Source organism: Aplidium turbinatum, chromosome 12 (assembly GCF_918807975.1).
Source record: "Aplidium turbinatum chromosome 12, kaAplTurb1.1, whole genome shotgun sequence".
NCBI classification, from domain to species: Eukaryota; Metazoa; Chordata; class Ascidiacea; order Aplousobranchia; family Polyclinidae; genus Aplidium; species Aplidium turbinatum.
This window is the reverse complement of record NC_137483.1, coordinates 23,929,091-24,046,887: the sequence shown is the minus strand read 5'-3', so window position 1 is coordinate 24,046,887 and position 117,797 is coordinate 23,929,091. Positions and strand designations below refer to the sequence as shown.

At 38.6% G+C, this 117,797-nt stretch overlaps 4 protein-coding genes, 1 non-coding gene and 1 pseudogene across 9 annotated transcripts; 2 read left to right on the top strand and 4 right to left on the bottom strand.

Annotated features, from left to right (window-relative positions):
• Positions 1-1,455: 1,455 nt before the first annotated feature.
• On the bottom strand, positions 1,456-41,831 carry LOC145780842 (fumarylacetoacetase-like). Of its 2 annotated transcripts, none has more exons than XM_082592487.1 (11): positions 41,717-41,831; positions 24,211-24,321; positions 8,811-8,932; positions 7,352-7,492; positions 6,167-6,317; positions 5,252-5,351; positions 4,615-4,821; positions 4,177-4,223; positions 3,100-3,201; positions 2,323-2,440; positions 1,456-1,608 (listed from the first exon to the last, which is right to left on the bottom strand). In XM_082592487.1, exons 1-11 carry the CDS (start codon positions 41,795-41,797, stop codon positions 1,535-1,537), a joined length of 1,254 nt encoding a protein of 417 aa, XP_082448613.1. In that variant the 5' UTR covers positions 41,798-41,831; the 3' UTR covers positions 1,456-1,534. The 2 variants fall into 2 exon arrangements, with proteins under 2 accessions (XP_082448613.1, XP_082448612.1); XM_082592486.1 differs by having other exon boundaries at positions 41,674-41,807.
• A 19,459-nt stretch (positions 41,832-61,290) lies between these two features.
• On the bottom strand, positions 61,291-76,624 carry LOC145781092 (protoheme IX farnesyltransferase, mitochondrial-like). Its single transcript, XM_082592842.1, has 6 exons — positions 76,209-76,624; positions 64,981-65,105; positions 64,558-64,693; positions 63,917-64,084; positions 63,317-63,590; positions 61,291-61,482 (listed from the first exon to the last, which is right to left on the bottom strand). The coding sequence occupies exons 1-6, from the start codon at positions 76,516-76,518 to the stop codon at positions 61,329-61,331; spliced, it is 1,167 nt and encodes a 388-aa protein (XP_082448968.1). The 5' UTR covers positions 76,519-76,624; the 3' UTR covers positions 61,291-61,328.
• An 11,455-nt stretch (positions 76,625-88,079) lies between these two features.
• LOC145780789 (volume-regulated anion channel subunit LRRC8E-like) lies at positions 88,080-105,155 on the top strand. Of its 4 annotated transcripts, XM_082592425.1 has the most exons (9): positions 88,080-88,835; positions 89,272-89,676; positions 97,311-97,427; positions 100,805-100,903; positions 102,033-102,214; positions 102,554-102,655; positions 103,148-103,213; positions 103,464-103,606; positions 104,044-105,155. In XM_082592425.1, the coding sequence occupies exons 2-9, from the start codon at positions 89,341-89,343 to the stop codon at positions 104,166-104,168; spliced, it is 1,170 nt and encodes a 389-aa protein (XP_082448551.1). In that variant the 5' UTR covers positions 88,080-88,835; positions 89,272-89,340; the 3' UTR covers positions 104,169-105,155. The 4 variants fall into 4 exon arrangements, with proteins under 4 accessions (XP_082448551.1, XP_082448553.1, XP_082448550.1 ...); XM_082592427.1 differs by having other exon boundaries at positions 88,080-89,676; positions 102,036-102,214; XM_082592424.1 differs by having other exon boundaries at positions 88,080-89,676.
• A 650-nt stretch (positions 105,156-105,805) lies between these two features.
• LOC145781043 (metallophosphoesterase MPPED2-like) lies at positions 105,806-116,615 on the bottom strand. Its single transcript, XM_082592751.1, has 6 exons — positions 116,409-116,615; positions 114,265-114,374; positions 109,120-109,309; positions 108,719-108,844; positions 108,050-108,279; positions 105,806-107,463 (listed from the first exon to the last, which is right to left on the bottom strand). The coding sequence occupies exons 1-6, from the start codon at positions 116,537-116,539 to the stop codon at positions 107,312-107,314; spliced, it is 939 nt and encodes a 312-aa protein (XP_082448877.1). The 5' UTR covers positions 116,540-116,615; the 3' UTR covers positions 105,806-107,311.
• On the bottom strand, positions 110,920-111,026 carry LOC145781457 (U6 spliceosomal RNA). Its single transcript, XR_014290750.1, has one exon. It is a non-coding gene; the product is annotated as a U6 spliceosomal RNA (small nuclear RNA).
• Positions 116,616-117,578: 963 nt separating the features above from the next.
• Positions 117,579-117,797, top strand: part of LOC145780704 (uncharacterized) — a 1,330-nt pseudogene continuing 1,111 nt past the window's right edge.

The window sequence follows — 117,797 nt, the reverse complement described above, 5'->3', positions numbered from 1 at the left end:
AAATTGTTGAATGGTTTGATATGCTTCTAAACAGGTGATATTAGTCCCACAGCGGACTTAACTTATCCCTGGAGGGGGGGGATTATTTATTGTTATTATTGAGGTTGAAATTATTCATCTATTATACATTTTAATAGCAACATTTGTTGGAGCTGGCTCAGCTGAAACCAATGCTGAGCCAAATGACGTCAGTTGAAACAATCTGAAACCTGAATTGTTTTATAGTTGTTAGTCTTCATCATAATTTCAATCAATTACCGTAGGCTATATGTCTGCAAACATACAAGTATCCAATTGGTCATGGACACTGCATACAGGGTTTTAAACCAGATTTCAAGTTTACTTTGCATGCTTAGCAATTTTTATTCCAACCCCCCCTTTGGCACGCGTGTGACGTCACGATATTGATATGTCTCTAAAACAAAGTTACAAAGTTTGCCTAATTTTAAGCGAAACTGCATTAAAAAAGCGACTTTTGCCGATACCAAACATCTCAGCCAGGAATTAGCAACAAGAAAACATAGAGACTTAGCTTTATTGCAGAAAAAAACATGATCTTATTTTTTTGCTATGCCACCGGACGGCACCATTTTACAGGAATATTTATACCCATATTTTTGTTGAAAATGCTCTCAGAATGCACCAAATTTAAAGTAATATTTCAAAATTTTCTGGGGGAGGCCCCCCAGACCACCTCTGCTGGGTTTCGCCTTTGGCGAACACGCCGTCGGGCTTCGCCCGCCGGCCGTCTACTTTTTAATTCATTTTCAAATTTTCTGGCCCCCCCAAAAAAAACTCCTAGATCCGCGCCTGACTACAGTGATAATATTTTTAACGAAGATAGAGTTAATTAGTCTATGATCTAACAATGCAGGTGGATACATGAAAGATGTCGATATCCGAAGATTGTTTTGAGTGTGAAGGATGCAAGAAGATTGAAGAGCGATCGATACTGCTGTAAAGCTGAAGTTGAATGCCAGTGGTAGTTGTGAACCGGCAGTACTTGCAAGGTTTGGTTGGGCGAAATTCAGGGAAGTATCGAGAGTTGTGATTTTCGTTGAGAATTTATACTAGTTGTGTGAGATCTGCAATGCTGCACGGAAGTGAGACATGGTAGCCTGAAGATGATCTTTTGAGAAGAGCGCTAGAGTTGCGAGTGGAGGGTCGTAGGAAACAAAGAAGACCCAAGAAAAGCAGCAAGGTCGGTTTGATATGCGAGGACGCTGTGGAAGCAGGGTGTGAAGGCAATTGCGGCGCCTGGAAGTGGATCCGGCCACGGTTTTAAAACTGAATTAGGCTACTACATTATTGGACAAATATTAAAATACTTTTGGAGGAACTACACCAGAAATTCGTGTGAAAGAAATTTGTATGCGTGCGTTGGTAACCTATCTATGCGGAACGCCCAGGCAACTAGCGAAAGGGAAACCACGACTTGAAAGAACCAGAAGTAAACACGATCAAAATTTTATTGTGTAATCACCGCAAACAATTCAAGCGAGGTAAACTAGCAAAGATCTCCAGAACGTTAAGATCATGTAGTGGCGGGGAGAACCTTCCCTTGGCAAGTTCCGAACCCGACCCTGAAACCATCACCTTGACAAAAACCTACAAAAAATACATCGTTTCATCTGAGGATCTAGTCCAGGGGTCACCAAACTTTTTTCTCTGAGGGCCGGATTTCTGCGAGATTAACAGCTGCGGGCCGGATGCAAATTGCGAAAACATATACAGGTACAACTATTTAGAATCTCCATTGACTTGAATTGAGCACAATAAATAACAAAGTCACCGGTGGAATAGCAAACTTGTGATGAAAAGCGAAAGGTGGCTGGAAAAGTTATCACCTGCTGTGATATACTACACTCATACAGAGCATCGTGCTCTTGAAAAAACATTACATCTTTCAAAATTTGGCCTAGGCTGTTCCCATTTGTGGTGGCCTAATGATAAAAACAGAACACCAACATGTAGGCTGCCTGGTGGAAAAATGTACAAATTCAACATACAACAACGAACTATAAGAACGTACAATTTTAACTACAAAAAGGCAAAGCCAAAGACGGGAAGCACATGTAATGCCAAGGGAAGCACATGTACAATAAATTGTAGTGCAGCTGTAATTTCCGCAGCACGTGGCGGGCCGTATGAAAGCAGTTCGCGGGCCGTAGTTTGGTGACCCCTGATCTAGTCCAATGATTCACATGAATACGAGATATAGTAAATATCATTTTCGTAGTTTTGAATCCTCAGATTGATTTACACTTTTACAACATTCCCAAACGTAAGTTTTGTGCAAACTAAGAAAGCAAACGCATTTACCAGTTACGACCACAGTGTCTCCATCTTTAAGAAACTTCCTCACGTTTCCACCACCAAGATCAACCTCCTTGGTTCCTTTCCAACAGAGTTCCAGCATGCTCCCAAAGCTGCTCTCATCCTGCGGCAATATGTCAGTGATGATATCACAGCATGCTCCTCAATCGATACCAGAGTTGCTTCTGCTCGATCACATACGTCTTCAGTGACAAAGCCGTTACCATGATATTAAGCAACTTTCGGCAATTTCATCGTAGGCTTTCAGAACCACTAATGAGCATGGTGAAGAAAACAAGTTGTTTTTGTTCGATTGAAAGCTGCGTCTACAAAACCTCCAGTGTGACGAATAGCAAACTTAGGTGGGCGTAGAGATACAAATTTCAACCTCGACTACACAATTCCAAAACAAAACTTCGCAATTAAACTTTTCACCAAATCTTATGATTTGACTGATAATCCAAAAAGATGCGCAGTGGGATAAAATATTTAAAACAAAGTAGACAGTATCACACTAAATCAGAAAAAAAATCAATTTTATTATTCCAGCTTTCGCCAAATAAGAGTGGCTTTTTGAGTATAGTCTTATTAAAATACAACATTCTATTTCAATAAGTCAGTCTTGTGTGATGAAAGCTTGATTAATATAACTAATTATTTCTGAATTAGAGTGATACTATCTAGTGTCTACTTTGTTTCGACTACGCAACAATCCCATTGCAAACGGAGCCTACAACAATTTGACAATTCCATGCAAAAGCACAAAAACCAATGAAAGCCAACCTCGCCACTGATAGTGCCGGAAGCATAGAGATCACCAGGGTTGGCGTTGCATCCATTGACAGTGTGGTGGGCTAGTTGCTGCTTCATGGTCCAATACATGTACTGTAAACAAGACGGCATTAACGCTTGGTGCTGGCAGCGGAACATTACGCAAGAACGTAAAAGTTTAACTCAACATCATTTATCATAAGACACAACAAAATGAAAGGACGGTGGTTCAACTCCAGGTGTGGGCAGTTACTCCTTAGTCCTTATCCGTTAAGGGATCGGCTACGACAGGAAACTTCAAACTAAACCTCATTGGAAAAGTCGGCCATCAAACCGACCAATCACGGCTTGAACATGTACAGGCGATATTCTTGGTAGACGCAAGCTTTCGATGTTGACATAAGTTTATGTTACGCATTGACCATATATAAGCGAGTACTTATATTTTAAATATGCAATTCATGCACACACCGAAGAGCATTCGCAAAGTCAATCAGAAAAATGACACTAAGTTCTCAGGTGTGAAATGACTGTAGTAGGCCTACACAAGCAAATGGAAGGCTACTGGGGTTACAGTAGTTGGATCACCTGATAGTTTTGCTACTTTTTGGCTACCAATCAAGAAAGCTCGGCCTCTTTTAATATTATTATTATTTATTCGCATCAGACAAGAATGTCCATACTCGAATTAACAAACCAAGAAAAAATACACAAAAAATAAATGACAACATTTCTTGCATGGCAAACCCAAATGGAAATATACAACATTCTAATTCATTACAAGAATAAATGACACTCCACAAAACATGCTGCGAAATCTCTGGATGTGAGTTTCACTAATCCTTGAAATAAATGAAAAAGTAAAAATACGTATATGGAGACCGAGACGTGTGTTTGTAAAATCTTTAATATTGACAGAAGCCGAGCTGCCAGGGCCGGTAGCTAAGTTTCCATTTCTTGCCTTGCCAACCAGATTCCGTCACCAAATTGGATTATTGTCTTGCGTAAAACACAAAGCAAAACAACAACATCTCTATAGCACAAGACTTGTAAATATTTTAGATGGCCATTACGACAATGTGAACTCACCTTAAAGTTTGAACGGCACACCACGGCTGGAGAACTCATGTTGGACCCTGCCAGGTATTTTCATTAAGGATTCAGAAAATTAACATAACAGCAACGTAACTTGTAACTACGAATTAACTTTCGCAACCTCCCAGGACGATATCCTCGTTCAGCTATGTTGCATGTGCCAACAAGACCAGGGAGGTGGCAACAGGCAAATACACACTCTCATGCGCACAACGTCATGCATGCAACAAATATATATGTCAAATTACGACGTACGCATGCCACAGGTAAAGACGGGGAAAAAACCTTGTCTGCAGAAGGAACGATTCACGAAAGGCTGGCAACTTTACAGCTGCAATCATAATACACGTAGTGGGTGGCACCAACAATTGCTTGCGTGAGTGAAAACATGCATTAAATTAGACTGAGCAGTAAAAGACGCTTTCCTATTACCTTGTATTGCAACCTGAAGGTTGATGTCGAAGTTATAGTCATCGTCCTGCTTCAGGTAAGGCAGGATCTCCACATCACGATCCATGTTCTTCACCACAAACGGCGCTAGTGCGTCCATGGTAACCACCCATGGAGATATGCTCGTCCCAAAGCTTTTTCCAAGGAAAGGACCAAGAGGAACGTATTCCCATTTTTGGATATCCCGCGCTAAACATCATGTGGTATGGTTAGTAGAGTGCAGATCTAAAACGTGCACATGATAAACGGAAGACGCGTTTCTTCAATATTTTTCAACCCCTGCACTTAATCTTACTCCATTTTGTTTTCACAAAACACACGAGATCCAAGCATAGTTAAGCGACGCATGCCCACTGAAAAGTTGTCAAAATAGTGAGAACATTCAGAAAAGTGTATAGTACAATACTCAAGTAACTCCACACAACGTTATTGTATTTTTTATTAAGCTTTTTTTAATGGATGCGACCAATTGACAACAGAATATTTCACTTCCATTTCTGAAAGTCTTAATTCTGATCATTTTATTCAACCAAAGTTGAGCCACTGCAGCAGTTCATCGCGATTCGCGAATTACTGTAGAGTAGATGACATTGACTACCGCAGGACATTGTGAGCTTACCGGACCAGTCATTGACCAGGACCATCCCAAAGATATGTCTGTCAGCCTGGTCCACTGTGATGCGGTCTCCCAACTTATTTCCAGACCCGACAAAGAAGCCCTGCAAAGGATACACGTTCACTTTGCACGAAAACCTCTTGTTTGTAATAAAGTTTTACCCATAAATTAATCCTTACCTGATGGATATAATAATATATTTGTACCAAAGTGAACTGTAAAGCAACAGCTACTGTAATAGCACGAATGATGGCGAAAGACCCACCGGGTTAGAATACGGCTTGTACGGTATTTAAACACGGTTGCCAGATTTTTTGCACAGTTTATAGCCAAAAAATGACAATTTTATTTCCAAAATACTTTAATATGGTAATTTGGATCATGAAATGGATTATTTCTTCATCAACTTTGTGTGATGTTTCGACACATAAAGTTGATGATGAAAAACCGGAACAAAAATGAAAACGTTACAACTCGTGCTTGGCAACAGATATAAGCATTGAAAACTATACCGCTTAACATCCGTATCGATTTTAGAAGCAAAATAAAAGCTTAGTAAACTAGAAGCCTCACATTTTTCGCGCCATTGTTTGCGGAAAATGTTTCCGGCCCCAACCATGTCGCATGATTGGCTGTTTAGCAGGTAGAAAAATCTGGCCACAAAACACATCGATTGCTAAATGCTTATATGTCCATCACTGCTTTCATTCTAAGCAGGGTAGTTAGACAATTGACAATGAAACAGCACAAACCAGCCACATAAAAGGAAGGGATGAGTAATATGGGTTGTTGCAGAAAATTTGGAATTAAAACGAGTAGCATGTTGAGTGGCAAAATGTTTTCATGAATGTAAAATTCGAGAACAGACAATGCATACACAAAACCATGCCAACACGAAATTAAAAATCTGGGAGTTACCATTTCCAGTTCAAAATCAAGCAATTTGCATGGACCAAATACGGGGGGCTTGTCGTCAGCAGGCTTCATCTGTCCACAAGGGCGCTTGATGGGGGTCCCGGACACGACAACCGACGATGCGCGACCGTGGTAGCCTACTGGGAGGTGCTTCCTGGGAACATATGGGGCGGTATAAAAAAGCTCGTCTGTTGATCCAACAAATACACGGATTTTCATAACATACATATACTAAAGCTTTGGTAGAGAGTTTGCTTTGTTGAACCATAGAGAAATAAAACATAGTAACTTTAGCGGGTTTAGCATACTTTATTTCACACAAAATATAACATAATTAAAATAAACTCAAACGTTTTCGACACGTACGTGTGTCCTCATCAGGAATTAAATCTGCAATACATAAAATGAAAAATCGTAAGATAAATTTGACTATGCACTGTAACTGTAACGACACTCTGGACTGAAAGCACAAACTGAACAAATGATACGAGAATGATTGCGAGTAAATTATGCGGTGGGAAACCGGTCACGTGAGGTTTAGACTACAGGCATTGGACAAAACAATTAGAACACACACAAAAGGAACGATGAGCCACAGGCGAATAACTGCCGGTTGAGAGATGGATTGTTACGTTTGTTTCTTGAGGCTTCCATGATCTTAGTCTGAAAATCAGATCTGCCTCGAGAAATGATTTTAAATTGGTCGATCGAGACATTGTCAGTGCACGTTTCACAAGAGGCGATGTGCTCTTAATTTGCACTTTTAGTTAACTAACGTAACAAGTTCATCGTTCCTTTTGTGTGTGTTCTAATTGTTTTGTCCAATGCCTGTAGTCTACACCTCATGTGATCTGTTTCCCACCGCATAATTTACTCGCAACCATTCTCGTATCATTTGTTCAGTTTGTGCTTTCAGTCCAGAGTGTCGTTACAGTTACAGTGCATAGTCAAATTTATCTTACGATTTTTGATTTTATGTATTGCAGATTTAATTTCTGATGAGGACACACGTACGTGTCGAAAACGTTTGAGTTTATTTTAATTATGTTATATTTTGTGTGAAAAAGTATGCTAAACCCGCTAAAGTTACTATATATATTTTATTTCTCTATACATATACTAGTTAAAACTACAAAGCTGTGTTATGAAATAAAGGATGTTGGTAAACAACTGGGGAATAGGACCAACCAGTTGGGCATCAGAGCGTTTTCCTTTCCTCTGAACATGGTCCCCACATTGGTGGCGTGGTGGATGGATGAGTAGAAGTCCGTGTAATCGTTGATCTGAGCGGGAAGGTGCATTGTGGCGTCACACTGATTCACAAACGCCCTAAACAAAGGTTTAACTCATAAGGTGATGAAATCGGCTTTCCCACAATGCTTAACCCAGTGGTTTTCAAACTGGGGTCCGCGGTCCTTTTGGGGTCCGCGAGACAATTTTCTAGGACCGCGAAGCACCTTCCAACAAAATTAACACAATCCCGAAGAAAAAAATTTTGTGGGAAGTAAAAATTTTCAGGCAACTTATTTTCCAAACCAAACTTAACAGATATATTTTAGTAAGCTGGTTTGTCATCCCTCCACACTGATTTTTAAGCCCGGCCTTTCGTTTGATTGTGATAGCCTTTGTTTCGTTTCTATCGCCTTTGTGACATCAAGGAGTGCATAGTGGTGACGTACTCCTACAACACTCGCGTTTACCAGATCAAGAACAGAATTACGAAATAGCCTATACTTGACTAAAAAGGGGTTAGGCGAAGTTGATTAAGGCTGGTTATTTTTACTGATTTAAGTTTTGAATTGAATGCTTTTCCGAACTTTTAGCTTTTTTAGCCTCAGTCAAACTCAATTTAGCCTAAAATTAAGAACTTTTTTACTTTACTGATTGAATTTTTAAGTTAAATTTGAGTACAAAAAGTGAAAATGGCTCAGCCTCGAAAAAAATTAAGATTCGATGATTCCTATGTTCAATTTGGTTTCACTGCGATACATTCTGGAGGAGAAAAAAAAGCCGCAGTGCGTGCTGTGCTGTAAAGTTTTAGCAAGTTCTGCTCTAAAACCTAGCAAGCTGAAAAGACATTTGGTAACACATCAAGATCATATTGAACCAAACGGAACCTAACATAGAAGTGATAACACCCAAGCAGGTGCACCCATTTTATTGACGTGTGCATTTTTAATTGCATATAACAAATAAACTATTAATCATTTGCCGTTTTTGCGCTAATTTGCCTTAAGTTTTGGAGGACCGTGAGTCGTTGAAAAAATCGCAAGGGGGCCGTTCAACAATTTTTTTGAAAAAGTTTGAGAACCGCTGGCTTAACCAATCGAACTGAGCCCTGGCTTGGTCCCAGTCATTTGCTATCAAACTCCACATGCCACCTCAAGCACCTTGCGACTGCAGCAAGGTTACATGATCACATCATTTCATGAGCATTTAATGATAACTATCAGTTTGTGCAGACATTTAATAACTATCAGTTAAAAAAAACACAGAAACCGTTTAGTTAAAAAAGGTAACTAAAAAATGCTCTTTGTACAAAAATGGTTAGTAATTTGGCCAGTAGGCTACAGTACACACAATCACACATACAGGATATTCATAATTCTCAGTTGTCTACTTTTGTAAAACTTTCAAAGCAACCTACCTGCTGCGTAGTTCGCTGTCGTCACGCAGACGGGAGCTGTCGGCCGATAAGAGGCACTGGAGAGAAGCTCTAGCCTCGCGCCATGCAGGTTGTCCAAGACCCATGAATGCATTTAAGGTAGGCTGCAACAAACGATCAACCAAATTCATGGTAGACTGACATTTAGCATTGATCAGGGCTTACCATTGAGATTAGTCAGCATTACTTTGAAGCTTCAATTTAATTAGAGCACACCAAAAATACTGTGGGGTACAGAAATGTAAAGGAACACTCTACATTTTATTTTTGTTAAATTAATTTAAGAATTGAGATAAAATAAAAGTACTGTATGGCACGTTCTACCACGATGACAATTGTCTATCATCACTGGCGGCTGGTGGATTCTAGAAAAGGGGGTGCTGCGTGTTCGCCAAAGGAGAATCCAACAGGGGGTTCTGGGGACCTCCCCCAGAAACATTTGAAAAATTGCATTTGATTTGAGGCATTCTGAGCGTATTTTTAGCTGTAAATTGTGATAAAAATTTAAGATAAAACTGGCTTAAGAGTTTCGCAAATGTGTAATATTTTGAAGGAGACGATCAACAAACAAATGTGAATAACACGTTCTAAATGGTAAAAGAGAAAACGCTGGTTTTTCTTTATTAGCCTACCTACTCGACAAAAAAAAATCATCTTCTCTAAAGTGACCAACATACATTTCCATGTGAACTAAAAGTTGTAAAGCCAGCCTACCATGGGTCCTGCAGAATCTTGAGCACCCTACCTGGGGGAGCAAATCTTTAAGGCAAAGACAGTTAGGCGCCGGTCAAATAGGCGCGCATACTGTGGTGTCTGAATATTTAGGTGCGGAGCACTGTGGCGTCCGTTCATTTAGGTGCTATTCGTAGTTAAGTCTGCAGATTGTATCAGCTTGGCAGGTAGGGCAATGCTTTTCACACAAAATGTTATACAGTATTGAACAAAAAATATGTCATGGCTTGAACCGTAAGTGAAGCTGCTTAAACCACAAAAATGTTAAAATGAACAGATAAATTTAATGTATTTTAATGCGCGTGTTCGGCATTTCTTTGTTATTAGTCGAGGTTTGCGTCGGCAAAAGCTTTATCAATAAATTATTCAAGTTTCCGAAGATGACTGAGTTCACTTTTATTAAAAAAATATACCGTAGCCTATATTCAAGCCAAAAGGAAGCTCAGCTTGGAAAAAACTCATATGACTGGAATAAAAGAACAAGATGGCTCTATTACGAAATGCAGAAACCGGATAATAGAAAGAACAAGAGAATTCTATCAAAATCTCTATGCTAGCAATCAGGGTCAAGGGCCGGTCGACAACTCCAGTGACAAATCTCAAATTTTAGAAACCACTCCAGAAGTAAATATCTCTGAAATAAAACATGCAATTGGTCAGATGAAACGAAATAAAGCGCCTGGTGCAGATAATATCACGCCTGACCTAATTAAAGATGCAGAAGAAACAATTTCATCACCTCTTGCCCATCTGTTTACGGAATGCATTAAAACAAGACAAACTCCTTCCAACTGGAAGAATGCTATCATCATACTTCTTTATAAGAAGGGAGACCAAAAAGACTTGGGAAACTATCGTCCAATTAGTCTTCTTCCAACAATTTACAAACTTTTTACCCGAGTAATTACCAACAGAATTGCTAAAGATTTGGACTACCACCAACCGAGAGAACAAGCAGGTTTTAGGGAAGGGTTTTCAACCATGGACCACCTGCATACTATCAACCAATTAATTGAGAAAACAAACGAATGTAACATCCCACTCTGCCTTGGACTAATAGATTATAAAAAAGCGTTTGACTCTGTTGAAACATCAGCTCTCATTTCAGCACTGGAAAAACAGGAAATTGACCAATCATACACTCAACTTCTCAAAAACATTTACGCGGAAAATACATCTATAATTCGGCTGCACAAAGACTGAACCATTTCAGATTCAAAAAGGGGTACGTCAAGGTGACACAATATCTCCAAAACTTTTTACAGCAACCTTAGAAGAAATTTTTAAGCAACTTAACTGGGAAGAAAAGGGAATCAAAATTGATGGTGAATACATAAACCATTTACGTTCTGCTGATGACATCATCCTTATATCTGAGCAACCTAAACAACTACAAACAATGCTAAGTGAACTCAATACAGAAAGCAAAAAGATTGGCCTTCATATGAACTTTAACAAAACGAAAGTTATGTTTAACAAACTGGCAGACATCGACAGCAATATTCTTTTGGACGGAGCGACTATCGAAAAACTTGATCACTATATATTAGGGTGGAGTGAATTTCACTTAATGTTTTGGATTTTGATTTAAGGTGTTGTAATGTTGTCTTTGGGCCTAAAAAACAACCCCGAAAATAATTTTGGTTCTCCTACCCCTAAATTGACCCTCCTACCTGAGGTCAAAGGTCACGCAAGGTCAAAATTGCTCTATCTCCACTTCTACTGGTGCTAGAAGTCTGTTTAATGGCTTAAAAGATTCAGAAGACCCATATTTCTATCTGTTCTAAGAGAACTTTTTCTTCTATTGCTAGTAGAATTTGACTAAACAGCAAAAATATAGTTTTGTGGTATTTTTGCTTATACAACATTATAGTTAACGAACTTCAACAGCCAAAATAGTAAATTTCAGCAATTGGTTGGATTGTTGTTTGAGAATCACAAAGCACTGGAAAATACCGACCTGCAGAACAATTTGTGAATTATAGACTCAGATGGAACCGCAATTATGACAGGTAAACACCATTGCAGCATTGCCACATTAGAAGAGTTGGTGCAAAGACCTTCGCAATAGGTCATCTGTGTCCTGCATACCAACGAACTGCCTCTCAGGCATGTCTTTAAGCACTAATTGGATGGAGTCTCTTTAAACTCCGACTCGTTTTCAGGCCCAATTGGCAAAGAGCTAAATGGTTTAATGTCTGATTGGCATGGGGTTAAGTTTAAGCCATTATCTTCTATTGAATTTCCTCAAACGCCAAAAGAAGTTATGGAAAGTTTGAATTCCGATCAATTTTATGCATACCAAATTTGTTTCGCTGTCATATCTGGAAAACTTGAGAATGACTTAGCACAGGTTGAAGTAGGTGGCTTGTCACATGCAAGATGGTTGACACTTGCATGTCGTCTTTTGAGATACTACACTTCCCAAACAAAGCCGAGCCAAAATTTTAGAATTCTGGTAGAATTTGTTTAAAAGTCTACTTCCTAAATTGGTTTGATGTCAATAGCCTAACTCTAAATAAATAAAGTAGCTGTCAACTATTTTCGCATGCTCAAACGAATCAACCAATTTCCTTAGAAGCAAGCAAGAGACATTCCATCAAAAACTTTGATACGTAATGGCTTCTCAGCTCACCCCAAAAACATTCTTCTTTCGAAGATGGCTGACGCCTGACGATGATGATACAATTCGATCGCAAGTTGTCAATATTGTGCTATCGCTACGCAGAAGCAAAGATGTTGAAATGACCCCAGATGGTGAAAGTGCAAAGGCAAATTCTTTTGCAGAGAGGACAGTAACTGTTCGAAAATTCATCATACCGGAGATCAATATCAACGCCGAGTTCTACCACAACATGGTAAATTTTGATGAAATTCATGTCACAGAACCTACCGCAACCAAAGTCATGAATGATGATGCAATACAAAATTTCAAAACAAACAAGCTTGAACTTGATCACCCATGCCACAATCAAGCTGTAGAGCGTCATGTGAAGCTTGTAACAGAAGCTTCCATGCATGTGGCTAGGTTCGAAAGATGCCTGGGATGGTGTGATCCGCAAAAAGATCAAATCCCGGAAGTTGATGTCCTCTTTCAACACCAAAAAACAATTTTACTGCTGAATACGATTGCATAATAACCACTTGTTTTTTTGTTATAGTTACCAGGGGCATAGCCGGAACCTAAATATGAGGGAGGTAAAATGTTTTGTGACATTTTTTGAGTGTTTAAAAGTGCAACTGGATTTTCATTTCCAAGCAATGGGATTTTCATTAAGTGCTGCTTGACTTGAAGACCTGTCGGTGGTCCCTTCGCAGCCTTCCCGTTGTTGCTGGTTAGTTCATGCTCAATTTAAATTTTGATTGTGTAATAATTATTATTGTACGTAGTGTGACTTGACAAAAATGTATCTCTCTCTCAATAATTTTCATGCCTTTCAACCATTGAAATGTCATCTTAAATGCATCAAAACATTAATTTCATACTTAGTTCAAACTTCAGTTCCTCATCAATGCTGCAGATAACAATATTTCGATGTTCAATACACTTATTCTCAAACAACAATCCAACCAATTGCTGAAATTTACTATTTTGGCTGTTCAAGTTCGTTAACTATAATGTTGTATAAGCAAAAATACCACAAAAACTATATTTTTGCTGTTTAGTCAAATTCTACTAGCAATAGAAGAAAAAGTTCTCTTAGAACAGATAGAAATATGGGTCTTCTGAATCTTTTAAGCCATTAAACAGATTTCTAGCACCAGTAGAAGTGGAGATAGAGCAATTTTGACCTTGCGTGACCTTTGACCTCAGGTAGGAGGGTCAATTTAGGGGTAGGAGAACCAAAATTATGTTCGGGGTTGTTTTTTAGGCCCAAAGACAACATTACAACACCTTAAATCAAAATCCAAAACATTAAGTGAAATTCACTCCACCCTACTATATATATCTTGGCCAAAAAATTACAACCAACTCCAATAAAGAAGATGAAATCAAAAGAAGAATATCACTTGGATGGCAAGCCTTCGGAAGAGCAAGTTCGATATTTAAGTCAAAACTGCCTCTTTCTCTCAAGAAACAAGTCTACGATCAATGCATCCTTCCAACCGCTACATATGGTGCAGAAACTTGGAACCTTACAAAGAAATTAGTTCACTTAAACTAAGAACTATACAGAGAGCACATGAACGAATCATGATGGGTTTAACATGGCGAGATAAAAAGACTACCGAATGGATCAGAAATCAAACGAAATTACGAGATATATTAAGCACAATCAAGAAACTAAAATGGTCCTGGGCAGGTCATATAGCAAGATATCAGGACAATAGATGGACTAAAAAATTAACAACATGGACACCACGAAAAACCAAAAGAAAGAAAGGAAAACCAAAAGTAAGATGGAGGGACGACATTGACAAACAATGCAATACAACCAATTGGTACCAACTAGCACATAACCATGTAAATTGGCATGAAAAGGGGAAGGCTTACACTCTGCAGTGGGCTCTCACAGGCTGAAAATGATGATGATGATGATATTCAAGCGGGTGGTAGGTTTGCGTGAAGAGTGCCTTAGTTTTTCGTCAAAACCCCAACTAGGTTTAACAACGAGCAAAGTCGCACCATTTAGCTTGCAACTTGTAGCTAGGGTTCATATGCCCTAGAGAAATGTATTTATGTAGTAGAGCGTTGTCTCATACGTACTCGCCACACGACCAATCCATCCCGAGTAGAAGTAATTGCGAAAGATAACAGATTAAGTAAGGTTCCATCTGGCTGCAACTTCTGTTCAGGATGCATAGCAAATGTCCTGTGGAGATGTGCTACTATCAAGAGTAGTAGAAGGCTATCTCGCACCTCATCTCCACACGCGCATTAACAAAACAACATATTTTTCTGTTCAATATAACATTTTGTGTGAAAAGCATTGCTCTACCTGCCAAGCTGATACAATCTGCAGACTTTACTATGAATAGCACCTAAATGAACGGGCGCCACAGTACTCCGCACCTAAATATCCAGACGCCACAGTGTGCGCGCCTATTTGACCGGCGCCTAACTGTTTGTGCCTAAAAGACGTGGACCCCTACCTGGTAACGGAAACTTATAAACTATCTGCAGTTTCAAGACTTTTTAACTGTTTAATAATAAGAATACCAGCTTTACTTTTTTCATAAAGCTATTCCAAGCTTTCATTAAAACGTGAATCCTCCCTAACAAATCCTAATTGCTTGCAGCAACCATCGTCGTGAAATTTCACAACGTAACACTTGCCGTTCCATTCAGGATAGCAACCTGGTCAATTGTGCTGTTTGTACACAGCACAAGTTTTTGCTATTTGTTTGTATTGGCAATTCAAGAAAACTTCCAGCCCCAGATGCTCACAGGACAACGACTGGTAGAGTTGGCATGGTCACCATTGCTATCCCATCTTGCTATTTTTTGGAGTGCAAGCAGTTAGTTATTGGAAATAATGCAGGCCTCTATGCTTCTATATTTTTCCAGCGACTAAGCATGACCTACCAGGGCTTCTTCCTGGCAAGTAAATTCTGGCACCTGACAGGCAAAATCAAAAGTCCTTTAAAAATTTGTGTTTTTAAAGATCCGTTAATTGATATCATGTTTTTGATTTCACTCAGGCAAGAACAACGCAAACAAGGCCTTGAAACATACTTGCAGTTGTATTTAAATGCACTGCTTCCTAAGTAGATGTAGAGCTAGCCTTCGAGTTTTTATAGGTCCAAGCTCAGATTTTTCGGCGCCCACCGGGAGCTCATAGGCCTGTGGTGCTTTATACCAGCGTTTTTCAACCACTGTGCCGGCGTGCCGCGGCACACTCGTGTGCCATGTGAATTTATCAAATTTCACCTAATCGGTCTAAAAAATTTTGAAAACAAATTAATTATTATCTGCAAATAATATACCATTGTCGAGTGTAAGTACTGCAGTAGTGACTGATAGCGAGTGTTATGTAAAACTCTTACATAACACTAGTGCTAGATGACAGTAGGTAGCGAATTGCATTGTATGTTGAGACAAGAGAATTCGTAAGGCAAGTGACAGCTGGTGCCTGGCGGTAAAAGCATTGTGGGTAAGCGAGACTACGGTGACAGTGAGGGAGAAGTTTTTGAACAGGAAAAATGCTAATTCCGAACTGGGCCCTGGTAGTGCAGTCGTGTGAGATTTTTTGTGGGAAATTTTTTTTATCAAGCTGATACTTTGCTCAGATCTTCCCCATACTATGCAGACGGCTCAGAAAAAAATCCCCATCAATTAGATGATGAGAAACCACCTTTTGGGCCCTTTTTTCCAAATGACATCAGTTTGACATCATCCCTTTGAGTCCAACATATAAAAATTTCAAGTTTTTCAAAATAGGACATATAATTACACATCATTTTTTTAGATTTTTTCAAGGGGAACACTAGTGTAAGATGACAGTAGGTAGCGAATTGCATTGTACGTTGAGAAAAGAGAATTAGTGAGGCATGAAAGTGACAGCTGGCGCCTGGCGGTTAAAGCATTGTGGGTAAGCGAGACTACGGTGACAGTGATGGAGAAGTTTTTGAACAAGAAAAATGCCAATTCCAAACTGGGCCCTGGACAAAATTCGGACTCAGAAGAAGGCCCTAGTATGAGTGGACGAAAGAAAGCAAAGATGGTGAGCTCGAGGCAATACAGCGACAATTATGTTTCATTTGGATTTACTTCCACCGGATGATGGATTTACTTCCACCGGATGATGCAAGGACACCGATCCCGTTGTACTTGGTGTGTGGCGACAAACTATTCAACAGTGCTAACTAAAAGCAAATGAATTGTTGTTGTGTTGTTTATTTTATTGTATCATTATAAAATTTCGTTTAGTGTTCCGTCAGATTATTTTAATGCATAAGTGTTCCGTGACTCAAAAAAGGTTGAAAAACACTGCTTTATACAACTGATCTGCAATGTAAGTGGATACATTGCGCAAGGTACCAGTACAATTTATACAAATAGCTATCTACATCCTACAGTATAGCCTTCAGAAGAACAGTTTGCTCAGCTTGTCCAATTGTAGCCACTAAAGAACTGACTCTCGTCCCTCATCCTGGTTGACCTTTGAAGTTTGTCTGATCTTGTACAGAGCAAAAACGACTAAGATTCAACTAAGGCTTGAGACATTGCAGGAATCTGAAGATCAAAAACTGATATCACAAATTACTGTTAGAAAACCTTCTGTACAGTAGCACAGTTATCTAAATTTTCCCCAATTCCATGCTTGACTGAGTTTTGTGTATAAATTTTGAGCCTGAAAGTCTCATTGACACCAGGCCCAAATAATTCTCTCAACGGCCCTGATGATAGTACACCGCTCTCATCAAGTAGTGAAGCAGGAACACTTACAGATGGTGTTTAATGGCAATGCTTACCGTCCTTCAAAAGAGTCCATTTAGTAGACCTAGTAAACTTTTGGGTAGATTTCAAATTTGACTGTGCCTTCTATCCACCAGATGTAGTACTGCATTGTTTTTGAGATTGACGATTTTTGATTGACTTCCTTAAACCCATTTTCAATCTTACACATACAATTCATTTAAGACCAATGTTACAGCCAGCATGTGTAATTTTGTATTCTTGCATTGCTACAATACTATAAAGATACATAAGATTCAACTCAGGCCTGAGCCAAACTCGAAAAAAATGGGAGCAAGTCTTTTAGGCGCAGACAGTTAGGCGCCGGTCAAATAGGTGCGCACACTGTGGCGCCTAGATATTTAGGTGCGGAGCACTGTGGCGCCCGTTCATTTAGGTGCTATTCCTAGTAAAGTCTACAGATTGTATCAGCTTGGCAGGTAGGGCAATGCTTTTCACACAAAATGTTGTATTGAACAGAAAAATATGTCATGGCTTCCGCGCGTGAAGCTGCTTAAACCGACAATGCTTATCACACAAAATGTTATGCTGAACAGATAAATATATTGTATTTTAATGCGCGTGTTCGGCATTTATTTGTTGTTAGTCCAGGTTTGTGTCGGCGAAAGCTTTATCAATAAATTCTTCAAGTTTCCAAACATGACTGAGTTCACTTTTAGTTAAGTCAAATAATAACTACACTAAACATCAGTAAAAAATATACCGTAGCCTATATTCAAGCGGGTGGTAGGCTTGAGTGAAGAGTAACTTAATTTTCCGTCAAAACCCTGACTAGGTTTAATAACGAGCAAAGTCGCACTGGTCATTATGCTTGCAACTTGTAGCCAGGGTTCATATGCCCAATAGAAATGTATTCATGTAGGAGAGCGTTGTCTAATACGAACTTGCCACACGACTAATAATCCCGAGTAGAAGTAATTGCGAAAGATAACAGATTAAATAACCTTCCATCTGGCTGCAACCTGTGTTCAGGATGCACAGCAAATGTCCTGTGGAGATGTGTTAATATCAAGAGTAGTAGAGCGTTGTCTCGCACCTCATCTCCACACCGGAATGGCCCGTTTCGGCTAGTCCGATTCGGCTGATCCGATTCGGCTAGTCCGATTCGGCTATTACCCTTTTCGGCTACAGCCTGATTCGGCTAGTCCGATTTGGCTGATCCGATTCGGCTAGTTCCCTATTGGGCTACAGTCTTTAGCGGTTAGTTCCCTATTCGGCAATTTTTTGAAAATCCAACGATAATCCTTCTGTAATCCAACAAAATCCAACATCGTTTCTTTTGCATTCCGACAAATTTAGCGAAAAATGTTTGAATAATTAAATTTCTTTTACAGTTGAAATTATCGAAGCTTTAGATGAGTGGGGTTTTGACCTAACCATTGAGATCTTAAAACTAAAAAGCGAATTAAATTTATTTTTGAACTATTACTGTTTGCTCAGATGAAATTGACATGTATCATGCGTCGCCGTCTGCATGCAAACTTAGAATATATTAGAATCCTCAACTATTACAAAATTCTAAATCCAACGACGCTTTCTGTTTATTTACTGTAGAGAATTTTGTATTTTGATCTCGAAGCTTTAGATGAGTGGAGTTTAGACCTAACCACTGAGATCATAAATCATATTTATGACACCGGTTACATCCCTAGTGATATGGTACGTTCCATATTCATAACTTTACCAAACCAAATCGGAGCAACAGAATGCTCACTCCACAGAACAATTAGCCTTGTGAATTACGTAACAAACAGCTTACTCCAAATCATGTTGATGCGATTGAGACCAAAACTACAATCGGAAATTTCAACAGCACAATTTTTATTTGTTCCAGACAAAGGGACCACAAAAGGAATTTTTACATTAAAAATGATAACAGAGAGATGTGTCCGATCTCCAGATCTTATCAACGCTTACAGTGAGATGATTTTGAGAGACATCGAACATATGAATGGAGTAAAGGTTGGGGTACAAAATGTAACAAGCTTGAGATACGCTGATGAATGATGATACAGTCCTGATAGCAGAATCTGCAAACGATCTACAGGACTTATTAAATTGTGCTGTCAATAACAGTACACGAATGGGTAAGAGTTAAATTCAAACACAGAATGTATGACCGTATCAAAAATGAAAACTTATCCAAATTGCAACCATACATTCAATGGTGTGTTGCACTCAATGGTGTGAAACAAGTTGATAAATTGAAATATCTTGGGTACACTATAACTTGCGATGGCAAAGTGACACTGAAATTAAAAAGAGAATCGCTATAGCAAAGGATACTTTCAGTAAAATGAGCGTAGTCTTCAGGAATCGCAACATGACAACAAAGACCAAAATTAAACTTTTGAAAGCATATGTAATATCAATTCTAACCTACGGATGTGAATGCTAGACAATAAGTAACGATATGATAATAAGAACAGTTAGAAGGCGCCAGATGCAATTTGTAGGTCATATTTACAGACAGGGAGATTTGGGATGGGAAAAAGAAGCAGTGGCCGTCAAAGATTAACTTATTTAAACAGATTGAATCAATGGGCCACAAACACAACAGTTAAAACGAACGATTTTATACGAATGGCAAATGACAGAAAAGATTGGAAGACCATGATCGCCAACGTCTGTATCAGATGAGACACATAATCATCATCAATCGTTTCTTTTGCATTCCGACAAAGAAAAATAAATTGAATTGAAATTTAGCGAAACATAAAAAGCGAATTGAATTTATTTTTGGACTATTAAATTAAAATGTTGCTCACATAAACTTGACATGTATCCTGCGTCACCGTCTGTATGCAAACTTAGAATATATTCGAATCCTCAACTATTACAAAATTCCAATCCCTAGTTTAACAAGTCAATACAATCAATACGGTACATAACAAGTAGGGTGGGTCGAAACGGACTTTTTCTCCGATTTCATTGCTACAAACTTTCTTTCTTGCGAATAATCATAAAACGACATTCCTGAAAGTTTGAGCTTGATCGAACATCGTCTTCATTTCTAAAAATGCTGATTCTTGCCAGTGTTCACTACCTGTGAAATAAGTAGGGCCAGTAAAAGTCATTAAAGTCATATTTTTTTGGTAATGCAGAAAGTTGTCAAACCGATAACAGTGAAACAACGACGTTTCTACGGTGTCTATTTAAGAAGTTATAAAGTCATAAAAAGTTATATTTTCTGTTTTAGATCATAAAATATGACTTCATTTTTACTTCAAAATACAAAGATTGAGCCGGAGTAACTTTGTAAATGCAGTTCAAACAGCTCCTGTAGACATTGAACTTTGATAATAATTTGTGGAAGGGAGGCAATGAGAGTTCTCACGCTGAATCTCACTTAGCATTGGAAGCAACATTTTTATTACTTTCTGTAGCCTAGTAATAGCGCTTGCTGTTTGATGTTAATTTGCATTGTGACATCATCTTGACACATTATTTTGCAACACACAATCCAGTCTCTGAACATTATAAACACTTGCAGTAGGCCACTACGTCGCTAATAAGCTGAACCGTCGTAACTCCAAAAATGCAGTTTTGAGAAAATTGAATTTTAAAGTTCACGCTGTGTTTGCTGTACATTGTTTGATCTTTCTAAAAGTTCTCTAACGGAAAAACATGAAAACTATATATACATTGTCTTTCATGGAGCTTTGTTGTTGAAAAAAAGATAATTCTTTTTTGCAAAAATTGAACGTTAGAAAAATGAGTATGGACATACGATAGTTTAACAATAAAAAATTGTCGAAATGTAGTTACAATAAAACAGCAAAATTGTTATGCGAAATAGAAAGAAATATAAGTAAGCCTTGAATATCAACATGCAAAAAACGATTGAAAGAAAAATTACCTAAAAGAAAAGGGAGTGTTAACGTGAAACGTGTAAAATTACTTTCAGACCAGAGTATCGTAAGTCCCATTTTATTATTTTGCAAAACTATCGTAACTCCAATTTGCGATAGTTCATCATTCTGTATCATCAAAACTAAAGCAGATGGACTTACGATGCTTTAACAAAATAAACTGTAGTTTATAAAGATATCAAATCAACCAAAAACGCAATTTTGAAAAATTTGGACTTACGATAGTTCAGCTTAACGGCGACTAAGTCAACCAGTGCTGAGACCTCAAGAGTCAAGGGTACTTTTCGAGTACAGAGCTTTGACTCGTACTACTAAGTAGCTGGTTTGGTAGGTAGGCCTACACATAGGCGCCGACTTTTATTTTTGCACGGGGTGGCAGATAGCACAATATGGCAACCTATAAACTTTCAAACTGCATGTTTTTGTTTGATTTTTACTAAGCATTCGAAAATTGCATTTTTTTAATTTGAAAATAGATATTCATTTAGGGGGTGGAGCTAATTTTATTTCCGAGTATTTTATAGCTGTCATAATTTATAGCGATATTAAGCAGTTTAAAATTTTTCAAAAAAGATTTTTGGGAGAGGCAATGGAAAGATCGTATTTTATTGATTAATAAATCCCATTGTAAACTTAACAAATGTAACAATGACTTATGAAAAGTAACAAATAAAACGATCCCAACAACAAGGAAACAAATCGTAGCCACGTGTTGCGTAATCTTCACGTAGCTTGCTTGATGTTACGCAAGTATCATGCTTGTGACAAAAACAATCATTTTCTTCGCAATACTGTATTGGTTCACCTCTTGCTTTACGTTGACTTGAAGCGAAAACCAATAATCAAAAAAAGATTTAAACGTCCGTTCAAATTACATTTATTTGCAGTAAGTAATGTAACCTAAACGGGGTGGCTGCCATCACCCATCATGCCATAGAGGTTATGGGGTGGCGTGGCTGGCCACCCCGCAAGTCGGCGCCAGTGGATGCATTAGACATTTGAATTTTTGTAGTGATTTTCAAGTGAAATAGAAGTGTTTTGTTAGTTGTTCGAGTGTGTTATTGTTCAAAATACATGTAAAAACTTACATACGAGTTATTAATTAGAGATTAGCATAAATTTGATGCTTAAAACAAAGTCATATATTATCATATATTTCAAAAAATAAAGTCATATTTTTCAATTTTTTAAGTAAAAAAATGGCCCTAGTAATAAGTAATAGCACAACGTCACTATCAAAGCAGTTGTTATTATTAGGGTAGGGCAGTCCGTGGTGCATTCCCAGGTCCAACGTCAATGCAGGTGAACAACGGTTGCAATTATTACAATTCAAGTACTTGACATTTCTTGGCACATTTTCTCAAATGATCAAAATATAGTCATCATAACACACATTATTACCTGATTTGTTGCCACACAAGTGTTGATGCGAGCCTTGCATTTCTCATCACGTCGGGAACAACGCCAGTATTTCTTAAGCCCGTCTGGACTATATTGAGCTAGTTGAAACATGTAGCCATCATGTAGAAAAACCTCACCTTTGCGCTGCGTACTAATCGATTCCTCTGCCATGATCAAGTAACATCAACTGAGAGTCTAACGAAGGAACTAACCAAAGGAATTTCAGGTCATGTAACGCCGAAACCCAGGTTTACTCTAAACTGCCACTTAGGTTTTAACTTCATCTTTTATTGCAAACGCTATTTGGCAACTGTCTTTTTTTCGTTGACACGTTTTCGCTGAGACTTTATCTCATTAACCCCTATTGGTAATCATGAAAACTGTTGTTTTCATGTAAAACACATATTTTGAACGAACCCAGACATCAAAACTCGTCATTTTTACATTGATTCAACGTCTGCAGACGTTGAATGAATGTAAAAATGACAGATTTTGCCGTCTGGGAAGGCACTCAAAGGTAAACACTGGATAAAATGCAAGAATGCAAAAGATACCATATTGTCGAATTAAAATACAAAATTCTCTAAATAAACAGAAGAACCGGACATACATTTCTCTGTTATCATTTTTAATGTAAAAAATTCCTTTTGTGGTCCCTTTGTCTGGAACAAATAAAAACTGTGCTGTTGAAATTTCCGATTGTAGTTTTGGTCTCAATCTCATCAACATGATTCGGAGTAAGCTGTTTGTTACGTAATTCACAAGGCTAATTGTTCTGTGGAGTGACCATTCTGTTGCTCCGGTTTTCTTTGGTAAAGTTATGAATATGGAACGTACCATATCACTAGGGATGTAACCGGTGTCATAAATATGATTTATGATCTCAGTGGTTAGGTCTAAACTCCACTCATCTAAAGCTTCGAGATCAAAATACAAAATTCTCTACAGTAAATATACAGAAAGTGTCGTTGGATTTAGAATTTTGTAATAGTTGAGGATTCTAATATATTCTAAGTTTGCATGCAGACGGCGACGCATGATACATGTCAATTTTATCTGAGCAAACATTGATAGTTCAAAAATAAATTTAATTCGCTTTTTAGTTTTAAGATCTCAATGGTTAGGTCTAAACCCCACTCATCTAAAGCTTCGATGATTTCAACTATAAAAGAAGCGATATTACAACATTCTCTAAATAAACAGAAGACGTTGTCTATTTTATGTGAGCAAACAGTTCAATTTAATAGTTCAAACATTTTTCGCTAAATTTCATTTCAATTTGTTTTTCTTTGTCGGAATGCAAAAGAAACGATGTTGGATTACAGAAGGATTATCGTTGGATTTTCAAAAAATTGCCGAATAGGGAACTAACAGATAAAGACTGTAGCCCAATAGGGAACTAGCCGAATCGGATCAGCCAAATCGGACTAGCCGAATCGGGCTGTAGCCGAAAAGGGTAATAGCCGAATCGGACTAGCCGAATCGGATCAGCCGAATCGGACTAGCCGAATAGTAGCAGACCCTCTCCACACGCGCATTAACAAAACAACATATTTTTCTGTTCAATATAACATTTTGTGTGAAAAGCATTGCTCTACCTACCAAGCTGATACAATCTGCAGACTTTACTAGGAATGGCACCTAAATGAACGGGCGCCACAGTACTCCGCACCTAAATATCCAGACGCCACAGTGTGTGCGCCAATTAGACCGGCGCCTAACTGTCTGCGTCTAAAAGACGTGGACCCAAAAAAATTGCCGGAGCCGTAGTTTGTTCCATCACTATCTCGTACAAGAGTAAGACATCAAGAAACCTACAACCGGGCATGGAATAGAAATGCCATGATTAAACATTGATTGAGTTGCCACAACTGTTCACCAAAACAACCATCCTAAATGCTTAAGTTGCCAATCTAACCAAGGTTTGTTCAAACCCAAATAAAAAATTAAAACTAACCTGTTCAAACACATAATGAGCCTGGGATAATTCTGGTCCGTCAAACAAGTGTTTTATTTCACCAAGGGAAAGGATTTGTTCTCCGATAGCAACTCCTATCCTTGGAGTGACCTTTAAGATTTTAATATTATTATATACATCATGATCAATAGCAGAGTTGGTCCGATTCTTATGAATCCAAATGGTTTAGTAAAAATATGGTTAGATTTATTTTAATTATCGTCATCACCAAGCCCAGATCTAAGAAAGATATCAGACTATCAGGTATATAGACCGGGAGCCCGCGACGTCCGCCCTAGGTGAAAAAGTTACCAATTTCTATTCATAGCGATGTCCAGTGGTATGTGGGTACTCATAATCTGGAAGTCTGCCGGGCCGCCGGTGGTGGGTATGGGAATGGGGGGCATTTTTCATGGCCCAAAAAATGCGCTAGGTCAGCTGAAATAGTTACCGCTTGAAACTTAGTTGGTTGTAAAGTAAATTTTTTCTAGATGATTGTCTGGTATGTGACAGACATTTTCGGTGGTGGGGGGCTCTGACAGACAAGTTTTATACCCCCCAAAATTTGCGCTAGGTCAGCTGAAAAAGTTACCGGATAAAACCAACTGATTATTAATCTGTGAGTGTTAAGCTTCACCAAAATATATGTGACAGACAATATTGCTGGTGGGTGTCCCCTGACAGACGACCTAAAGTAGGTGACCCCCCTAACCGAGCTAGGTCAGCTGAAAAAGTTGTAAACCGAATAAAACCAATTGAAAATTAATGTGTGAGTGTTAAGCTTCACAAAAATGAATGTGATAGACAAATTTGTTGGTGGGTGTCCCCTGACAGACGACCTAAAGTAGGTGACCCCCTTAACTGAGCTAGGTCAGCTGAAATAGTTACCGGATAAAACCAATTGACAATTAATGTGTGAGTGTTAAGCTTCACAAAAATGTATGTGACAGACAAGTTTGGTGGTGGGTGTCCCCTGACAGACGACCTGAAATAGGCCTAGGTAACCCCCAGGTTTGCACTAAGTCAATTGATAGGAGCTATTTGTAAGCTGTGCTTTTGAAGTACGGTATACAAAACTAAGTAACACAACGTGATTTATTTACTTCATTTGTCCACACAAATAAAAATAGTTTCAGTGCAAGGAACTATATCAAGCGTTTTTGCATCTGCTTGGCTCACTACAATCTCAGCCAGTAAATCAACCGTTTTCTACATTGGTTTAAGGTCTGCAGGCGTTGAATCAATTTAAAAAAGGGTTGATTTGCTGTCTGAGATAGAGAAGTCAGGTTGTCTTACTTTTAGCGAGTTTGGTGATTGGAATTTTACAGCCCTAGTGCAAGCTGTTAAATTAGTTTGAAAGGGATCATTTGCTTTTGTGTCACAGTGGGCAACGACACATTACTAACAACTCACTCCTTAAAGCGCTTGATCATCTGACTATGCCCTAACCATTTAGCTATGTGATAACACTTTTTTCGAAACTCCCTACAATAAGCTACTAGGTATATACCATTACAATGATAAATAATCATGTACTCTACGTTTTTTATTCCTCCAAACCGTTATTCCATGAACAAGACTTTTCAAAGAGGCAGTCAGTGACAATTCAGTACGCAACAAATCAGCAATCTAACGAGTATGGATAAATATTAGTAGGCTAAGTTGAAGAACATGATACAAAAACAGTGTAAAAAGCATCCTTTCTAAAAACATTGACAGCAAATCAACCGTTTTTTACATCAATTCAACGTCTGCAGACGTTGAATCAATGAAAAAAAAATGATTTGATGTGTGGGAGTAATTAGTGTACGTTATTAGCCAATTCAAGAATTGCTACTATTTGTATGGTTTCGATTTATGTCTGGTAATGCCCATGTAATGTCTGCAATACGTACTCCTAACTTTGCAAGAGTTATCAGGTGGCTTGGCTACTTTATTATTTTCAAGCCAGTAACGTTTCGCCTATCACACCAAGGTTTTATTTACCCATAATTCTAGGAGTTACTCAAAAGATTGGCAAGGTTTTTTGTAACAAGCATGTTGGATAAGCAGCAGTAACTTAACTGGACAGACTTCAAAAGAGTGTCCGAATTTCGGAGTGATATTTTACAGACAAACAACTACCAAATGGAGGAGTGTGTCATAGATCAGTTGCCTACAATTATCGTAACTCCGCCAACCGATGAGGATGCGACTAAGGTACCGTGTAGTAACTATCCCGATAAAGGATGGTATTTCAAACGCGACATGGAAGCGCTTGATTTGAGATTAACTCGTATACAATTATATCGCAATTGGCAATGCAAAACTATAGATTAGTAACCAACGTGTTGCTAATTTTACTTTACGTTGACATACGTCAAACTCTTTAGGCTCACACATTTTTTTTTTCAGGTCAACTATGAAAGACCTGGAGAACATCAACTATGTTTTATTTGCTGTAGCACGATGTCAGACGATGCAAAATGTAAAGTTGTGAATGTAACAATCTGGAGATCATGGAAAAATATTGCAAGCATTCGACTACAATTATTATCATCCGATTGCTTTTCTGTCACCACACGTAAAATCATTCAGGCAAGGTCCTCTGCGTTACCCATAGGTGTCTATCATTAGTCATGTCACAAAAAGTTTACTTGTACAGCAGTTAAAAGAACATTTCAACCTAAGGCAGTTGCTTCATCTTCTGCTAAAGTTGAAACAAGATGCAGAAGCTCGCTCCTTAAGTCAGACAAAATAGGTTTATTGAAAGGATTCTGTATATTTTGCTGTTGTAAGCGAAAGAAATACAAAAAAAAATATCGTTAAGGTCTCAACGATGGATGGATGCGAATCACTTTAGTCAAGAGCAGTGTTTTCTAAAAACGAAAGGATTAAATCACTTATTCGTAGTGGTGTGGACTTAATTGCCAAATAAGCAGAGTATCACAAGTCTTGCCAGGTTTATTTTGATAGAGAGACTAAAAGCAATCTCAAAACCACCACAAACTGGAATATTTCATCTCGCCAAACTCACAACCTTCCTTTCCTAACAATATGCGAATTTGTTGAGGAAGAGATGCAAAAGCAAACGCCAATGCTATTTTCAATATTATTTGATCTTTACAAAGATGAGTATTTGGTAAAATGGAGGAAATGATGTTGAGCTATGGTCTAACACCACACAGAACCTTGTGAAGAAAATTTCTTATAAGTTGAGTAAAGCACTAACAATAAGTAGGCAATTTTATTTACACCTCACTTCTTTTTGCCCAAGAAGAAAAATATGCTCTGATAGATGATTAGCCTATAGTGCCAATCAATATAATCAGATTCGAACAGTGGCGCTTCTCTTACGAGGTGAAATATTGAAGCTACTCAAAACCAAAACCCCAAATCCAACAAACCTAGAGAGCTTGAAGGATATGGCCCAAAATATTACGAATCATTGCAACTCTTTTATACTACACTATTATGCAGGTTGGAATCCAAATTCAGTGATTCTCACACACACAATGGAAAAAAAAGTAGAATCAATGTAGTCAAATGCTGTGTATAACGTCAGTCGAGGTCATGTAAAGCCATGGAAGCACACAATACTTGGTTTAGGAGCAATGACAGGTTCCAAGTTAACTTTGCAGATACCTAACAGGGAAGGCCACACAATTAACTACAATGATGTGAAAAGTTTAGAACGGGAATTTGCATACTCCGCTTTTAGCACCGGGAGAAAGTAAGAATCACGTTCCGTGGGAGAAGCGTCTGATTATATTAAAGAAATAATGGATAAAGAGTCCATCTTGACATGCAAAATAAAACCGCTAGATATGTATTGGTTCAGCAAAAGTAGAGATTTTGCAACTCCACTCTATGCTGGTTACATGAGCAATAATAAAGTGGACTGTCTACCGCTACAGCGAATCCGGGACAGCGAATATGTTACAAGGACCCAATAACAAGATTACCAACCAACAATAACGTTCTTAAAGAAAAACTGGTTACTGGCTAGAACGATGAAGGTTGCAACTGAAACTCACCAACAATATGCCATGGTGACGTATGACGTAGCTGTTGCACACCCCTGGTTGCACAAACAGCCGACTTCATTCAAGCCATTGAAGCCCCTCTTTTTGACAATCTCCTCATTATACTTGGGAATTTCCATATGGATCTTGCATTTTTCGGAGCAGAAGGAACCTTCATAAATGATTGCGAGATAGAGTCCATATTGTCGGAGTCAAAGATCCTTGTCGAGGGATCATTACAAGGGTTCATTATAAGAAATTTTACAACAGGTGTACTGTACTCATGTGTACGAAATTATAGTCAAGGTCATGGAAAGAAAGCTATACAATCGATTCTTGACAACTTTAGATGCAGATGAAATTGACAACTTCCAGCAAGTCATGTCCACTATTCCAACTGACCCTGATAAAGTAGAAGTATGCTTGGCCAATCCAGCCATCACCAAACATCGGGAAAAGTATGAAGAATGCTTTAACAGGTCCATGAATGGAGTGTTTGGTGAAACCTGTCAGTTCTGGACACTATATGTGTTCTTAATAAACCGACTCTATCGAGAAGTGCAGAGGTACGTCAGAATGAACGGCGTAAGTGGTTACATGATTATTGTACCAATACTTCTAGAAATATATTTCGCTCTGAATCGTCTAAATTATGCAAGATGAGGATCGTTGTTCTACAACAAACTAAAAAACGCAGATCCAAAACTGAGGGCAATACTGGATAATGGTGCTTTCTCAGTTAGGCGTACCGTACTAAAAAGGATTACTCTACGACGGCAGTCGATCTGTCTTTAGAGCAAACTGCAAATAGGGACGCTGCGTCGCAAGTAAAAGCAATAATTGGGTTTCGGAACTCAAAAAGTGCCATAAAAAGATGTTGTGTCACAGTTACACGGAGACCGGTTATGCGTCTATTCAAAGCCGATAATTCAAAGTGGTAAATTCAAAGCCGATAATTCAAAGATAACAATTCAAAGCGGTCGATTGAAAGCCGATAATTCAAAGACGACAATTCCAAGCGGTCAATTGAAAGCCGACAATTGAAAGCCGGCAGTTCAAAGTTGACGATAATTAATCCGCTTGATTGGAAAAGTCAATAATTGAAATTAATTAACCTTATTGTGATGTGATAAGAGTGCGAGCTCGTACTGTACTCAAAAGTCCATTGTTTTGCAATGCTGAAGTTAGTCAGAAGTCGAACAAGGAGTAGTATGGATGTTTCTTTCACGAAAACGGAAAGAGGAAGGAATAAAGCATGCCATGGCGGCTACTGCTATAATTACGACAGGGATACTAAGCTTGGTGAGGGGTTAAGCTTCCGGTTGTGTGAAGAGTATTGGAAGGAAAATAAGTGCAAAGCAAGAATGCATGTCTGCAATGAAAAGGCAGTGAAATTTGTTGGAGAACATAACCATGCTCCAAATGGTCAGCGTAAGCAGGTTTTGGACGTTTGTGCCAAGGTTAAGTTGCAAGCAGCAACGTCTTACGCTACAACTCACCAAATCATTACGGCGGCAACAGCAGATTTGCATCCAAATGCAGCAGCTCAAATTCCTGAGGAACGTGTTTTGAAACGCAGCATTCAGCGAGCCAGAAGGCAAGTACAAAATATTCCTGTGGAGCCGTCAAATGCTGAAGAACTGGTAATTCCATTAGAATTCAAGAAATTGGATGATGGTACTGTGTTTCTGCTTTATGATTCTGGGCCTGGAAATGATCGCATATGCATCTTCAGTACCCAGCGTAACCTTGAACTTCTCTCTCAGAGTCAAAGCTATTTCTCTGATGGAACGTTTAGCACAGCTCCAAGCCATCTCTTTCAACAGCTATATACCATCCATGCTATTGAATTAGGCACAATTGTACCTCTTGTCTATGCTCTTCTTCCGAACAAAGCTGCTCAAACCTATTGTCGACTTTTGCAGGCTATAAAAAACCTTCGACCTCAAATAAATCCAATGTCCTGGATGACAGACTATGAGAAGGCTGCAATCAATGCCATTCAAGACAATTTTCACGCAACTTCACTGACGGGCTGCTTTTTCCATTTACAGCAATGTGTTTGGCGTAAAATACAGCAATTTGGATTGGTAGCAGCTTATAAAGAAAATGATGGAAAGTTTGCAATGAGTGCGTGGAGCCTGGCAGCACTAGCTTTTGTACCAGAACAAGACGTTGAGAATGCATTACAAGCCCTAGCGATAGATGAAGAATTTGATCACCGAATTCAACCTGTAGCTGATTACTTTGAGGACACTTGGATTGGTCGACCAACTCGCCACGGGCATCGAAGACCTGCTGTGTTCCCAAATGAACTTTGGAATGTTTATCAGCGCACTTTGCGTGGAGAGCATCATACCAACAATAGCATTGAAGGGTGGCATAGACGTTTTCAATCAACTGCCGGTTGCTTTCGTCCGTCCATCTTTCGCTGCATCAACGCTCTTAAGAAAGAGCAAAAACATAACGAAGTCCTAATGGAACGTCTTGTGGCAGGCCACAATCCTCCATCTCGAAAAAGGAAATATGAACAACTAAATGAACGGATCCTTCGCATTGTGCAACAGTATGATGCTCGAACAACGGCTCAGTATCTGCGTGGAATTGCTCACAACTTTGGCATGTAGTTTTCTTGCGAACTATTTTCTGTTAGAATTATCGGCTTTTGGTATGTAAATAAATTGAAACTGTTTTCTTATGAACTATTTTAGGTTTGAATTGTCGGATTTTCTCTGTTTTGTTTTTTGTCGTTAATCTCAGCTTTGAATTATCGGCCTTTAATTGACGGCTTTGAATTTTCGTCTTTGAATCAACCGCTTTGAATTTTTGTCTTTGAATCATCAGCTTTGAATAAACGGCTTTGAATTTTCGGCTTTGAATTGTCTGATTTAAATTGTCGTGCTACCACGGAGACCTGCTTCTGTAACAGAGTTAAGTCATCTTGCAGCCTTAGAACAAGCCGAAGATGCCGGCATGCAGCGAAACAATTACGCAATCACAGAATTGTTAAAGAAAACGAGCAAACGTCACTATTATGGCTGGTCGAAAACAAATGAAGTTATCATTCCAGGCTGGTTTGAAGGCGCAGCTATACCATCTGAGCTATTTAGTAAATCGGAGAAAAGAAGTGATGAGGATGACATTGAGAGTTGTGATCAACAGTGGAGCGAAGATTCCGACTCGGAAGATGAATCTGACATGGAATTATATTTTTAGTCAATGACTCACCACCATTGCCAAACATTTTTTCTTATATAATATAGGCTAGACTGTTCACTGTTCAGTGTTGACGAAAAATTCAGACAAAAACTTTTCAAGTACAAATAGGCTACCCTTAACAGTGATTGTTATTGTAGATCTAACTAACCCTAACCCAAATTGGGTGATTGCTCAATTTGCATGATTTTTATTCTGGTACAGTATTCCATTAGTAGTTAAATTGCCTGTTATACGTAATACTTATTTTCTGTTGTGCACACATAAAACAAAACACTTCTTCAATTTTTTTTTAGCGGTAACTCCTGTCAGTAATTTAGCGCAAAAAGGGAAGGGGTTAGTTCAGTTTATTTTTTGTTTTGTTGGCGAAAAAGAAAGACACAAAAAGCAAAAACACAATAAACACAAATAATTCGCGCAACAAGGATGGCAGCGAAAGACCAAAAGGTCACCAAAGTCAGCTGCCACCCTTACCTAGGGGAGCAAGTCTTTTAGGCACAAACAGTTAGGCGCCGGTCAAATAGGCGCGCACACTGTGGCGTCTGGATATTTAGGTGCGGAGCACTGTGGCGCCCGTTCATTTAGGTGCTATTTCTAGTAAAGTCTGTAGATTGTATCAGCTTGGCAAGTAGGGCAATGCTTTTCACACAAAATGCTATATTGAACAAAAAATATGTCATATCTTCCATGAGTGAAGCTGCCTAAACCGGCAATGCTTTTCACACAAAATGTTATATTGAACAGAAAAATATATATATATTGTTTTTTAATTGCGTGTTCGGCATTTATTTGTTGTTAGTCCAGGTTTGCATCGGCGAAAGCTTTATCAATAAATTATTCAAGTTTCCGAACATGACTGAGTTCACATTTAGTTAAGTCAAATAATAACTACGCTAAACATCAGCAAAACATACCGTAGCCTATATTCAAGCAGGTGGTAGGATTGAGTGAAGAGTAACTTAGTTTTCCGTCAAAACCCTGACTAGGTTTAATAACGAGCAAAGTCGCACCATTATGACATGAATACTACTTCTATACAAGTCGCACCATTACGCTTGCATAATTACGCAGTCGCACCATTACGCATTATACTTCTATACATACAAGTCGCACTATTATGCTTGCAACTTGTAGCCAGGGTTCATATGCCCTAGAGAAATGTATTCATGTAGTAGAGCGTTGTCTAATACGTACTCGCCACACGACCAATCCATCCCGAGTAGAAGTAATTGCGAAAGATAACAGATTAAGTAAAGTTCCATCTGGCTGCAACCTGTGTTCAGGATGCAAAGCAAATGTATTGTGGAGATGTGCTAATATCAAGAGCAGTAGAGCGTTGTCTCGCACCTCATCTCCACACGCGCATTAACAAAACAACATATTTTTCTGTTCAATATATATAACATTTTGTGTGAAAAGCATTGCCCTACCTGCCAAGCTGATACAATCTGCAGACTTTACTAGAAATAGCACCTAAATGAACGGGCGCCACAGTGCTCCGCACCTAAATATCCAGACGCCACAGTGTGCGCGCCTATTTGACCGGCGCCTAACTGTCTGCGCCTAAAAGACATGGACCCTTACCTAGACCTACTTCAGGTCGTCTGTCAGGGGACACCCACCACCAAATTTGTCTGTCACATACATTTTTGTGAAGCTTAACACTCACACATTAATTGTCAATTGGTTTTATCCGGTAACTATTTCAGCTGACCTAGCTCAGTTAGGGGGGTCACCTACTTTAGGTCATCTGTCAGGGGACACCCTCAAGCAAATTTGTCTGTCACATATATTTTTGTGAAGCTTAACACTCACAGATTCAGTTGGTTTTATCCGGTAACTTTTTCAGCTGACCTAGCGCAAATTTTGGGGGGTATAAAACTTGTCTGTCAGAGCCCCCACCACCGAAAATGTCTGTCACATACCAGACAATCATCTAGAAACAATTTACTTTACAACCAACTAAGTTTCAAGCGGTAACTATTTCAGCTGACCTAGCGCATTTTTTGGGCCATGAAAAATGCCCCCCATTCCCATACCCACCACCGCAACCCAGCAGACTTCCAGATTATGAGTACCCATATACCACCGGACATCGCTATATGAATAGAAATTGGTAACTTTTTCACCTAGGGTGGACGTCGCGGGCTCCGGTCTAATAATATGTGCTACACCAGTACATTAATGAACAGAAAAGGGAGCTGGAATGATTATTTGGGTGATAAAGTACATGTCTGCAGCTAGCACTGGTACCAAACCCAATGAAACACTAAATTATCTTTATTTTGTTACAATAATTGTTATGTGCATTGTGTTCAATAAGTGCATATACAGTGCATATTATACCGGAATGGCCCGTTTCGGTAAGTCCGATCCCTTGACGGGGGATTTTTTCAATTTTTTTAATTATCGGGTACCGTATCCTAATTATCATTGCCGTTTTTAGGGTTAGGAGTTAAGGTTAAGGGGTTAGGAACTCACCGAATCGGACTCACCGAATAGTAGCAGACCCATATTATACACTATAAACTTATAGTCCGGCAGCCCGTGACGTATTTGTAACATCATAAGGTACAAAAGGTTTGAGTGTTTTATCAACCTTGCCCCACTGTGGGATGTTCAGAAACCCACATCCGAGGTTTCACTGCTGGGGCGTTTGGGGGCTACGGCCCGGTGAAAAACCCATTTTGGGGGTCAAAAAAACATCATAAGGTACAAGAACAAAACCTACGCCAGAGTTTATGCCTTCACTTGTAGACTTTGGAACAAGTCGATCTGGGTGCTCCAGGTGGGGCATTCCCGAATAAGGGGCCCCCAAAGTTGGGGCAAAATACGTAAAAATAACATCATAAGGTACAAAGATGGAACTTCTTTCATCAGTTGGGGCATGTTCCACTGAGTACGAAACAACTTTTCTTATGGCCCCAAGGTGGGGTTTAACCTCATTTTAGGGGTAAAATCCCTAAAATTCACAAAATTAACATCATAAGGTACATGGATGAAACCAAGTGTAGGTGATAGTACCTCACTTACGGGCTTCAGAACATTAAAATTTAGTCGCCCCAGGTGGGGCATTCCCGAATAAGGAGCCCCCAAAGTTGGGGCAAAATACGTAAAAATAACATCATAAGGTACAAAGATGAAACTTGTATCATCAGTTAGGGCATGTTCTACTGAGTTCGAAACAACTTTTCTTATGGCCCCAAGGTGGGGCTTAACCTCATTTTGGGATATACAACCCCCAAATTCAAGGTTGTAGCCTATTTGGATGAAACCAAGTGTTTGTAAAACGTCAAAAATTTTTTGCTTCAGCTGAGGATTTTTCCTAGCACAAAGACTGATACCGGATGCGAAAGTCGTAATTCCATAATAAGCAACTGCGCTATAATTTAATATTTCACTGGTTGAAGACTGTAGTGTACAGTAGCATACAATGTGATAATGATTTGGCGCAACAGGCATGCTTTCGTCATAGACTATTAAGTGTTCCTCTGTATGACAACATAATGATATCATGCTACCCTTGTGGTTATATTTCGTACAAGACAAGAGTCGAAGACAATAATAGCGCATAGAGAACTCCACGTGCTGTTTCTGAAATTCTCATACTGACTGCCAGTTAACCTGCGCCATTAGAAATGTAAGATTTAGTATATAGATTAAAGATTTTGAATCTTGCCAGTGTGTAGTGCCGGTTCCAGTAGCCTACCATTTTAGTTCTACTCAATAGAAAAGGTTAAATTGATGAAGATATTTACAACAAACTAAAAGCTAAGCTACATCTCAGGTTAGCAGACAGCATTAGTAGCACAGAAGCATCTGGCTGATGCAAAAAGTAGAATTCGACCACAACAACTACCGGTAGCAACCAGTTCACAAGGGCTATCAAATAATAAAGTTTTAGTCTTCAATTGTTTAGAATACCGGTAGCGTAGTCTACGTTTTGAGTTCCTACCAAGAATTTTCAAGGAAAACCGAAACAGGAGAAAATGGCAAGACTGCCCAGTACTGATATGGATACTTAAAACTTGTCAAGGCGTACCTCCTCTTTGCTCGGAGTATTCATTCTGCAAATCATCAGTTGTTTGTGCATTGCATAGGAGAGATGTCAAGCGTGTTCTTCATTTTCAACCAACCAAATTTGCGACTGCATGGATTTTGCGACTGCAGGATAACATGCTAAAAATGAAAGAAACTCACCCTGGAATAAGTGATCTGTTTTCACCCTGGAATAAGGCATCTTGTCCGTAAAAAGAACTGAAAAAAACTTCTATGGATGTGCTGTTGATCAAACTTTGGAGCAAACAATCAATGCAGAATCCGCCAATCGACTCACTGGAATTACATCTTTCACCAATTCAATTAGTGCCAGACAGAGATGGGCACTTACCCACTTTATGCGCCAAACGATCCTTCCCCACTTCTATGAAGATCTGGGGATGACATCAGCAGAGAAAGCATCATTCGACCTTCATCCTTCAAGCATCGATAGAGATCGCAGACATTTGGATAAACTAATGCAAAAAGTAAGCAATACAGTTAATCCATTTAGTGCAGGCTTCGATGTATCCTTTCTATTCAATATTAGCACAGAAAAAGCAGTGGCTCCTGCCACTTCAAATTTTCTTTTGAATGTTTTTCAAAAAGGAACTGAGGATAGAAACAAATTTATTAGTCAATGCCACCAGGACGCTAGCACCTTCAACAAGCCAATACGTAAAAACAAAATCTGCAACTTTGCTTCTGAAGCTGCCGTTGTCGAAAGCATAACCCGCGAAGGCAAATTTTCTCACTTGAGAATGGAACGCAATTTGATTGGAAGGCTTCTATGTTTAGCAGTAGATCACAAGGTAGACATGGAATTAATGCTGTCTTACCCCTCACACCAGTACCACTGTCTTTGTGCCATATGGATGCAACGATGAAATCAACCCAAAAGTCAATGCTTTTGAAGGCTCTTTAAAAAAAAATTGAAAGTACAGATCCGTCTTTTGTTGACTGCACGTTGATCGATGGTATGTTTCTTCTTCACACTCTTGGATATTTGCCGATGACGTTCGGAGGTGTTGCATAGACGACTTTGAAGAAATTGTGCAGACACAGTGGGAAAACAATACATGTTGTTTTCTATAGAACAGTGTTTCTCAAACTTTTTTTGTCCATCGCCCCCTTTTCGTTATTGAAATAAAATTTCGCCCCCCTAATTCTGTCAAGTAAAATAAACATTGATAATAGAGTAATAGACAAATTTAGTTTTGGGAATTTAATCAACGAAATTGACAGTAACATGATAATGTTCAATGAGATGGATGAGCGTGGCGACTTTTACAAAGTTTTGAAATGTTTGGCGACATCTTCGTAAGATAGAGTCAAAGATCACCCCGTTTATGAAATAGCAAGCGATTTCTTTGCTTTGAAAGCATCAATGTCACAGCCGAAAACCTCTTTTCAACCATATATGAAGTAGGAAACGACAAAATCCACTTTCTAGCTTCTTTCCAGAGCAGCTCATATTTGCCAGCAACCTGGCACCAAAACAAATCGTATCGATCATTTCTGAATTTCACTCTTGACTCATCATCTGTTTGCATATCAATAAACTGCTCTTGAAGTTCCACTTCTACAGTAGCCTATGTCTGTGGGTTCGGTAGAAAATAGTTGTACCACCTAGTTTGGAACATGGAGGCCCACGAGACCTGCAAAGCGAAGTTTCATGTCTTTATGAAGCATGTCTAAATGTGGGCAGTATTTTTTCCGTTGTTCTTCTGTAATAACATTCTCGCTCAAATTGGGAAACTTAGTTAAGATATTTTGACCCAAATTTTGTTTGAATAAAGATAGCTTTGAAATGAATGAGGTAATCACGCTTTATCACTTGATGAGAGTTATCATTTCTGCCTGAAGCTTTTTGTTTACTTCATTTATGGCACTGAAAACGTCCGCCAAAGATGCGATGTCATTCTTTAAGGGTATCACATCTTCAACTAATTTCGCGTCAGTGCTTGATAGGAATTCGTTAACTAAGACAAAAAGGGCATAAAAGCGGCTCAAACAAGCACTTTTTGAAAGCCATCTTACCGCGGTTTGCAATAAAAGACGTTGAATGTGTTCATGATTGTGGCAACAAAGTGAACGAAAAAATCTGTCTTTGAGAGCATGCGCTTTTATCTTGTTGACGCATTTTATCACAATATTCAATGATTCATGCAGTTCAGGACTGAGATTACGGGCAACCAAATGCTGACGGTGAATTACACAATGTATTGCAATAAGTCCAGGAATTGCTCTTTTCATCAGTGCAATGAACCCTCGATGCTTTCCAACCATTGCCGGAGCACCATCAGTTGCGCATTGTAGAATATTCTTCAGTGGAATCCCCTTTTCTTCGCAGAAGTTTTACACTGCATTAAAGATGCTTAATGCCCGAGTATCTGTAGGAAGACTGAGCGTAAAAGTCATTTCTTGTTTTCATATTATGAACAAAACGCACATATCCAAGCAGCAGCAGCGATACATTGTCAGTCAAGTTGAATTCATCTATTTGCTGTAAATGGTTTGCGCGTTGGACTGTTATTAGCGCGTTGGACTGTTATTGGTGGTTTGATAAATTCGCCCCCTTCGAGTGTTTTCGCCCCCCGATCGCCCCCCTTTGATTTTTTCGCCCCCTTGGCGCTCGAAATCGCCCCCAGGGGGGCGATTTCGCCCACTTTGAGAAACGCTGCTATAGAACTATATCGCCGTCCATCAAAGATGCCCAGCGAGATTGCCGAGCAATTCATGACTTCCGCGATCAGCAATACGTCATCGAAGGAGAGGCCATTAAACGACCTGTTAATTTTGCAGCCGCAATGAGGAATGACAACTTCAAGCAACTATTGGTGTATTTTCTTGTTAATTCTTGGAAATCAGATGAGTGTTCCAGCTTCCTCGACTTAAAGGTTCTTTATGCTACACTTGATGAAAAATGTTATGTTTATCGAAAAGATGGCGAAAAAATGTTGTCTGGTGAAGAGGAGTCCTTGTTATGCTACCACGAAGAAGCAGATACGCGCCTAATGTACCACATCGTCACCGCATGCCAAAATGTGAAAAATGTGGTAGTCCGCTCTAATGACACGGATGTTCTGATTATACTGTTGGGAAATTTGTCGTTCGTACAAAAAGACGTAAACGTATGGATGGAAGTTGGTGTACAGGCAAACAATACTCTGAGATATATTGATGTATCAAAGCTTGGCAGTACTTTTTCTCCAGACATGCTTTGTTCGCTTCCCGGTTTTCTTTGCTTTACAAGCTGTGATTATACAGCTGCTTTTTTGGGTAAAGGGAAGGCTCGACCCCTTAATATATTGGAGAAAAATGTGCATGCTCAACATGTCTTTGCTGCTTTGAGATATTCGAAAAATCTTGATGAAACCATTGAAAAGGGCATTGAAAAATTTGTGTGCCAGATGTATGGATGTAAAAGTGGTCATTGCCTTAATGAATTAAGTTACGATTTAAAGAAATCATTGAAACATACAAACCGAAAGGTTCCAATCCATTGCGACGACTGAAAGGTTCAGATGGAAGCAACTTTCCCCCGTGCAAAACTGTGCTCCATCAGAAAATACTCAGAGCGAATTACATTTGTGGCATTTAGAATCATGTTGCCGAAAAAGGAAGCTTTTTCCAGACACCAGTTGAAAGCGGCTGGCGTTTGGAAGATGGTAAATTCACTCCAGCTTGGTTTCATGGAGATCCAGTTCCGTCCACGCTGGATAACGTTCTGCAAAGTGAGAAGGGTTTGGACCAAGACGGAACAGAATCAGATGATGAAACAACAGAAACGGATGAATGTGACTTTTCTGACGACGAACCTGCAGACCTTTAATGAATAGATGTTTTTGCCTTTCTCCACCTCAAGCATAAATAAACTGTCGGCTATAGCCTACATAAGCAACTTTTTACCTTTATTCTTCTAAACATGGGGATAGAGTATGATTTGAACTTGTATTAATTTTACGGTTTCCACCAGAACTCACGAAACCACATGGAACAAACTGTTAGGATAAATTATTTCACATGGCTGCAAACCGGGGCCAATGGTGCATAGCCTACTCAAGAGAGATTATGCAGGAGGCATGCTTTTTCAAGAAGCCTTTTGACTTGATGAACAGGGCATACGTTTTCAAATAGTTCAATGTGCATCTTTTCGTTCTAGTGTAGCCTATAGTTTAACGTTTCTTTCGCACGCCTTCCAGGTTTCGTTATTTTGTAGCGAGCAATTTTTCCATTCCTTTCAGCACAAATCACATGTTATTCGAGAAGTCCTCTCAGTTGTTTAAATGAGACCACATAGTGTGATTTGTTTCTGTTCAGTGTTTAGCCTGAGAGAAACTTAAATGTAGGTAGGCCTACGTACAATCAGGGGCGGATTTTCAGACTAAATTAGCCCGGGAATTTAAAAATAATAACGGTCCACTTCTATCAAAATAGATTTAGCATAAAAATGCTCGTTTCACAAACAATTTATTTCATTTCAGAAAAAGTCTTTCATCGGTAATATGATGTAGGCTATAAAATTAGACATTGTACGTATTTGTACAGCAAGCTTTGATTTGTAACTTGAATCATTGTCAGTGTTATTCAAACAAACAATAAGGATATAGCGCTACGACTATTATATTTCAAATAAAATTTTCTTTTGTACATAAAACAGAACAGTCAGGGCCGGATTTAGCTGATGGGGGGCCGGGGCACTTTTAGATCGGGGGGCCCCCATGCGAAAAACCATCTCTACGTCTACAGTAGCATCAGTCCAATACTGCACAGCATTTTGCAGACTTTAAAGGCCAAAAGGAAAAAATATATAACAAAATCACATTTTTTCCACATAGGGGAGCCCTTCAAAAGTCGGGGGGCCCGAGGCAACTGCCCCCCTAAATCCGGGCCTGAGGACGGTGACCCTTTGACCGGCCAACCGGGAACGTTCTCGAATTCCCAGTAGGCTAATGATTAGCCGCCAATCCACCCCTGCGTACAATATCTATTTTCATTGTGATAAATTTTAACCTAATAAGCAAATGTTATGCTGTGTAGATATTATATCTTACATACTTCGTTGATTTTCCAAAATATTTGCAGACGTTTTGAAATATATACGAGAGACACTATTGGTTTTATACCTTATGATGTTAATTTTGTGAATATTAGGGGTTATACCCCCAAAATGAGGTTAAGCCCCACCTTGGAGCCATAAGAAAAGTTTTTTCGAACTCGGTGGAACGCGTCCCAACTGATGATACAAGTTCCATCTTTGTACCTTATGATGTTATTTTTACGTATTTTGCCCCAACTTTGGGGGCTCCTTATTCAGGAATGCCCCACCTGGGGCGACTAAATTTTAATGTTTTGAAATCCGTAAGTGAGGTACTATCACCTACACTTGGTTTCATCCATGTACTTTATGATGTTAATTTTGTGAATTTTAGGGGTTGTACCCCCAAAATGAGGTTAAGCCCCACCTTGGGGCCATAAGAAAAGTTGTTTCGTACTCAGTGGAACATGCCCTAACTGATGATACAAGTTCCATCTTTGTACCTTATGATGTTATTTTTACGTATTTTGCCCCAACTTTGGGGGCTCCTTATTCGGGAATGCCCCACCTGGGGCGACTAAATTTTAATGTTCTGAAATCCGTAAGTGAGGTACTATCACCTGCACTTGGTTTCATCCATGTACCTTATGATGTTAATTTTGTGAATTTTAGGGGTTTTACTCCCAAAATGAGGTTAAGCCCCACCTTGGGGCCATAAGAAAAGTTGTTTCGTACTCAGTGGAACATGCCCCAACTGATAAAAGAAGTTCCATCTTTGTACTTTATGATGTTATTTTTACGTATTTTGCCCCAACTTTGGGGGCCCCTTATTCTGAAATGCCCCACCTGGGGCACCCAGATCGACTTGTTCCAAAGTCTACAAGTGAAGGCATAAAATCTGGCATAGGTTTTGTTCTTGTACCTTATGATGTTTTTTTGACCCCCAAAATGGGTTTTTCACCGGGCCGTAGCCCCCAAACGCCCCAGCAGTGAAACCTCGGATGTGGGTTTCTGAACATCCCACAGTGGGCCAAGGTTGATAAAACACTCAAACCTTTTGTACCTTATGATGTTACAAATACGTCACGGGCTGCCGGACTATTATAAAGTGTACACACTTTACTACTATGGTCCTTTTAAAGCAATAATTCATTCATAAATTACCGTATTCAAAATTCGAATTCTAGTGCATGCAAAAATCACATACATTGTCTTTAGTTGAAAAAATTCCATATGGGAGATTTTGCAAGGAAAAATGACTATCAACAGGAATTGGAACAAAAGACATTTCATTAAGATTTCACACTTTTTCAACAAAATCTGAAACAAAAAAGCCATGACATCAAACTAATACAAGTTTGGTCATAACCAGTAGGCTATACGGCTTGTATATATTAAACCTATCATTACATACATACTGTGCTCCAAGTACATAAACAAACTGAGTACTGAGTAGTTAAGAGTGGGTGCAACCTAATTCGTACCATGAACAATTCGTACTGTCAGTTCGTACCTTGAAAAGATCGAGAGAAAAATAGCACAGAGCCGAAGTCGCTGATCGCAGTTTCCGCAAACATTTTAAAAGGGTTAGGGTTGATTGGAGTTTCCGCAAACATTTTAAAATTTCCGGTAAGGATCTCAAGAGTTTTTGTTTGTTTGCGGAAACTCCGATGAGCGACTTTGGCTTTTTTTATTTTTTTCATTCGATCTTTTCAAGGTACGAACTGACGGTACGAATTGTTCATGGTACGAATTAGGTTGCATCCGTTAAGAGTGACTAACCCTCTCTAAATTTACTTATGCTGATTAGGTGAGGCATCACCATAGGGACCAGACAGGCCATGCAACTTTGTGTTATTTAACTACTGTAGATAGGTTTTGCACAACTACGCTCACTGTTTGCGTACAGTATTTATCCGTGTATAAGTCGCATTCGTGTATAAGCCGCACCCCAAAATTTAGCTCAAATATTAGTACAAAATTTTTTTTAGCAAATTTTATTAAAAAGCAACAATCATCAATTCGCCATACTTTCATGTCGCCACGTGTTTGCTTGCCAAGACGTGCCTTTTTCTTAATGCAATCAAGCGTGCCGTACACGCACAGTCGCACATGCGAGATGTTTGCGTTAAAATTCACATGCATGTTGTGCAGTGCATGCTAATGCGATGCTCGCAATCCTCAAACGCAAAATAATAACGCTTAATAGCAGTGCTGTCACGCGATCTGTAGCATTTGTTTGTCAGAAGTTCAGAACCTTGTGTATAAGTCGCACCTTCGACCCACGTGTATAAGTCGCAACCCAACCTTTTTGGGCAAGATTTGGTGCAAAATTTTGCGATGTATACACAGATAAATACGGTACTCACAGTCTTCCAGGATTTAAAGTAGGAGTGGCTATATCCATGCCCGTTATCTCTATGACACTTATACTGCGAGTAAATGCCGTTACTGTACTTGCCTGAAACCATAGTGATACTGTCACATCACACATAGCAGTAAAGGCTGGTGTTTGTTTGTTTGTTTATCTTCATCCTGCATTGCGGGAAAGCGGACTTGAGCGCTATGCATCGGTGTACGCCTTCCGACATACACCTGACCCACGCTGCAGCCTACGGCAATGTCTGATTTTCCGGTTATCCACTTTACTTATGACTTAAATTTGGTACTACCCATTACTCGAAATCGATCACTAGGTAGAGGCAATTATCGTAAAGTTTCTTGCCCAGAGAAACAACAGCAAGTGCGAGTGGTTGGAGTCGAACATGCAGGCTCTCGACTGCGAGCCCAACGCGCTAACCACTCGGCCACGGCTGCCGACAATGGTGCAGCAGTTTGATTGACAGTCTAATCAAGGTAGGCGCACTAGGTTGATAGCTTAGTGAAGTCAAGAAATTTTTTATTGATTGTGTGATATTTACCCAAAAGAAAATAACAGAGGTAGTTTGACAGCTCAGGGGAGGCAGATGCTATATTTGATTGATTGTGTAATTTTACTAAGCAAAATGTGTGTTGGGTAGGCCTATGTGATTATATACGGTACATATCCATAAAATAGGCTTAACCAAGATAGTTTGGTATCTTTTTTTTTTATTGTGAAAATTTTATTAAACTGAAGAAAGGCAGGCGCAGCAGTATCAGCCTTTAAAATTTTAGCATATTTTTCTGCTCAAAATCATTGCCGGCATAATATTACGATATAAATTGTGAAATGACATCTTGAATTGCCGAAGTAAAATAATGAGATATAATAACTGCTTTTGGAAAATAATATTCACTGCTTAATAAACAATTAGTTAGGTACATGCCAAATAGGTGCAGACACTGTGGCGTCAGGATATTTAGATGCAATGCACGATCATTAAGGTGCTATTTGGTGTGTCAAATTACACTAATAATCATTTATCAGAAATGCTTGATTATAATTATGAAATCGTTCTCCCCGCTATGTTATAAAGTGAATTTCAGTTTCAAACATATCAGTGTGTATTAATCCAATCAAAAAATAAAAAGCCCAAAAAAATGTAGAAATACCAAACTCATGTTCAGCAAACAAACGTTTCGAAAACTATACCGTACTGTCTTCATCTTCAGTGGTATAAATGTTTATTTTCTATATTATATTTTATACCACTGAAGATGAAGACAGTATAGTTTTTGAAACGTTTGTTTGCTGTACATGAGTTTGGTATCTACATTTTGGGCTCATTATTTTTTGATCAGTGTGTATTATTGCCTAACTATGCAAGTACAGTCAAGAACCCACGCTCTTTTGCCAAGGCACAACAATACAATTTTTTCCCTAAAAGTGCAAACACTGCAACAAACAGAATGTTCTATCATATTTATGATCTCACATAAACCTCAAGAGCCAAGGCTAATGTGGCCATGTGGGTCAACCGCAATGTTGCCACTCCCTTGTCATGGAAAAGTACCGTACTAGATTTGACTGAAAAAAACACTAGATTCACAAAAAAACACTAGTATCATAAATACACGATCATTTACATGCATAATGTACAAAAATGACAGCCAATGGCGTCAGTGAGTGTTATAAGTCCTTAAATTTCAAAATAGAACTGAATTTCTTTGAAAGTGAGCCCTGAAGCATACGCGCCGACTTCCGGGTGGGCCGGGGGGCGGCGCCCCCCGTAAACTTATAGTTGAGGGGCAACAAAAATGGTTATTACAAGTGGTGTTTCAAAGATAAAACGCTTCGCGAAAGAGATTTAGATCATTTAAATGGACTTAAAAGAATGCCGAATTCTCATACGGTACGGAAATTTCAAAGTAGATGGTAGAGTAACTTACGCTGCTGGAATAGTCACGTACTATTCACTGCAATATTAACTAAACCAGCTAAATCAGATGCGCTATTTTCAACGAGGTCTTCCCGCCGTGAGATCAATTATAATTCAACAGAACGCATTGTTTTGTTCGCAATGTGTGAGAATTAAATCGAAAACCGATAAAAGAAAAGGTGTTTAACTGTTTAATGGTCTTGGTCGCAGGTATTGCTTGCATTAACAACGTCTCTTACCGCTATTATGACCTAGCTAACCTGACATCAATGTTTTATGCGGCCGCTAAGGTTTGACATCGACTAACTTGAACGATCATGGAATGTCACGTAATTAGAACGATTATATCCTACACGCAAAAATAAAAAAATTGATCTCTTAAAACAGCTCTTTCCGCTGTTTTGTCTCGTGAGCTTTGTATACTGCTCAACAAGTGCATAAAGTTTAGAAATGACAAGAAATCATTAAATTTGAAAATTAAGTTTGAATCACTGCAAATAAACGTATTCAAAACTTGTACTCTGGCCGACGCCATTTCACACTCCGTAATCTATCTCGCCAAAGATTTTGCCGCAGCAAAAATGTGTTCATTTTAAAAACTGCCGAGCTGGAGGTAACAGCTTGTCCCGTGAATAAGTTGAACCTGTGTTTTTGAGGTGACAATCGCTTGCGAACATCTCGGCCTATACTCGTGTATACGGTACGGTATTCGATAAAAGACTATAAAGACTTGCGATAAAAAACAGAAGAGAAAACACTTCATTGTTGTTAACGCATTGAAGGTAAGTAATTAGCAAAACGAGCGAAACGAAGTTAATAAAACTGATAGCGGGTTTTCACTCTGCTTGAGATCATGATTTTTTGCGCTTTATTTCGATAACTTCACTGTCTTGGTCGTTGTTATTCCCACACACGAAAAGGAAATGAATCGGCTTGTTTTCCAACTGTTCCAATTATGAGCTAACAATATCAAAATTTTTACAAGGCGTACTGCATGCCGCATGCGTAAAACTAATCGTTTCAAGCAGCGGTTCTAATAAATTCGGTTTGCGACCTAGGTGTCAATATAAGCAAGACAGTAAGCTTAATCAAAGACTATTTTAATTGAGTAAAACAGCGTTATGGTTATGACGTCATCACCTTTCTCGCCCCCCAAGGTTTTTTGAAAAGTCGGCGCCTATGCCTGAAGTCATGGCCGTAGGAGAGTAAAACACTTTGGGGACGGGGCAAACAAAATTTACCCAAATTTGGCCTTTGCAAATATATTGTCAAAACGCAATATTACTCACAATCTCTGAGGTAGTGTAGTCTAAGAACTCCACACTCATCAAATGTAAGCCGACGAAATGTAAGCCTACCATTTAAGGTAGGCTACGCTACCTACTTTAGTCTACTTTGAACACTTTTACATTCATTTGTGTGTATTTTTTAAAGTATTTACTCTAAATATCTCAAATTTGGTCATCAGTGGGTGTAACCAGACAAAAAACTCGCTGTCCACTTTGGCCGCATCAATGTGTTTGTATTGCTTTTCAAACAAAAAATAGGTGGGGCTACTTTGAACACTGTCAAAACTTGTGCACACCAACATAGCGCTAAATCGCTAAAAAAAACACTACACGCAACCTAAAAACACTAGATCTAGTGGAAAAACACTGGGAGTGGCACCACTGGTCAACCGGGCTGCACATTGCAGGCTTGCAGCATGCTACCAGCAAAGTTGCCAGCAAAGTTGCCAGGTAGTCTAAAATTCGGAGAAAAACAATAAATTGGCCTAATTTGTATACTGTGTCCGATGGCTGGCAAGTCATTTAAACTTTTTTTTTTGAGCAAACTTTTAATTTTCTGTGATATCAGTGATCTGCTGGATCACAAACAGAACATTTTGGATTATTTGCCTAAATATCGGAATTTCAAACTATTATTGTTCCAACTCCTCAAGGAATACCTGGCAGCTCTGGTCTGGTACGCACTTTTAGGTAGCCACTTTAACAAGTCGAAATTCTGCCACTGCGAATGACTACAATGCAACCGTCAACCAATCAGAACATGTTATAAGAGGCTACCGTCCAATTGTGATCCTTCTAGCGCTCATCCAGAGAGTTAATGCTTGTTTTGAACTTTATTTGGTAATTACAGAAGAAAAATAGCAATAGCAGTACTGGGAATCGAACCCGCGTCAATGAAATGACTACTTTCTAGCCCTAACCCCTAAGCCAACCAGCTTAATTTGCTTTCTATCATCTTCTTTTCGCCATTTTTTACGTCACTTAAACCGTAGCTTATGATTGGTTGGCGGTTTCATTCTAGTCAATTTCAGTAGCAGAATTTCGACTTGTTAAAGTGGCTACCGCACTTTAACGGTAGGCACTTTTAACGTAGTACCATATGTGTAAGATATCGGCAGCAGCGGCAGCAGTGGCGGCACCAATCGGCAGCGAAGGACATTACTAAAAGAAACATAATTTTTGCAAAATATGATCAAAAATGTTTTCCCCTCGGATGTCAACTAACCTAGTTCTCCTTTTTAACAACGATTCAATGTCCGACAACATCGAATCGACATAAAAAGGACAATATTGCCAGCCGATGTACTGTAAATTAGCACTTCGGATTAAGACTTTGTTAAAATAAACGTCGGGAATTACAAACAAGACTTACAGCGCTGGTGATCGCAGATGGATATATTCCATCAATAACAAATATTCACGCACTATGCAACAGTGGCGATTATGACGCGCTGACCTAATTTTGCGTCACTCTTTGATACTACATATTTTCGACAGTTACTCCACGAGCATTCTATTGCGAAATTAAATAATTAGCTAGTAGAGACCGGCGGTCAAACTTGGCCGATTGAGGAGGTACCACCGGCGGTCATTCAAGCACTACTTAAAGCACTGCTTTAAGGCTTGACAGCAGGTTACATCATTATAACATTGCATGATGCCCTTCTTTGTATACCGGACAGTTGTAGGCTATCATTACTCGATACATAGTGAGCTGATAGATTAGCATTATGGCTATATCTTAGAATAAAACTTGAATAAAATTGGCCTTTTAGTAAACAAAAGTGCCCTTTTTTCGTAATCTTGCCCCCCCAGTCAAAAATCGTTCCGGCGACCCTGGTAGTACCAAATGTAAGTCATAAGTAGAGTAGACTACCGGAAACATACATTGCAGTCGGCTGCAGTGTGGGTCAGGTGTACGTCGAAAGGCGTACACCGATGCATAGCGCTCAAGTCCGCTTTCCCGCAATGCAGGATAAAGATAATAAAACAAAAAACAAACAAAAATATCTATGGTAGTACACTGTTCGAATTCCATAACGCAATCATGCGTGACGTACACGCAAATCAGCTGACTTCAGTCATGTGACTCAACACGTGATTATCTGGTCGTCTTTATCGAAAAATTTTGAAACAAAGAAATTTAACCGTATCTGTCACTGCCTCCTTTTGGCGTCAAGAGTTACTGGCCGAGACCATCAGGTCTACGTCTCTCTTATTGCTAATTACTCCGTCGGCTTATATCAAATAACAACGGGAAAAAGTATGCCGTTGATCAAAAGCCTTATCTATCACTTCAATCAATTTATTTCGCAAAATATATTCGTGATTGTGTATTTTAGGTAGAAAAGGTGATAAAGACTCGGTTTTTGACCTATTTTCGCCATTTCTTGGTCAAATTTCCCAGTTCACATTTTATTTTGAAAGTCCTCTTGCATAGAACACAGAATTTCATCAATTTTGTTTTTCCGTTTCTGTGCAAGCAGTATTCCATGCACTTTTTGCACTACAAAGCAATTTGCGCAAATAATAAATTACCTTCCTAATTGATGTCTGCCAGCAAAGAATGACTCATATCGCGTCAAAGACCAACTCCCTACCCAGACAGAAAAATCGACGTTGAATCAATGTAAAAATGACGGATTTTGCTGCCTGGGTAGAGAATGGAATTTTAGCGCCGTCGTGTTATGACTGACAGACACAAAATGAAACCGCACGCTAATAGTAAACTGTCAATCAAGCTATTGAATATCATGAAATTTCTTGCATTTTATAACTGGCTGTGACAAAAGGTTTATTTTGAACTTCACAATTATCCGATACCAACATAATCGGGATTAAAAGTTGGGGCAAGAAAAAAAAGTAAAAGTCAAGAAATCTCAGGTTTCTAGCGTCACTGCTTCTATGTGAAATTGCTGAATTAGCAGAGGGCGAGACCATAAGGTCTACGCCAGTGACAGATACGGTTAACTGAAATGCAATTGCGTGGCCGAATGGGTTAGGGCAAAGGAGTAGTAATTTCGATTGCGTGGGTTCGATTCCCACCTTCTACTAATACTATTTTTTCTTCTGCAACTGAACTGAGTGCAAGAATAATGACTGCAATTAATTGAGTTGATAAGGAAAATAGTGACTGAAATACCAGTGATGTCATATACGTCACGCATGATTGCGTTATGGAATTCAGACAGTGTACTACGTAAAAGTGCCTACCCACTTTAACGCATTCCACTTTCCCAAAATAATAACGCAATCATGTTAATTATATCAAATCAGTTAGAATATCCATCAGCCAGACAGAATTTCGTTAAACAGCCAATTAACATTTAAAATCTCAATAAAACCATCTTTTACACATAAAATATATAGGCTATTATTACCCAGGGTTCTCTTGTAAGCTTATTTTAAATGGCAAAATCGTTATTTCCGTAGGGTCGCAATTGACTAGTAGACCGTATGGTCGTTTCGTTGTCTCCCTGTCGGTATGGGAACTTGTGTAGCTTTGCATTGTGTAGCCTATATTAATTGCATATTTCAAACATGTAGGCCTACCTATGTTCCTGTTACTGACAAATAAAACATTGATTGATTGGGTTGGAAGTAGGCCTAACGACTAGTTGACACTATTCGACAACGTTATTCTTTGCTTTCTGAATATCGAATGCTTATACCCATTCCTTTTAAAAATAAATATCGAATGCGCGTTGTTTACTGCTTTTTTCTGCAAGCAACAAAATCGTTATTCGTTTTTCACTAATCGATATTTAGGAGAACTGCTGAATCATTTTTTGTTGTTCACTTACTTCGTCATCAAAACAAATTTACGAGAATTAGTTTTCAGATTAGTATCCGACCTACTCCCCTTCCGATTTTCGAACTTTAAAGGATTAAGGATTAAATTTTGCGGCAACACAATTCAGAAAAACCGTGTCGTTTGACAGAAACACTTACTTCAGCTTTTGAGCTTCAGATTCTCCCAAAACGTTTAATACAATAACTTGGTAACAAGGCAAGATCAGTTGTTCTCCGATGGTGTGAGACTTCTTAGCGATAGCTATTTTTCTTGCAACTTCGTAGGAGGCCCTTATCCCTGCAATATTTTCCTTCCATTGATCACTAGTGCTAATGTGCTATCAAATCTTGACCTAACTTAACTATTAGCTTGCCGTTTAAAAAAATCTGCATCTTTGTTTTGATAATCTGGATGATGTGTTACCAAATGTCTTTTCAGCTCGCTACGTTTTAGAGCAGAACTTGCTAAAACTTAACAGCATAGCACGCACTGCGGCTTTTCTTTTCCTCCAGAATGCATCACAATGAAACCAAATAAAACATAGCAATCATTCAATCTTAATATTTTTCGAGGCTGAGCCATTTTCACTTTTGTAGCTACCGTACTCAAATGTAAGTTAAAAATTTAATTAGTAAAGTTAAAAAGTTATTAATTTTTGGCTAATTTGACTAAGGTTAAAAAAGCTAAAATTTCGGAAAAGCAACCAATTCAAAACTTAAATCAGTAAAATAACCAGCCTTAATCAACTTCGCCTACTTCCTTTTTAGTCAAGTATATTTCGTAATTCTGTTCTTGATCAGGTAAACACGAGTGTTGTAGGAGTACGTCACTACTATGCACTCCATGATGTCACAAAGGAGATAGAAACAAAACAAAGGCTATCACAATCAAACGAAAGGTCAGGCTTAAAAAACTGTGTGAAGGGATGCCAAGCCAGCTTACTAAAATATAGGCTATCTTTTAACTTTGGTTTGGAAAATAAAATGTCTGAAAAGTTTTACTTTCCACAAAATTTTTTTCTTCGGGATCGTGTTAATTTTTTTGGAAGGTGCTTTGCTGTCCCAAAAAATTGTCTTGCGGACCCCAAAAGGACCGCGGACCCCAGTTTAAGAACCCCTGCTTTACCCCCACCCAATAATGCAGATGTCAATAGACTACCTCCCACACAGTCTTCACAGATTTGCTTCGCCATGCAGCAAAGCAGGCAATTCCTCGTGGCCAACGCAAGGAATACATACCATGCTGGGACGAAACGTGTCAGAGTTTGTACGAAGACCTGAATGACTTCGAAACACCTGAAGACTTCCAAGAAAGGTCTGAAAGCTTGATGCAGTACCTCAACACCAAACCCCATGAGCGATGGATTGAGACAGTCGAAGCTATAAACTTTACCAACTCTAGTCGTAAAGCATGGAACACGGTCAATCGCCTGACTGGAAGAAGTTCCAGAACTTGTTCGAAATGTCCTGTAACACCTAATGCCATTGCATCGCAGGTTGTAGAAAATGGACGACACCAAAAAATATACAGTAAATCGCAAATTTCAACGTAGAATCTCAAGCCTCACATCAGAAATGTGGAAGGATGACACGCATAACAACGAACTAACTGCGAAGACTTTTCGACCGAAGAAATGACTGAAGCCATCAAGTTACTGAAAGCAGGGAAGGCTTCAGGTCCAGACCTGATTCACCCCGAGTTCATACAAAACTTAGGAAAGAAAACAATTATTTGGCTACGAAATTTTTATTTTCATTGCATGCGAACCCTAAAGATCCCTAAACTCTGGCGGAAAACATTGATTTTTGCGGTCCCAAAACCAAACAAACCGGTAACTGACCCAAAGAGCTATCGCTCCATCTCCCTATTGTGCGTGCCATTCAAACTACTGAAGCGCGTCTTACACCGACGAATAGAACCCGTTATTGACCCCAAACTCCCAGAAGAACAGACGGGGTTTAGGAAAGGAAGATCAACAGTCGACCAAGTAACCTTGCTCACACAAAACATCGAAGATGGGTTTGAGGCCAACTTGAAATCGGGAGCGTTCTTTCTCGATCTTACTGCGGCGTATGATAATGTTTGGCACAGGGGGCTCACTTACAAACTGCTGCAGATAATGTCAGGTAGACACATGGTTAAGTTTATTGTCGAACTCATCTCCAACCGCAGCTTCATCCTTAAAACCAGCGACGGAAAGAAAAGCCGACAGAGGCGTTTAAGAAATGAAGTTCCGCAGGGATCTGTTCTCTCCCCAATGTTGTTCAACATCTACATTTATGACCTTCCAAATACTTCCTCTAATAAATACGCATACGCAGATGACCTGGCTATTCTTTATTCTCACCGCAAATGGGAAACAATGCAGAACACCTTGACTAAGGATATGGACATTCTATCTTCCTATCTGCACCAATGGCGCCTCAAGTTGAGTGAAGCGAAGACCTTGACTTCTGCCTTCCATCTATGTAACAGAGACTCAAACAATCAATCAATCAATCGTTTATTTATCAAAAAACAAAACACAAAAGTGACATAAAACAATAATACATACAATGTTTAGGTTTTGTTATTGATAAGGAGACAACGAAACGACCATACGGTCTACTAGTCAGTTGCCACCCTGGAAAGAATAATTTCAGTTATGAAACTAATCAACAATTTAACCAAATCGGTTACAATCAAAAAAGAAAACACATACAAGACTAATACTTTGATTAGTAGCTTACAATTAATTGTCAGCTTCATAGAATTGTATACGAGATTTTCCAACGAACAGTAATCATGAAATTAGTGGACACTGGACACTAGGGTGGAGTGAAAGATTTTTTTTTCTTTCAAATCAAAAAGTCTAGTTTACCAAAATTCGGAGTTGACCCCAAAAACACCTTCAAACACAATTTTGGGTCGGTGTCCCCCAGGGGGTGCAGGCACACCCCTCTAAAGTTCGAAAAACCCCAATTTTATAAAAAAAATTAATATCTCATTAACCACAGACGATAGAAAGTCGGTTGATGGCTCAAAATCATCAGAAGGTACAAGTTTATATCACCTAGAGAAGTGTTTTTAATAAAAGCACTAAAAAGTGGTCATTTTTGCAATAATGTAATTTTAGTCGTAAATGTACGTCAAATTTGGTCGATTTTGTAAATTAAGTTAATCTTTGTGCTTAGTATGTGTCATAGAAGTGAAAAATCAAGCAGATTCATTGTCATTTAACAATATGAATATCATAAAATGGTAACTGTAATGCAGTGTTCGCTCTAAGGTGCAAAGTTGAGAAATTATTTGAGCAATTTTTTCCTTGATTTGAAAAATGTGAAGATAGATTTGTGTGAAATTTTGGCATATTACTTAAAAAATTCGTGTGTTGAAGAAAAAGTATGGGCAAAATTTTTCTAAAGCTGAAAAAAATACAATTTGGGTAGAGAGGTAGCTCCTTTGAACCATAAACAAACATAACTCAGCAACAACACTACATTTAACATTATAAAACAAAAGCGAACGTTTTCGGCTAGTCATACAGTAAATGTTCATACGAAAACGTTCGCTTTTGTTTTTTGTTTTATAATGTTAAATGTAGTGTTGTTGCTGAGTTATGTTTGTTTATTGAAAAAAATACGTTGGGCAAACTTCTACTTTAATCTACTTTGGGCAAATACTTACTTTACAATTTTCTTAGCAAAGAAAACTGCTGTAAGAAATGCACTTAACTACAGTGAGCTGATGTAAAAATGTTCAATTACGTGTAAGTTATACGACCAAGTTCAAGTTTATCATAAATCAAATTTCAGCAAATTGTTCATCAGACATTAAATTGATTTTTGGTATTGAAGCACGGCATTAGCATACGAGACTTAATTTTTTGTCTGATCATGCCATCTCGTCTGTGAAAACCTTCAACGCTTGCAGCAGCTTCAGTTACCAAGTGCACATGCCTTTCCACTGCCTGGTTATGGCAGGGATGGTTTAGCTCAAGTTCATCTGTCATAATTTGTTGCACAGCTTCATTCGTCATGTTCCTGACTGCAGGCGGCTCGTGAAAATCGGAAAGGTCTAAACTTGACATATCGTAATAGGCTTTGGCTCCCGTATCTAACTTCGGAAGAATGAACATTCGTATCTTAGCAGAACCACTTTCTTGATGGATGCTTTGACTTCCGCTTTGAAGAATTTTGTTTATTGCAGTGATACGAACGCTTCGGTCATCATCTCCCAGCATTGCCAAAATTATGTTTTCATGATGGGCAAAAAAAGCATTGTTTTGCAAAACTTTAAGTTTTGCGTTGTTTACCAGTACATTTGGAAAATGAGAAATGGCATTTAGCATAAAGAAAAAAAATTTGGACCCGTCTGTAATTCTATGATGATATTTGATGCGGAACCAACAGGGAAAATAGACTCGAACAAGGTATTCAGTCAAAGTGCCCAAATTCTTTGAAGACCGCTTCTTTGAAACGTAATAACGTAGGATTCGACATTCTAAGGTCAACCGACGGGAATGGCATAATCCACCAACTTCAAGGTATTTCAAATCCTGTGTAACTACGCCTGTCATAACAGCTTGACACATTTGCATAGCATAATACTGATCACTGCTGAAACTTTCAATTACTTCATCAGGAAGAATAGGAAATTCGTCATTTAAGATAGGCAGAAAATTTGCCACAGCCCAAGCTGACAGTGACACTTTTCCATTCAATTGCTTGCCAATTGTTCCAGAAAACGATTCTGGACTACTTGTTGAACCATCTAATTCTTGAAATATATGCCTTAGAGGGAGCTCATTGAGATGCAGCAAGCACACCACCCATTGCAATGGACGCCTAAGCTTTTTTTCAAGGAAAGTAATGAAACCAGATTTTTTCCCTGTCATAACTTAGTTGCTGTTCCGTCTGTCCCAATGATGTTTAGCTTGCTTTCCATTGCTGTGCCTTCAATTGCACCATACACGGCTTGAGCAATTTGTTGACCAGTTCCATTTTCTGGTGTGATATGCGTGATGTAAAATTCAAAGGGTTCACCGGCAACTACATAGTGCTCTTCAATGATTCTGGTTCGATGATAGTTGCTCCCTTGTTTCACACTAGTAATGGTGGCCTCCTTTCGCCCATCAACATAAAGTCCATCCAAAATATCGAACTGCAATTCTTCTTCCTTCTGAATTTCATCTCTCCTTAATTTACTTTGGTCAATAACTTGTGATTTATCAATGTCAGTTACTATACCAAATGCTTTGAGAGTGGCAGTAGCAATAGCAGCATCTGCTCTATCCGTCATTAACAATGCGGTTTTGTAGCCAAGCGCCACTGTATGCATTTACACCGTACTAAGCATAAAATAAGCTGAATATACAAAAATCGACCAAATTTGACGTAAATTTACGACTAAAATTACATTATTGCAAAAATGACCACTTTGTAGTGCTTTTAGTAAAAATACTTCTCTTAAAGGTAATATAAACTTGTACCTTCTGATGATTTTGAGCCATCAACCGACTTTCTATCGTCTGTGGTTAATGAGATATTAATTTTTTTTTATAAAATTGGGGATTTTCGAACTTTAGAGGGGTGTGCCTGCACCCCCTGGGGGACACCGACCCAAAATTGTGTTTGAAGGTGTTTTTGGGGTCAACTCCGAATTTTGGTAAACTAGACTTTTTGATTTGAAAGAAAAACATTTTTTCACTCCACCCTACTGGACACCATGACAATAGATATTGTTGAATATAAGAGCTTAGGCCAAATGAAGACCCACTTATGAAGTATCATAACTTTGCAAAGCTCATGCTTTGCTATGTTTTTTGAAATTATAAAAAGATAACTTTTTGAGATTGCTTGGAACCTCTGACCACACCACTGGTCCAAGTACTTGTATGGATTTTTTGCCAAATTCTGTATTAGTGCGATTAATAAAATAATTATTGTTTGATTGATATCTAGTGTTATGGTTGTGGATGAGTGAAGAACTTGTGAACAATGTACAGTAGGCAGAAGGGTACAGGTTCATGCAGACTCTGAACATGTGTTTTTTCATTTTTAGTGTACATATGTCTTCCAGCTTTAAGATATTCATTTAAAAAAATAATGGACTGGTATGGGCTTTATAATCGCTTTTTGTAATTATTCTTATTAGGCTATTCCTTTTTGCATTTTTCTGAGAGGGTCTAGATTAGAACTTTGTTGCAAGTTTTACCCCATCTAGTAATGCAATATTGAAGGTGGGAGTAAATTAAAGTATAATAAACGGTTGTCAATGTGTCTGAATTCACATAATCTCTCAGTTTTAATAGTGCCCAAGAACCCTTTGCAACCTTCCCACAAACTTGTTCTATGTGGTGTTTCCACGTTAACTTATTATCAATATAATAATATTTATTTGCATCAGACAAAGCTGTTCATATCCAAAACAACGAAATAATACACAAACTGCAAACAACGAACAACAACAACGAAAAACAACGAATAATACACAAACTGCAAATGCACAAAATCTCACTAAATATGCTATCAACTGTTACAAGTTTACAGACAATGGTACGGTAGTGTTACAAGTTAGAAGAACTGAAAGTATTAAGAACGATAAAAACAATCAGATGACATGGCAGCCATTAAAACTGTCAACCCCGCTTAATCGGACCACATCGGGACCAAGCCAAATTGGTCCGATTAAGCGGGTGGTCCCATTAAACGGGGAGAACAAATTTCGTTATTTTTTCCATCGTTTTTGAAAATAGTTTAAGCATTTTAAGCACCTCGTTGGCGTTTACGCGAAGCTGTAGCTGCACTACCATTATTCTCATGCTTTGCCCATAGATCTTGCAATTCCCTCTCCTGTACACGTAACCTTCTTAATGTTGACTTTGGTAGGCCAACAATCTCGGCTAACTTCCTCTCTGACGTTCCCGAAGACTAGTTTTTCATTTTGTTAAGAATCTCTATTTTTTCTTTAAGTGTTCGATCTACGCGAGTTATTGCTGCCATTTTTATTCAAGCGCTAAAAGCATTCATTCATTCTTCTGTACAGTACAGTATTCGGTGCTGCATCACAATTACTGCAATTCTGATAGATGACTATTGACCTTATGAAGTGACAACAAGCGTTTGTTTATCTGTAGCCTACTTTACTTTAAAATGGCTTAGCGAGAACGTAGCACGTTGCCCATCAACAACTCTTGACGCGTCACCTCGCAGAAAAATGTACAAAAAGTAAAAAACGTTAACCATAAAGGCCTATTTTAGGGCGGAGGGTGGTCCGTTTAAGCGGGGTGGTGGTCCGTTTAAGCGGGGAAAATTGTACAGAAAAATGGATTTGGATTCGGGACCAGAGCAAAATGGTCCGAATAAGCGGGTGGTCCTATTAAACGTGGGCCGATTAAGCGGGGTTGACTGTAATAGCATACATAGAATTATTATACGGAAGACGGTAATTTGATTTACGATGGCAGTCGGACCTCATCAAGGAGGCAACAATAGAGTTAGACGAAACTTCACATCTTCCAACAAAAGAAAAAACATATTTCCGAAGTAATGCATCAAACGTTATGATGTTACACAAGACTTGATGTTCACGTACGCTATAATGTTTAGGCAAATTGTGTATAATTCTAAATGCATTATTGAAGGCAACACGCAGGCGATTAATGTCACGTTGATGATAATTTTCCGACAGATGACATGCATACATTGGAGTACAATATGAACGGAATAGAACATTTTTAATATCACAGGAGCACTTGTAAAATTTTGATTTTAATTTGTTGGCAGAACAGTAGATTGATCGCACTTGTCGATTTATATCTTTGTCGTCACACATTGCTGTGTCAAGAAAAACACCCAAATATTTGACACTGTCTACGAATTTGATCTCACTTCCATTGAGCCGTAGGCAGAGATGGGCGTGATCTTGATCTTCAAGATCACTTTTTTTTTGGTGATCTTGATCTTGATCTAAGATCACTTTTTTTTGTGTGATCTTGATCTTGAAGAACAATAAGATCAAGATCACTTTAAAATTAAAGTTTACTTCCTAGATAGAGGCATTTTTTTAAAACTTGTACTGTACAAAGTAGTTAGTGGCGACTACTAACATTAAGCCACTGCTAATCTGGTATGTGTCGAACAAAAGACGATTTAAAATCTCCATCTAATCTGGTCAGTGTTGCCATTTCAAAATTGAAAAAGTTTTCTGTGTTGGTCATAATAAATAAGTCAACTTCCGTGTACTTTATGTTGACGTATAATAAAAAATGATTTAACTTTGTTCACAATTTCCATGTGTGAATTTTAAAGAAATGTTTGCTTTCTTTGACCCAATTTTAGATGTTTCAAAAGTGTAGAATGGCGGTGTTAAAAAATCTGGACTCTAGCCGACTTTGGTCATGTAAAGTGGTTTATTGCAGCAAATCAACCAGACCAAGACTTGTTTACGGTCTGAGTATGGAGCGGTTTGTTTGACCGCAAACTTCTGGAACTTTTTTGATAGTAGACAACAGTATCAAGGTTGCCAGATGTGTAAATGGTGCAATAAACATTGACATAACACAGTGAAAGTTAAAACGACTTAGTAACACGAATAAAAACTCCAACATAAACCAGACAAAAATTTGGTAAAAAATGATGCAGTTAAACTTGATTATTATTTATTTATTATAAATAAAAAGCATAAAACTAATTGCTTTTTCAGTAGGCTACTATTGTAATTAACCTCGGCCTTGGGGTGACGTTGCGATTCTACGCAAACTACGTCAACAATTGATAGGCCTAATAGCAACAGTCACTAACTCATTACAATCCTTAGGCCAGCAATCGAGTAGTTAAAAGTAAAAGTTAGCAATACCAACTATATACCTTTACCCGGGTTGCTTATACAGCATAGTAACTATTTTTTGCAACATCATTGACCAAAAACTTCATTTTTTTTCAAGTACACAAAAAGTGATCTTGAAAATGATCTTGATCTTCAAGATCACGATCTTGATCTTCAAGATCACTTAGTTTGGTGATCTTGATCTTGATCTTCAAGATCACCTATTCTTGGTGATCTTGATCTTGATCTTCAAGATCACCAATACTGGTGATCTTGCCCATCTCTGGCCGTAGGCAATTGGATTCAAATTTAACTTTAAGTGATTGGTTTGGAAGTACATAGCAAATGACTTTTTGCAGTTAAAAATGACATCGTTAGAAAGCGCATAATCTTCACACACATTCAAGATACTCTGCAGACCATGAACACTTGGAGAAATACAACAAATATCATCAACAAACATGAGATGATTGACAAGTGCATTACTTATGTAACAGCCTGCCTTGGTTTTGCTTAACACAGTCGATAGATCATCCATATAGGCTACACGGCAAATAAGTAAGGACTGAGGACACCACCCTGTTTGACACCATTGCTGTCAGAAAAAGACTGCGAGTAATGACAACCCCAGCGTATGTACATCCGCTGATGGGTATACCAATAAACAATTAGACGAACAAGGCATATCGGTACTCCTCATTAAATTAGTTTCTTGAATAAGAGGTTGTGGTTTACCCTATCAAATGCTTTCGAAGCATCTAAAAATACAGAGAAAACAGGACTTCCACGTTTTCTGTAGTAAGACACAGCTTGCTTAAGTACAAAAATGCACATATCTGTGCTATGCTTAGATTTAAAGCCAAATTGATTATCATTTGTTGTGAGATAGTCATTAATGAAAAAAAGTACAACATGCTCAAATAGTTTAGAAATGACAGTAGCAAGAGCAATAGGTCTGTAGTTTACAATGTCTCTTACGTCACCAGATTTGTTTTTAACAATGGGAACTAATTCAGTTTTAAGACAAACATTTGGCACATACCCATGAACAAGGCACATATTAAAAAATGATGAAAGACATACACTGATACTGGAATCTGCATAAGCATTGTGCTCAAAAGATATTTTATCACAACCAACAGAGCAATTTAATGGTAATTTATGAAGCAAAGAAGAAACTGTGTCAGCAGAGGTCAGAAATTGGCTAGTATTGTGATAGCCATGTATATCATTTAAGTGAGATGAAACAAATTCTTCATTGACAACTTTTTTACCAGTTGAGTTTAGCAATTGATTAAAGTGACACATCCACATGTTCGAAATGTTTTTACTTCCAACAGCACTTCCGACTGAGGTAGGTAATGAACATCTTTGTGATCCAGACTGTCTAATTTTATCCCAAAATGTTTTAAACGAGGAGTCAGCATGAAATGCTTTGGCAATGGCATCTGCTTCATGCTGATCTCTGTTACTTTTGCACTTTCGCAGAGAAGATTTGAATATTTTACGAGTAGCAGACATGGCCTTGTGTATGCTGCCAGTTTTAGGTTTGCCACCTTCAACCCAGTCCATAGTCCAATATAGACACCAAGGTACTTGATTTTATCTTTTCGCTGAATTCGTTTACTCCCAACCTTAATGTTCACATCTCTTATTTGTTTGTAATAAGCATGTATTCTGTTTTTGTAAACAAGGAAATTAACATCCAAAATAACGGCCGGACACTTCCTTTTGAAGCCACACCCACATACCTTGGGGTTCGACTTGATCGGTCTCTTAGGCTACATACCGCAAACACCTAGAACACTTACGCGGAAAAGTGACAGCTCGCTCTGCTCTCTTGAAACGTCTTGTTGGTTCAAGGTGGAGTGCTAGCCCCTCAGTGCTGAGAACAAGTGGTTTAGCCTTAGTCTACGCCCCTGCTGAATACTGTGCTGCTACTTGGTGCAGAAGCGCCCATACTGACCTTGTCGATGTGCCAATCAACAACTGCTTGCGAACTGCCACAGGTTGCCTCCGTCCAACAACTGACTGCTTGCCTGTCCTTGCAAACATTGAGCCAGCTGCACTACGGCGCCAACGTGCTGTTCTTTCCGAGCCGTAAAGCCCTAAACCCGGCTATCTGCTACACGCAACCACGCTGAGAAATCCACCAAAGCAGCGGCTAAAATCAAAAAAGCCATTTGTACGTGCTGCACAAGACCTTCTGGCAGCCTCTGGTGGAAGCCCTAGCAAACAGTGGTGCCACGCGGCGTGAACAACGGTCAAGCAGCACATCCCCACTTCGCCAAGTATTCAGATCCCCAGCTTCAGATCAACCAGCTGGGCCATGGCCTCTCTAGACTTGCCTCATCAAGGCTTAACCGTTTGCTCACTGGTGTTGGACGCTATGATGCAGGCATGTTGCACTGGGGCTTGGCAAAGAGTGCTGCTTGTGAGTGTGGTGAAATGCAGACGGCAGCCCACATTATCAAGGATTGCCAGCTATACAGACCACCTCATGGTATGGAAGGCCTAGTTTCTATCGACGACGACACCAGGCAGTGGCTAACCAACGAATGCTCTGACATATAGCGACAACACGAGAGACGACGTTTTAAGGAAATTTATTGAATGAATAAAAAATAATTAAATTGACAGCGTGGCTGGGATGGAGAGCCGCAGATCTTCCTGATGTCGTTTGGAAAGCATCTTCCTGTCCACGAGAAGAGCTGCCGAGATGAGCAGAATATAGTACAAGCTGCATTTGTAAAGTTTTTGCGCCGATCGACTATCTCCTTTTCTGTAAATTTACAGTAGAAATATAATATGTCAAGTATAGAAAATGCAAACGCATGTCATTACATTATGATCGAAGTAAATGTTACTGCCACATTCCGTTAATTAAGCCTTCTGCATTTATTAAAATATTGCTTGGCTTTTCCAATAACAGCAACCAATAGTTTTCCACTTTGTGTTCATGAATCAACGTCATTTGTTTTTCTAACCATCGTCGCCGTTTGCACCCACATGTCCCACATGTCTTTGTGTGCGGCATAAAAGTATTTTCTCTGAATCAGAAACAAGTTGTTTTGATAATTTCACGATAGTCTTGTGTTCCTTTACTTCATTCTTCAATATTTTGCCCTCGCACGCACTGATCGACAAAGGAAAAAAGAATTCCTAACTTCACAAATCGATCCTTGTGGTGCATTTGGAAGAGGAGTGAAGGCAGATTCTATTATGTGTACGAAATGCAGGAAGCGGGTACACGGAACTGGAAGATGTGCAAAAATAAAGAAGGTGAAGCTGATGGACAAAAGGAATGCCGAGGAACTTGCTGGGGTTGAATAAGAGTACCTTTTCGAAGGGGGTGAGATGGTATGGGGATGTTTTGAGAAGGGATAAAGATGATGTTTTGAGAAGAACGCTGGAGTTGCGAGCGGAGGGTCGTAAGAAACAAGGAGACAGGTCGATGTGGAGGCAGGGTATGAATGCAATTGCGGCACTTGGAGGTGAATCTGGCCACCCTCGGTAACGGGGACATCACCGAATTAAACGGAACTGCTACTACTAAAACGATTTGAATTTATTGTGGAATTGCTATCCTCAAAAACGGTCAAGTGAAAAGTTCAAAATCACAGTGCAAGTGAGATTATCTAAAACGCTTATTAAAACATACAAAAACCAGTTCAAATTCGAGCGTGTGTTGTTATAGCAATCCACTCAGAAAAGGATAGTCCCGTGGATAGTCAGACAGTTCAACTTCGCAAGTCAGCACAAAATAACAATCAAACAAAGCAGACGTTATATGGCCATGGATTTAGAAATGCGTAGGATCGTCAATAAACCAGTGGCTATAAGAAATGAAACCGATTAAAAACAACGCAGTAGTAAAGTGTCGCTTCAATTCGCATGTGAACGGATCGGTATCGTGTGAAGACCATGGCGGGCCCTCCCTCGAAATCTACTGGCGGGCCCTTATTTTTAGTGGCTGCGAATAAAATGTTTTACGGTGATGTTTCTCAAACCATTGGCTCGTTCAAAAATGGGAAGAACTCTACTAGAGTAGAAAAAAAAAACTACTTCAATCATTTCAGCAAAGAGTAAATTCTCTTACATTTTCCAGAAACGAAGTAAACATGCAGTTAATGTAGTAGTTTGCCAACAATATTCTGTTTGGCTTTAGTGTCCTTGCATCAATTTGTTTAAGTTTACTTAACACTATTTTTTTTAGATTTAGAGTAGCATCAGCGCAATTCGCATTGCATAGTACTGTGTAAAACTGTGTGTAAGTACATAGTATTGCATAGCACTGATTTGAAATAGCCATATCAAATGGTGGCCTTCAACACAAAGCCCCGTGATGTGAATAGCTATTAAATATTGTATAGCAGCAGTAGCCTATTTCCATATTTCTTTCTTTTAAATAGCCAAAAAACTTTGGAAAGACTAAAAATAAGTGGGCCCATAAACGGACGTGCTGAAAGGGGTGTGGTCAACACGGCCCGGGCACTACTACAATAACCTATCAATGTAATATCAATTGTTAGAGATGAACGTATAACTACTAACTAGTCATGAGTGATGGCAACTTGCATAAGCGGAAAAACAAGAATTTATTAACGGTGTCTAACCTGCTGAAATTTATAGAGTTGTGTGTGAGCCACAAGTTGATGGGGACAGAGAGCAATGTGAATGCCATAGTAGTGACACCGGTGGCGGGGGCTGCGCTGCACAGAAGCCACAAGACCAAGGAGTGGCCAACCACAACATGCTTGGTAGCTTCAGGATGGGACAGGGGAAGCATGTGGTACGATCCGAGAGCATAGTCTCCCCTTCGCCTCCATGCCAGGGCGTAGAAGTGAGGGAATTGCCAGGCGAAGAGTATTCCAGAAAGAATGAAAGCACCTGGAAAGATTCAGTAATGTGTTCATTCCTTAAAATTTTTAACCACAAAATATCTTGCTCAATAGTGTTATCGTATTTTTAGCAATGCGGTAAAGCACATATAACGATTTATCTTGACAGTCTTGTATTTCCCTGAATAAATTTTTGACATTACCCTAATTTTCACATTTTAACTTGGGTGCTCCAGGTCAGTCGGTCCAGCCAAGGTCGCATCAGATTGCCGATAACGAGGCACAACAATACAAGCCACTTCAATACTGTTGATGACTCACAGCTGCATCACAATCGAATATTGATCGCTCATATTAATGAACATTGCAACCAACCAATGTCCAAGGTTCCTGTGGCGGCGGTCCAGCCCATCAGTGGAGGAATGGCCCCAACAACAGCCCCCACCCAGGTATTGAACCAATGCCTTCGTTTGAGAGGAGTGTACACTGCTGCATAGAGGAGGATAGTTGAGGCGCCTAGAGCAGCAGTGAGTGGATTTCCACCTGCGAGGTATTGGTTGGTTTAATTTTTGAATATATCAGTTGATGACGTGGCCTTTTAAAATGAAGTTTTCCGATCGGGCTACCTCAGAGCAGTAAATGATAAGTATCACTATAAAACACACGTACAGTGCGCACTATTGTGGACGAAGAATGATACAATCGTTGACTATAACATATGGTCTGTCGTCTCTTTTTCAGCGCAGCACTGACGAACAAGATGTCACTCCCCATTGGTGCACAGTTGTGGAAAAAGCCCAACCCCGGTACCAGTCTCGGTAGGAGCAGTGTCGAGAATGCTGGCACCTAACTCTAGTCGTGCTTAGTCTATCTATTCTCATTTCCATGTATGCTCCGCCCATTAACCCGGAGATGTTTTGTTTGTCGGCTTCATTGAACACAGTGGATTTCAACACCAATGTCAGATCAATCATCACACCAATTTCAAATCAAAACACAAAAACTTTTCAAAATACCAAAATATAATAAGGATATTCCCGAAGCAGCAGTGGCACCCGCAAATCCGACGGCATGAAAAGGAGACACAAGACCTCTAACCAGCGCTCTACGTCTTGTGCGGCTCATTTGAGCATCATATGGTACCTCCATGACCTGAAGTAAATAAAATAACACTTCAATCGAAAAACTACATTATAAAAGCCAGTCTTAAAAACGAAATTGCTGTTGAAATGAAGCTTTTACCAACTTAGTCAAAATCGTTCATCAACTGTTGCTACTACTCTTGCAAAGCAACGCTCCTCTGATAAGAGTAAAAGCAGAAACATGTTCATCACATGAACGTGATAATTATTGCTAAAAATCTAATAAACATCCAAACAATCCTGACGAACATCAGAACCTTCCAGTACACAGTCACTACTTGATCAACATGAACCAACCTGGTTCAACGTATTGGCTGAAGCCGAACACAGCAATGTTCCAAGTGATGTCAGTAGAAACGTCATCTGATCAAAAGGTACGGTTGCCAAGCAAAATCCAGCATTCATTGTCATGCCAACAAACACTGAAAATAAAATGAGACACCTTATAGCAGTGGTCGGGAACCTTTTTGAGTTAGAGAGCCATTAAAGCTACATTTTTGGAAATACATTTCCATGAGAGCCATAGGTTATACTGTAATGCTTTGTCACGGTTTCTTTCTATCTCTTACCAGGAAAGAGACTTGGAAAGGTTCAATGACATAGTTTAATGAGATATTACCGAAAGGCAGTCAATTAAATGTCGAATAGCTCTACTGGTGAAATGATAATGAAAATTCTTGAAGCACTTTAACGAACGGCTTCTCAAATAACTCTAATTTCGAACACAATTTATATCAGCACCAATTCACATCTACTTGTATTCAATTACTTCGACTCTCAATCAACAATAATCTCTGCACCTACAGTATTACCAATCCACAACTCATAACACAACTCTCATAATAATATCATTTACCAAATTACACCACTATTTATAGCAGGTTGTTTGGTCTAGTACAGTGGTTCCCAATCTTTTTGTCTTGGCGACCCAGGGTTGGAAAAAATCATGATTTTTTTAAAAAAATCAAAAAAATCGGATTTTTTTTATTTAAATCGGATTTTTTTGATTTAAATCAGATTTTTTTGATTTTTTTTAGATAAAAAAGCGTCGAGTCTACTTGGGGGAAGAGATCATTTTAGTAAGATAGCAGAATCATTTTTAACCCCTTGATTGATTGAAAGGCTTTGCTTTGCAAGTGTTTAATCATTTTTATTATCATATTGTAGGCTAGCCTGTCTATTGCACATATTTTTAAGTAGGTGTGATATGTTGCTTTATACTAAATCACAATTGTGCATATCGAGATTGAGGTGAGTCTCAGACTGTCATCTCACTACACTAAGATCTTTCCTTACGTTTGAGCGCAAAACTCCCATCGTGACGTCACATTGCATGACAACATCTGTGTTGAATAAAAAGGAAAAATTTGCGCTAAAGTTTATGGCTCTACAAAATATCAATAGCTGTGGAATGGTAACATGTTTTTGAAAAAAGAAAGAAACACATTTTGCAAAATACTTCTATGATCTAAAAAGTACCAATCTTTTAAAACGGTTTTTAACCTGGACAGGCATTTTAAAAAAGGTCTAATAAAAATTAATCTGTGCCGTGTCTTTTAGCTCAAACTCTCACATTTGAAAACCCTGAGCCTCAATGCAGAATAGTGCAGCTTACCCTCTTTTGTATTAAAATGCTGAAACAATTTTTTGTCTGAGTTGAAATGCACAACTGAAACTCCGTATTATACTTAATTATCAGTATCTTAAACCACAGCTATACTTTGAGCTATTACATTGCTGCAACTTCAGACCAAGGCTCATCCTTTCTCATAAATGACAAGAGCAGTCACCCTGGCCATGTGCAATTATTCCCACCTACTAACGTTATTGTCCTTAACATCACAGATATATTATGATAGTACCATCCTTACTAAGTCACAGATCATTTTTCTGAATCATTGATTGTATTTTTTTTTACCTAAAAAGCTCTAGCCTAATATACTATGTTGGAGCTGGTATACAAGTTCCAAGTGTGAACTGCCAAGTAAACTAAGTTGCCTTTCAAAACATGCATAGCCTATAGCCTTATGTATTTAAATATAACTTTTGTATTACAAAGAAGCAGTAAAACGTTTGTTGATGTATTTATTTTTATTTTAGCAAATAAAAAATCATTTGATTTTTTTAATTGATTTTTTTGATTTTTATTGTTTGATTTAAATCATGCACATTTGATTTAAATCAGCCAACCCTGTGGCGACTCCCTTTAAAAAATTTCGTAGATATCGCGACCCCCACTTATATTTTTTCCTAAATGCAAGTATACTATTAACGAATAATACAACAAAAAGGCAGCACTAAAAATGTTTTTCTTGCATTTATTGACAAATCAATGCGATGGTTGACCTTGTAGGTCTGCAGCTAACCGTGAAATTCGAGGTTGCATGCTAGACAGAGCCAGTCTCATGTCGTCTTCTACATCTATTCTATTTCTTTCCGTTTTCATATGCAGAAGAGCTGAAAAACCACTCTCACTTAGGGCAGTAATACTTGAAAAGCCAGCTTAGAAATCTGTGGGTATGAATCATACATTTCACACCAAAATTGAGAGAGTGACTTTGTATTGCTGGTTTGCAATTGCTAATTGCTCACTTAAATTAAACAACCAGCATTCCAGTCCCAATTGAAAACATCTAAGCTTATCATTATGATTTCAAAAACACAAAGCTATTACACTGATGTAATGTTCAACTTCTCTCTTTCTCCTACACTACAAATAAATACTTAAACAGACCACAAACTACTAGCACTAGGGCTAATCTCGTTGCTAGGATCTCATTGCGGTGTGTTTACATCACCCGCAACCGCTTCATTTCGGTTTCATTTCTGTTCAAACTACCGACATGAAATCTAGACTGGCACGAATCTCATTTCGATCATCACATGCAAACAGACTACGATCTGGCAGACTAATCGAACCGAAACGGAAAATTATCATTTCTGGCGCAATGAAACGCCATGTAAACGTAGCCTGGCACATACTACTAGCGGACCGGTACCTCGTCCTACTTACATTCACTTTTGTTGTTGCATGAGCAACAGCTTCGCGACCCCCAGGTTGGGAACCACTGGTCTAGTAACTTCGAGAAGGTTACGCATTACGCAATGCCACAGCCCACATCATAAGAACTCATTGCTCCGTCAAGCTGCACTACACGTAAACAAACAGTTAAAGAAGCTTCTAGATTTGCACGTAGCAGTAGAACGTTCTTGAAATGCGTCACATAATAAAGATTTCGCAATCCAAGGTCACTACAGGTCAATAACCGATAATAACATATAACATAAGAATTTCACAATCAAAACAACACGTACGGTCAAAATACACAGCAGCCCGTCGCAAGGCCTTGCACATTGATTGTGACATACTTTAACACTTAATACATTTAACACGTGGTGGCACTGGTGAAGTTTTGAAAGTGGGAACGCGTCTTAGCAAGAGAAGAAAAACAGCGGGAGGTTCGGTGAATCTTGCGGTTTGCACTTTAGAAGATTGGATTTTTTGCGAGCCAGATATTGTACCATCGTCAAAAGAGCCATATATGGCTTGCGAGCCATAGGTTCCCGACCCCTGCCTTATAGAGTAGACATAAAATAAAGTATTGACTATTGGGAATGCCCTCCTCCCTCAGTTCTTAGGAAAGATATGTTGTTGTCGTCAATACAGCTGCTGCCCCTCTATTATTTTTAGTAAAATTTAGAAATTGATGTATGAATTTCAACCCTTTCTTACTACATAACAATCTAATGTTTTGCCCATGCATTATTGCAAATGCAACAATGGCAAAAGTATTACATATGAATCCAAGCCTTAAAGAAGCCGGCGGCAATGGCCGCTAAGTAGTGCTTGAATGACCACCGGTGCTACTTCCTCAGTCGGCCAAGTTCGGCTGCCGGTTTCTTCTGGCCAATTATTTAATTTCACAATAGAATGCTAATGGATTAACTGTCGAAAAAATGTAGTATCAAAGAGTGACGCAGAATTAGGTCAGCGCGTCATAATCACCAACTGTCATATTGTGCGGGAACATTTACTATTGATGGAATATAACCAGCTGCAATCCCCAGCGCTGTAAGTCATGATTGTAATTCCCGACGTTTATTGTAACAAAGTTTTAATCTGAAGTGCTAATTCACATGGACTGGCAATATTGTCGTTTTTATGTAAATTCAATGTTGTCGGACATTGAATCATTGTTAAAAAGGAGAACTAGGTTAGTTGACACCCGAGGGGAAAACACATGTCTTCATAGTTGAGAATAGAGATGTAAATGCAAAAAAAACAAACCGTTTTTTTTTTTAAAAAAAACGTGTTTTTTTAAAAAAAACTTGGGCCAAAAAAACACTCGTTTTTTTTTTTTCATATTTTTCAGGAAAAGTTGCAAATTTTTTACAATTTGCAGTTTAGTTTCATTACAGTGCTCTTGAAAAACGTTAAACTAGTAAAAATGGTTTATGGTTGTGCTGAAATTCCTAAGTGTTTGTGCTTGGCAGGGCAGCAGCATATGTTTTTTGCATAGCATAGTCCTACGTTGTTTCGCTTTCTTCTTCATTCTCAGGCATGTTTGTGGCAGTGGACTTGACAAACATTGAATTAATGCAATTTGATACATGACATAATGTAGATGAGTTAGTTTCTTTTTCCTTTTATGGAAGTTAGCCTGCGATGTTAGTATACCGGGACTGGTTATTCTTGTAGGCTACACAGTACACACTCAATGGGTTGACGAAATTTTGGCAAAAACAAAATGGCAGTATTCAGAGCACACATTATCTTGTTTGTGGTAATTTACTAATGTAAGCTATTGCCAATAGCTTGTTTAGGAGTCATTCCATGTATAATCAACCAATTTTTTTTAAATTTGTAACCACTACTCTTGGATTTTGATAATTTCAATATATGTTATAGACCTTGGAAAATCCTGAAGATTAAAAAAAACATTTTGAAAATATCTCCAGGCGTTTTCGAGTTACTTAAAGTTGAAATTTTTCGCCACACGATGGCATTTGGTTAGTGAGCACTGGTCACGCTTCATGATTTTATTTAATATCTTTATTTCTGAAGGTAGAATAATAAAACAAGTGTCGAATTCAGCATTTTTGGGGTCAAGGAATTCGTTTAAGCACATAAAAAGCCTATATCATACCTCCTTCATGGAGTAAATTAAGTTTTTTCATTAATGTCAAAGTTCAAGTTTACGATGCAATTACAAAAATAGCAATGGCATTGGAAGCATAATTTTTGCACTTTTGTGTAGCATGGTTCATGTATTTTCATATATCCAAAAATTGGAAACTTGTTTTTTGTGCTTTAGGAGTAAAGTTGGTTTTAACAGCAAGCCCCAATTTGATGATATCAAGTTTGAGTCAACTTGATTTTGATGAAATGGCTTAGATATTTTTTGCAAGTTGAAAATAATATATTACTAAAGTTGAATATTTCTCGGACGGTTGCGCTGGACAGTATAAAAATTATAAAAATATGCTGAATTTGTGCCATCACAAGTGTGATTTCAACCTGGAAGCGTGTTGGTCCTTTTTTGCAACCAGTTACGGGAAATCTCCATGTGATGGTGTTGGAGGTAAGCTACTGTTAAACGACTGGTGAAGACAGCTAGCTTACAAAGACCTACATCTGACCAGATCACAACCACACAAACATTCTATAAATATTGTTCTGACAACATCACTGAAATTGCATTGGCGCTTTTGCAATCAGAAGATTTACAAAAGGACAGGCTAGCAATGGTAACGGTATCAAGGTTTTTATTAGGAAGCACATACCTGGAACACGATCTTTCCACCATTTTCAACCCTTTTGAAATCTTCAATAGGATACAAGCGAATAAGTGATGATTGCAATTTCACAGGCATTCATTACTTTTCACATTGCAACCGAGATGGTTTGCAAGTTGCTGTGAATGACTATGTAGCTTGCAACTATGATGGAAAGTGGTGGATGGGATTGATCGACGAAGTCGACAGTGCACAGTTGGATGCCCAAGTGAAGTTTATGCACCCACCAGGTCCCACAAATACAATTTTTTGGCCATCAAACGACGATGTATGCTGGGTTCCTTTCCAGCAAATTCTATGCAAAGTTGCTGCACCGTTTACAACAACTGGAAGATCGTACAGTATCACTGCAGAAGGTTTAAAAACAGTGATGAAAGCCTACACCGATAGAGAATGACAATTCTTTAACTTTGGTATAGTGATATAGGCATTTTATGAACAGTATGTACAATTTTGTACAGTCATGTTACTAGGCCTACATATTGACTGGGCAATTTTATATTGTGTTAAGTATTGTCTTGCTCTCATTTTAAGGTATTCTTTTTACATTTGATGTGTGAAAACTGCATAGATGTTATGTTAGAGGTGTACCCATTATGCTTTGGGAGGAGGAAAGACCACTAATATTGGGGGTTGATAACTTGGTATAAAGTATTTAAATAAGGGCCAATCTTGCATGCAAATGATCGTTACAATTTGCTTTGTTACTAGCTTGAGCAATAGCTTTTACTGTTGTGTGCCAGATCTTTTGTTGGGTATGATAGTAAGGTCAAGAATCAAAATATGAGCAGGCCAAATTGAAGTTCAAAAAGGAACTCGAATTTACTGTAACCTCTCTCAGATTGCACCTTTAGCAGGCAGTAATTAATGTTTTCGGTAAATAATCTTTAAACACTGGCAGTTGGTGCCTTGGAATTGCAACCTTGCATATATATGTATGACCAGTTATACGATATTGCTCAAATCTGCATTTTATATCTTGTAAGAATCATAAAAATAGTGCTTGCTGTTAAAACCAACTTTACTCCTAAAGCACAAAAAACAAGTTTCCAATTTTTGGATATATGAAAATACATGAACCATGTTACACAAAAGTGCAAAAATTATGCTTCCAATGCAATTGCTATTTTTGTAATTGCATCGTAAACTTGAACTTTGACATTAATGAAAAAACTTAATTTACTCCATGAAGGAGGTATGATATAGGCTTTTTATGTGCTTAAACGAATTCCTTGACCCCAAAAATGCTGAATTCGACACTTGTTTTATTATTCTACCTTCAGAAATAAAGATATTAAAGAAAATCATGAAGCGTGACCAGTGCTCACTAACCAAATGCCATCGTGTGGCGAAAATTTCAACTTTAAGTAACTCGAAAACACCTGGAGATATTTTCAAAATTTTTTTTTTAATCTTCAGGATTTTCCAAGGTCTATAACATATATTGAAATTATCAAAATCCAAGAGTAGTGGTTACAGGGCCTGGTTGATTATACATGGAATGACTCTTAGACATGTTTTTTAACTGATAGCTTAACAACGATGTGTAGCCTATGCTTTATAAATGTTAAAACAGAAGTACCGGTATTCTTTTCGTGTGTTGTAACTTGTAAGGTCTTAGACACTTTGTCATTGATGCTTCTTGCAGATCATTTGTGGCGTAATGCAAGAGATCTTATCACTGATATTTTTAGTCGTCAAAAGTAAGTGCATTTGTCAGAAAAGGTTTAGGTTAATGTTCCTTTTAAATGCCCACCACTCATGTTGACTATTGCTAGTAACTACCAACCCTAAATGAAGAAATTTTCCCTTTAAAGTGGAGTTTTTCTGCACTGCTCAGTGTTCACATAGTGAATAAATGCTTCATAATACTTTTCCTGACAAGTATAAAGTTTTACCCATATTCCCGCAATGCAGGATAAAAATACAAAACAAACATCAAAGATGAAAACTTATTTTATTTGGGAACTAGGCCAACTACTTTTTGAGATAAAAAGAAATTGACCTCTTGTCGTTATGCACCAATAAAACCATGATGCATAACTTTAATTTTTTTTTTTTTATTGGGTAGAGGAAAGATTGACGAAAAGTGTGGCAAAAACAGAAAAGTGCTAAAGTTTCAAAGTCCTGCAAACTAGTTCAAATTGGATGGATTAAGTGCAACCATACTTCTTTTAAACATGTCTATGACAGCACAATGGTGTGATTAAGGGAAAACAAACATGACTATGACATCACAAAGGAATATTGAACCTCTTCAGGGAAAATAAAAAACATCAAAATGTTTCCATCTTTCACTATATTTAAATGTGATTTGGGCTAAAAGTTGGGACTTTAGCACTACACTGCTTTTTCCAAACTTTTCATCAATCTTTCCTCTAGTCTACCCAATAATTTTTTTTTTTAAATTTACGCATCATGGTTTTATCGGTGCGTAACGACAAGAGGTTAATTTATTTTTATCTCAAAAAGCAGTAGCCAAAACTTGTTTTAACGTTCATAAACAGATAGCCCACCCAGAAAACATGGGGGTAGAGCTAAAAATTATCCAAATATGTTGAGCGGTTCTTGAGATATTGCCGTTTTTCTATTGCTTCTTATCTATGAAGCCATCTAGTGGCTAAAGTTATTTCACTTATAACTCGAGAACCGCTTGTGTGGTTTTCATCAAGTTTGCACCAAATGCACATCAACTGGAACAACTCTTGACGTTGTACTGGAAAAGGTGTGGTGTGCTGGTCAAAAGTGCCTTTGTGAAGCAGAGAAACAGGACACTGACCACCTGGTCCTAACATGCCCATTAACCAAAGTCAGGGCCGGATTAAGGGTTTATGGGGCCCTGGGCTGAGCTGAAAGTGGGGGCCCTTATCAAGTGACATTTTTCGCTAAAAAGGTTATCGATCAATGACGCTAAAAGCATTTCTCAGCAGCTGAGGGCTCCGCCTCCAAGCCCCCAGTTGTGTGTATTGTGTATTATAGTTGGTACTGTCGAAAAACGCGATTAAACAGGAACATTATTTTTAGAACAACAAAATGACATAATTCGTTTAATGCTGACTTTGGAGGGGCACAAACTCTCAAACTTACCCGAGCGACGCCACTATTCTCTAAGTACGCCACTGTTCTCTAGTTGTCTTTTGAAAGCAAAACCTGGTTAATTTTCAACAGTATTTCTTCGGAAAAGATTCGTTTTCTGGTTGAAAAGCAAATTTAACAATGACAATGAACTTTTAGTGCTTGGTGTGAATGGTGTCGACTACTTAAACACAAAACTGTTGAGATACAGAGCGATCAAAGTAAGTTTAATCGTTTCACAAAAATTATTTTTGGCCGCAACTTATGAACTATAAATTGTTTGTCAGCTTCACACGATAAAAACAGAATCATATTCATAGGAGTATAGGCTATAAATCAAAAATGAAACTGCAAACTGGTAGGCGGTACCCATAGGACCGTAGTCATTTTGTTTGCTGCCCTAGAAAATTGTTCATATCAACTCAAAATGGACGTTTTCTTGCTTTTCTCGTGGCAAAATCGCTGATCAATTCTTCAAAATGCAATGAATCCAAAATATCGTGTTCAATGCTTAGAAGCGAAAGATTCGAAACTCGCTCTTGCCGAGAAGAACTTCGAACTCCGCTTTATATTCTCTTTAATTTTGAAAAAGATCTTTCTCCACTGCAGTTGGAGACCATCATACAAAAAGAAATTGAATAACTGGGGCGGGGCAGGGGGTGCTGCAGCAGCGGCGCACATGTGGCCGAGCCCAGTGGCATAGCCAGAAATTTTGAAAGGGGGAGGAGTTTAACGACCGGCATACGAAAGACACCCAGTGGCGGGGGGTCTGGGGGAGGTCTGGGGGCCACCCCCAGAAAATTTTGAAAAATTACTTTGAATTTGCTGCATTCTGAGAGCATTTTCAACAAAAATGTAGGTATAAATATTCCTGTAAAATGGTGCTGTCCGGTGGCATAGAAAAAGGATAAGATCATGTTTTCTTCAGCATTTTTCGGAAATAAAGCTAAGTCTCTATGTTTTCTTGTTACTAATTCCTGGCTGAGATATTTGAATGTTTGGTAGGCTATTGGCAAAACTCGCTCTTTTAATGCAGTTTCGTTTAAAATTAGGCAAACTTTGTTTTAGAGACATAAAGAGTTTGAAAGCATCATTCTCAATATCATGACGTCACACGCGTGCCAAATGAGGGTTGAAACCCCCCTCCCATTGGCTACTCCACTGAGCGAGCCGCCTTTGCTTGTTTGAGATACGAATTAACGCGGCAAACTCCAGCTGTGCAACCAAAAATTAACTAAAATTATTTTTTTTTCTTTGAGGTGAGGGCCCCCAAAAGTGGGGGCCCTGGGCTTCAGCTCAGTCCGCCCCCCCCCTTAATCCGGCACTGACCAAAGTCCCAGCTGGCTTCGAAACTGTACACGAGTGTGGTACAGCATTTAACAACTGACTGAACCAAATTACAGATAATAGTTGAGATGTGCCAAACATAGGACACTGTTACTACCATTTGAGACAATGAGAAATCTCTATGGCTCGTGTGTTGAGACCTGAGATCTACAAAATTGCAATGAAACAATATATGATACCAGACATATAGTCTGATTTGAAATAAGTTATACGAGTTATGAGACTGTTTCTTTGTTGAAAGAGACGATATTGCAATGAGTTTACCCTAATTGCTGCATATTGTGACATTTAATGTCAAAATAGGTAAAAAAACAAAAAAAAACAAATAAGAAACAAAAAAAAAAACGATAAAAAACAAAAAAAAACGAGCTTGTTTTTTTTTAAAACAAAAAAAAACGTTTTTTTACATCTCTAGTTAAGAAATGTTTCCGCTGTGTGTTAGTAATTTCACACCATCAATGATGACATCATAACGGTATCATAACGACATCATAACATACATCATACATCAATGGTGACATCATCACATAACATAAATGGTCAAGTTTTATAAAAGGCGGTATGCAGTTGAAACAATTTAGTAGCGTTATTAGATGGTCCCGCAATACCGGATTACAATCCTGGTAAAGCAGTTATTGCGTGGTGCAACGATTCTATTGCAGGACGTCACCTAGATTTCAACAACGCTAAGTGATCATTTTAGCATTGTTGCAAGTTTAATTCTATTTACTTGTGCTATCGTTATTTGTATTTTGACCTCCAAACACGCAGATTTGGCCGCCGAGAATGAGCTCCCGGTAGGCCGTGATGGCTGCCGAAAAAAAAAAAAAGTTTTAAGGCCTGTAAATTTTAGATGGTAAACATGTGATTCTATCGGTTCTGACATCATGACGCAGCACTGCAAATGACTTTAATCTGAATGACGCGATATGCCACTACATTAGAATCCCATGAGGATGTATTGACTTCTTGTTCAGAAGCTGCGGTGGCGCAATGACTTTAGCCCGAATGAAGCAAAACTTGGTTTTTCTTATGTCTTGAGATGGTGCACTTCAGAGATTTCGTTTACAGTGCTATTATTGTAGTATAGTAGACTTACTATACTTATAGCAGCTCTTGAAATAATGCTTGTCACTGTTGGACATAGCCATACGAGCCAGCCACACCCCCCCAAGTGAGAATAAAGTTGTCAAAGTTAGAAGTTTGTTATGCAATTAAAAAGCAAACATGCTAAATACATTATATAATCCATGTAATACAAACTCATACACAAAAAAGAGCTAACTTTGCGCATATATTCTACTCACATGTGAGGTACCACTTTGAGAGGGATGCATAGACGGATGGAAGCTTTAAGACATTAACTTTAGCAGGTTGCCATTCTTTAACTTTACTGCTTGCAAAACGATTCAATGGTGAAAGAAAGGGAACTGTACTTGACAACGTTATCGGATGAACATTGAAAGGCGAGTAGTTGATGTTTGAAGCATGATGGTGGTGCCAATTGCAGGAATTGTCGAGTGGTCGTCTAAATACATGCTGCGTTGTGATGTGGAAAGAGAAGCATCGCCGAGTAACTGTGCCTATATGCTGACATCCATTTTGTAAGAGAAACATATTAAGTCTCCAGATCACACCAAGTTAGAATGTGATTACCGCCAATAAGCAATTCATTTCAATAACTACCCAACTTTAGACTTTATTGACATGATTTAGACAGACATAATTCTAAATAGGATTGTATAAAAGATGTCAATTTCCATTAAAAGTTACATTCTTTTTTCTTACACTTATGACCGGAGAACTGCTTAGAGTGTTTATGCATACTGCACTGCAGTAACTGTTTTGGAAGAGCATAGTTAACTGTTCAAAGGCGGGGGACGAAGTGTTCAGGCCCCCTGATAGGCCCCCATCACATGATACTTTAAAAGCAGTTTTGCTTGTATTGTTAAATCGATGAAATTCTTTTCTGGTGAATTTGAAGAGTGCAAAAATACAAAGTTCTTTGTTAGAACCAGGGATGTCTAAAGAAGGGGATGCGAAGGCTCACAGCAATTGCCTTATTCTCATGACACTACCAGGGTGGTAGTTTGTAGCGTGTGAAACATGCAGTTCTTTTCACAATTGCAGAAAGTTTTTTAGTGCAGCTGGTACAGTCAGCTACAGAAGACAGTTAGTAAATGTTATATTTATAAAGCATATAAAAAAATTACTTGTTTGGAAAAACAGTTGAAAAGTTACCAAAAAGCCGTTTTTGTAAGCAAGATGAAAAGCAAGTATACAGGTACGGTAGTTGAATTAACAAGTAACCATGAGCATGCAGTGAGTATCCAGGCCTGATGCTAATAGCGCAGTGCAAGGTATCATATCAAGGGTTATTAAACTACTACCGGTGCTAATTGTCATTTTACGATAAACAGAAGCCCTTCTACTGTCAGACGTATTAAAACCCTTCTTTGTTTTTCGGCAGCCGATTTGTAGCAAGAATTGACAGCGATAGACACATGTTTCGCCCATGAGGCTGGGCTCATTAGTATCGCACCGTATTCTAGCCACAAATTTATTCGACCGCCGCTTTACCAGTCAGTTTAACTCAATTATCTTTGTGGAAAGAAAAGAGCCAACAAAACCAGCAGGCGCCAGGGCAGAGGACATTGTGAAGAAAGGGGCATTCTTCCAGGCTATCAGCACAAGGCTGAGCACTCACTAGTACGGTACAGCGAGCAGTTGCGATTCGCTAACCATAACTAGCATGGAAGCTACACCGTTATGGTTAGCGAATCGCAACTGCTCGCTGTACTAGTGAGTGCTCAGCCTTGTGCTGATAGCCAGGAAGAACGCCCCTTTCTTAACAAAACCCTTCTTTATTAGATATCTCTGGTTAGAACTATGGTAGGCTAGTATTTTCAGCTACATTACAAGCAAGAGTTGTATTTTTTTATTGCAAATTCTGTTCTTTTCTCATTTTGATCACTTCCTCCACCTATTTTAAAGTCAGAATTACTTCAACGAAGGAAATTTCAATGAATACCGTAGGTACCGGTAATATTTCTGACTTTCTGATATCATTCAACTGTGACCGAATCTGCATGAGAGTGTGTTGCCGGATGTTTTTTAATTTTTTAGCCCAAATGTATAACAAAACTCAAAACTCATATTACTTAAAAGTATTGCAGTCGTTATAATTTGAAAAAGGACTCAAAATAGCACAAATTTGGACATTTATCATGATGAGCAGGAATTTTTTTTTTCAAGATACTCATCTTTCAGTTAAAGAAAGAGTGAGTAAAAATTCCTACAATTTTCCTCTGAGCCAGCAGGAAAAATCACCAGCTTCGAGATATTTTTATAAATTTTGTTTGGAAAATGCTAAAGAAAATTTTATTTTGGTTTTAGGTATAAAATTTGTTTTTTTGGTTTAATTTGTATATTCTTTGATATTTTAAACTAATTTTAGGTTTGTTTCAACTTGTGAATGACTGGGTTAGAAATATAAATAATATCTGGCCATTTTGTCTATAGTTTGGTGAACATTAAAATATAACCATCAATTTTTGATTTTCACTTCCATTGTTTTTATTTTTGACTATTATAACGAAAAACTTGAGCTAACGCACAAGCCTCCGCCCTGGTTTAAATGGTATGGCATGAATTTACGTCAAAGATTGGAATCAACCAAGACATATAGCATGATCAGTTAGGAAGAATTTAGGCAGTTTTTTAAAAAGTACTGTATTTGGCAAAAGTTATAAAATCTTTTTTCAAAAAATGTCCAATAAGCAGTATCCAAAGCTGACACAACACTAATTGGGCCTTATATTAAACTGTTAGTTGGCAGCACTGCATGGTGTATCTTCAAGATTCGATTTATTTAAGATTCGATCACTCGCTTACTCGCAGCATGTTTTTAATCTTTTACGGTACATTAATAATTATGTCCACTACAAAGACCAGACCACTGTCATTCTGGCAGAAAGGAAAACAATTCGACAATAAAGTCACTTTAAGCTTAAGAGATGTAGTGCGATCAGGGAATACTGAAGTAAGAATGTATACAACAGATAAGAGATAACCCTACTCCTACTCTTTCCCTTTTGTTTGTGTCAAATTCGTATGTTTACTTTGTCGTTCTGTACATATTTGTGCCAGCAGCTAAAAATAAAATTGAATAGTTTGGAAGTGTCAGCTCACTGTCTTGTACGTCTGATACCGTATTAGTTCAGTTGAGACAGATAGAAATGCTGTTGAAAAAAGATCATTCTCTGAAAAAAATTCGATGCTCTTACACAAGACGCCCTGTTGCAGAGTTGCCAGATTTTTTTCACAAAAAGTAGCAAAATGGATTTGAAAGTAGCCCAATTTCTGCACGATGTTTTTCTTTCAAGGAAAATTGCATTTTGTATGCTGCATAATTTTCCAACATGTCCCAATTGTAAGATATTGCATAGTATATCAGTTCCTACAGTACAATTAAACTTTACAACCTTAAATTACCTAAACAGAAAAAAGATTATATTTACAGTCAGTAATCGGAAAGATCACAAGAACTATCAAATACAAGAGCAGAAATATATGCAAAATAATGCTTACACCAACAGACTAAGAAATGAACACCACTACCGTTAATTGTTTTATTGAAACCTATACGAGTACTCAAAAAAAGTCTATTGATTGTTTTACAATACAATACCACAAAGTGATGTATACAACACAAAAATGTTAACATAAATCTTACAATTTTATATGTAACCTGTGTGTTCTGTGACTTGTGTTATGTTTATGAATATGGGCCTGTCTCTTTAGTGCCTGATGCAAATAAATAATAATAACTTAACAATACCCACATGGCAATGACAAATCCACAAGACATTATTTATGCATTCATATCTAGGTAGTACTGCATAATTGTGTTCATTGAAATATTGATTGCTATCAAATATCTCTATGAATACCGGTATGTGTGATCTAGACAGTAGAGGCTACAATACTCGGCCAACTGGGTAACTCAGCAAGTCGCCCATTGGCTAGGAACAGTACATGTGGTCACGTGGACGTGGTCATCACGCCATTTTTATCAAAAAAAGAGTGAAGAGAAAAAGGTAAAAACGCTCGAAAGTGAGAGACGTGATGCAAGTCGATTATTCTGTGATTCTTTCCACTTTCATCTTTGTTAGGCATTGGGAACTGGGAAGTAAAAAGTAGCCCAAAAAGTCGCAAATGTCAAAAAATCGCAAACCTTCCAATTCAAGTCGCGAAGCGAATTAAAAGTAGCCCAATTCGCGATAAGTAGCCCAATCTGGCAACTCTGCCCTGTTGGTCAACTGGACAAAATGATGACGTCATAATACGTCACACACATTAGAATGGACTATTATGAAGGAGAAAGTCCGGGGTGGAAATGCAATGAAACACACCGGAAGGAAATTCTCTCCCATTTATTGATTTGTTGTTCAATTTAAACAAATTTGCAATCGTTGGAAAGCACAAGCATAGATCTAACCAACTAAGTTAATACCAAGTCCCAAAATGCTACTAGCTCCATCTAGTGGCCACCTAAACTTGACCAAATGCAAACCATCATCAAAACTTCATTTTAAATGATAAACAATCTAAATCCAATTAAAGGAACATGTTGCTGTTTATTGAAATGCTAACTTTTATTTTTATATTTTATTTAATATATGAGCAATCGTTGTTCGAAGACAGCTCCCCAACGAGGCTTTTGCCCAATGCATTTCAATGGCGAATCGATCGTCTTTCAGTTCACGCCCTGCGTGATCACGATAATTAATTGTCTCCCATTTATTCACTTCTTGCTCAATGTCAACAGATTTGCTATCGTTGAAAAGCACAAGCATAGATCTAACCAACTAAGTTAATACCAAGTCCTAAAATACTACTAGCTCCATCTAGTGGCCACCTAAACTTGACCAAATTCAAACCATTATCAAAAGTTTATTTGCAATGATAAAAACATTACACGACAGCCAATTAAAAGAACATGTTACTGTTTATTGAAGGGCTAACTTTCATTTTTATATCTTTTTTAATATGCGAGCAATCGTTGTTCGAAGACAGCCCCCCAACTCTACCCCCAACGAAGCTTTTGCCTAATGCATTTCAATGGCAAATCGATCGTCTTTCAGTTCACGCCCTGCCTGTTCACGATAATTAATTGTCTCCCATTTATTCATTTCTTGCTCAATTTCAACAGATTTGCTTTCGTTGAAAATCACAAGTATAGATCTAACCAACTAAGTTAATACCAAGTCCCAAAATACTACTAGCTCCATCTAGTGGCCACCTAAACTTGACCAAATTCAAACCATTATTAAAAGTTTATTTGCAATGATAAAAACATTAAACGACGGCCAATTAAAAGAACATGTTACTGTTTATTGAAGGGCTAACTTTCATTTTTATATCTTTTTTAATATGCGAGCAATCGTTGTTCGAAGACAGCTCCCCAACGAGGCTTTTGCCCAATGCATTTCAATGGCGAATCGATCGTCTTTCAGTTCACGCCCTGCGTGATCACGATAATTAATTGTCTCCCATTTATTCATTTCTTGCTCAATTTCAACAGATTTGCTTTCGTTGAAAAGCACAAGTATAGATCTAACCAACTAAGCTAATACCAAGTCCCAAAATACTACTAGCTCCATCTAGTGGCCACCTAAACTTGACCAAATTCAAACCATTATTAAAAGTTTATTTGCAATGATAAAAACATTCAACGACAACCAATTAAAAGAACATGTTACTGTTTATTGAAGGGCTAACTTTCATTTTTATATCTTTTTTAATATGCGAGCAATCATTGTTCGAAGACAGCCCCCTTGTCCTTACCCCCAACTAGGCAAAAGACGCTTTATCGCAAAGAGGAATTCAGGAATACACGAAAGTTGGTATTACAACAATTGTGCAATGGATGGCGTTTCTACGCGAGGTTTGTAGGTAGTAGTATTTTGGGACTTGGTATTAACTTAGTTGGTTAGATCTATGCTTGTGCTTTTCAACGGTAGCAAATCTGTTGAAATTGAGCAAGAAGTGAATAAATGGAAGACAATTAATTATCGTGATCACGCAGGGCGTAAACTGAAAGACGATCGATTCGCCATTGAAATGCATTGGGCAAAAGCTTCGTTGGGGGGCTGTCTTCGAACAACGATTGCTCATATATTAAATAAGATATAAAAATGAAATTTAGCCCTTCAATAAACAGTAACATGTTCTTTTAATTGGCCGTCGTTTAATGTATTTTTATCATTGCAAATAAACTTTTGATAATGGTTTGAATTTGGTCAAGTTTAGGTGGCCACCAGATGGAGCTAGTAGTATTTTGGGACTTGGTATTAACTTAGTTGGTTAGATCTATGCTTGTGATTTTCAACGATAGCAAATTTGTTGAAATTGAGCAAGAAATGAATAAATGGGAGACAATTAATTATCGTGATCACGCAGGGCGTGAACTGAAAGACGATCGATTCGCCATTGAAATGCATTGGGCAAACAGTAATAGGCTTGGCTATGTTCTTTTAATTCAGTGGTTCCCAACCTTTTTGTTGTCACGGACCCCTTTAGACAATTTATTAATTCTGCGGACCCCTATCTAAATTTTGCCTGAAACTCAATTAACATACTATGGACTATTGTAATAATTATGCAACTCAACTACTGTACTGTGTCATATTGCATTGCCGCTATGCAGTGGCGTACGCAGGATTTTCTCAAGGGGGGGGCCATTGAGAGTAGCGTAGCCAGGAATTTTGAAAGGGGGGGCTTTGACGACCGGCGGGCGAAGCCCTACGGCGTTTTGGCTTAAGATGACACCCAGCAGCGGAGGTCTGGGGGCCACCCCCAGAAAATTTTGAAAAATTACTTTGAATTTGCTGCATTCTGAGAGCATTTTCAACAAAAATGTGGGTATGAATATTCCTGTAAAATGGTGCTGTTAGGTGGCATAGCAAAAGGATAAGATCATGTTTTCTTCGGCATTTTTCGGAAATAAAGCTAAGTCTCTATGTTTTCTTGTTGTTAATTCCTGGCTGAGATGTTTGAATGTTTGGTATTGGCAAAACTCGCTCTTTTAATGCAGTTTCGTTTAAAATTAGGCAAGTTTTTTTAGACTGAAAGCATCATTCTCAAGCATAAAAAGACTGAAAGCATCATTCTCAATATCGTGACGTCACACGCGTGCCAAAGTGGGGTTGTAACCACCCCCCCTTGGCTACGCCACTGGTCATTGATATCCCAGACGTCTTTATGATATCCCAGTATGGTTTTAGTTTAGACTTTATCCATTTCTCTCTCACTAATCACTATAATAGGCTTACAGAGCACTATTCTACATTGGCATACCTGGGGTGGGGTAGGTGAATTGGGCCATGTATTTCGTATTGGCTTAGTCTATAAAACAACATTGTTACAGTGATTGCTTTGACAGAGCAATGCAAAACATATTAAATGCCTTAATCTACGTCGTTAACTACTAAACCATTTTTAAGGGGGGGGCATGGCCCAATGGCCCCCCCTGCGTACGCCACTGCCGCTATGACTCCTGCGGCAAATATCAGGTTAAACAGTTGCTCAAATAAGAAAATAAATGAATTGTTCAAGAAATGTCAGCAGTATTTGAATATTAAGGTGACCCAAAACGCCATGCCGAAACTTTTTCAACGTAAGCAAATTTAATGAGAGGGCTGTTGTTGCCTTTCCTGAACTAAACGACTGAACTGTGGTCGAGTTTTTGACAATGCAACACGCATGTCATCTTCAACGTCCAGGCGATTTCGATGTTTAGTTTTTATTGTAACAAGAGCTGAGAATCCAGCCTCGCAAAGGTAGCCTAAGTGGTTATGAATGATAACAAAACAATAATCGCTTGCTTTGCCAAGAATGGATAGGTTGCAGTTGTGAGCACCAAAATTCTTCCACAGTTTTTGAATGAAATTCAATGCGTAATAACTCTTTTGATCTCAAATCAATTAGGTCATCTTTACTGAGATCGTCATTGCTAATGTTGTTCAAGTCAAAAAGAAAAGGATTTCGAATCCACGTTTCAACTTCGTTCGGCAGGTGTTCTAAATTAACACTAGAAAGGCCGAGGTGTCGAAATCGACACTTTTAGAAATTTAGTTCATTATTTTGGGCCTTAATTGTCGTCGCAACGTTTTCAAACTTTCAATAGCTTCCCAATTATACTTAGGCTACACTTTATAGTTTAGTATTATTTTTCTAAAAAATCTTTTTATTTTATCTACAATGTGCGGATATACCTCCAACGGCCGAGGTGTCGAAATCGACACTTCATACAAATTTAATAAGATTTGTAAAGTATAAAAGATTTTCTGTTTGAAAAAAACTAATTCAATAGTTTTCCCAATTGTTTTGTTTGTTTGTTTATCTTTATCCTGCATTGCGGGAAAGCGGACTTGAGCGCTATGCATCGATGTACGCCTTCCGACATACACCTGACCCACGCTGCAGCCGACGGCAGTGTCTGTTTTCCGGTTGTCTACTTTACTTATGACTTAAATTTGGTACTACCCATTACTCGAAATCGATCACTGGGTAGAGGCAATTATCGTTAAGTTTCTTGCCCAGAGAAACAACAGCAAGTGCGGGTGGCTGGAGTCGAACATGCAGGCTCTCGACTGCGAGCCCAACGCGCTAACCACTCGGCCACGGCTGCCGAATTACTTATAGCGTTTCTCATGGTAATTATCCAACGCTCGGCTTGATGTGTGTTATCGCTCGGCTTGATTTTAGGTCATCCTACTGAGTTTACAAATCTATCAGCGATTTGCAACAGATAAGTTTATTCATATTCAAGAGTCACTGGAAGAAATTGTTGCAAATTACATCAAAAATTACACTCCGGATTGGAGCCTGCCAATCGATGAACAGCTATTTCCAATGAAAAACAGATGTCTTTTTATCTTGTTCATGCCAAACAAACCAGACAAGTTTGGCATGAAATTCTGTGTATTAGCCGAGGTTCATTCAAAATACGTATGCAATACCGTACCGTACTTATCGTACCTCGGAACTATTGAAAGAAAGCAACGAAATGGAAGGCTTCTCACCGAGGATGTAGTGATCAGGATCACCATCAATTTACAGAGACAAAGCGGGTACAACGTCACAACAGTTAACTTCTTTACTAGGGTGAATCTTGCTAGTTTACTACAGGAAAGAAATATAACCATTGTTGGAACTGTTCGAGCTAACAGTAGGCTAAAGGACTGACAAAGGAGATGACCAATGGTGGAGGAGAAAGATTTTCCAGTAAATTCTTCTACTATTCAACGAACAGCTGCATGCTTGTAAACTATCAGTGCAGACAAAAATGCAAGTGTCCTTCCACTATCCATGACAGCCCCAGTATTGATGCGACAGAGAAAAAGAAACCTTTTGCGATCTATTTTTAGGCTATAGCGAGAACAAAGTAGCAGTTGATGTGTTTGACCAAATGGCAAGAGAATGCACCACACATGCAGCAAGCAAAAGATGGCCTCTTGCTGTTTGGACAAATATGTTAGATATTGCAGCTTTGAACTCTTGGATTAATTTTAGAAAACGTTCCGGCAGCAACATCAGGCGACGTGATTTTATCCTCCAGATTGAGAGCTTGAGAACAGCTCATGTGCTGAAACGAAAGCCGACACTGCAGAGAGAAGAAGAGCAGGGACGACCATCTAGAAAACGCAGAAAATGTGCTGAATATTATTGCAAAAACAATACAGTTACCATTTGCGGCCACTGTCGAAAAATGGGAAGTGTGACAATGGTGACTGGAGAGTCACAGAGTGCAAAGGCTGCACTGCGTGAAGTGTTTGTTGGTTTGTTTGATTTTTTTCTCCTGAATAAGAAAACTTTGTCCTATTTTTATGATAATTATGTCTTCGCTCTGTTGAATTTTTAGATCATCGTACAAAGTCAAGATACAGATACAGTCAAGCTTCGAACTGATCAAAACCTGGTAGCATACGTGGTAGCATAGGCCTACATATTTTCGTCTAAAACCAAAAAAAGAACAGCGCAAATAGGTGACAAAAGTAATAAGTGCTTCAGATAATTTATCACTGTAAAATAAAACGAACTCTTACTGTCAATTTTGAGCAAAAATAAAGTTTTTGTGAAAAGTGTCGATTTCGACACCAGCGGCCGTTGGAGGTATACTTTTTTTTTCGGCTGTTCAAATGGTAAAATAACGTTGAAATGAGATTTGCTGGGTTTCAAGTGTGCGCAAAATTTTTCTTACTTAGAGATCAAAAGAGTAGGTACATTCTCTTTGAGTTTCATCCATCAAGATAAGATCTTCTAACATTGGAAAATTAGCGTAATTACCTGCTTCCAATCTGTGTTTCCAAACCGGCAACTTGGCTAAAAACGCTTTCAGTTTTTCAGCTGCATCAATTATTGTCACACCTGGTCCTTGAATTCCACGATTAACATTGTTAATATGACCAAAAATATCGGCTAAGTAGGCCATGCCGTATAGAAAACTTTTATTCTAAAACAATTTTGAGAGGGGACTTCCTTTTGCTTTCAAAAGAGTTGACATATACTTCATTTTTTAGCTGCTGCAGCCGTTTTAAAACTTCTTTAGATAACCAACGTACAGAATGATATAAAAGTACTTCGTAATTTGACCCTACTTCTTGACAGAGCGCTTTAAAAGTACGGTGGTTTACAATTCTGCTTTTGATGAAATTAACGACTTTCACGCAATTCGTCAGAATTTCTTTGAGACTTGCTGGTAAAGTTTTTGCTGCTAAGGCGTAGGCGTACCTGTGCAAGAAGCAATGGGTAAAAACCACGCGAGGAGCTTCGTTTTTTACTAAAGCAGCAAATCCGGATTTGTTCCCGAGCATAGCTGGTGCCCCATTCGTGCATATGGAACAAAATTCATCAAATGCATGCATATAGTCCAAAATTCTTCAAGGTAATCACGGACCCCCAAATGCTTTCTCAGGGACCCCCAAGAGGTCCGCGAACCCCAGGTTGGGAACCACTGTTTTAATTGGTTGTCGTTTAATGTTTTTATCATTGCAAATAAACTTTTGATAATGGTTTGAATTTGGTCAAGTTTAGGTGGCCACTAGATGGAGCTAGTAGTATTTTTAAACTTGATATTAACTTAGTTGGTTAGATCTATGCTTGTGATTTTCAACGATAGCAAATCTGTTGAAATTGAGCAAGAAATGAATAAATGGGAGACAATTAATTATCGTGATCACGCAGGGCGTGAACTGAAAGACGATCAATTCGCCATTGAAATGCATTGGGCAAAAGCTTCGTTGGGGGGCTGTCTTCGAACAACGATTGCTCGCATATTAAAAAAGATATAAAAATGAAAGTTAGCCCTTCAATAAACAGTAACATGTTCTTTTAATTGGTTGTCGTTGAATGTATTTTTATCATTGCAAATAAACTTTTGATAATGGTTTGAATTTGGTCAAGTTTAGGTGGCCACTAGATGGAGCTAGTAGTATTTTGGGACTTGGTATTAACTTAGTTGGTTAGATCTATGCTTGTGCTTTTCAACGATAGAAAATCTGTTGACATTGAGCAAGAAATGAATAAATGGGAGACAATTAATTATCGTGAACAGGCAGGGCTTGAACTGAAAGACGATCGATTCGCCATTGAAATGCATTGGGCAAAAGCCTCGTTGGGGAGCTGTCTTCGAACAACGATTGCTCGCATATTAAAAAAAATATAAAAATGAAAGTTAGCCCTTCAATAAACAGTAACATGTTCTTTTAATTGGATTTGATTTAGATTGTTTATCATTTAAAATGAAGTTTTGGTGATGGTTTGCATTTGGTCAAGTTTAGGTGGCCACTAGATGGAGCTAGTAGCATTTTGGGACTTGGTATTAACTTAGTTGTTTAGATGTATGCTTGTGCTTTCCAACGATAGCAAATTTGTTTAAATTGAACAACAACTCAATAAATGGGAGAGAATTTCCTTCCGGTGTGTTTCATTGCATTTCCACCCCGGACTTTCTCCTTCATAATAGTCCATTCTAATGTGTGTGACGTATTATGACGTCATCATTTTGTCCAGTTGACCAACAGGGCGTCTTGTAAAAGAGCACCAAAAATTCATGTTTGAAATCGCTAATCGGAGTTTTAAATTTTAAATTTAGGGTTAAGCGGAAACTCCGATCCGTGTGTTATTTTGGCTTTGTTTAATTTTTTTCTTGTTTTTTTTAGGGTACGAAATGAGGGTACGAATTAGGTTGCATTCAGCGACGAGCTGCTAATTCACTGGAATGGGTCACACATTAGCAAGTGTAACATCATCGTGAAACAGGCTCTTAATCTACATTTCAAAGGAAAACCATGGCATTTTAGTATCGTACTAATGACATTCGCTTGAAAATGTACAAAGTGTCTGCTGTGGTAGATAGACCAAGCAACAAGAAATCGTCATTATCTTTTATGTCCCGGTAGTGTATTTGTAGTCATCTCGCATCCTGGGCCAAACTTGCTTGTGGTTTCTTTGATTCACAAATAACAGCTGTTTTAGCATCGTAATTTTGATTTTGTTAAGTTAATTAATGCGTTTCGTCATTCTTTGTGTAGCGGACTGGTTGTTTTGTAGGTTACAGAAGCAATTTTTGAAATGTGTTCTCAGTCAACGAAACTTGTTGTGCATTCATTTGTTCAGTCGTCTGGCCGTTTTTTTTTGCAATATGCCAGTTATGCCTATATCACTTTTCGTAATTGGTTATGGTATTCGTGCACGTTACACATACTATCAACTCGTTTGAGCATGAAAATGAAAGTTAGCCCTTCAATAAACAGTAACATGTTCTTTTAATTGGATTTGATTTAGATTGTTGTTGTTATTGTCAACTACCGGTACGTAACAAGCGGCTCGTGATGACGTATTGTTTCATGACATTCACACGTTGGTCGGTGAGTCAGTGGATTTAATCTGTAAGCATATGGCGTCTAATTTATTAAGCCTATTGTTGTTCCAATTTATTTTGATCAAAGTGGGCACAAGCAGTGCGCCATCAAGGCCAACAGCCTACTTACAAATAAAATACGATACCAAGACTGTTTAGTGTTGATTGGAACATGAAGCTACGCAATATGCATGGTCGTCTATAATATACTTTTTGCTTGAGGCTTTATGCCGAAAAACGTGTAAATGGTGTAATTATGATGTCATTATCGTGATTGTAAGGCACGGAAGATTTTTTTGCTACAAGACAGATTCCCGGGAAGCTAAGCATTTTTTCCAGCCCTGGTTGCGGCATTTGAAATGCTGCTACAAGGTTCATAATCTGACTTTAGCCTATTTTTGAAAAGTTATTTCTCTTTAAATTTGTGCAACCCTATTTTACAGCTCAAAGGTGTGTTATCTTGAAGTGATTTGACCAAGAGTTATGTAACATTGCATCGTATTTGTGAGGTCATGACGTCATCATGGGCATTCAAGATTACAGCTTCTTTGATTAAACCAACACGTGATGCCTTGCTGGATTATTGCTCATATATTCTTATAATCATTTCTGCCATTGGAATTTCTCGTGTGGTTATCGGAAATTATGAGCTTAAATATGGATGTTTCAACTCAACAAAGATTTTCTTAAAGCAGAATGATGGTGTGCTTATAACTAATGACATGAACACAATGAATTTGAATAAAGAAAGAGAAAAATATTGTTTGAAATACTATCAAGGTTATTTTTCTTATATACTGATAGTGGAATCCATTATTTTGTTGATCATTGGAATTTTGTGGGTAAAAGTAAGTTGGCCTGTTATTAGATTTTGCTTTAAAAAAAATTGCATTTTTTATACCATTGTTGATTAAAGCAAAATTATTGAACCTGTTGCAAATTTTTTTGTTTATTTCAGCTTGAAACTATTAATTCACAAGTTCCAATACGGTACTGTAAATTAAAATATATGTACTCTGTGGCTCCATTAAGAGTATTGGCAGAATTTAGCACATTAAATATCTGTAGTGATTACTTACCGTACTATAAGTTACTTGATTTTCATTTTTTATGTACGGTAGGCCTATTGAAATTGAATGTCTGTAGAATTCCCATTTATACGACATGCGTTTACCGTCTTTCTTGAAAATGCTGTATAAAAAGGCCTAAAGCTTTTTCAGGCATCGATGATGTAAAATTTAAAGATTTTATTTAGTGCCAGCCTCTTAAGAAAATGACATTTATTGATCTTTATTTGTTGATTCTTTCGGACTGGGAAAGCTTCTTGCAGAGTTTAATCCTAGCAGTAGCAGTGATATTAGCCTACTACATGATTTTCAATTCAGGCATGTTTTAAACCTTTCAAGGTTTTGCCACCTTTTGCCGTTCATTAACGTGTTGGTAGGTCTATATCAATTTTTGTGGTTAGTATCTTTTTCGTCCCGGACGCATTAATGATGAAAAATAAAATGATTGATGATTGAGTTTTGCATAGCCTACTTGGAGAGACTTTAAATCACTGACGCAGGCCCGTTTCCAGAAGTCATGCGCTAACCAACTGCACTGTCGGGGCAAACATATAATTTTCTTGGAAAAGCTATTCTTGATAACATTCATTGTGTGCTACAACACACCTTTTTGTAATTAAGGTAAAGTTAATATGTTGTCATTAGTCTGTAGTTTGCTTTTGCTCTACTGGTGCATACTTTTGGATGGATTGTAAAGTTTGGTCTTAAAATGATGTATTCTTATGTACTGTGGAGATTACATGTAACAGGTAACAGGCCTTGAAATTTGTACTTTTTTTTGGCGGTCAAGCGTGTCCTACCGGACTGGCCCTTTCAGCGGACATTTAATGTCTCAACCGGACATATTTTTTGCATGTAGATTTTGCACAAAATCACACTACAGTATTGTGTAGTCGTGTTTGTAATTTTATTAGGTGGTATTAAACCTAGGCTTTCCGCAGGCTCGTCAGTGACTTCCTCTCTAGGACGTATATTTTTCTTTGTTATACCGCAATTGAATAATGTTCGTTGCATTTCTATAAGCTGTTTGTTGCTATACTCAATTTATTTGAACCTTATTCGTAAAATACAGCAGCTTCACCAGAAATTATATTTCTATCTAATGGTGTGAGACAAATGTGTTTAACACCCTCCCTTCTGTGCAGAAATTATATTTCTATCAGTATCAGCATGAATAAGGTCACCACATTCGCCTAAGCATGTGCGGAACCCAGCTGAGGCTTGCTTCTCTGTGACGTTTCTTTTTAACAAATGATCAATGTAACGCAATAATCCTCTTTGTTAAAATTAGAAAACATATCCTGCGGAAAGTTCAGACAACTTTATTTTAAGGAAACATTGCAAGGCGTTGAAATGATGTAAAAATGGCTACTATTGCCATCAGCTCGCTAACCGGGTTTGCTACTATTCGGTGAGTCCGATTTGGTGAGTCCGATTCGGTGAGTTCCTAACACCTAACCCTTCACCTTAAGTCCTAACCCTAAAACGGCAATGATAATTAGACTACGGTACCCGATAATTAAAAAAAAAATTGGAAAAATCCCCGTTAAGGGATCGGACTCACCGAATCGGACTCACCAGCCTCGAAATTCACGGCGGACATGTCCGCCGTCACAGCATGTGATGTCCGCGAGAAGGACCCTCTAGATCGGTCATATTTGTCCGCCGAGAAATAACACAGGAACTAGCGATACAAATTGTCATTGCACAGCACGAACATTCGAACAATTATTGCAAGAATATAATTTCCCGTGCATCTAAAAAATGTGAATACTCTATCACTTAGCTTCCATTCAAGCAGGAAAACTTTCGATTTTCCCGTTGCTTCAACGATTGATAACATTGAATTAACGTAACAAAGGTGAATTTTTCGCCAAGAATCAATGGGAGTACTGGTAGCCTACTTCTACACTAATCACACGTAACGTAGTTCAAGTCTTACGTCACAGGGTCTGGCTTTGATCTCCGACTAATATTGATAAGCAAAGGTTGGTTACAAACTTTGTTAAGTTTTGGTATTACAGTAAGAAAGAAAGGGCCCAGGGAAAATTCACTTTCGCTCACATGACACGCAAAAATAAACTTAAAGGAAAAAGCCCTAGTGAAACTTTGCACAGCAGAAAATAGTAGCGTTAGTGTAGAAGTTTTCCGATTCGTGCCAAGAGCATTGTGACGCAAGAAGCCACACGACCTCGTTCGGTGGAAGTTAATCAGTTATGCGGCATATTAAGCAGCTCCATTGCGCTTTGACTCTTCAAGCGCACTTCGTTGGTTTGATGAAAGCCTTTCGGAGTCACTTCGCTGAAATTTTAAGAAGCCTTCTCAACCGTAGCTATAGTTCTCAAATGGTGAAGAATTATCAAGATAAAGTTATTAAGCATGACGATTGGCGCTAAAACCGGTGTGTCCGCCGTGAGACTTAATTTGTCCGCCGAGATAGCTGATCAGACCGGACACGTTTGTCCGCCGTCAACAAAAACGAATTTTGAGGCCTGGACTCACCGAAACGGGCCGTTCCGTCGCTAACCACGCCACTCTAATGTGATCTTTAAAGCAATTGCCTGTACTATTATTGTTTCAGCTCCGTATTTGTTCGCCTTAAACAAACAATTCAAATTTAAAATATTATATATATATATATATATTTTTACTGCATTAGCTCTATTTTTGTCTAAAATTTTGCGGCGGTCATTTATGACCGATCAATGAGTCGGCTTCGGCAGACATTCAAGGTCATTCCGGAGGTCATAATCGTCGGATATTTCGAGGCCTGATGTAAGGAGCAATGTGTGTGAGAAAATGTCTACATGTCCAACTAACGCAGTGGTTCCTAATTGGGTTGCCATTTGCAACACAGTGGCTCCCAATCAAGTACCGTTTACCATACTCTGGAGTGTCGAGCTATTTCTCATATTTAGTTTTAATCATCGTCAAAAGGATTGTTAAGGTTGGTGTTGCTGATGAATTTTCATGCATGATTGTTTTATGATGTATGGTTGTATACATAGGCTGCCTTACTCATGTCGTGGTCACAAGTTCCTAGTGTGGCACCCTTTTGTTGTGTTTTTTTGATGTCACATGCAATTTCTGTACAAGTTGTGCTGATTGTGGAATGTAGTTCATTTAGTTGGTGAATGCATGGAAAAAGTTTTTATCCTTTTTGTCTGCTAATAGAAGAGCCGAAATGGCCCGTTTCGGTGAGTCCAATCCCTATTCGATGATTTTTTCAATTTTTTTTTTTAAATTATTGGGTACCGTATCATTGCCGTTTTAGGGTTAAGGGTTAGGGTTAGAGGTTAGGAACTCACCGAATCGGACTCACCGAATAGTAGCAGACCCTAAAAGAGCAGTAGCTATATTAAGTTTTAGGCTGACTTTAAAATAAATATTAGACTTTTTTTTAAATGCTGTTTCAAAGTGGCATTCAATCTCCCAGCAAAATAGCTGTTTGTATTATTATGTTGTTTCCTATGACAAAATAGGTGTGGGAACTACTGAACTAATGTCAAATTTCATTTGACTTCTACCAGGGGCTCCGGACACTTCCTGAGAGTGGGGGGGTAATGTAAGCAGGAGCGGTAACAATGTTTTGATATCGACAGGGGGCTTATTGGATCATTGCATCACATATACTTCTGAGAGGTCGCCCCCCAGACCCTCCTTTGCATTACTGAAAGCTTCAGTTTCTTATACAGCGTTTCAGGCGGCATGTTTCGTGCCAAAGGTGCAAAATTTTTGCCATTCAGCACGATTTAAAATTAAAAAATTATTTCAACGAATCTAAAATCGCGAGCAAAAGCCCTTTAACATTTGCCACATTTTTTGAGGTTTAAAGACAATTTTCACTGGAAGAAGGGACGTACGCAAAAATCAGTGGCGTACCGTGACCACTTTGACAGGGTGTTCAGTGACGGCAAAGCAACAGCGGAGGGTCTGGGGGGCCTCCCCCAGAAAATTTTTAAAATTAACATTGAATTTGGTGCGTTCTGAGAGCATTTTCAGCACAAATTCTGAACATGAACAGAACTGACAAAAATCATGTTGTCGGAATGGAGAAGAATACAAAATAGATATTTATTTTGACAGCGCCTATTGAATGAAAGACTTAATAATATCAAACATTAAGTTGCATTTCTAAATACTTCAGTTCATTTTTTATTTCCGACCATCAAAACGAACAATATTACTTGCCATAACACAGCAGGAGTCTGAAAAAACGCGAAAGTTAAAGCGTGCTCGAGATGGAAATGATTTAGTTCATGCAAGGATTAGGCAAGGTCGCAACACCTTGAGAAATGTACAAGCGAATTAAAAACAAACAAGTGAAAGTTAAAACAAAAAACAATAGCAAAGCAACGCGATAATAAACAAGAAAAGAAAGTCGATTGCTATGTTGGTCGTCTGTACTTTTATCCGCCGTACTACTTAGTAAAAACGAAAATGTTTAACACCTCGACTACAAAACGAAAATTCATCTATAGCATAATTTGATTCTTCTTGTTTGTGCAATAAATTTTTGAATTACATCGTCGTAGAAAGCTTGCTTTTGCTTCAGTTCTAGCTAGGGATGGGCAATTCAGAATACCGAATCCAGAAGGATTCGGATCCTAAACTATCCGAATCCAAAACGGCAATAAAACCGGCTAATAAGATTCGGTTTTAAAAATATGCATAAGTCTTGTGCAAGCTGTCAGCTTGAAACAGTGAACTGAAAAAAGTGTGGTTTACTCATTTTTTTTTGCATTGACACCATCTGCAGTTCCGCACTTTCAAAAACATTTTGCATGCGTTGTGCGCGCACGGCGCATGCAACCCTACGTCACTCGCTCGCATGAGCAATCAAAGAAACTAAGCGCGCAATTTTCTTCACGCTTAGTAAACATGCACAATCGTGCAATGCTTTTTTTCAATCCACGTGCGTATGCGACTCTGCGATAGTTTGACTGGTGGGCGTAACAACATTGAGCAGATGCCCCTGCTAAAGGAGTTGGCTCTGAAACACCTCAGCATACCTGCCACATCAGCATCTTCCGAGCGATGCTCTTCCACTGGGGACTTGATGGCAATTAAGCTGCGCTCCCGTTCAGCGTTGCCAGATGGGGAAATAGAATATCAAATTAAAAAATTCTGGTGAAAATTAAAGTCTTTATTGCCACGCTTTTTGACCTTGGAACCAGATAACTTTTTGGTGAAATCTGGAGAAATTTCCCCCACTCAATTTTTTTCAAGAAAGTTTTTTCAATTTTTTTAAACTTTTAAAAAAATAATCCCTGCTCAGTGCTCATATAGAAAACGTTTTGCAAGAGGTTTGCGTATGCATGATGGCAGTGTCTTATGTCTTAAAAACTATTTGTATTTAGGCAAAATTGCTTTATTTAGGGTGTTTTAAGTATCTGATGAAATTTTAGTTACACTTTGGTGCCAAGCGGCTTCTAATATCTGGCAACACTGCTCCCGTTTGGCTGGTAGTCATTTAGAATGCCTTAATGTGTTGCATTGCACCAAACATTTGCTTTGATTGTGTAGCTTTTGTGTCTGAACTTTTTTACTTTTTGTGTTGCTGGAGCCTGGAAGTTAATAGGATTTGGTATTCTGGATTCGATTCTGGATTTGGTTTAGTATTCCGGAATAATTCTGGAATAGTGAATTATTCTGAATTGCCCATCCCTAGTTCTAGCAAAAGTTCCTTCTCTATTGAAAGCAAGCTGAGCGAGCTCAGTCTTTCTTGTTCTTGAGTGGAAATTACAAAACGATTAGATGTGTTGTTTTAGAATGGTGCATCAATGATATTGGCTGCTGCCATAAGCTTTGTTGCAGATTCAGACAAGCTAGTCCTAATTTACTGGCACTTGGTGCATAAAAAACATTTTATCTTATCTTGTTTCCAACTCTGATCACCTCAAACTCTAATCCAACAAGCTAAAACTTGCTATTGCCTGGGATTCCCCCAATGACGCGCCAAGGTGTTCAGATCAGCGAGTGCACAGCCTGGCTGACCTAAAACCATTGCTGTTTTCACTGCCTTGTGACGTCATTTTTCTTAATTGTTTATATATTTTAAATAGCACTCGCCAAGCTGTTGGTGCACACCCAGCTTAAAGGTAATGACCGAAAAAAAAATTAAAGGCAATGACCTCAAACGTTGGAGTATTAAAATTAGAAGGGGACGAGTTTTGCAATTGAAAAGAAAGCAATCAGCATGCAGCAAGATGTTAGAATATCATGAAAGTAAAGAACATCAACAATCGATGAAAATTTTCTTTTTTTCTGGATTTCTTGGGGTGTTCAGTGCACACCTTGCACACCCTGAATATACATACGCCACTGGCAAAAATTCCTGTCTGTATTCATCCTTGGCTCAAGTCCTCCAAATTTTGCACTTCAGACGCTAAATGGTTACATTTAAAAGATCAAAGTTTTCTATAACCTAATTTACAATTGCATGAATACAACACGATAACCTGTGCCATAACATCCGCAGTGAAAAAAAAGTTTCAGCATCTACGGTCTAGGCCAGAGGTGACGAACCTGCGGCCGCATGCAGCCGTCAAAGAATTTTGTGGGCCCGCAAAACAATTTGACAATCGCTCATGCATTAGACAAAAGACATCTCAAAGCTGTTTTATACCTTCACTGGTACACCTTTCCTTTGTTACAGGTCGTTACAGGTCGAGGCTGACATATGAAAATCTTAGTGTGTAATTAAGAAAGAGTTGGAACGTTGTTTGTTCGACCTAATATTGAACGCTTACGTCGCTTATTCAAGCAAAAAAATTCAATGCTTCAATGTTAGTTTTTAATATTTTATGCTTCAATGCTGCATTAGATAGCTTCAGCTGTATGATTCGCATGGGCTTATGTTTGTTGTTTGAAAAAGAATTTCATTAACTGATTTGTTGTTTCGGAGCATAATGGTCGAAACGTTTCGTCAACTTGAGCAAAAAGGATAGAGCCAAAAAAGAAGAAATCATACTCATATGAAAGCAAACGCTTCGAAAATTAAACTGTCTTCATTATCAGTGCAAGTACTGTTGCCCTATCCTTTTTGCTCAAGTTGATTTGTTTTTATTTTTACTAATCTTTCTTTATGTAATTATTCGTATTTCAATGTATAGCTTAACGTCAAATGTGAGGGGATCATTAGGAAAGTGAACAGTTTTAGGAGCAAAATGGTTGGAACGCCTGGTTAATCCAATCAAAAAATAAAAAGCCCAAAATGTACTAAAAAATAAATAAGTAATCAAAAAATAATGTAATAATGTAAATAATCAAAAAATAAAGAGCCCAAAATACATTTATAACACTGAAGATGAAGACAGTAGTTTTCGAAACGTTTGTTTGCTGAAGATGAGTTTAATATCTTCATTTTGGGCTCTTTATTTTTTGATTAGATTGAACACTTTTTATTCTCTCAGATGCCAAAGGTGCAGTCATTGATACATGACTTCAGTGGGCTAGTGCATGAAAGCTGCAAATCAACCTGTTTGAAGAGCGTTGCTGGCGTTTCACAGTCTAACTTTCTACTCACTAATGTAGGTGGAATCAAGTTTTCATTATATTTTTTTTGCATTTTACTCTAGTATTATACTAAGGTGAAAATTCAATTGAAATTATCTTTGTTAGATAAACATGACATCGACTGGTGAAACAACTCACGTCATTTAGAGATTTGGTTTCGCTGCACTAGCACTGCAAGCGATGCCTCTGACCAACTCAGCCTCATCAACCAAGTCTCGTGTCTTGCAGTGTTCAGACAACGACATGAATACTTGCTTTGGAACAAAAGTATACCTCGCAATCTTGTTTATCAAAAGGTTACAAAGCTAAACAGGAGTAAAAACCCTTCACTTAGATTCATAGGCGCCGACTTTTCAAAAAACCTTGGGGGTCGAGAAATGTGATGACGTCACAACCGTAACGCTATTTTACTCAATTAAAATAGTCTTTGATTAAGCTTAGTGTCTTGTTTATATTGACAAATAGGTCACAAACCGAATTTATTAGAACCGCTGCTTGAAAGGATTAGTTTTACGCATGCAGTACGCCCAGTCGTAAAAATTTTGATATTGTTAGCTCATAATTGGAACAGTTGGAAAACAAGACGATTCGTTTCCTTTTCGTGCGAGTAAATAACAACGATCAAGACAGTGAAGTTATCGATATAAATCGCAAAAAATCATGATCTCAAGCAGAGTGAAAACTCGCTATCAGTTTTATTAACCTAGTTTCGCTAATTACTTACAGGCCTTAAAACTCGTGTTTTTTTCCGGCAGCCATCGTGGCCTACCGAGAGCTCCTTCTCGGCGGCCAAATCTGAGTGCTTGGAGGCCAAAATACAATAACGATAGCACAAGTAAATGGCATTAAACTTGCAACAATGTTAAAATAATCACTTAGCGTTGTTGAAGTCTGGGCGACGTCCTGCAATAGAATCGTTGTACCACGCATTAAATGCTTTATCGGGATTGTAATCCGGTATTGCGGAACGATCTAACGACCCTAAATTGTTTTGACTGCGCAGCTCAGTAAATTGTTTCAACTGCATACCGCCTTTCATAAAACCTGACCATTTATTCCATTATGATGTCACCATTGAGGGTGTGAAGTCACTAACCCACAGCGTTCTCAGCTATGAAGACACGTGCTTTACCCACGGATGTCAACTAACCTAGTTCTCCTTTTTAACAACGATTCAATGTCCGACAACTTTGAAGCCGATGTAAATTAGCACTTCGGATTAACACTTCGTTAAAATAAACATCGGAAATTGCAAACAAGACTTACAGCTTTGGTGATCGAAGCTGGATATATTCAATAGGCTACAACAGTAGTCACTATGATGCGCTGACCTAATGCTGCATCACTCTTTGATACAACATATTTTCGACATTTAATCCACGATCATTCCATTGCGAAATTAAATAATTGGCTAGAAGAAACCGGCGGCCAAACTTGGCCGACTGAGGAGGTAGCACAGGCGGTCATTCAAGCACTACTTAGCGGCCATGGCCGCCGGCTGCTTTAAGACTTGACTTACTTTCAAAGCGTTGACAACGGCGAAGTGTTTTCTTTTCTGTTTTTTTTATTGAAAGTCTTTGTAGTCTTTTATTGAATACAGTAGGCTATATACTCGAGTAAAGGTCGAGATGTTCGCAAGTGATTTTCACCTCAAAAAGGCAAGTTCAACTAACACGGGACATGCTGTTGTCTCCAGCTCGGCAGTTTTCAAAATGAACGTACTAAAAATCATTGTCGACGTAGATTACGGAGTGTGAAATCGCGTCGGCCTAAGTAAAAGTTTTGAATACGTTTATTTGCAGTGATTCAAACTTAATTTTCAAATGCAATGATTTCTTGTCAATTCTAAACTTTATGCACTTGTTGAGCAATATGCAAAGCTCACGAGACAAAACAGAAAGAGCTGTTTTAAGAGATCATTTTTTTTATTTTTGCGTGTAGGATATAATCGTTCTTATTATTACATAACATTCCATGACATTACTATACTCCATAACATTATTACGTAACATTAACGTCGATGTCAAACCTTAGCGGCCGCATAAAACAATGATGTCAGGTTGGCTAGGTGATAATAGCGGTAAGAGACGTCGTTAATGCAGGCAATATCTGCGACCAAGACCATTAAACACCTTTTCTTTTATCAGTTTTCGATTTATTTCTCACACATTGCGAAGAAAACATTGCGTTCTGTTGAATCATAATTGATCTCACAGCGGGAAGACCTCGTTGAAAATAGCGCGTCTAATTTAGCTGGTTTACTGAATATTGCCGTGAATAGTTACGTGACTACGTATTCCAGCAGCGTAAGTTACTCTACCATCTACTTTGAAATTTCGATACCGTAATACCGTATGAGAAAGCCATTCGATCAGCTGCTGTTTTGCGGGCAAGAGCAACGTAGGCTTTTCTTGCTTTCGGCATTGTTTAAGTCCGTTTAAATTATCTAAATCTCTTTCGCGAAGTGTTTTATCTTTAAAACACCACCTGTAATCACCATTTTTGTTGCTCCTCAACCATAAATTTACGGGGGGCGCCGCCCCCCGGCCCCCCCGGAAGTCGGCGCGTATGCTTAGATTGGTCCTGCTGTAGTTTGAAAGCTGCTAATTTTGTGTTCTGAACCATTCTTATAAACCAAAGTAAAGTTTGTTTGTAAAATATCAAAAGCTGTTGATGCCCCATAATGAAAACCATAAAAATGGAAATGTTTTTATGATTTAAACTTTAAAGTAAAAATATTGAAAACATCTTTTCTATTGAAAAGTGGCACAAATTTTTTATATTAAGTACATATATGCCGTAATTTTTTATCTAATGTATGTTTGAGTTTTCCTATGTTTTGTTGTGTAAGAATATTCAGATAACTGGATATGTTTGTTTTGTGTGGAACACCTTCGGTAGCCTTGTACCTGTAAAATAGAAACTCTGCAACCATAGTTTTGGAGATATTGTTAACATGATCAACAGAGGGAAGATGAATTGGTTTTCATGTGTCATCAGCACTCATTAATTTTATAGTTTACAGGATAGCCTGTATTTTTTCTTGTCTTAACAGAGAGTGCAGGCTGACTAAATTACTCTTTTGTAAATCTCGAACTCTTTTAAACGAACTCTTTTATCTCTTCTTCAGGCCTCGGTTTAAATAAAATCGCCAACTTCAATTGTTTGAAACCTCTGCTCAAACAAAATGCTTACAACAAAAACGAAAATGGTTATGCTTGAAGAGTAGTTTGCTTTTTAAAAAGTACTTGGAAAACACTGTCCCAATCAGAGACCTGGATGGGTGATGATTGTTATTTAACGACATGGATAGACGCATATTTAATTGCACAGCCTTCGAAATTAGCATATATCTATTTGACGAATTCACTACCGATGTAAAATTATGTAGAACTCCGCTGAGGTACGTCTTCTCCTTGAAGCCATGTTTGATCCAGGAACCGACTACTGTGATAAAGCCAAAGCCAGGTGTCTGTATGAGAAAATTCAGGTTTGTTTTTTTTATTTGATTTCAGTTTACTGGAACATAAAAACAAAATGTACCAAGCACAATAAAAGTGTGCCTGTAGACTGTGGTTTTACATGTCCTTCAACGTTGACATAATTTCATATTACTTTTTGCAACGGATTTTTACATCTACCTCGTGCTTTTTGCTTGTGCTGAATGTGCTCTCAGGCTCTCCAATGTTCAGGTTAATATTGTAGCGGGGCTGATTTCATCTACTTCATGATCAAATTATGCTACTGCTAGCATTCTTTCACAATATTCTACCACTACATAATACATATATATAATATAATATATAATATACATAATCTATTTTTCAATTTTAATCATGTTCGTTGATGTTCTCATCGCTTGCGGTTGTAGTCCACTCCGGGGCATTTTAGTCATCTGTTTATGAAGTTTTATTTTCACCTGAGATAGATTGCTGTTTCTATACTATAATCTTTGTTCTTTTTATGGTTTCCTTTCGGATCTTAGCATGTTCTGTTCACATCGAGCCCTGTGTTTCTGTGCTATGGGTTGACAGTTTCTTTTCTTTCTTTTCCTTTTATTCTGCTCTTGGTTCAATCGTTTCAAATTATAGTACGTAATTGGCTTACTTTTATTTTTCGAAGAATATAATATTGAATGAATCTTCTTATTGTTTTCCTTTTGTTTATTTCAACTTTGACATTATTTTCTTGTGTTAGCAGTTTCAATTTAAAAACTATTCTTTGCAAATTATGCCTTGAACTGGCCATTACTGTACACGACTTTCTAAAAACATTTAAAGAAACACATACTGTTATTAATATACGATAGATATAATTAATTAATTATATATACATAAAGCTTTAAATCGTCATCTTAAAAGCTAGTAGCCTACGCCTCATAAAATAATAGATTGCTAGGCCAGAATTGTATGTATTATGCGGCTGTAGGAACGTAGAGCCAGCCAAGAACACTTTCGGACACTGCACGACAAAGGGAACATTGGAAGAATTTACGAACTGAGCATCTAGTTCATCAAAGGCCTCGTCGGCTATGATACTGCAGTAGTAGTAGGAACGTAGAAACTAGTACTTGAGAGTTTGAGAGTAAAAGATCATTCTTAAACCATCATCTTGTTTAGAAGTTCACCTATGACCATGAGCATTCCAACACTTTGTGGCTTTTGTACATTCGCAAATCTATTGTGCAATTCTTTTTCTGGTTGTTGTCTTGCACCATAAATATGGTGCTCTTCATCAAATTGGAGTTCTACGTTGGTTGCAGCGCATCCACTGAGTACTGCAGCCATGACACCTTTTTAAGGTAAGACACTGGCAAAAATATCTGTAAAAGATCTAAACCAAGAGCTTATATCATTAAGTGCTTTCAAATACTTGAAAATGTTAATAATACTTTGTAAACTTTTTCTGAAATCTTTTCTTGCGATGTTTTAAACCTTAAGGTACGCCACAGAGCGAGTAAATGTACTTTTGCTGAAAGTCTTTTGGCACTTTATTCCAGTAGGCTACAGCTAAAGATTTGATTTAGTCGTTTTAGCCTGAGACCAACTAGAACAATCATGCCTGGTGATTGAAGATATACTTTAAATGGAAAACAATACATTCAATCAAGCTTCCAGCTTGTTCTGTTCATTTCTTCCAGGATCGTTTGGTTCATGGGTCAGATATTGTTTCTTGTGTACGGCTTGCTCAACTGTTCAACCTTGAAGTGGATCAATGAAAAGTCGGTCACCGGGGGCAAAAGGTACAATGGTTTAACGAAATAAATGCGTTATTTTTCTCTTTCAAGCAGAGCTACTAAATGTGTTGATGCTGGTTCGAAACTTTTCTTCGTTTTTATATCTTTGATAACTTCTTGAACGAATAGTTGAGAACAATTTGACAAAGAGAGTCTGGAATAAGGCAGTGACATGAAGAATGAGAAAAGGAAGGCTAAAGAAAACGTGGGATGGCACAGTGAAAGATGACCTGAACAAGAGAAACCTGAAGATTGAAGATACCAACAATAAAGATGGAAGGGTCGCTTCAGACAACTGGTCAACCCTGATGTTTCGGGGAAGATAACTTTTAGTCGGTGTATATTCCACAAAAAGTTCACTACATTTTGGCGCCACCACTTGGCCGTCAGTTTAATGCTAACTTGGAGACAATTTCTTATAGTTCTCTGACCTTTTAGTTGAGGTTTATAAATCATTTTGAATTCGTTGTAACGAATTTAGTTTCTTTTCATTTTCAGTGCTTTCTGCAAGTTCGTCTGTGGAGTGCCATCTTCCTCTGAAAGCTTCCACATCAGACCCTACAGGTAATTGAGGCATATTTATTTATTCATACTTTTTAACCCACTGTAAAATACTTCCAAGAGAGTAACGTTCCGTCCGTTTCACAAACGTTTCACGTTTGGCATTCTTCTGTTTGAATCAAATCATTATCTTATGAACCTATGGTCTTAGATGTAACTTCGTTCATGTCAATCTGATTTTAATAAACCTAGTTGCTCGTAGAAATACTTCCAGCGTATGTGACCAGTCCTCATGTTGACCCGTCCATTGCAGCATCGGTCGGCACCAACGCGCCGTCCACAACGACATGGCATTGCTTCTCTACCTGGTGTCGTCATCCAACATGAAGAACCTCCCATACTTCACACTCTTCCTCTATGATGAATGGAAAGTTAAACTTTCATCCATCGGCCCAGGTTAGCGCGACCTCGTTCTTTGCAACTTCTTGGACTTGTTTGTGTTGGTTTCAACAAATATTGCAAAAGCTGTAAAGCATCAATAATGTACATAGCTGAGGCACATGAAACTGAACCATCCACAATCCACATAGTGACGTGTGGCAACACGAACATGATGTTCTGATCATCAGCGTCGTCCGGCGGCAGTTTACCGGGAATGGCGTGTGACAAAATTTTAACGAAGAAAAAACAGCTAGCTTGTAAGTCGGGAATGGTTTTGCAAATTTGTGTAGAATCTACACGAGCGACGTATTGATTGACGTCTGTGGCCTTTTCATAAACTTTTGAAGGACCGCCCTCGGTGGAGTACCAACAGAACACTGAAGTTTGCCAATAGAAATACATAACAGCATTCATATCTTATTCTGTATCTGGATGATGACAACGCATTTCAGGTACACATGCGCCGGTATGCGCAATATCGCACGCGGACACTCGAGTTACGACTGGTCGCGGTATGAGGTCCGCAGCATCCTCTGATGATGATGACTCCCTGCCGATGTATCATCACATCTCCTGATTCTCCTTCTGATTTGGGAACACTGCGTTGTTAGTTCGACTCCCACCCGTGGCTTCCGGTGCTGGGCTTCTCAATCCAATTCCTCACCACATGATCGTCAACTTCAAACAGTGACAAGTTTCACTTCATTAGTAACCAATGCCGTGTCACCCGAAAGACAATTTTGTTGGTTGCTGGATGTAACTAGCCAACTACATAAACTCCATTCAATTGACGACAAGTGGTTTCCACATTTACCTCCTGAATAATACTGAACCTAAATTTTGAAGGTAATTTCCTTCTACCAGTCTCAATGTAAGAACCACGGCACTTACAAAACAACATTTCGGTATTGTATGTAAATTTGTATATTTTTATCGTTATTATGCAGTTGTGTTTGACAAAGTATTTACACCGCTGATAAGCTCTAGGGCTACAGAGTAGCGCAACCAGTTTTTATTGTTTTGATCATATCTTTAAGTATTTACACTGTATCATATAATTGTATATCGGCAATCTTGTGGTACAACAAAACTTTGCCAAAGCTGCAATGTATTGATCTTTTCCGCGACCGTCATTTCTAGTTACCTTTCAAAATAATTGTCGGTAGTTTCTCATTGGTGTGATTTGAGTCAACATTCATTTCCACCACAAATGTTGGTGCTGTTTGCTTTTATGTATCAAGACTACAAACAAGAGTTGTACATCGTTCTGTCTACTTTTAGTATTTCGTCGAATGCCAGTGTTACTTACGACCTGGCCTGCTCATTGTGGTTATTCAGGGATTGTTCAAACAAGGTGTTTTTGAGGCGTTCTTTAGGTGGAAATGGCGCCGGTTTTCAGCCTTATTCAGGCTCCATATTGCTTATAGGTTGATGACAACGTGTTTGAGAGGCAAAGAAAATAGCGTCACATGATATTAGAGCAGTTTCTTGTCGCGTCTTATGCAGTAACGATGCTGGTGGTGCTTGCTAAGTTGCTTTTTATGAATATATCTGCAGTTAAAAATAACAACTTGCTGTGTAACTGGAGTTTGTCGTGCCTCATCAGGTAAAAAGTAGCCTTATGTAATTGAAAGCTCTGTATTATTAAGAAAATTGATGGATGCATTCTTGCTAATTGCCAGCTTGTATAATCGTCACCTCCGATGTTATCTCGGTGGTGGTGGTATAATCTCCCAAGTGTTGGTCGGCCACCGAGGTTAAAAGCTATCACCAGCAGTCACTTATTGCAAATTAATCTTCTTCAATCTTCATGATGCGCGGATTGGATTTAATGATGAACGCTTCCACTATGAAGTTATCATTCAACTCTTGAAGTTCCACTATGAAGTTGTCTGTCCGTCCCGTTAGCTCAGTGGTTACGCGCCCGGCTCAAGATCACGCGGCGCTGGTTCGACTCTCGGGGTGTGCGCTTGAGCAACGCATTTCAGGACTGCTCTCCATTCAGCGGTACCTAGTGAATGGATTAATTCCCCGGCAACAAGACTTCAAAAATCGGAAAACTTCACTCTGCCAATCTCGGTAACCGGTCCTGCGTCAAGAGCCTCTACAAGTAGGCCTATGCGAAACTACCAGGAATAACCTATCAAGGCTGTCAGTCCGAGGATAAAGATTCAAAACCATCAACCTTTAATAAATGCAAGTCAGGTTGGTAAATAGTAAAATTTATTAATAGCAGTAGTCATTTGTGGAAAAGCATAAAAATCAATGAATAAATAAGAATTATTTTTTTTTTGCTATTCCCTACTATGTAGTAGTCGTGGGCCTAATTTTAATCCGGTGATGTTACCGATGGTGGCCGTCACATCGAAAAGGCAAGTAAGCTTAGCAAAGGAAATTAATGAACTAAAAATACTGCTTTTTGATATGCTTTTCCAGAACACTACAAACCCGCATTTACAGCGTCGAAAGCTCCACAAAAATTTAACTGACAAATTATGACTTTGTTCACTGATATGTGATAGCTTCGCAACAGGGACAACCATGGGTGGAAATAGTGTCTTTGAAAGGTAGGGAAACGTGAATAGTTGCGTGTTGGGCGGACTCATATGTGCTGCGAGTTGGGCAGGCAATTGATATCAATGATCGGTTGGTCCCTCGTTGAACGACAACCTACCCCGTGTCCCCATGAGGTGATGACTTATATTCACTCCTTTCCGATGCCCACCGGGATCGAAACGTTTCATGTAACGTTAACTCGCATCTTCATGAAACCAGTTGCTTTTGCGTTGATTACATAAATTTTATTTGCCATAGTGCATTATAATCATAAATTCCTTATACAGTAGACACACGGGGGCGAGATAATAGGGTGGGGTAGTAGCAAACAAAGTTATCAAAAATGTTTCAGCTGTGCTGCGTAAAACCAATGCATGTATTGCTTTTATATTTGAGGCTGATGGTCAACAAAAACCATGGATTTATCGAGTGCCATTTTAATGCTCCTAAGACAGTTTTCGATGCATTTCCACTTCGTAAACATTATCACCAGCCGCCACCTGTGCCTCAAGCACGCCACCGTGTGGACAAGTGATTGACACAGACATTGAAGTAGAGAGTTGATTCTTATTATTGAAATTATAAAAATCGACAGCTCAACCCCTGATTGGAATCCTGGGAGCCACTTAATAATTAAACGCTTGCAGCACATTATCAGATCCACCTTGATATGATGACAACATCCAGACAGATTGAAAGTCACATTTTGGAGCTCGACAACGTGTTTTATCGTGGCTTGTCTTCAATAAATCTCACTTTAGGTGGTACGATGGATCTTTCTAATCAATAGAATAAAAACTTGCTGACTGCGAAAATGCAAACGTACATTGAAGAAACACGTTCCATGAAAATATTTTAAAGTGTTGAAGGAATGAAACTTCTACTGCAAGTTGCAACAGACTATCACCAACCGATAACCTGTGGCAACAAACGTTGTCCTCTTGATTTGGACAAGAAGATTGCTTCAACTTTGTCATGACCGAAGCACAATGATGAAGAAGTTACAGTAGTTTCAAAAATAGAAATGGTTACAAGATAAAAAAAAAAACGGGTTTCCCTTCCAAGTTATAACACGAGAGTGTAGAAGCAGCCGTCGAGAACAGAGGAGCAAACTATTATGTCACGTGGTTTAAAGCGCATGGTGCGGACATCCTTCTGCATGGGTTAATGCTGAACTACTTCACTGCACCCCTCGACAGCGTCGGGGGGAGTGGGGAGGTCGAAGATGATCGGTTTGTTGCAAGCCACTCGGTACTTGTTGTTGAGCATACTGCAGTTGATATACTTGTGCCAACCATCGGTGTTGAAACCGTAACCTGAAACATACAAGTGATGCACATTTGAAAGACCGCCCACGACAAGAAGGTCGATAGTTACATTGTAATAAGATGCTTCTCCACATTTTTGATTGTCATGTAAAAACAAATGTGAAGTGAACTAAAAGAAAAAATATCTGTAACCATCCGAGTTTCTTATAAAGAAAACCTATCCCTTGACTAGCAACCTTACAGGAGAAACTGCCTCTACAAGGCTGGCGAGTCCCACTTTCTTGGGTTTGAAATTGAATTGCGGAATCGAGGGAGTTGGTTGATGACTAACCTATCCGGTCAAGCCCTTCCCATGGATCATTATTTCTCATGTGATTTTATTACGATAGTATTAAGTTATTAATTATATTACTATTAAGCGGGAGGCGATTTTTTACCATCCCTATAGTATACACATACATAGTACAAACAGTAATTTCGGACCGGACTAACTTGGGTTATTCACCCGGCCTAATCAAACGGGTGGGCCTATTCACCAAAGGCTACTGCACTTGGAATTTAAATTGGAATACGCAAGACATGAAGAAGCTAGGTCTCTCTGAGCTAGGTTATTGCAGTTTTCACCAGCGCCTACCTTCATGAATGTGGCCAAACACATGGAACTTCGGCTTGACACGGAGCTGTACCGTGTTCAGTAGATCAACGCAACCGGCTCTCTCGTTCAGTGGTGGAACTACGTCCAACTGGCCTGCCGGTGGGCAGTGGGTCATCAGGACATCGACACCTGCCGGAATCTTGTTCCACTTGTCAAGCAATGGCTGGCCACGTTTAAGATTATACGCCCAGCCGCCAAAGTAAGGATTCCTAGAAAGATGAAGTTGGCATATATAATTTGACTATTAGTAGTGTAAAGCCAGGGGAAACGGAGCTGCCAATGCAAAGGTAGAATGTGTAATCTTATTGTTTGATCATGAAGCTTTCTTACAAGAATCCCTACTTAACTGAACTGATCAACTCCTTTAAGTTGCGTTAGCCATGTCATCTTTTCTTACATCTTTAGAGAGGCTGCAAGACATCTATGGAACTCTAAAAACAATCCAAAAACATAAGGTTGGTTCCATGCGTCGAAGCCATTTGCCGCCATATCATCAACTGGTGAATTGTCTTGCAACGTAGGTTCAATACTTTGTAAATGATGTTTCATTAAGCAGATACTCTGTAACTTGTTAAGCATCCTTTCAAACTACTTGGTATCATTCAACTCTTTGCCAGTATATTGCCTACCTCCCATGACCCTACTTACCATGGGGTGCCGTAGATGCGGATCCCATTGATAGTCACTTCAGAGTCTTGGAGGAACACACAGTTGGTCAATGTCTCCGGCAACTTCTTCAGTTGTTCTGCTGGGAATTTATCCAGAAATTGGAAGCTGTAGTAAATACATCAATAAGTGGTGCGACGAGCGAACAAAGGATTGTGCATGAACCCACATATACAAAAACAAGGGCAAATTACTAAGCGGTACTGTGGTGATGTGACAAAATTATGATGGGTCCAATCCATATTGCTGTATGGACTATGGATAGTGGATGCTTCTTGTAGACAAAACTGTGGACTTTCAAAGCAGTTTCAATGCAGCCAAGTATGTTTACATATTCCTACTTCTAGCAAAACATAGACAAGAAAAGATGATCGCACTCCTACCGGGTGAATGTTCCATCCTTCATGCACTGCTGGACCCTCTCAACAAGGCTTGTATCAAACGACAACTCGTGGTTTCCTGCGATTACTATCTTGTGTTTGTGGGGGAGAGTTCCCAGCCAGTTGTTAAAATCTTCAACTTCTTCTGGCTTGCCAAGATCAGTGAAGTCCCCGCAGTGCAGAAGTACATCGCCTGTATGTCAACAGCAAATTTTGCAAAAGATAACTGTTTATTTAAGCTATTTTCAATTAACTTTAAGCTACCTGATCAAGCATTATAACAAGGTTGGGATAGAAGATGTTTATTACCAGAAACTTTACGGCGTAAAGTATTGTGTAAGCTCTTAAAGAAATTGACAGCGTCAGCGCTAATGCGCTATTTTAGCCAGGGTCTCACAAAACGGAAGTATTTCAACCAAGTTTAGGCTAACAATAGCTATAAATAAAGAGCAGGTTTTATGTTTTGAGACTGTATTGTAACTATCTGCTTTAGCTTATTAGTTATTTCCTTGTTGAAACACAAGCATTTCAAAATGTTTGTCTGACAATCTGCTGCGTTTGGGACGCATAATGTATTTTCCAAGTGAAAACATGCGTTCCACAGCAGCGCTGAGCGATTGGTGTGTTGTCAGAGGGGGGGGGGGCAAATGCATGGGGGGCAATGGTTTCCCTTTTAAGGTCATGTAAGCTACTGCACATTTTGCAAAACGATATAACAATTTCAGCTATTAGCTTTTAACTTAACTATAACAGGCCTCGAATTTCGTTTTTGTTGATAGCGGACAAACGTGTCCGGTCTGAGCAGCTATCTTAGCAGACAAATTAAGTCTCAAGGCGGACACACCAGTTTTAGCGGCGATCATCATCATTCTTAATCACTTTATCTTGATAATTCTTCGCCTTTCGAAAACTATTGCTACGGCTTAAAAGGCTTTTTAAAATTTCATCGAAGTCACTCTGAAAGGCTTTCATCAGACCAATGACGTGCGCTTGAAGAGTCAAAGCGCAATGGAGCTGCTTAATACGCCGCATAACTGATTAACTTCCACCGAACGAGGTCGTGTGGCTTCTTACGTCACTATGCTCTGGACACGAGTCGGAAAACTTCTACACTAACGCTACTAATTTTCTTCTGTGCAAAGTTTCACAGGCTTTTTTCTTTAGGTTTATTTTTGCGTGTCATGTGAGCGAAAGTGAATTTTCCCTGGGCTTTTTCTTTCTTACTGTACTGTAATACCAAAACTTAACAATTTTTGCTTTATCTTGCGGTAATAGTCTACTGCAGGGGTCACCAAATGGCGGGCCGCATGCGGCCCGCCACGCTGTATCGCTGCGGCCCGCGGAAGGTATCAGCGTACAAGTATAACCAAAATATACTTTTCTTGAGGAGTTAAAGAGCACGAAGGCAAAAAATACTTTCAGGGGAGCATATTTTCGCTTTGCATACGATTCCACAAACCGACCAATCAGATTATAGTTCTAGGGGGGGGAGTGTTTAAAGTTATTCCAATGCGATGTCCAGCCACACTGTCCCAGTGGTTGATTAAGACGTCTGTAGTCTGTGAGCATAGGGTTACTTATTTTAAGTTTGCAAATGTCATGTAAACACTAGTGTGCGTTTCACCATTATTGGATTTCACGAGCAGTGTTCCTTTATGCAAGTTTGTGTTGGCAAAATAGGTCGGTGTGCCAACTCAATTTATAATAAATTGGCAAAATATTATATAAAACTTTAAAGACTTTTTCTGATTGTAGCCTATTATGAAAATATTTAGCTTAGTACTGCAAAACGTTTTTTTTTAAAGAAATATGGAACGCTTCACGATTTTGCGTGTCATCCTTGCGCAGGGGTCATGCTAATTTTCTCTGTATCGTTCCAATTTTAGTGTATGTACTGCCGAAGCAAGTACTGCAAAACGTTGTTAATCAACAAATTCTTGCCACGCTAATAAGCACCGCAAGTGACAGTTGTGTATAATAAAAGAAAGACGGTTTTATAGACTCTCACAAAAAGGATGAAAAACTAACTCATTGCTTCTTTAGAGGGAAGACTGTTCATGAATTAGGCTACGATAGAATTACGATTTTTCAGTGATTTCCACAAGCGTTTGTTTCATGGTGCCTGGTTTCTTTTTCCCTGTTATTGGAGCCTATTTTTTGCTGATATGTTTGCAGGTCACTATTGTTGCCTGTATTGCAATGTGTCAAACATTTCCTTGTTTACTGAAACTGTTAATTGCAAGATATCTTTTGTGAAGCGAAGTGACAACACCACTCTTGCTTGGCGATGAATATTCTGATGAAACCGCTCGCCTCGCTGTAAGTGCGCAAAACAAGTGGCCTCGTTTATTAGGCATTGTTAAAAAAGTCAAAAGTGTAGTAAAAGGAGCTTGGCCTGGCAGTAGCGTTGTTCGATTAATTTTGTTGCTGCGGTATTCTAACATAAATATGAACAACATTGAACGCTGGACACTGGGTACGAAATGCGTTCTTTTCTAGCATAAGAGTCAACCTACCTAACATTTTATTAGTGCGGCCCGCAACAGCTCTCCTTAGTGCCAAAGTGGCCCGCATGCAAAAAAGATTGGTGACCCCTGGTCTACTGGTATAATCTAATTTTGTAACCAACTTTGCCTTATCAATATTAGCCTACTTGGATATCAAAGCCAGACATTGTGACGTAAAGCTTGAACTAAGTTGCGCGTGATTAGTGTAGAAGTACCTGTACTCCCATCGATTCTTAGCGAAAAATTCACTTTTGTTACGCTGATTCAATGTCACCAATCCTTGAAGCAACGTAAAAATCGAAAGTTTTCCTTCTTGAATAGAAGCTATGGGATAGAGTATTCACATTTTCTAGATGCGCGCTAGAATGTGCGGGAAATTATATACTCGCAACAATTGTTCGTGCTATGCAATGACGATTTGTATCGCTAGTTCTTGTGTTACTTGGCGGACAAATATGACCGATCTGGATGGTACTTCCTGCGGACATCACATGCTGTGACGGCGGACATGTCCGCCGTGAATTTCGAGGCCTGCTATAATCTTCCATTTCTGCCTCAAAATAATATTCACGACACAAAATTCTGTATCACAGTAGGTAATTAGCCTACATCATTATACTGTAACATAGCATGATGCCCTTCTGTGCCATTGTTCTTTGTATACCGGACACTTGTATCATTACTTGATGATGAGCTGATGGATAAGCATTATTGCTACATCTTATCTTAAAACTTAAAAGAAATCGGCCTTTCAGCAATAAAAGTGCCTTTTTTTCATAATCCTGCCCCCCAGTCAAAAACCGTTCCGGCGCCCCTGTGTGTTGTATTTCAAAAACAAGTCTTGAAAACGTTTACACGGAAAGGTATCACTGTTTCAAGCGTGCTGTGATGGCTTGGCATATATAAATCTTTTAACGAGGTCCACTGCACTAACACCGCTCTTTTCAGGGGCATAGAGCTCTTGAAATAAAGTATCTTCAACCTCCGCGATGACATTCATTGATTTTTCGCTTTCTCTCTCTAATCCAGTGATTCTCAAACTGTGTGCCGAGGCACACTAGTGTGCCGCCACAGATTCTCAAGTGTGCCGCGAATCTTTTTGAAATTTTGCAAAAGAACTGTATAAATATTTAAAATAAGCCATTCAGACAAGCATAATGCGACTTAAAAGCGCTTTAACTCCTTCAATAGATGATAAATAAGCATATGTAACGATGAAACCAATTATGGCATTGCCGATACAGCAGGGTAACTGCCACGTCACTATATTGGGCTGCTATGTTAGCTATTGCTAACACTACTTCCCACCATTTGGAAGCAATGAATCAAGCAAGCTTTCTGAAGAAGAACAGCTCATTGATTTACCAAACGACCCATTTTTTCAAACGCTGTTGCCACAAAAAAACTTGGATGCGTTTTGGCTGTCTACTTCTAACTTGTATTTCATGATTCGTGCAAAAGCAATCAAAATTATATTACCATTTGCATCTTCATGGCTATGTGAACATGGCTTTTCTGTTTTGACTGAAATTAAAAGCTGTAAACGAGAAAGACTGCTTGGAATTGACGATGAAATTCGGGTATATGTTTGTCAACAATATGCAACCTCGTTTCAGTTGAAGCTTGTATTGGTATAAACAAGCACATCCATCGCATTGACACGTGAAAATAATTTTTTTCAAGCAACTTTTCTTCTTTTGTGTGCCGTAAGTGTGCCGCGTGCGTTTTATATTTTTTCTAATGTGCCACAAGCTGAAAAAGTTTGAGAACCACTGCTCTAATCCCTCGTTCTCGATACTGCTCACGATATGAGTGATCACCATTTGGCGAGCTTCTTCCGCTTGTATTTCAGGTAGCTATTCCAACCAATGCGAAAGCGGGTAATTCGGATGAGTCGCGCTGGCCAGAATAGATTGTGAAACTCATTGTGAAACGAGATTTTCCATGAAAACAAAAAAATGACGCATAGCGCTTGACGCTTAAAATCGGCAAAATAATTGACGGCGCTATCACTTCCGTCAACTAAAAAATAAACTGACGGCGCTAGCCTCAGCGTCAACGTACAACACTGTTTATTACCAAAATGACATACTCCATTACTCCACTATCACGAATAAATATTTCTTACCATAAAGCTCAACATATACAAATGAAGTTGTCTAGAACCACAATAAATTATGGAAATATTTACACTTCCAACTTAAGTTTGTAAACTTTTAAACTAAACTCCATGAGTCATCAGCGGCATGGCATCGGAATGGCCCGTTTCGGTGAGTCCGTTTCGGTGAGTCCGATCCCTCAACGGGGGACTTTTTCAATTTTTTTTTTTAATTATCGGGTACCGTAGCCTAATTATCATTGCCGTTTTAGGGTTAGGGGTTAGAGGTTAGGAACTCACCGAATCGGACTCACCGAATAGTAGCAGACCCGCATGGCATAGTAGTGAGAGCGTCTGCGCAACGTTTAAAAAGACGTCGGTTCGGCGCCGCTCCAGAGCACGCAGCCGGTGCACTGCCTTGCAACTGCTGTTGTGGCTACCTAGTAATTTATTTACCCCAAATAAAACTAAGAGCAGCTGTCAATGATTCCACTGCAAAGCAGGTTAACGACCTCTGCTGAGCATAGAAGCAATCGTAATCACCTGGAGGAGGTTCATGGTCCAGCTCCCGATGAAGTCCATGGGTGTCAGAGATGCACACAAAACGGGTGTGGCCTTCAACCTTTGGTGTAGTAAGGGGCATATGATCTAACCTATGACATAGATGCAATTTAAAATCATAACTACTTAACATAATACATTGTGAATCATCACAGATTGTGAGGACAGTGACAAGCTCTGTTGGAGATTCTCAAACTGCCATAAATCATTCAACCAGCTGATACATGGTGTAGATGTGGCAATTGCGTAACAACATCTTTTTTAAAGTTTACTATGAAGACGAGAGAGGTATGTTTTAGTGGTCTAATCTTAAGAATATCCCGCTTGTTTGGGCTGAGAAAAACTTCACGGGAGAAGTCACGCAAGTGAAGATAATCGGGCCTAATTCTACTGGAAACCATCGATTGATGTTAGCCATGGTGTGCTAATAAAACATACAGGAATGTAAACAACTACATACATAACTTTTCTGTACTCCTTATAAAGTTTTTTTTACATTGATCTATGCTTACAATTACAATCATAATGCAATGAATCATGAACTGATGATACAAGGAATTCAGTTACAGGGGTGGTTTTGCATGAATTGTGAGGATTTTCTTTCTACACTTTCAACCTGGTCTTAATCGTAAAAATCATTAAGACCCAGCTTTCATGTGACTGAAGGAATAATGTAAAAACCACATAAGGCAATGGTTGATGGTGGACACATGTAATGAATATACCAGTTTAGGTCGACCCCATGACTTAACAAGTACGCCTATTGAAAATTAAGCAAATGACAAGGAAAAATAGCAAAACTGGGCAAAGGCACCATGTAAAATTTTACTTTTGAAACGCATAAAGGAAATTGCACAAACACGATGACCATATCTGGGGATCTCCACCAGCTGAGGCAGACTGGCGAGGATATAAGAGCAGGCTATTTTTAGGGCACCCTCTCTAGCCCTATCCTCAGACTACAGAGGCGAGCAGAGCATTCCTACAGAGGGCTGCCGGATTTCACTGCTGCTCTAAATTCAGTGAAGAACGACCAGTCGACCATATGGTCTGAGCCGCTTGTGGGCGGAATGGCCCGTTTCGGTGAGTCCGATCCGGTGAGTCCGATTCGGTGAGTCCAATCCCTTAATGGGGGATTTTTTAATTTTTTAAATTATTGGGTACCGTAGCCTAATTATCATTGCCGTTTTAGGGTTAGAGGTTAGGAACTCACCGAATTGGACTCACCGAATAGTAGCAGACCCGCTTGTGGGTGGGATCATGACTACAGCTTGGGTGTATCTGCACCATCTGGTTTGCCGTTCCAACATCGCCACAGGACTTCTTGATCCAGAAATACGACTTGTGCGTGATTTTTTTTGTTTTAAGTGAGGAAAGGTTGTGCAAGACTACAACCTTACTCTCTCACTTCCAGCCTCAGAATCCAATGGCAAGACATGGTCAGGACGATTGGGTGAACCATGAAATGCAGCAGGACGACTATAACATCTTTCGTGTCACGTCATGCCCTTCAGCACATCCTGCAATTATGATACTGGGTGGTGCCTTCCTGTTCATTGACATCAATCATGATTCATGAGTTTCTTCCCTACAGTCAGCCACACACCCAGGTTTTGAATAAGGTGACAACCCTAATAGTAATAGTGCTATTTGACCCATAGCTGGGTTCTGTCCGATGCTACTGCTATGGGCTAGAGCAAACCTGGGAGTAATGGAAAACTAAAGAGTAACTGCATAGCCTATTCCTCATAACTCCAGAGTTCTTGGATGTCCTGGGCATGATGTCAAAACTGCAACTGATAGGAAAGCCTCTAGTGAGAGAACCCAAACATAAAATTATGTCGATTGAAAGCATAATCGTATGTTATCAAAACTTTTCTTATCAAAATAAATAAATACTTAGCAATATAATACAAAGACATAATCTATGAAATACATATGTGAAGCTAGCCGAACAAACAAACCAAGAAAGCCTAAATCCAGCAGTACACGATTGTTAGACGCAGAAAATATTGAAACAAAAAAAGCGATTGTTTATAGCTGGTAGATATACTTTCAGAGAGAAACCATATTTTACATGTAAACTTTTCGCATAAGAACAGTAAAGTAAAATAGACTTATCCAACCTGACTTGTAGTCTCCTTTGTCGTGTAGCCTCATTATATGGCAATTTGCTGACAAACTCATCAGGATCATCGTGCAATGGATGAACTTCAATTGTTTCAAGGGTTTCAAATTTGTCTACTTCATTAGGCATTTTTACTAGGTTTTTTTATTGAATTACAACACAGCTTTGCAAATTTAATTGAAATGAATAAAAATATAGTGGTGTATGAACTGCATCATAGGATAAGATGTAGTAATAAATATAGCTACTTCCTTAAATTTATTACGTATACCGTAATGGCATACTATGTGCAAATTACGAAATATGTTTTGGAGGAAAGATATTTTTGAAAAAAGGATGTAATAATTGTAATATGAAAAAAAATATAATTCCATTTTATCCTTTACTTCAATTAGAGTTTAATGAGTTTTTGTATATCTGTACTTTATGTAGTCCCTATAGTAGTCATAGACTCAGGCTATCGTCCCACTAGAGCAGTAGTTTTCAACCTGGGGGTCACAACGTCGAGTTTGTGCACGAGTTTGTGCACGTCGAGTTCGAGTTTGTGCGTCATTGATTGAATCTTTATCCTTAGACTGGGAAAGCTTCGAGAGCTTAATCTTGGCAGTTTTGCATTTGCAAAAGGCTTTGAACCACTGACGCAGGCTCGGTCACCGAGATTGACATATTGATGTTTTCCGATTGTTGTTGTCAGGGAAGTATTCTATCCATTAGATGCCACTGAATGGAGAGTAGTCCTTAATGACCGTTTCTCAAGCACATAGGCTACCAAGAGAGTCTAACCGGTGTCGCTTGATCTTGCAGCTTCTTTGTTCACTAGGCTAAGTTACACACTAACCAACTGAGCTATCGGGGCGAACATTTCTTCAGCGTAAAAAGAGATTACTTGCATTCGTTCTGGTCAAAGGCACAATGTTTGTTAACATGTTCAACAGCGATGATAAAATTACATAGCTCTCAAACATGATGAAACTACAAAATATGGCTTCTTGAAGACGACTTTGTCTGCATGCAAAAGTTAAAACCATAGCAATTCAACTTCTGACGGCATAGCATGCCATTTTGTTTGTCAATGTTTCTTCACAAATCATGGAATAAAAAATGATTTTAGTTGGTGCTCATTGCGATAATAGGTTACCGTAGACTACCGGTGAAGTACAATTAAAAAATGTGGCACAAAAGACAACAGGAAGCAGCAAAAAAGTATTGAATCCGTTTTGTCGCATTTTGGTGAAGTTTACCAAAACATGTTGGCAGTGGCTATTTGACTGGCTCCGCTCTTTTAATCTGAAACACTATTTGACCGGTGATGACGTATTCTTTTTTCTTTTTTGTTTCAAAGCAAAAGACGAGAAGAGAAGAACAGAACAAAGTGCCTATATAACTT

Bases quoted from the DNA above. Each gene is read 5' to 3' on its own strand.
- LOC145780842 (XM_082592486.1), bottom strand. From the start codon at position 41,802: ATGAAATGTCTTTTGTTCCAATTCCTGTTGATAGTCATTTTTCCTTGC. The intron at 4,822-5,251 runs GTAAGCTCACAA...CATGATGTTTAG, and splicing joins CCTGGTCAATGACTGGTCCG to CGCGGGATATCCAAAAATGG. The intron at 2,441-3,099 runs GTTGGCTTTCAT...ATATTGCCGCAG, and splicing joins CCGGCACTATCAGTGGCGAG to GATGAGAGCAGCTTTGGGAG.
- LOC145781092 (XM_082592842.1), bottom strand. From the start codon at position 76,518: ATGTTTCTCTTACAAAATGGATGTCAGCATATAGGCACAGTTACTCGG. The intron at 65,106-76,208 runs GTGAGTAGAATA...TTTTATTTTCAG, and splicing joins CTCAAAGTGGTACCTCACAT to TGTTTGTTGGCATGACAATG. The intron at 64,694-64,980 runs GTTGGTTCATGT...TATTTACTTCAG, and splicing joins CAGCCAATACGTTGAACCAG to GTCATGGAGGTACCATATGA.
- LOC145780789 (XM_082592425.1), top strand. From the start codon at position 89,341: ATGACGTCATCATGGGCATTCAAGATTACAGCTTCTTTGATTAAACCA. The intron at 102,215-102,553 runs GTAAGACACTGG...CATTTCTTCCAG, and splicing joins AGCCATGACACCTTTTTAAG to GATCGTTTGGTTCATGGGTC. The intron at 103,214-103,463 runs GTAATTGAGGCA...CGTCCATTGCAG, and splicing joins TTCCACATCAGACCCTACAG to CATCGGTCGGCACCAACGCG.
- LOC145781043 (XM_082592751.1), bottom strand. From the start codon at position 116,539: ATGCCTAATGAAGTAGACAAATTTGAAACCCTTGAAACAATTGAAGTT. The intron at 114,375-116,408 runs GTTGGATAAGTC...TCTATGTCATAG, and splicing joins CAAAGGAGACTACAAGTCAG to GTTAGATCATATGCCCCTTA. The intron at 109,310-114,264 runs GTGATTACGATT...GTTGACATACAG, and splicing joins GGACCATGAACCTCCTCCAG to GCGATGTACTTCTGCACTGC.